This window comes from Equus asinus, chromosome 1, assembly GCF_041296235.1.
Source record: "Equus asinus isolate D_3611 breed Donkey chromosome 1, EquAss-T2T_v2, whole genome shotgun sequence".
NCBI lineage: Eukaryota > Metazoa > Chordata > Mammalia > Perissodactyla > Equidae > Equus > Equus asinus.
Genome location: NC_091790.1, coordinates 55,471,234 through 55,612,302, shown reverse-complemented (window position 1 = coordinate 55,612,302; position 141,069 = coordinate 55,471,234).

Here is a 141,069-nt window from a genome sequence, read left to right as displayed (position 1 = left end):
TTGCCCTAGAGCTTCAAGGCACAACGTGCTTAATTGTTTCCAAAGACAGAGATAGGCCCCAAAGCATCTTGCTTCCACCTCTTTGGGAAGCTAAGAAGCAACTCTCTTTGCACAGTGGTCTTACAGCCTACCGGGAACATCTCTTCCAAAGGCCTGTGAAACGCACTTTCTTTGCAGGCCTTATCTGGCTGAAATAGAAATTCTGCTCTGGGTGTGCTACATTGCCCTAGAGATTCCAGGCACAAAGCCCTGCCTTGTTTCCAAAGGGGAAGATAAGCCCCAAAGCATCTTGCTTCCAGCTCTTTGGGAAGCTAAGAAACAACTCGCTCTGCATTGGGCTCTTAGAGCCTACCGGGAACATCTCCTAGAAATGTCTGTGAAACGCAGTTTCTTGGCAGGCCTGATGTGGCTGAAGTAGAACTCCTGCTCTGGGTCTGCTACATTGCCCTAGAGCTTCAAGGCACAACGTGCTGAATATTTTAGGAAGTTCTTTGATAGGCCACGAAGCAGCTTGCTTCCAGCTGTATGGGAAGCTATGAAACAACTCGCTCTGCACAGTGTTCTTACAGCCCATGGGGAACTTCTCTTACAAAGTCATGGTGAATGCAGTTTCTTGGCAGGCCTGATCTGGCTGAAGTAGAAATTCTGCTGTGGGTGTGCTACATTGCCCTAGAGCTTCAAGGCACAAAGTGCTGAATTGTTTCCAAAGACAGAGATAGTCCCCAAAGCATCTTGATTCCAGCTCTTTGGGAAGCTAAGAACCAACTCTCTTTGCACAATGATCTTCCAGCCTACCGGGAACATCTCTTCCAAAGGGCTGTGAAACGCACTTTCTTGGCAGGCCTGATCTGGCTGAAGTAGAACTTCTGCTGTGGGTGTGCTACATTGCCCTAGAGCTTCAAGGCACAAAGTGCTGAATTGTTTCCAAAGACAGAGATAGGCCCCAAAGCATCTTGCTTCCAGCTCTTTGGGAAGCTAAGAAACAACTCGCTCTGCACAGTGCTCTGACAGCCTACCGGGAACATCTATTCCAAAGGCCTGTGAAACGCAGTTTCATTGCAGGTTCGATCAGGCTGAAGTAGAACTTCTGCTCTTGGTGTGCTACATTGCCCTAGAGCTCCAAGCCTCAAAGCCCTGCCTTGTTTCCAAAGACGGAGATAGGCCCCAAAGCATCTTGCTTCCAGCTCTTTGGGAAGCTAAGAACCAACTCTCTTTGCACAGTGCTCTTACAGCCTACCGGGAACATCTCTTCCGAAGGCCTGTGTAACGCACTTTCTTGGCAGGCCTGATCTGGCTGAAGTAGAACTTCTGCTCTGGGTGTGCTACATTGCCCTAGAGATTCAAGGCACAAAGCCCTGCCTTGTTTCCAAAGGGGAAGATAAGCCCCAAAGCATCTTGCTTCCAGCTCTTTGGGAAGCTACGAAACCACTCGCTCTGCATTGGACTCTTAGAGCCTACCCGGAACATCTCCTAAAAATGTCTGTGAAACGCAGTTTCTTTGCAGGCCTGATCTGGCAGAAGTAGATCTCCTGCTCTGGGTCTGCTACATTGCCCTAGAGCTTCAAGGCACAACGTGCTGAATATTTTAGGAAGTTCTTTGATAGGCCACGAAGCATCTTGCTTCCAGCTCTATGGGAAGCTATGAAACAACTCGCTCTGCACAGTGTTCTTACAGCCCATGGGGAACATCTCTTACAAAGTCATGGTGAATGCAGTTTCTTGGCAGGCCTGATCTGGCTGAAGTAGAAATTCTGCCCTTGGTGTGCTACATTGCCCTAGAGCTCCAAGGCTCAAAGCCCTGCCTTGTTTCCAAAGCTGGAGATAGGCCCCAAAGCATCTTGCTTCCAGCTCTTTGCGAAGCTAAGAAACAACTCGCTCTGCATTGGGCTCTTACAGCCTACCGGGAACATGCGTTACAAAGGGCTGTGAAACGCAGTTTCTTTGCGGGCCTGATCTGGCTGAAGTAGAACTTCTGCTGTGGGTGTGCTACATTGCCCTAGAGCTTCAAGGCACAAAGTGCTGAATTGTTTCCAAAGACAGAGATAGGCCCCAAAGCATCTTGCTTCCAGCTCTTTGGGAAGCTAAGAAGCAACTCTCTTTGCACAGTGGTCTTACAGCCTACCGGGAACATCTCTTCCAAAGGCCTGTGAAACGCACTTTTGTGAAGGCCCGATCTGGATGACGTAGAACTTCTGCTCTTGGTGTGCTACATTGCCCTAGAGCTGCAAGGCTCAAAGCCGTGCCTTGTTTCCAAAGCTGGAGATTGGCCCCAAAGCATCTTCCTTCCAGCTCTTTGGGAAGCTAAGAAACAACTCGCTCTGCACAGTGCTCTGACAGCCTACCGGGAACATCTATTCCAAAGGCCTGTGAAACGCAGTTTCATTGCAGGTTCGATCGGGCTGAAGTAGAACTTCTGCTCTTGGTGTGCTACATTGCCCTAGAGCTCCAATCCTAAAAGCCCTGCCTTGTTTCCAAAGACGGAGATAGGCCCCAAAGCATCTTGCTTCCAGCTCTTTGGGAAGCTAAGAACCAACTCTCTTTGCACAGTGCTCTTACAGCCTACCGGGAACATCTCTTCCGAAGGCCTGTGAAAAGCACTTTCTTGGCAGGCCTGATCTGGCTGAAGTAGAACTTCTGCTCTGGGTGTGCTACATTGCCCTAGAGATTCAAGTCACAAAGCCCTGACTTGTTTCCAAAGGGGAAGATAAGCCCCAAAGCATCTTGCTTCCAGCTCTTTGGGAAGCTACGAAACCACTCGCTCTGCATTGGACTCTTAGAGCCTACCCGGAACATCTCCTCGAAATGTCTGTGAAACGCAGTTTCATTGCAGGCCTGATCTTGCTGAAGTAGAACTCCTGCTCTGGGTCTGCTACATTGCCCTAGAGCTTCAAGGCACAACGTGCTTAATTGTTTCCAAAGACAGAGATAGGCCCCAAAGCATCTTGCTTCCACCTCTTTGGGAAGCTAAGAAGCAACTCTCTTTGCACAGTGGTCTTACAGCCTACCGGGAACATCTCTTCCAAAGGCCTGTGAAACGCACTTTCTTTGCAGGCCTTATCTGGCTGAAATAGAACTTCTGCTCTGGGTGTGCTACATTGCCCTAGAGATTCCAGGCACAAAGCCCTGCCTTGTTTCCAAAGGGGAAGATAAGCCCCAAAGCATCTTGCTTCCAGCTCTTTGGGAAGCTAAGAAACAACTCGCTCTGCATTGGGCTCTTAGAGCCTACTGGGAACATCTCCAAGAAATGTCTGTGAAACGCAGTTTCTTGGCAGGCCTGATGTGGCTGAAGTAGAACTCCTGCTCTGGGTCTGCTACATTGCCCTAGAGCTTCAAGGCACAACGTGCTGAATATTTTAGGAAGTTCTTTGATAGGCCACGAAGCATCTTGCTTCCAGCTCTATGGGAAGCTATGAAACAACTCGCTCTGCACAGTGTTCTTACAGCCCATGGGGAACTTCTCTTACAAAGTCATGGTGAATGCAGTTTCTTGGCAGGCCTGATCTGGCTGAAGTAGAACTTCTGCTGTGGGTGTGCTACATTGCCCTAGAGCTTCAAGGCACAAAGTGCTGAATTGTTTCCAAAGACAGATATAGGCCCCAAAGCATCTTGCTTCCAGCTCTTTGGGAAGCTAAGAAGCAACTCTCTTTGCACAGTGCTCTTACAGCCTACCGGGAAATCTCTTCCAATGGCCTGTGAAACGCACTTTTGTGAAGGCCCGATCTGGATGAAGTAGAACTTCTGCTGTGGGTGTGCTACATTGCCCTAGAGCTCCAAGGCTCAAAGCCCTGCCTTGTTTCCAAAGCCGGAGATAGGCCCCAAACCATCTTGCTTCCAGCTCTTTGCGAAGCTAAGAATCAACTCGCAGTGCACAGTGCTCTGACAGCCTACCGGGAACATCTCTTCCAAAGGCCTGTGAAACGCACTTTCTTTGCAGGCCTGATCTGGCTGAAATAGAACTTCTGCTCTGGGTGTGCTACATTGCCCTAGAGATTCAAGGCACAAAGCCCTGCCTTGTTTCCAAAGGGGAAGATAAGCCCCAAAGCATCTTGCTTCCAGCTCTTTGGGAAGCTAAGAAACAACTCGCTCTGCATTGGGCTCTTAGAGCCTACCGGGAACATCTCCTAGAAATGTCTGTGAAACGCAGTTTCTTGGCAGGCCTGATGTGGCTGAAGTAGAACTCCTGCTCTGGGTCTGCTACATTGCCCTAGAGCTTCAAGGCACAACGTGCTGAATATTTTAGGAAGTTCTTTGATAGGCCACGAAGCATCTTGCTTCCAGCTCTATGGGAAGCTATGAAACAACTCGCTCTGCACAGTGTTCTTACAGCCCATGGGGAACTTCTCTTACAAAGTCATGGTGAATGCAGTTTCTTGGCAGGCCTGATCTGGCTGAAGTAGAACTTCTGCTGTGGGTGTGCTACATTGCCCTAAAGCTTCAAGGCACAAAGTGCTGAATTGTTTCCAAAGACAGAGATAGTCCCCAAAGCATCTTGCTTCCAGCTCTTTGGGAAGCTAAGAACCAACTCTCTTTGCACAATGCTCTTACAGCCTACCGGGAACATCTCTTCCAAAGGCCTGTGAAACGCACTTTCTTGGCAGGCCTGATCTGGCTGAAGTAGAACTTCTGCTCTGGGTGTGCTACATTGCCCTAGAGATTCAAGGCACACAGCCCTGCCTTGTTTCCAAAGGGGAAGATAAGCCCCAAAGCATCTTGCTTCCAGCTCTTTGTGAAGCTAAGAAACAACTCGCTCTGCATTGGGCCCTTACAGCCTACCGGGAACATCCCTTACAAAGGGCTGTGAAACGCAGTTTCTTTGCGGGCCTGATCTGGCTGAAGTAGAACTTCTGCTGTGGGTGTGCTACATTGCCCTAGAGCTTCAAGGCACAAAGTGCTGAATTGTTTCCAAAGACAGAGATAGGCCCCAAAGCATCTTGCTTCCAGCTCTTTGGGAAGCTAAGAAACAACTCGCTCTGCACAGTGCTCTGACAGCCTACCGGGAACATCTATTCTAAAGGCCTGTGAAACGCAGTTTCATTGCAGGTTCGATCGGGCTGAAGTAGAACTTCTGCTCTTGGTGTGCTACATTGCCCGAGAGCTCCAATCCTCAAAGCCCTGCCTTGTTTCCAAAGACGGAGATAGGCCCCAAAGCATCTTGCTTCCAGCTCTTTGGGAAGCTAAGAACCAACTCTCTTTGCACAGTGCTCTTACAGCCTACCGGGAACATCTCTTCCGAAGGCCTGTGAAACGCACTTTCTTGGCAGGCCTGATCTGGCTGAAGTAGAACTTCTGCTCTGGGTGTGCTACATTGCCCTAGAGATTCATGGCACAAAGCCCTGCCTTGTTTCCAAAGGGGAAGAAAAGCCCCAAAGCATCTTGCTTCCAGCTCTTTGGGAAGCTACGAAACCACTCGCTCTGCATTGGACTCTTAGAGCCTACCCGGAACATCTCCTAAAAATGTCTGTGAAACGCAGTTTCTTTGCAGGCCTGATCTGGCAGAAGTAGATCTCCTGCTCTGGGTCTGCTACATTGCCCTAGAGCTTCAAGGCACAACGTGCTGAATATTTTAGGAAGGTCTTTGATAGGCCACGAAGCATCTTGCTTCCAGCTCTATGGAAAGCTATGAAACAACTCGCTCTGCACAGTGTTCTTACAGCCCATGGGGAACATCTCTTACAAAGTCATGGTGAATGCAGTTTCTTGGCAGGCCTGATCTGGCTGAAGTAGAAATTCTGCCCTTGGTGTGCTACATTGCCCTAGAGCTCCAAGGCTCAAAGCCCTGCCTTGTTTCCAAAGCTGAAGATAGGCCCCAAAGCATCTTGCTTCCAGCTCTTTGCGAAGCTAAGAACTCGCTCTGCATTGGGCTCTTACAGCCTACCGGGAACATACGTTACAAAGGGCTGTGAAACGCAGTTTCTTTGCGGGTCTGATCTGGCTGAAGTAGAACTTCTGCTGTGGGTGTGCTACATTGCCCTAGAGCTTCAAGGCACAAAGTGCTGAATTGTTTCCAAAGACAGAGATAGGTCCCAAAGCATCTTGCTTCCAGCTCTTTTGGAAGCTAAGAAGCAACTCTCTTTGCACAGTGCTCTTACAGCCTACCGGGAACATCTCTTCCAAAGGCCTGTGAAACGCACTTTTCTGAAGGCCCCATCTGGATGAAGTAGAACTTCTTTTGTGGGTGTGCTACATTGCCCTAGAGCTCCAAGGCTCAAAGCCCTGCCTTGTTTCCAAAGCCGGAGATAGGCCCCAAACCATCTTGCTTCCAGCTCTTTGCAAAGCTAAAAATCAACTCGCAGTGCACAGTGCTCTGACAGCCTACCGGGAACATCTCTTCCAAAGGCCTGTGAAACGCACTTTCTTGGCAGGCCTGATCTGGCTGAAATAGAACTTCTGCTCTGGGTGTGCTACATTGCCCTAGAGATTCAAGGCACAAAGCCCTGCCTTGTTTCCAAAGGGGAAGATAAGCCCCAAAGCATCTTGCTTCCAGCTCTTTGGGAAGCTAAGAAACCACTCGCTCTGAATTGGGCTCTTGGAGCCTACCTGGAACATCTCCTAGAAATGTCTGTGAAACGCAGTTTCTTGGCAGGCCTGATGTGGCTGAAGTAGAACTCCTGCTCTGGGTCTGCTACATTGCGCTAGAGCTTCAAGGCACAACGTGCTGAATATTTTAGGAAGTTCTTTGATAGGCCACGAAGCATCTTGCTTCCAGCTCTATGGGAAGCTATGAAACAACTCGCTCTGCACAGTGTTCTTACAGCCCATGGGGAACTTCTCTTACAAAGTCATGGTGAATGCAGTTTCTTGGCAGGCCTGATCTGGCTGAAGTAGAACTTCTGCTGTGGGTGTGCTACATTGCCCTAGAGCTTCAAGGCACAAAGTGCTGAATTGTTTCCAAAGACAGAGATAGGCCCCAAAGCATCTTGCTTCCAGCTCTTTGGGAAGCTAAGAAGCAACTCTCTTTGCACAGTGCTCTTACAGCCTACCGGGAACATCTCTTCCAAAGGCCTGTGAAACGCACTTTTCTGAAGGCCCGATCTGGATGAAGTAGAACTTCTGCTGTGGGTGTGCTACATTGCCCTAGAGCTCCAAGGCTCAAAGCCCTGCCTTGTTTCCAAAGACGGAGATAGGCCCCAAACCATCTTGCTTCCAGCTCTTTGCGATGCTAAGAATCAACTCGCAGTGCACAGTGCTCTGACAGCCTACCGGGAACATCTCTTCCAAAGGCCTGTGAAACGCACTTTCTTTGCAGGCCTGATCTGGCTGAAATAGAACTTCTGCTCTGGGTGTGCTACATTGCCCTAGAGATTCAAGGCACAAAGCCTGCCTTGTTTCCAAAGGGGAAGATAAGCCCCAAAGCATCTTGCTTCCAGCTCTTTGGGAAGCTAAGAAACAACTCGCTCTGCATTGGGCTCTTAGAGCCTACCGGGAACATCTCCTAGAAATGTCTGTGAAACGCAGTTTCTTGGCAGGCCTGATGTGGCTGAAGTAGAACTCCTGCTCTGGGTCTGCTACATTGCCCTAGAGCTTCAAGGCACAACGTGCTGAATATTTTAGGAAGTTCTTTGATAGGCCACGAAGCATCTTGCTTCCAGCTCTATGGGAAGCTATGAAACAACTCGCTCTGCACAGTGTTCTTACAGCCCATGGGGAACTTCTCTTACAAAGTCATGGTGAATGCAGTTTCTTGGCAGGCCTGATCTGGCTGAAGTAGAACTTCTGCTGTGGGTGTGCTACATTGCCCTAGAGCTTCAAGGCACAAAGTGCTGAATTGTTTCCAAAGACAGAGATAGTCCCCAAAGCATCTTGCTTCCAGCTCTTTGGGAAGCTAAGAACCAACTCTCTTTGCACAATGCTCTTACAGCCTACCGGGAACATCTCTTCCAAAGGCCTGTGAAACGCACTTTCTTGGCAGGCCTGATCTGGCTGAAGTAGAACTTCTGCTCTGGGTGTGCTACATTGCCCTAGAGATTCAAGGCACAAAGCCCTGCCTTGTTTCCAAAGGGGAAGATAAGCCCCAAAGCATCTTGCTTCCAGCTCTTTGGGAAGCTAAGAAACAACTCGCTCTGCATTGGGCCCTTACAGCCTACCGGGAACATCCCTTACAAAGGGCTGTGAAACGCAGTTTCTTTGCGGGCCTGATCTGCCTGAAGTAGAACTTCTGCTGTGGGTGTGCTACATTGCCCTAGAGCTTCAAGGCACAAAGTGCTGAATTGTTTCCAAAGACAGAGATAGGCCCCAAAGCATCTTGCTTCCAGCTCTTTGGGAAGCTAAGAAACAACTCGCTCTGCACAGTGCTCTGACAGCCTACCGGGAACATCTATTCCAAAGGCCTGTGAAACGCAGTTTCATTGCAGGTTCGATCGGGCTGAAGTAGAACTTCTGCTCTTGGTGTGCTACATTGCCCGAGAGCTCCAAGACTCAAAGCCCTGCCTTGTTTCCAAAGACGGAGATAGGCCCCAAAGCATCTTGCTTCCAGCTCTTTGGGAAGCTAAGAACCAACTCTCTTTGCACAGTGCTCTTACAGCCTACCGGGAACATCTCTTCCGAAGGCCTGTGAAATGCACTTTCTTGGCAGGCCTGATCTGGCTGAAGTAGAACTTCTGCTCTGGGTGTGCTACATTGCCCTAGAGATTCAAGGCACAAAGCCCTGCCTTGTTTCCAAAGGGGAAGATAAGCCCCAAAGCATCTTGCTTCCAGCTCTTTGGGAAGCTACGAAACCACTCGCTCTGCATTGGACTCTTAGAGCCTACCCGGAACATCTCCTAAAAATGTCTGTGAAACGCAGTTTCTTTGCAGGCCTGATCTGGCAGAAGTAGATCTCCTGCTCTGGGTCTGCTACATTGCCCTAGAGCTTCAAGGCACAACGTGCTGAATATTTTAGGAAGTTCTTTGATAGGCCACGAAGCATCTTGCTTCCAGCTCTATGGGAAGCTATGAAACAACTCGCTCTGCACAGTGTTCTTACAGCCCATGGGGAACATCTCTTACAAAGTCATGGTGAATGCAGTTTCTTGGCAGGCCTGATCTGGCTGAAGTAGAAATTCTGCCCTTGGTGTGCTACATTGCCCTAGAGCTCCAAGGCTCAAAGCCCTGCCTTGTTTCCAAAGCTGAAGATAGGCCCCAAAGCATCTTGCTTCCAGCTCTTTGCGAAGCTAAGAAACAACTCGCTCTGCATTGGGCTCTTACAGCCTACCGGGAACATGCGTTACAAAGGGCTGTGAAACGCAGTTTCTTTGCGGGTCTGATCTGGCTGAAGTAGAACTTCTGCTGTGGGTGTGCTACATTGCCCTAGAGCTTCAAGGCACAAAGTGCTGAATTGTTTCCAAAGACAGAGATAGGTCCCAAAGCATCTTGCTTCCAGCTCTTTGGGAAGCTAAGAAGCAACTCTCTTTGCACAGTGCTCTTACAGCCTACCGGGAACATCTCTTCCAAAGGCCTGTGAAACACACTTTTCTGAAGGCCCGATCTGGATGAAGTAGAACTTCTTTTGTGGGTGTGCTACATTGCCCTAGAGCTCCAAGGCTCAAAGCCCTGCCTTGTTTCCAAAGCCGGAGATAGGCCCCAAACCATCTTGCTTCCAGCTCTTTGCGAAGCTAAGAATCAACTCGCAGTGCACAGTGCTCTGACAGCCTACCGGGAACATCTCTTCCAAAGGCCTGTGAAACGCACTTTCTTTGCAGGCCTGATCTGGCTGAAATAGAACTTCTGCTCTGGGTGTGCTACATTGCCCTAGAGATTCAAGGCACAAAGCCCTGCCTTGTTTCCAAAGGGGAAGATAAGCCCCAAAGCATCTTGCTTCCAGCTCTTTGGGAAGCTAAGAAACAACTCGCTCTGCATTGGGCTCTTGGAGCCTACCGGGAACATCTCCTAGAAATGTCTGTGAAACGCAGTTTCTTGGCAGGCCTGATGTGGCTGAAGTAGAACTCCTGCTCTGGGTCTGCTACATTGCCCTAGAGCTTCAAGGCACAACGTGCTGAATATTTTAGGAAGTTCTTTGATAGGCCACGAAGCATCTTGCTTCCAGCTCTATGGGAAGCTATGAAACAACTCGCTCTGCACAGTGTTCTTACAGCCCATGGGGAACTTCTCTTACAAAGTCATGGTGAATGCAGTTTCTTGGCAGGCCTGATCTGGCTGAAGTAGAACTTCTGCTGTGGGTGTGCTACATTGCCCTAGAGCTTCAAGGCACAAAGTGCTGAATTGTTTACAAAGACAGAGATAGTCCCCAAAGCATCTTGCTTCCAGCTCTTTGGGAAGCTAAGAAACAACTCTCTTTGCACAGTGCTCTTACAGCCTACCGGGAACATCTCTTCCAAAGGCCTGTGAAACGCACTTTTGTGAAGGCCCGATCGGGATGAAGTAGAACTTCTGCTGTGGGTGTGCTACATTGCCCTAGAGCTCCAAGGCTCAAAGCCCTGCCTTGTTTCCAAAGCCGGAGATAGGCCCCAAACCATCTTGCTTCCAGCTCTTTGCGATGCTAAGAATCAACTCGCAGTGCACAGTGCTCTGACAGCCTACCGGGAACATCTCTTCCAAAGGCCTGTGAAACGCACTTTCTTTGCAGGCCTGATCTGGCTGAAATAGAACTTCTGCTCTGGGTGTGCTACATTGCCCTAGAGATTCAAGGCACAAAGCCTGCCTTGTTTCCAAAGGGGAAGATAAGCCCCAAAGCATCTTGCTTCCAGCTCTTTGGGAAGCTAAGAAACAACTCGCTCTGCATTGGGCTCTTAGAGCCTACCGGGAACATCTCCTAGAAATGTCTGTGAAACGCAGTTTCTTGGCAGGCCTGATGTGGCTGAAGTAGAACTCCTGCTCTGGGTCTGCTACATTGCCCTAGAGCTTCAAGGCACAACGTGCTGAATATTTTAGGAAGTTCTTTGATAGGCCACGAAGCATCTTGCTTCCAGCTCTATGGGAAGCTATGAAACAACTCGCTCTGCACAGTGTTCTTACAGCCCATGGGGAACTTCTCTTACAAAGTCATGGTGAATGCAGTTTCTTGGCAGGCCTGATCTGGCTGAAGTAGAACTTCTGCTGTGGGTGTGCTACATTGCCCTAGAGCTTCAAGGCACAAAGTGCTGAATTGTTTCCAAAGACAGAGATAGTCCCCAAAGCATCTTGCTTCCAGCTCTTTGGGAAGCTAAGAACCAACTCTCTTTGCACAATGCTCTTACAGCCTACCGGGAACATCTCTTCCAAAGGCCTGTGAAACGCACTTTCTTGGCAGGCCTGATCTGGCTGAAGTAGAACTTCTGCTCTGGGTGTGCTACATTGCCCTAGAGATTCAAGGCACAAAGCCCTGCCTTGTTTCCAAAGGGGAAGATAAGCCCCAAAGCATCTTGCTTCCAGCTCTTTGGGAAGCTAAGAAACAACTCGCTCTGCATTGGGCCCTTACAGCCTACCGGGAACATCCCTTACAAAGGGCTGTGAAACGCAGTTTCTTTGCGGGCCTGATCTGCCTGAAGTAGAACTTCTGCTGTGGGTGTGCTACATTGCCCTAGAGCTTCAAGGCACAAAGTGCTGAATTGTTTCCAAAGACAGAGATAGGCCCCAAAGCATCTTGCTTCCAGCTCTTTGGGAAGCTAAGAAACAACTCGCTCTGCACAGTGCTCTGACAGCCTACCGGGAACATCTATTCCAAAGGCCTGTGAAACGCAGTTTCATTGCAGGTTCGATCGGGCTGAAGTAGAACTTCTGCTCTTGGTGTGCTACATTGCCCGAGAGCTCCAAGACTCAAAGCCCTGCCTTGTTTCCAAAGACGGAGATAGGAACCAAAGCATCTTGCTTCCAGCTCTTTGGGAAGCTAAGAACCAACTCTCTTTGCACAGTGCTCTTACAGCCTACCGGGAACATCTCTTCCGAAGGCCTGTGAAATGCACTTTCTTGGCAGGCCTGATCTGGCTGAAGTAGAACTTCTGCTCTGGGTGTGCTACATTGCCCTAGAGATTCAAGGCACAAAGCCCTGCCTTGTTTCCAAAGGGGAAGATAAGCCCCAAAGCATCTTGCTTCCAGCTCTTTGGGAAGCTACGAAACCACTCGCTCTGCATTGGACTCTTAAAGCCTACCCGGAACATCTCCTAAAAATGTCTGTGAAACGCAGTTTCTTGGCAGGCCTGATCTGGCAGAAGTAGATCTCCTGCTCTGGGTCTGCTACATTGCCCTAGAGCTTCAAGGCACAACGTGCTGAATATTTTAGGAAGTTCTTTGATAGGCCACGAAGCATCTTGCTTCCAGCTCTATGGGAAGCTATGAAACAACTCGCTCTGCACAGTGTTCTTACAGCCCATGGGGAACATCTCTTACAAAGTCATGGTGAATGCAGTTTCTTGGCAGGCCTGATCTGGCTGAAGTAGAAATTCTGCCCTTGGTGTGCTACATTGCCCTAGAGCTCCAAGGCTCAAAGCCCTGCCTTGTTTCCAAAGCTGAAGATAGGCCCCAAAGCATCTTGCTTCCAGCTCTTTGCGAAGCTAAGAAACAACTCGCTCTGCATTGGGCTCTTACAGCCTACCGGGAACATGCGTTACAAAGGGCTGTGAAACGCAGTTTCTTTGCGGGTCTGATCTGGCTGAAGTAGAACTTCTGCTGTGGGTGTGCTACATTGCCCTAGAGCTTCAAGGCACAAAGTGCTGAATTGTTTCCAAAGACAGAGATAGGTCCCAAAGCATCTTGCTTCCAGCTCTTTGGGAAGCTAAGAAGCAACTCTCTTTGCACAGTGCTCTTACAGCCTAGCGGGAACATCTCTTCCAAAGGCCTGTGAAACACACTTTTCTGAAGGCCCGATCTGGATGAAGTAGAACTTCTTTTGTGGGTGTGCTACATTGCCCTAGAGCTCCAAGGCTCAAAGCCCTGCCTTGTTTCCAAAGCCGGAGATAGGCCCCAAACCATCTTGCTTCCAGCTCTTTGCGAAGCTAAGAATCAACTCGCAGTGCACAGTGCTCTGACAGCCTACCGGGAACATCTCTTCCAAAGGCCTGTGAAACGCACTTTCTTGGCAGGCCTGATCTGGCTGAAATAGAACTTCTGCTCTGGGTGTGCTACATTGCCCTAGAGATTCAAGGCACAAAGCCCTGCCTTGTTTCCAAAGGGGAAGATAAGCCCCAAAGCATCTTGCTTCCAGCTCTTTGGGAAGCTAAGAAACAACTCGCTCTGCATTGGGCTCTTGGAGCCTACCGGGAACATCTCCTAGAAATGTCTGTGAAACGCAGTTTCTTGGCAGGCCTGATGTGGCTGAAGTAGAACTCCTGCTCTGGGTCTGCTACATTGCCCTAGAGCTTCAAGGCACAACGTGCTGAATATTTTAGGAAGTTCTTTGATAGGCCACGAAGCATCTTGCTTCCAGCTCTATGGGAAGCTATGAAACAACTCGCTCTGCACAGTGTTCTTACAGCCCATGGGGAACTTCTCTTACAAAGTCATGGTGAATGCAGTTTCTTGGCAGGCCTGATCTGGCTGAAGTAGAACTTCTGCTGTGGGTGTGCTACATTGCCCTAGAGCTTCAAGGCACAAAGTGCTGAATTGTTTCCAAAGACAGAGATAGGTCCCAAAGCATCTTGCTTCCAGCTCTTTGGGAAGCTAAGAAGCAACTCTCTTTGCACAGTGCTCTTACAGCCTACCGGGAACATCTCTTCCAAAGGCCTGTGAAACGCACTTTTCTGAAGGCCCGATCTGGATGAAGTAGAACTTCTGCTGTGGGTGTGCTACATTGCCCTAGAGCTCCAAGGCTCAAAGCCCTGCCTTGTTTCCAAAGCCGGAGATAGGCCCCAAACCATCTTGCTTCCAGCTCTTTGCGAAGCTAAGAATCAACTCGCAGTGCACAGTGCTCTGACAGCCTACCGGGAACATCTCTTCCAAAGGCCTGTGAAACGCACTTTCTTGGCAGGCCTGATCTGGCTGAAATAGAACTTCTGCTCTGGGTGTGCTACATTGCCCTAGAGATTCAAGGCACAAAGCCCTGCCTTGTTTCCAAAGGGGAAGATAAGCCCCAAAGCATCTTGCTTCCAGCTCTTTGGGAAGCTAAGAAACAACTCGCTCTGCATTGGGCTCTTAGAGCCTACCGGGAACATCTCCTAGAAATGTCTGTGAAACGCAGTTTCTTGGCAGGCCTGATGTGGCTGAAGTAGAACTCCTGCTCTGGGTCTGCTACATTGCCCTAGAGCTTCAAGGCACAACGTGCTGAATATTTTAGGAAGTTCTTTGATAGGCCACGAAGCATCTTGCTTCCAGCTCTATGGGAAGCTATGAAACAACTCGCTCTGCACAGTGTTCTTACAGCCCATGGGGAACTTCTCTTACAAAGTCATGGTGAATGCAGTTTCTTGGCAGGCCTGATCTGGCTGAAGTAGAACTTCTGCTGTGGGTGTGCTACATTGCCCTAGAGCTTCAAGGCACAAAGTGCTGAATTGTTTCCAAAGACAGAGATAGTCCCCAAAGCATCTTGCTTCCAGCTCTTTGGGAAGCTAAGAAGCAACTCTCTTTGCACAGTGCTCTTACAGCCTACCGGGAACATCTCTTCCAAAGGCCTGTGAAACGCACTTTTGTGAAGGCCCGATCGGGATGAAGTAGAACTTCTGCTGTGGGTGTGCTACATTGCCCTAGAGCTCCAAGGCTCAAAGCCCTGCCTTGTTTCCAAAGACGGAGATAGGCCCCAAACCATCTTGCTTCCAGCTCTTTGCGATGCTAAGAATCAACTCGCAGTGCACAGTGCTCTGACAGCCTACCGGGAACATCTCTTCCAAAGGCCTGTGAAACTCACTTTCTTTGCAGGCCTGATCTGGCTGAAATAGAACTTCTGCTCTGGGTGTGCTACATTGCCCTAGAGATTCAAGGCACAAAGCCTGCCTTGTTTCCAAAGGGGAAGATAAGCCCCAAAGCATCTTGCTTCCAGCTCTTTGGGAAGCTAAGAAACAACTCGCTCTGCATTGGGCTCTTCGAGCCTACCGGGAACATCTCCTAGAAATGTCTGTGAAACGCAGTTTCTTGGCAGGCCTGATGTGGCTGAAGTAGAACTCCTGCTCTGGGTCTGCTACATTGCCCTAGAGCTTCAAGGCACAACGTGCTGAATATTTTAGGAAGTTCTTTGATAGGCCACGAAGCATCTTGCTTCCAGCTCTATGGGAAGCTATGAAACAACTCGCTCTGCACAGTGTTCTTACAGCCCATGGGGAACTTCTCTTACAAAGTCATGGTGAATGCAGTTTCTTGGCAGGCCTGATCTGGCTGAAGTAGAACTTCTGCTGTGGGTGTGCTACATTGCCCTAGAGCTTCAAGGCACAAAGTGCTGAATTGTTTCCAAAGACAGAGATAGTCCCCAAAGCATCTTGCTTCCAGCTCTTTGGGAAGCTAAGAACCAACTCTCTTTGCACAATGCTCTTACAGCCTACCGGGAACATCTCTTCCAAAGGCCTGTGAAACGCACTTTCTTGGCAGGCCTGATCTGGCTGAAGTAGAACTTCTGCTCTGGGTGTGCTACATTGCCCTAGAGATTCAAGGCACAAAGCCCTGCCTTGTTTCCAAAGGGGAAGATAAGCCCCAAAGCATCTTGCTTCCAGCTCTTTGGGAAGCTAAGAAACAACTCGCTCTGCATTGGGCCCTTACAGCCTACCGGGAACATCCCTTACAAAGGGCTGTGAAATGCAGTTTCTTTGCGGGCCTGATCTGCCTGAAGTAGAACTTCTGCTGTGGGTGTGCTACATTGCCCTAGAGCTTCAAGGCACAAAGTGCTGAATTGTTTCCAAAGACAGAGATAGGCCCCAAAGCATCTTGCTTCCAGCTCTTTGGGAAGCTAAGAAACAACTCGCTCTGCACAGTGCTCTGACAGCCTACCGGGAACATCTATTCCAAAGGCCTGTGAAACGCAGTTTCATTGCAGGTTCGATCTGGCTGAAGTAGAACTTCTGCTCTTGGTGTGCTACATTGCCCGAGAGCTCCAAGACTCAAAGCCCTGCCTTGTTTCCAAAGACGGAGATAGGCCCCAAAGCATCTTGCTTCCAGCTCTTTGGGAAGCTAAGAACCAACTCTCTTTGCACAGTGCTCTTACAGCCTACCGGGAACATCTCTTCCGAAGGCCTGTGAAATGCACTTTCTTGGCAGGCCTGATCTGGCTGAAGTAGAACTTCTGCTCTGGGTGTGCTACATTGCCCTAGAGATTCAAGGCACAAAGCCCTGCCTTGTTTCCAAAGGGGAAGATAAGCCCCAAAGCATCTTGCTTCCAGCTCTTTGGGAAGCTACGAAACCACTCGCTCTGCATTGGACTCTTAGAGCCTACCCGGAACATCTCCTAAAAATGTCTGTGAAACGCAGTTTCTTTGCAGGCCTGATCTGGCAGAAGTAGATCTCCTGCTCTGGGTCTGCTACATTGCCCTAGAGCTTCAAGGCACAACGTGCTGAATATTTTAGGAAGTTCTTTGATAGGCCACGAAGCATCTTGCTTCCAGCTCTATGGGAAGCTATGAAACAACTCGCTCTGCACAGTGTTCTTACAGCCCATGGGGAACATCTCTTACAAAGTCATGGTGAATGCAGTTTCTTGGCAGGCCTGATCTGGCTGAAGTAGAAATTCTGCCCTTGGTGTGCTACATTGCCCTAGAGCTCCAAGGCTCAAAGCCCTGCCTTGTTTCCAAAGCTGAAGATAGGCCCCAAAGCATCTTGCTTCCAGCTCTTTGCGAAGCTAAGAAACAACTCGCTCTGCATTGGGCTCTTACAGCCTACCGGGAACATGCGTTACAAAGGGCTGTGAAACGCAGTTTCTTTGCGGGTCTGATCTGGCTGAAGTAGAACTTCTGCTGTGGGTGTGCTACATTGCCCTAGAGCTTCAAGGCACAAAGTGCTGAATTGTTTCCAAAGACAGAGATAGGTCCCAAAGCATCTTGCTTCCAGCTCTTTGGGAAGCTAAGAAGCAACTCTCTTTGCACAGTGCTCTTACAGCCTACCGGGAACATCTCTTCCAAAGGCCTGTGAAACGCACTTTTCTGAAGGCCCCATCTGGATGAAGTAGAACTTCTTTTGTGGGTGTGCTACATTGCCCTAGAGCTCCAAGGCTCAAAGCCCTGCCTTGTTTCCAAAGCCGGAGATAGGCCCCAAACCATCTTGCTTCCAGCTCTTTGCAAAGCTAAAAATCAACTCGCAGTGCACAGTGCTCTGACAGCCTACCGGGAACATCTCTTCCAAAGGCCTGTGAAACGCACTTTCTTGGCAGGCCTGATCTGGCTGAAATAGAACTTCTGCTCTGGGTGTGCTACATTGCCCTAGAGATTCAAGGCACAAAGCCCTGCCTTGTTTCCAAAGGGGAAGATAAGCCCCAAAGCATCTTGCTTCCAGCTCTTTGGGAAGCTAAGAAACCACTCGCTCTGCATTGGGCTCTTGGAGCCTACCCGGAACATCTCCTAGAAATGTCTGTGAAACGCAGTTTCTTGGCAGGCCTGATGTGGCTGAAGTAGAACTCCTGCTCTGGGTCTGCTACATTGCGCTAGAGCTTCAAGGCACAACGTGCTGAATATTTTAGGAAGGTCTTTGATAGGCCACGAAGCATCTTGCTTCCAGCTCTATGGGAAGCTATGAAACAACTCGCTCTGCACAGTGTTCTTACAGCCCATGGGGAACTTCTCTTACAAAGTCATGGTGAATGCAGTTTCTTGGCAGGCCTGATCTGGCTGAAGTAGAACTTCTGCTGTGGGTGTGCTACATTGCCCTAGAGCTTCAAGGCACAAAGTGCTGAATTGTTTCCAAAGACAGAGATAGTCCCCAAAGCATCTTGCTTCCAGCTCTTTGGGAAGCTAAGAAGCAACTCTCTTTGCACAGTGCTCTTACAGCCTACCGGGAACATCTCTTCCAAAGGCCTGTGAAACGCACTTTTGTGAAGGCCCGATCTGGATGAAGTAGAACTTCTGCTGTGGGTGTGCTACATTGCCCTAGAGCTCCAAGGCTCAAAGCCCTGCCTTGTTTCCAAAGACGGAGATAGGCCCCAAACCATCTTGCTTCCAGCTCTTTGCGATGCTAAGAATCAACTCGCAGTGCACAGTGCTCTGACAGCCTACCGGGAACATCTCTTCCAAAGGCCTGTGAAACTCACTTTCTTTGCAGGCCTGATCTGGCTGAAATAGAACTTCTGCTCTGGGTGTGCTACATTGCCCTAGAGATTCAAGGCACAAAGCCTGCCTTGTTTCCAAAGGGGAAGATAAGCCCCAAAGCATCTTGCTTCCAGCTCTTTGGGAAGCTAAGAAACAACTCGCTCTGCATTGGGCTCTTCGAGCCTACCGGGAACATCTCCTAGAAATGTCTGTGAAACGCAGTTTCTTGGCAGGCCTGATGTGGCTGAAGTAGAACTCCTGCTCTGGGTCTGCTACATTGCCCTAGAGCTTCAAGGCACAACGTGCTGAATATTTTAGGAAGTTCTTTGATAGGCCACGAAGCATCTTGCTTCCAGCTCTATGGGAAGCTATGAAACAACTCGCTCTGCACAGTGTTCTTACAGCCCATGGGGAACTTCTCTTACAAAGTCATGGTGAATGCAGTTTCTTGGCAGGCCTGATCTGGCTGAAGTAGAACTTCTGCTGTGGGTGTGCTACATTGCCCTAGAGCTTCAAGGCACAAAGTGCTGAATTGTTTCCAAAGACAGAGATAGTCCCCAAAGCATCTTGCTTCCAGCTCTTTGGGAAGCTAAGAACCAACTCTCTTTGCACAATGCTCTTACAGCCTACCGGGAACATCTCTTCCAAAGGCCTGTGAAACGCACTTTCTTGGCAGGCCTGATCTGGCTGAAGTAGAACTTCTGCTCTGGGTGTGCTACATTGCCCTAGAGATTCAAGGCACAAAGCCCTGCCTTGTTTCCAAAGGGGAAGATAAGCCCCAAAGCATCTTGCTTCCAGCTCTTTGGGAAGCTAAGAAACAACTCGCTCTGCATTGGGCCCTTACAGCCTACCGGGAACATCCCTTACAAAGGGCTGTGAAATGCAGTTTCTTTGCGGGCCTGATCTGCCTGAAGTAGAACTTCTGCTGTGGGTGTGCTACATTGCCCTAGAGCTTCAAGGCACAAAGTGCTGAATTGTTTCCAAAGACAGAGATAGGCCCCAAAGCATCTTGCTTCCAGCTCTTTGGGAAGCTAAGAAACAACTCGCTCTGCACAGTGCTCTGACAGCCTACCGGGAACATCTATTCCAAAGGCCTGTGAAACGCAGTTTCATTGCAGGTTCGATCGGGCTGAAGTAGAACTTCTGCTCTTGGTGTGCTACATTGCCCGAGAGCTCCAAGACTCAAAGCCCTGCCTTGTTTCCAAAGACGGAGATAGGCCCCAAAGCATCTTGCTTCCAGCTCTTTGGGAAGCTAAGAACCAACTCTCTTTGCACAGTGCTCTTACAGCCTACCGGGAACATCTCTTCCGAAGGCCTGTGAAATGCACTTTCTTGGCAGGCCTGATCTGGCTGAAGTAGAACTTCTGCTCTGGGTGTGCTACATTGCCCTAGAGATTCAAGGCACAAAGCCCTGCCTTGTTTCCAAAGGGGAAGATAAGCCCCAAAGCATCTTGCTTCCAGCTCTTTGGGAAGCTACGAAACCACTCGCTCTGCATTGGACTCTTAGAGCCTACCCGGAACATCTCCTAAAAATGTCTGTGAAACGCAGTTTCTTTGCAGGCCTGATCTGGCAGAAGTAGATCTCCTGCTCTGGGTCTGCTACATTGCCCTAGAGCTTCAAGGCACAACGTGCTGAATATTTTAGGAAGTTCTTTGATAGGCCACGAAGCATCTTGCTTCCAGCTCTATGGGAAGCTATGAAACAACTCGCTCTGCACAGTGTTCTTACAGCCCATGGGGAACATCTCTTACAAAGTCATGGTGAATGCAGTTTCTTGGCAGGCCTGATCTGGCTGAAGTAGAAATTCTGCCCTTGGTGTGCTACATTGCCCTAGAGCTCCAAGGCTCAAAGCCCTGCCTTGTTTCCAAAGCTGAAGATAGGCCCCAAAGCATCTTGCTTCCAGCTCTTTGCGAAGCTAAGAAACAACTCGCTCTGCATTGGGCTCTTACAGCCTACCGGGAACATGCGTTACAAAGGGCTGTGAAACGCAGTTTCTTTGCGGGTCTGATCTGGCTGAAGTAGAACTTCTGCTGTGGGTGTGCTACATTGCCCTAGAGCTTCAAGGCACAAAGTGCTGAATTGTTTCCAAAGACAGAGATAGGTCCCAAAGCATCTTGCTTCCAGCTCTTTGGGAAGCTAAGAAGCAACTCTCTTTGCACAGTGCTCTTACAGCCTACCGGGAACATCTCTTCCAAAGGCCTGTGAAGCACACTTTTCTGAAGGCCCGATCTGGATGAAGTAGAACTTCTTTTGTGGGTGTGCTACATTGCCCTAGAGCTCCAAGGCTCAAAGCCCTGCCTTGTTTCCAAAGCCGGAGATAGGCCCCAAACCATCTTGCTTCCAGCTCTTTGCGAAGCTAAGAATCAACTCGCAGTGCACAGTGCTCTGACAGCCTACCGGGAACATCTCTTCCAAAGGCCTGTGAAACGCACTTTCTTTGCAGGCCTGATCTGGCTGAAATAGAACTTCTGCTCTGGGTGTGCTACATTGCCCTAGAGATTCAAGGCACAAAGCCCTGCCTTGTTTCCAAAGGGGAAGATAAGCCCCAAAGCATCTTGCTTCCAGCTCTTTGGGAAGCTAAGAAACAACTCGCTCTGCATTGGGCTCTTGGAGCCTACCGGGAACATCTCCTAGAAATGTCTGTGAAACGCAGTTTCTTGGCAGGCCTGATGTGGCTGAAGTAGAACTCCTGCTCTGGGTCTGCTACATTGCCCTAGAGCTTCAAGGCACAACGTGCTGAATATTTTAGGAAGTTCTTTGATAGGCCACGAAGCATCTTGCTTCCAGCTCTATGGGAAGCTATGAAACAACTCGCTCTGCACAGTGTTCTTACAGCCCATGGGGAACTTCTCTTACAAAGTCATGGTGAATGCAGTTTCTTGGCAGGCCTGATCTGGCTGAAGTAGAACTTCTGCTGTGGGTGTGCTACATTGCCCTAGAGCTTCAAGGCACAAAGTGCTGAATTGTTTACAAAGACAGAGATAGTCCCCAAAGCATCTTGCTTCCAGCTCTTTGGGAAGCTAAGAAGCAACTCTCTTTGCACAGTGCTCTTACAGCCTACCGGGAACATCTCTTCCAAAGGCCTGTGAAACGCACTTTTGTGAAGGCCCGATCGGGATGAAGTAGAACTTCTGCTGTGGGTGTGCTACATTGCCCTAGAGCTCCAAGGCTCAAAGCCCTGCCTTGTTTCCAAAGCCGGAGATAGGCCCCAAACCATCTTGCTTCCAGCTCTTTGCGATGCTAAGAATCAACTCGCAGTGCACAGTGCTCTGACAGCCTACCGGGAACATCTCTTCCAAAGGCCTGTGAAACGCACTTTCTTTGCAGGCCTGATCTGGCTGAAATAGAACTTCTGCTCTGGGTGTGCTACATTGCCCTAGAGATTCAAGGCACAAAGCCTGCCTTGTTTCCAAAGGGGAAGATAAGCCCCAAAGCATCTTGCTTCCAGCTCTTTGGGAAGCTAAGAAACAACTCGCTCTGCATTGGGCTCTTAGAGCCTACCGGGAACATCTCCTAGAAATGTCTGTGAAACGCAGTTTCTTGGCAGGCCTGATGTGGCTGAAGTAGAACTCCTGCTCTGGGTCTGCTACATTGCACTAGAGCTTCAAGGCACAACGTGCTGAATATTTTAGGAAGTTCTTTGATAGGCCACGAAGCATCTTGCTTCCAGCTCTATGGGAAGCTATGAAACAACTCGCTCTGCACAGTGTTCTTACAGCCCATGGGGAACTTCTCTTACAAAGTCATGGTGAATGCAGTTTCTTGGCAGGCCTGATCTGGCTGAAGTAGAACTTCTGCTGTGGGTGTGCTACATTGCCCTAGAGCTTCAAGGCACAAAGTGCTGAATTGTTTCCAAAGACAGAGATAGTCCCCAAAGCATCTTGCTTCCAGCTCTTTGGGAAGCTAAGAACCAACTCTCTTTGCACAATGCTCTTACAGCCTACCGGGAACATCTCTTCCAAAGGCCTGTGAAACGCACTTTCTTGGCAGGCCTGATCTGGCTGAAGTAGAACTTCTGCTGTGGGTGTGCTACATTGCCCTAGAGATTCAAGGCACAAAGCCCTGCCTTGTTTCCAAAGGGGAAGATAAGCCCCAAAGCATCTTGCTTCCAGCTCTTTGGGAAGCTAAGAAACAACTCGCTCTGCATTGGGCCCTTACAGCCTACCGGGAACATCCCTTACAAAGGGCTGTGAAACGCAGTTTCTTTGCGGGCCTGATCTGCCTGAAGTAGAACTTCTGCTGTGGGTGTGCTACATTGCCCTAGAGCTTCAAGGCACAAAGTGCTGAATTGTTTCCAAAGACAGAGATAGGCCCCAAAGCATCTTGCTTCCAGCTCTTTGGGAAGCTAAGAAACAACTCGCTCTGCACAGTGCTCTGACAGCCTACCGGGAACATCTATTCCAAAGGCCTGTGAAACGCAGTTTCATTGCAGGTTCGATCGGGCTGAAGTAGAACTTCTGCTCTTGGTGTGCTACATTGCCCGAGAGCTCCAAGACTCAAAGCCCTGCCTTGTTTCCAAAGACGGAGATAGGCCCCAAAGCATCTTGCTTCCAGCTCTTTGGGAAGCTAAGAACCAACTCTCTTTGCACAGTGCTCTTACAGCCTACCGGGAACATCTCTTCCGAAGGCCTGTGAAATGCACTTTCTTGGCAGGCCTGATCTGGCTGAAGTAGAACTTCTGCTCTGGGTGTGCTACATTGCCCTAGAGATTCAAGGCACAAAGCCCTGCCTTGTTTCCAAAGGGGAAGATAAGCCCCAAAGCATCTTGCTTCCAGCTCTTTGGGAAGCTACGAAACCACTCGCTCTGCATTGGACTCTTAGAGCCTACCCGGAACATCTCCTAAAAATGTCTGTGAAACGCAGTTTCTTTGCAGGCCTGATCTGGCAGAAGTAGATCTCCTGCTCTGGGTCTGCTACATTGCCCTAGAGCTTCAAGGCACAACGTGCTGAATATTTTAGGAAGTTCTTTGATAGGCCACGAAGCATCTTGCTTCCAGCTCTATGGGAAGCTATGAAACAACTCGCTCTGCACAGTGTTCTTACAGCCCATGGGGAACATCTCTTACAAAGTCATGGTGAATGCAGTTTCTTGGCAGGCCTGATCTGGCTGAAGTAGAAATTCTGCCCTTGGTGTGCTACATTGCCCTAGAGCTCCAAGGCTCAAAGCCCTGCCTTGTTTCCAAAGCTGAAGATAGGCCCCAAAGCATCTTGCTTCCAGCTCTTTGCGAAGCTAAGAAACAACTCGCTCTGCATTGGGCTCTTACAGCCTACCGGGAACATGCGTTACAAAGGGCTGTGAAACGCAGTTTCTTTGCGGGTCTGATCTGGCTGAAGTAGAACTTCTGCTGTGGGTGTGCTACATTGCCCTAGAGCTTCAAGGCACAAAGTGCTGAATTGTTTCCAAAGACAGAGATAGGTCCCAAAGCATCTTGCTTCCAGCTCTTTGGGAAGCTAAGAAGCAACTCTCTTTGCACAGTGCTCTTACAGCCTACCGGGAACATCTCTTCCAAAGGCCTGTGAAACACACTTTTCTGAAGGCCCGATCTGGATGAAGTAGAACTTCTTTTGTGGGTGTGCTACATTGCCCTAGAGCTCCAAGGCTCAAAGCCCTGCCTTGTTTCCAAAGCCGGAGATAGGCCCCAAACCATCTTGCTTCCAGCTCTTTGCGAAGCTAAGAATCAACTCGCAGTGCACAGTGCTCTGACAGCCTACCGGGAACATCTCTTCCAAAGGCCTGTGAAACGCACTTTCTTTGCAGGCCTGATCTGGCTGAAATAGAACTTCTGCTCTGGGTGTGCTACATTGCCCTAGAGATTCAAGGCACAAAGCCCTGCCTTGTTTCCAAAGGGGAAGATAAGCCCCAAAGCATCTTGCTTCCAGCTCTTTGGGAAGCTAAGAAACAACTCGCTCTGCATTGGGCTCTTGGAGCCTATCGGGAACATCTCCTAGAAATGTCTGTGAAACGCAGTTTCTTGGCAGGCCTGATGTGGCTGAAGTAGAACTCCTGCTCTGGGTCTGCTACATTGCCCTAGAGCTTCAAGGCACAACGTGCTGAATATTTTAGGAAGTTCTTTGATAGGCCACGAAGCATCTTGCTTCCAGCTCTATGGGAAGCTATGAAACAACTCGCTCTGCACAGTGTTCTTACAGCCCATGGGGAACTTCTCTTACAAAGTCATGGTGAATGCAGTTTCTTGGCAGGCCTGATCTGGCTGAAGTAGAACTTCTGCTGTGGGTGTGCTACATTGCCCTAGAGCTTCAAGGCACAAAGTGCTGAATTGTTTACAAAGACAGAGATAGTCCCCAAAGCATCTTGCTTCCAGCTCTTTGGGAAGCTAAGAAGCAACTCTCTTTGCACAGTGCTCTTACAGCCTACCGGGAACATCTCTTCCAAAGGCCTGTGAAACGCACTTTTGTGAAGGCCCGATCGGGATGAAGTAGAACTTCTGCTGTGGGTGTGCTACATTGCCCTAGAGCTCCAAGGCTCAAAGCCCTGCCTTGTTTCCAAAGCCGGAGATAGGCCCCAAACCATCTTGCTTCCAGCTCTTTGCGATGCTAAGAATCAACTCGCAGTGCACAGTGCTCTGACAGCCTACCGGGAACATCTCTTCCAAAGGCCTGTGAAACGCACTTTCTTTGCAGGCCTGATCTGGCTGAAATAGAACTTCTGCTCTGGGTGTGCTACATTGCCCTAGAGATTCAAGGCACAAAGCCTGCCTTGTTTCCAAAGGGGAAGATAAGCCCCAAAGCATCTTGCTTCCAGCTCTTTGGGAAGCTAAGAAACAACTCGCTCTGCATTGGGCTCTTAGAGCCTACCGGGAACATCTCCTAGAAATGTCTGTGAAACGCAGTTTCTTGGCAGGCCTGATGTGGCTGAAGTAGAACTCCTGCTCTGGGTCTGCTACATTGCCCTAGAGCTTCAAGGCACAACGTGCTGAATATTTTAGGAAGTTCTTTGATAGGCCACGAAGCATCTTGCTTCCAGCTCTATGGGAAGCTATGAAACAACTCGCTCTGCACAGTGTTCTTACAGCCCATGGGGAACTTCTCTTACAAAGTCATGGTGAATGCAGTTTCTTGGCAGGCCTGATCTGGCTGAAGTAGAACTTCTGCTGTGGGTGTGCTACATTGCCCTAGAGCTTCAAGGCACAAAGTGCTGAATTGTTTCCAAAGACAGAGATAGTCCCCAAAGCATCTTGCTTCCAGCTCTTTGGGAAGCTAAGAACCAACTCTCTTTGCACAATGCTCTTACAGCCTACCGGGAACATCTCTTCCAAAGGCCTGTGAAACGCACTTTCTTGGCAGGCCTGATCTGGCTGAAGTAGAACTTCTGCTCTGGGTGTGCTACATTGCCCTAGAGATTCAAGGCACAAAGCCCTGCCTTGTTTCCAAAGGGGAAGATAAGCCCCAAAGCATCTTGCTTCCAGCTCTTTGGGAAGCTAAGAAACAACTCGCTCTGCATTGGGCCCTTACAGCCTACCGGGAACATCCCTTACAAAGGGCTGTGAAACGCAGTTTCTTTGCGGGCCTGATCTGCCTGAAGTAGAACTTCTGCTGTGGGTGTGCTACATTGCCCTAGAGCTTCAAGGCACAAAGTGCTGAATTGTTTCCAAAGACAGAGATAGGCCCCAAAGCATCTTGCTTCCAGCTCTTTGGGAAGCTAAGAAACAACTCGCTCTGCACAGTGCTCTGACAGCCTACCGGGAACATCTATTCCAAAGGCCTGTGAAACGCAGTTTCATTGCAGGTTCGATCGGGCTGAAGTAGAACTTCTGCTCTTGGTGTGCTACATTGCCCGAGAGCTCCAAGACTCAAAGCCCTGCCTTGTTTCCAAAGACGGAGATAGGCCCCAAAGCATCTTGCTTCCAGCTCTTTGGGAAGCTAAGAACCAACTCTCTTTGCACAGTGATCTTACAGCCTACCGGGAACATCTCTTCCGAAGGCCTGTGAAATGCACTTTCTTGGCAGGCCTGATCTGGCTGAAGTAGAACTTCTGCTCTGGGTGTGCTACATTGCCCTAGAGATTCAAGGCACAAAGCCCTGCCTTGTTTCCAAAGGGGAAGATAAGCCCCAAAGCATCTTGCTTCCAGCTCTTTGGGAAGCTACGAAACCACTCGCTCTGCATTGGACTCTTAGAGCCTACCCGGAACATCTCCTAAAAATGTCTGTGAAACGCAGTTTCTTTGCAGGCCTGATCTGGCAGAAGTAGATCTCCTGCTCTGGGTCTGCTACATTGCCCTAGAGCTTCAAGGCACAACGTGCTGAATATTTTAGGAAGTTCTTTGATAGGCCACGAAGCATCTTGCTTCCAGCTCTATGGGAAGCTATGAAACAACTCGCTCTGCACAGTGTTCTTACAGCCCATGGGGAACATCTCTTACAAAGTCATGGTGAATGCAGTTTCTTGGCAGGCCTGATCTGGCTGAAGTAGAAATTCTGCCCTTGGTGTGCTACATTGCCCTAGAGCTCCAAGGCTCAAAGCCCTGCCTTGTTTCCAAAGCTGGAGATAGGCCCCAAAGCATCTTGCTTCCAGCTCTTTGCGAAGCTAAGAAACAACTCGCTCTGCATTGGGCTCTTACAGCCTACCGGGAACATGCGTTACAAAGGGCTGTGAAACGCAGTTTCTTTGCGGGTCTGATCTGGCTGAAGTAGAACTTCTGCTGTGGGTGTGCTACATTGCCCTAGAGCTTCAAGGCACAAAGTGCTGAATTGTTTCCAAAGACAGAGATAGGTCCCAAAGCATCTTGCTTCCAGCTCTTTGGGAAGCTAAGAAGCAACTCTCTTTGCACAGTGCTCTTACAGCCTACCGGGAACATCTCTTCCAAAGGCCTGTGAAACACACTTTTCTGAAGGCCCGATCTGGATGAAGTAGAACTTCTTTTGTGGGTGTGCTACATTGCCCTAGAGCTCCAAGGCTCAAAGCCCTGCCTTGTTTCCAAAGCCGGAGATAGGCCCCAAACCATCTTGCTTCCAGCTCTTTGCGAAGCTAAGAATCAACTCGCAGTGCACAGTGCTCTGACAGCCTACCGGGAACATCTCTTCCAAAGGCCTGTGAAACGCACTTTCTTTGCAGGCCTGATCTGGCTGAAATAGAACTTCTGCTCTGGGTGTGCTACATTGCCCTAGAGATTCAAGGCACAAAGCCCTGCCTTGTTTCCAAAGGGGAAGATAAGCCCCAAAGCATCTTGCTTCCAGCTCTTTGGGAAGCTAAGAAACAACTCGCTCTGCATTGGGCTCTTAGAGCCTACCGGGAACATCTCCTAGAAATGTCTGTGAAACGCAGTTTCTTGGCAGGCCTGATGTGGCTGAAGTAGAACTCCTGCTCTGGGTCTGCTACATTGCCCTAGAGCTTCAAGGCACAACGTGCTGAATATTTTAGGAAGTTCTTTGATAGGCCACGAAGCATCTTGCTTCCAGCTCTATGGGAAGCTATGAAACAACTCGCTCTGCACAGTGTTCTTACAGCCCATGGGGAACTTCTCTTACAAAGTCATGGTGAATGCAGTTTCTTGGCAGGCCTGATCTGGCTGAAGTAGAACTCCTGCTCTGGGTCTGCTACATTGCCCTAGAGCTTCAAGGCACAACGTGCTGAATATTTTAGGAAGTTCTTTGATAGGCCACGAAGCATCTTGCTTCCAGCTCTATGGGAAGCTATGAAACAACTCGCTCTGCACAGTGTTCTTACAGCCCATGGGGAACATCTCTTACAAAGTCATGGTGAATGCAGTTTCTTGGCAGGCCTGATCTGGCTGAAGTAGAAATTCTGCCCTTGGTGTGCTACATTGCCCTAGAGCTCCAAGGCTCAAAGCCCTGCCTTGTTTCCAAAGCTGAAGATAGGCCCCAAAGCATCTTGCTTCCAGCTCTTTGCGAAGCTAAGAAACAACTCGCTCTGCATTGGGCTCTTACAGCCTACCGGGAACATGCGTTACAAAGGGCTGTGAAACGCAGTTTCTTTGCGGGTCTGATCTGGCTGAAGTAGAACTTCTGCTGTGGGTGTGCTACATTGCCCTAGAGCTTCAAGGCACAAAGTGCTGAATTGTTTCCAAAGACAGAGATAGGTCCCAAAGCATCTTGCTTCCAGCTCTTTGGGAAGCTAAGAAGCAACTCTCTTTGCACAGCGCTCTTACAGCCTACCGGGAACATCTCTTCCAAAGGCCTGTGAAACACACTTTTCTGAAGGCCCGATCTGGATGAAGTAGAACTTCTTTTGTGGGTGTGCTACATTGCCCTAGAGCTCCAAGGCTCAAAGCCCTGCCTTGTTTCCAAAGCCAGAGATAGGCCCCAAACCATCTTGCTTCCAGCTCTTTGCGAAGCTAAGAATCAACTCGCAGTGCACAGTGCTCTGACAGCCTACCGGGAACATCTCTTCCAAAGGCCTGTGAAACGCACTTTCTTTGCAGGCCTGATCTGGCTGAAATAGAACTTCTGCTCTGGGTGTGCTACATTGCCCTAGAGATTCAAGGCACAAAGCCCTGCCTTGTTTCCAAAGGGGAAGATAAGCCCCAAAGCATCTTGCTTCCAGCTCTTTGGGAAGCTAAGAAACAACTCGCTCTGCATTGGGCTCTTGGAGCCTACCGGGAACATCTCCTAGAAATGTCTGTGAAACGCAGTTTCTTGGCAGGCCTGATGTGGCTGAAGTAGAACTCCTGCTCTGGGTCTGCTACATTGCCCTAGAGCTTCAAGGCACAACGTGCTGAATATTTTAGGAAGTTCTTTGATAGGCCACGAAGCATCTTGCTTCCAGCTCTATGGGAAGCTATGAAACAACTCGCTCTGCACAGTGTTCTTACAGCCCATGGGGAACTTCTCTTACAAAGTCATGGTGAATGCAGTTTCTTGGCAGGCCTGATCTGGCTGAAGTAGAACTTCTGCTGTGGGTGTGCTACATTGCCCTAGAGCTTCAAGGCACAAAGTGCTGAATTGTTTACAAAGACAGAGATAGTCCCCAAAGCATCTTGCTTCCAGCTCTTTGGGAAGCTAAGAAGCAACTCTCTTTGCACAGTGCTCTTACAGCCTACCGGGAACATCTCTTCCAAAGGCCTGTGAAACGCACTTTTGTGAAGGCCCGATCGGGATGAAGTAGAACTTCTTCTGTGGGTGTGCTACATTGCCCTAGAGCTCCAAGGCTCAAAGCCCTGCCTTGTTTCCAAAGCCGGAGATAGGCCCCAAACCATCTTGCTTCCAGCTCTTTGCGATGCTAAGAATCAACTCGCAGTGCACAGTGCTCTGACAGCCTACCGGGAACATCTCTTCCAAAGGCCTGTGAAACGCACTTTCTTTGCAGGCCTGATCTGGCTGAAATAGAACTTCTGCTCTGGGTGTGCTACATTGCCCTAGAGATTCAAGGCACAAAGCCTGCCTTGTTTCCAAAGGGGAAGATAAGCCCCAAAGCATCTTGCTTCCAGCTCTTTGGGAAGCTAAGAAACAACTCGCTCTGCATTGGGCTCTTAGAGCCTACCGGGAACATCTCCTAGAAATGTCTGTGAAACGCAGTTTCTTGGCAGGCCTGATGTGGCTGAAGTAGAACTCCTGCTCTGGGTCTGCTACATTGCCCTAGAGCTTCAAGGCACAACGTGCTGAATATTTTAGGAAGTTCTTTGATAGGCCACGAAGCATCTTGCTTCCAGCTCTATGGGAAGCTATGAAACAACTCGCTCTGCACAGTGTTCTTACAGCCCATGGGGAACTTCTCTTACAAAGTCATGGTGAATGCAGTTTCTTGGCAGGCCTGATCTGGCTGAAGTAGAACTTCTGCTGTGGGTGTGCTACATTGCCCTAGAGCTTCAAGGCACAAAGTGCTGAATTGTTTCCAAAGACAGAGATAGTCCCCAAAGCATCTTGCTTCCAGCTCTTTGGGAAGCTAAGAACCAACTCTCTTTGCACAATGCTCTTACAGCCTACCGGGAACATCTCTTCCAAAGGCCTGTGAAACGCACTTTCTTGGCAGGCCTGATCTGGCTGAAGTAGAACTTCTGCTCTGGGTGTGCTACATTGCCCTAGAGATTCAAGGCACAAAGCCCTGCCTTGTTTCCAAAGGGGAAGATAAGCCCCAAAGCATCTTGCTTCCAGCTCTTTGGGAAGCTACGAAACCACTCGCTCTGCATTGGACTCTTAGAGCCTACCCGGAACATCTCCTAAAAATGTCTGTGAAACGCAGTTTCTTTGCAGGCCTGATCTGGCAGAAGTAGATCTCCTGCTCTGGGTCTGCTACATTGCCCTAGAGCTTCAAGGCACAACGTGCTGAATATTTTAGGAAGTTCTTTGATAGGCCACGAAGCATCTTGCTTCCAGCTCTATGGGAAGCTATGAAACAACTCGCTCTGCACAGTGTTCTTACAGCCCATGGGGAACATCTCTTACAAAGTCATGGTGAATGCAGTTTCTTGGCAGGCCTGATCTGGCTGAAGTAGAAATTCTGCCCTTGGTGTGCTACATTGCCCTAGAGCTCCAAGGCTCAAAGCCCTGCCTTGTTTCCAAAGCTGGAGATAGGCCCCAAAGCATCTTGCTTCCAGCTCTTTGCGAAGCTAAGAAACAACTCGCTCTGCATTGGGCTCTTACAGCCTACCGGGAACATGCGTTACAAAGGGCTGTGAAACGCAGTTTCTTTGCGGGTCTGATCTGGCTGAAGTAGAACTTCTGCTGTGGGTGTGCTACATTGCCCTAGAGCTTCAAGGCACAAAGTGCTGAATTGTTTCCAAAGACAGAGATAGGTCCCAAAGCATCTTGTTTCCAGCTCTTTGGGAAGCTAAGAAGCAACTCTCTTTGCACAGTGCTCTTACAGCCTACCGGGAACATCTCTTCCAAAGGCCTGTGAAACACACTTTTCTGAAGGCCCGATCTGGATGAAGTAGAACTTCTTTTGTGGGTGTGCTACATTGCCCTAGAGCTCCAAGGCTCAAAGCCCTGCCTTGTTTCCAAAGCCGGAGATAGGCCCCAAACCATCTTGCTTCCAGCTCTTTGCGAAGCTAAGAATCAACTCGCAGTGCACAGTGCTCTGACAGCCTACCGGGAACATCTCTTCCAAAGGCCTGTGAAACGCACTTTCTTTGCAGGCCTGATCTGGCTGAAATAGAACTTCTGCTCTGGGTGTGCTACATTGCCCTAGAGATTCAAGGCACAAAGCCCTGCCTTGTTTCCAAAGGGGAAGATAAGCCCCAAAGCATCTTGCTTCCAGCTCTTTGGGAAGCTAAGAAACAACTCGCTCTGCATTGGGCTCTTAGAGCCTACCGGGAACATCTCCTAGAAATGTCTGTGAAACGCAGTTTCTTGGCAGGCCTGATGTGGCTGAAGTAGAACTCCTGCTCTGGGTCTGCTACATTGCCCTAGAGCTTCAAGGCACAACGTGCTGAATATTTTAGGAAGTTCTTTGATAGGCCACGAAGCATCTTGCTTCCAGCTCTATGGGAAGCTATGAAACAACTCGCTCTGCACAGTGTTCTTACAGCCCATGGGGAACTTCTCTTACAAAGTCATGGTGAATGCAGTTTCTTGGCAGGCCTGATCTGGCTGAAGTAGAACTTCTGCTGTGGGTGTGCTACATTGCCCTAGAGCTTCAAGGCACAAAGTGCTGAATTGTTTACAAAGACAGAGATAGTCCCCAAAGCATCTTGCTTCCAGCTCTTTGGGAAGCTAAGAAGCAACTCTCTTTGCACAGTGCTCTTACAGCCTACCGGGAACATCTCTTCCAAAGGCCTGTGAAACGCACTTTTGTGAAGGCCCGATCTGGATGAAGTAGAACTTCTTCTGTGGGTGTGCTACATTGCCCTAGAGCTCCAAGGCTCAAAGCCCTGCCTTGTTTCCAAAGCCGGAGATAGGCCCCAAACCATCTTGCTTCCAGCTCTTTGCGATGCTAAGAATCAACTCGCAGTGCACAGTGCTCTGACAGCCTACCGGGAACATCTCTTCCAAAGGCCTGTGAAACGCACTTTCTTTGCAGGCCTGATCTGGCTGAAATAGAACTTCTGCTCTGGGTATGCTACATTGCCCTAGAGATTCAAGGCACAAAGCCTGCCTTGTTTCCAAAGGGGAAGATAAGCCCCAAAGCATCTTGCTTCCAGCTCTTTGGGAAGCTAAGAAACAACTCGCTCTGCATTGGGCTCTTAGAGCCTACCGGGAACATCTCCTAGAAATGTCTGTGAAACGCAGTTTCTTGGCAGGCCTGATGTGGCTGAAGTAGAACTCCTGCTCTGGGTCTGCTACATTGCCCTAGAGCTTCAAGGCACAACGTGCTGAATATTTTAGGAAGTTCTTTGATAGGCCACGAAGCATCTTGCTTCCAGCTCTATGGGAAGCTATGAAACAACTCGCTCTGCACAGTGTTCTTACAGCCCATGGGGAACTTCTCTTACAAAGTCATGGTGAATGCAGTTTCTTGGCAGGCCTGATCTGGCTGAAGTAGAACTTCTGCTGTGGGTGTGCTACATTGCCCTAGAGCTTCAAGGCACAAAGTGCTGAATTGTTTCCAAAGACAGAGATAGTCCCCAAAGCATCTTGCTTCCAGCTCTTTGGGAAGCTAAGAACCAACTCTCTTTGCACAATGCTCTTACAGCCTACCGGGAACATCTCTTCCAAAGGCCTGTGAAACGCACTTTCTTGGCAGGCCTGATCTGGCTGAAGTAGAACTTCTGCTCTGGGTGTGCTACATTGCCCTAGAGATTCAAGGCACAAAGCCCTGCCTTGTTTCCAAAGGGGAAGATAAGCCCCAAAGCATCTTGCTTCCAGCTCTTTGGGAAGCTAAGAAACAACTCGCTCTGCATTGGGCCCTTACAGCCTACCGGGAACATCCCTTACAAAGGGCTGTGAAACGCAGTTTCTTTGCGGGCCTGATCTGGCTGAAGTAGAACTTCTGCTGTGGGTGTGCTACATTGCCCTAGAGCTTCAAGGCACAAAGTGCTGAATTGTTTCCAAAGACAGAGATAGTCCCCAAAGCATCTTGCTTCCAGCTCTTTGGGAAGCTAAGAACCAACTCTCTTTGCACAATGCTCTTACAGCCTACCGGGAACATCTCTTCCAAAGGCCTGTGAAACGCACTTTCTTGGCAGGCCTGATCTGGCTGAAGTAGAACTTCTGCTCTGGGTGTGCTACATTGCCCTAGAGATTCAAGGCACAAAGCCCTGCCTTGTTTCCAAAGGGGAAGATAAGCCCCAAAGCATCTTGCTTCCAGCTCTTTGGGAAGCTAAGAAACAACTCGCTCTGCATTGGGCCCTTACAGCCTACCGGGAACATCCCTTACAAAGGGCTGTGAAACGCAGTTTCTTTGCGGGCCTGATCTGCCTGAAGTAGAACTTCTGCTGTGGGTGTGCTACATTGCCCTAGAGCTTCAAGGCACAAAGTGCTGAATTGTTTCCAAAGACAGAGATAGGCCCCAAAGCATCTTGCTTCCAGCTCTTTGGGAAGCTAAGAAACAACTCGCTCTGCACAGTGCTCTGACAGCCTACCGGGAACATCAATTCCAAAGGCCTGTGAAACGCAGTTTCATTGCAGGTTCGATCGGGCTGAAGTAGAACTTCTGCTCTTGGTGTGCTACATTGCCCGAGAGCTCCAAGACTCAAAGCCCTGCCTTGTTTCCAAAGACGGAGATAGGCCCCAAAGCATCTTGCTTCCAGCTCTTTGGGAAGCTAAGAACCAACTCTCTTTGCACAGTGCTCTTACAGCCTACCGGGAACATCTCTTCCGAAGGCCTGTGAAATGCACTTTCTTGGCAGGCCTGATCTGGCTGAAGTAGAACTTCTGCTCTGGGTGTGCTACATTGCCCTAGAGATTCAAGGCACAAAGCCCTGCCTTGTTTCCAAAGGGGAAGATAAGCCCCAAAGCATCTTGCTTCCAGCTCTTTGGGAAGCTACGAAACCACTCGCTCTGCATTGGACTCTTAGAGCCTACCCGGAACATCTCCTAAAAATGTCTGTGAAACGCAGTTTCTTTGCAGGCCTGATCTGGCAGAAGTAGATCTCCTGCTCTGGGTCTGCTACATTGCCCTAGAGCTTCAAGGCACAACGTGCTGAATATTTTAGGAAGTTCTTTGATAGGCCACGAAGCATCTTGCTTCCAGCTCTATGGGAAGCTATGAAACAACTCGCTCTGCACAGTGTTCTTACAGCCCATGGGGAACATCTCTTACAAAGTCATGGTGAATGCAGTTTCTTGGCAGGCCTGATCTGGCTGAAGTAGAAATTCTGCCCTTGGTGTACTACATTGCCCTAGAGCTCCAAGGCTCAAAGCCCTGCCTTGTTTCCAAAGCTGAAGATAGGCCCCAAAGCATCTTGCTTCCAGCTCTTTGCGAAGCTAAGAAACAACTCGCTCTGCATTGGGCTCTTACAGCCTACCGGGAACATGCGTTACAAAGGGCTGTGAAACGCAGTTTCTTTGCGGGTCTGATCTGGCTGAAGTAGAACTTCTGCTGTGGGTGTGCTACATTGCCCTAGAGCTTCAAGGCACAAAGTGCTGAATTGTTTCCAAAGACAGAGATAGGTCCCAAAGCATCTTGCTTCCAGCTCTTTGGGAAGCTAAGAAGCAACTCTCTTTGCACAGCGCTCTTACAGCCTACCGGGAACATCTCTTCCAAAGGCCTGTGAAACACACTTTTCTGAAGGCCCGATCTGGATGAAGTAGAACTTCTTTTGTGGGTGTGCTACATTGCCCTAGAGCTCCAAGGCTCAAAGCCCTGCCTTGTTTCCAAAGCCAGAGATAGGCCCCAAACCATCTTGCTTCCAGCTCTTTGCGAAGCTAAGAATCAACTCGCAGTGCACAGTGCTCTGACAGCCTACCGGGAACATCTCTTCCAAAGGCCTGTGAAACGCACTTTCTTTGCAGGCCTGATCTGGCTGAAATAGAACTTCTGCTCTGGGTGTGCTACATTGCCCTAGAGATTCAAGGCACAAAGCCTGCCTTGTTTCCAAAGGGGAAGATAAGCCCCAAAGCATCTTGCTTCCAGCTCTTTGGGAAGCTAAGAAACAACTCGCTCTGCATTGGGCTCTTAGAGCCTACCGGGAACATCTCCTAGAAATGTCTGTGAAACGCAGTTTCTTGGCAGGCCTGATGTGGCTGAAGTAGAACTCCTGCTCTGGGTCTGCTACATTGCCCTAGAGCTTCAAGGCACAACGTGCTGAATATTTTAGGAAGTTCTTTGATAGGCCACGAAGCATCTTGCTTCCAGCTCTATGGGAAGCTATGAAACAACTCGCTCTGCACAGTGTTCTTACAGCCCATGGGGAACTTCTCTTACAAAGTCATGGTGAATGCAGTTTCTTGGCAGGCCTGATCTGGCTGAAGTAGAACTTCTGCTGTGGGTGTGCTACATTGCCCTAGAGCTTCAAGGCACAAAGTGCTGAATTGTTTCCAAAGACAGAGATAGTCCCCAAAGCATCTTGCTTCCAGCTCTTTGGGAAGCTAAGAACCAACTCTCTTTGCACAATGCTCTTACAGCCTACCGGGAACATCTCTTCCAAAGGCCTGTGAAACGCACTTTCTTGGCAGGCCTGATCTGGCTGAAGTAGAACTTCTGCTCTGGGTGTGCTACATTGCCCTAGAGATTCAAGGCACAAAGCCCTGCCTTGTTTCCAAAGGGGAAGATAAGCCCCAAAGCATCTTGCTTCCAGCTCTTTGGGAAGCTAAGAAACAACTCGCTCTGCATTGGGCCCTTACAGCCTACCGGGAACATCCCTTACAAAGGGCTGTGAAACGCAGTTTCTTTGCGGGCCTGATCTGCCTGAAGTAGAACTTCTGCTGTGGGTGTGCTACATTGCCCTAGAGCTTCAAGGCACAAAGTGCTGAATTGTTTCCAAAGACAGAGATAGGCCCCAAAGCATCTTGCTTCCAGCTCTTTGGGAAGCTAAGAAACAACTCGCTCTGCACAGTGCTCTGACAGCCTACCGGGAACATCAATTCCAAAGGCCTGTGAAACGCAGTTTCATTGCAGGTTCGATCGGGCTGAAGTAGAACTTCTGCTCTTGGTGTGCTACATTGCCCGAGAGCTCCAAGACTCAAAGCCCTGCCTTGTTTCCAAAGACGGAGATAGGCCCCAAAGCATCTTGCTTCCAGCTCTTTGGGAAGCTAAGAACCAACTCTCTTTGCACAGTGCTCTTACAGCCTACCGGGAACATCTCTTCCGAAGGCCTGTGAAATGCACTTTCTTGGCAGGCCTGATCTGGCTGAAGTAGAACTTCTGCTCTGGGTGTGCTACATTGCCCTAGAGATTCAAGGCACAAAGCCCTGCCTTGTTTCCAAAGGGGAAGATAAGCCCCAAAGCATCTTGCTTCCAGCTCTTTGGGAAGCTACGAAACCACTCGCTCTGCATTGGACTCTTAGAGCCTACCCGGAACATCTCCTAAAAATGTCTGTGAAACGCAGTTTCTTTGCAGGCCTGATCTGGCAGAAGTAGATCTCCTGCTCTGGGTCTGCTACATTGCCCTAGAGCTTCAAGGCACAACGTGCTGAATATTTTAGGAAGTTCTTTGATAGGCCACGAAGCATCTTGCTTCCAGCTCTATGGGAAGCTATGAAACAACTCGCTCTGCACAGTGTTCTTACAGCCCATGGGGAACATCTCTTACAAAGTCATGGTGAATGCAGTTTCTTGGCAGGCCTGATCTGGCTGAAGTAGAAATTCTGCCCTTGGTGTACTACATTGCCCTAGAGCTCCAAGGCTCAAAGCCCTGCCTTGTTTCCAAAGCTGAAGATAGGCCCCAAAGCATCTTGCTTCCAGCTCTTTGCGAAGCTAAGAAACAACTCGCTCTGCATTGGGCTCTTACAGCCTACCGGGAACATGCGTTACAAAGGGCTGTGAAACGCAGTTTCTTTGCGGGTCTGATCTGGCTGAAGTAGAACTTCTGCTGTGGGTGTGCTACATTGCCCTAGAGCTTCAAGGCACAAAGTGCTGAATTGTTTCCAAAGACAGAGATAGGTCCCAAAGCATCTTGCTTCCAGCTCTTTGGGAAGCTAAGAAGCAACTCTCTTTGCACAGCGCTCTTACAGCCTACCGGGAACATCTCTTCCAAAGGCCTGTGAAACACACTTTTCTGAAGGCCCGATCTGGATGAAGTAGAACTTCTTTTGTGGGTGTGCTACATTGCCCTAGAGCTCCAAGGCTCAAAGCCCTGCCTTGTTTCCAAAGCCAGAGATAGGCCCCAAACCATCTTGCTTCCAGCTCTTTGCGAAGCTAAGAATCAACTCGCAGTGCACAGTGCTCTGACAGCCTACCGGGAACATCTCTTCCAAAGGCCTGTGAAACGCACTTTCTTTGCAGGCCTGATCTGGCTGAAATAGAACTTCTGCTCTGGGTGTGCTACATTGCCCTAGAGATTCAAGGCACAAAGCCCTGCCTTGTTTCCAAAGGGGAAGATAAGCCCCAAAGCATCTTGCTTCCAGCTCTTTGGGAAGCTAAGAAACAACTCGCTCTGCATTGGGCTCTTGGAGCCTACCGGGAACATCTCCTAGAAATGTCTGTGAAACGCAGTTTCTTGGCAGGCCTGATGTGGCTGAAGTAGAACTCCTGCTCTGGGTCTGCTACATTGCCCTAGAGCTTCAAGGCACAACGTGCTGAATATTTTAGGAAGTTCTTTGATAGGCCACGAAGCATCTTGCTTCCAGCTCTATGGGAAGCTATGAAACAACTCGCTCTGCACAGTGTTCTTACAGCCCATGGGGAACTTCTCTTACAAAGTCATGGTGAATGCAGTTTCTTGGCAGGCCTGATCTGGCTGAAGTAGAACTTCTGCTGTGGGTGTGCTACATTGCCCTAGAGCTTCAAGGCACAAAGTGCTGAATTGTTTACAAAGACAGAGATAGTCCCCAAAGCATCTTGCTTCCAGCTCTTTGGGAAGCTAAGAAGCAACTCTCTTTGCACAGTGCTCTTACAGCCTACCGGGAACATCTCTTCCAAAGGCCTGTGAAACGCACTTTTGTGAAGGCCCGATCGGGATGAAGTAGAACTTCTTCTGTGGGTGTGCTACATTGCCCTAGAGCTCCAAGGCTCAAAGCCCTGCCTTGTTTCCAAAGCCGGAGATAGGCCCCAAACCATCTTGCTTCCAGCTCTTTGCGATGCTAAGAATCAACTCGCAGTGCACAGTGCTCTGACAGCCTACCGGGAACATCTCTTCCAAAGGCCTGTGAAACGCACTTTCTTTGCAGGCCTGATCTGGCTGAAATAGAACTTCTGCTCTGGGTGTGCTACATTGCCCTAGAGATTCAAGGCACAAAGCCTGCCTTGTTTCCAAAGGGGAAGATAAGCCCCAAAGCATCTTGCTTCCAGCTCTTTGGGAAGCTAAGAAACAACTCGCTCTGCATTGGGCTCTTAGAGCCTACCGGGAACATCTCCTAGAAATGTCTGTGAAACGCAGTTTCTTGGCAGGCCTGATGTGGCTGAAGTAGAACTCCTGCTCTGGGTCTGCTACATTGCCCTAGAGCTTCAAGGCACAACGTGCTGAATATTTTAGGAAGTTCTTTGATAGGCCACGAAGCATCTTGCTTCCAGCTCTATGGGAAGCTATGAAACAACTCGCTCTGCACAGTGTTCTTACAGCCCATGGGGAACTTCTCTTACAAAGTCATGGTGAATGCAGTTTCTTGGCAGGCCTGATCTGGCTGAAGTAGAACTTCTGCTGTGGGTGTGCTACATTGCCCTAGAGCTTCAAGGCACAAAGTGCTGAATTGTTTCCAAAGACAGAGATAGTCCCCAAAGCATCTTGCTTCCAGCTCTTTGGGAAGCTAAGAACCAACTCTCTTTGCACAATGCTCTTACAGCCTACCGGGAACATCTCTTCCAAAGGCCTGTGAAACGCACTTTCTTGGCAGGCCTGATCTGGCTGAAGTAGAACTTCTGCTCTGGGTGTGCTACATTGCCCTAGAGATTCAAGGCACAAAGCCCTGCCTTGTTTCCAAAGGGGAAGATAAGCCCCAAAGCATCTTGCTTCCAGCTCTTTGGGAAGCTAAGAAACAACTCGCTCTGCATTGGGCCCTTACAGCCTACCGGGAACATCCCTTACAAAGGGCTGTGAAACGCAGTTTCTTTGCGGGCCTGATCTGCCTGAAGTAGAACTTCTGCTGTGGGTGTGCTACATTGCCCTAGAGCTTCAAGGCACAAAGTGCTGAATTGTTTCCAAAGACAGAGATAGGCCCCAAAGCATCTTGCTTCCAGCTCTTTGGGAAGCTAAGAAACAACTCGCTCTGCACAGTGCTCTGACAGCCTACCGGGAACATCTATTCCAAAGGCCTGTGAAACGCAGTTTCATTGCAGGTTCGATCGGGCTGAAGTAGAACTTCTGCTCTTGGTGTGCTACATTGCCCGAGAGCTCCAAGACTCAAAGCCCTGCCTTGTTTCCAAAGACGGAGATAGGCCCCAAAGCATCTTGCTTCCAGCTCTTTGGGAAGCTAAAAAACAACTCTCTTTGCACAGTGCTCTTACAGCCTACCGGGAACATCTCTTCCGAAGGCCTGTGAAATGCACTTTCTTGGCAGGCCTGATCTGGCTGAAGTAGAACTTCTGCTCTGGGTGTGCTACATTGCCCTAGAGATTCAAGGCACAAAGCCCTGCCTTGTTTCCAAAGGGGAAGATAAGCCCCAAAGCATCTTGCTTCCAGCTCTTTGGGAAGCTACGAAACCACTCGCTCTGCATTGGACTCTTAGAGCCTACCCGGAACATCTCCTAAAAATGTCTGTGAAACGCAGTTTCTTTGCAGGCCTGATCTGGCAGAAGTAGATCTCCTGCTCTGGGTCTGCTACATTGCCCTAGAGCTTCAAGGCACAACGTGCTGAATATTTTAGGAAGTTCTTTGATAGGCCACGAAGCATCTTGCTTCCAGCTCTATGGGAAGCTATGAAACAACTCGCTCTGCACAGTGTTCTTACAGCCCATGGGGAACATCTCTTACAAAGTCATGGTGAATGCAGTTTCTTGGCAGGCCTGATCTGGCTGAAGTAGAAATTCTGCCCTTGGTGTGCTACATTGCCCTAGAGCTCCAAGGCTCAAAGCCCTGCCTTGTTTCCAAAGCTGAAGATAGGCCCCAAAGCATCTTGCTTCCAGCTCTTTGCGAAGCTAAGAAACAACTCGCTCTGCATTGGGCTCTTACAGCCTACCGGGAACATGCGTTACAAAGGGCTGTGAAACGCAGTTTCTTTGCGGGTCTGATCTGGCTGAAGTAGAACTTCTGCTGTGGGTGTGCTACATTGCCCTAGAGCTTCAAGGCACAAAGTGCTGAATTGTTTCCAAAGACAGAGATAGGTCCCAAAGCATCTTGCTTCCAGCTCTTTGGGAAGCTAAGAAGCAACTCTCTTTGCACAGTGCTCTTACAGCCTACCGGGAACATCTCTTCCAAAGGCCTGTGAAACACACTTTTCTGAAGGCCCGATCTGGATGAAGTAGAACTTCTTTTGTGGGTGTGCTACATTGCCCTAGAGCTCCAAGGCTCAAAGCCCTGCCTTGTTTCCAAAGCCGGAGATAGGCCCCAAACCATCTTGCTTCCAGCTCTTTGCGAAGCTAAGAATCAACTCGCAGTGCACAGTGCTCTGACAGCCTACCGGGAACATCTCTTCCAAAGGCCTGTGAAACGCACTTTCTTTGCAGGCCTGATCTGGCTGAAATAGAACTTCTGCTCTGGGTGTGCTACATTGCCCTAGAGATTCAAGGCACAAAGCCCTGCCTTGTTTCCAAAGGGGAAGATAAGCCCCAAAGCATCTTGCTTCCAGCTCTTTGGGAAGCTAAGAAACAACTCGCTCTGCATTGGGCTCTTGGAGCCTACCGGGAACATCTCCTAGAAATGTCTGTGAAACGCAGTTTCTTGGCAGGCCTGATGTGGCTGAAGTAGAACTCCTGCTCTGGGTCTGCTACATTGCCCTAGAGCTTCAAGGCACAACGTGCTGAATATTTTAGGAAGTTCTTTGATAGGCCACGAAGCATCTTGCTTCCAGCTCTATGGGAAGCTATGAAACAACTCGCTCTGCACAGTGTTCTTACAGCCCATGGGGAACTTCTCTTACAAAGTCATGGTGAATGCAGTTTCTTGGCAGGCCTGATCTGGCTGAAGTAGAACTTCTGCTGTGGGTGTGCTACATTGCCCTAGAGCTTCAAGGCACAAAGTGCTGAATTGTTTACAAAGACAGAGATAGTCCCCAAAGCATCTTGCTTCCAGCTCTTTGGGAAGCTAAGAAGCAACTCTCTTTGCACAGTGCTCTTACAGCCTACCGGGAACATCTCTTCCAAAGGCCTGTGAAACGCACTTTTGTGAAGGCCCGATCGGGATGAAGTAGAACTTCTTCTGTGGGTGTGCTACATTGCCCTAGAGCTCCAAGGCTCAAAGCCCTGCCTTGTTTCCAAAGCCGGAGATAGGCCCCAAACCATCTTGCTTCCAGCTCTTTGCGATGCTAAGAATCAACTCGCAGTGCACAGTGCTCTGACAGCCTACCGGGAACATCTCTTCCAAAGGCCTGTGAAACGCACTTTCTTTGCAGGCCTGATCTGGCTGAAATAGAACTTCTGCTCTGGGTGTGCTACATTGCCCTAGAGATTCAAGGCACAAAGCCTGCCTTGTTTCCAAAGGGGAAGATAAGCCCCAAAGCATCTTGCTTCCAGCTCTTTGGGAAGCTAAGAAACAACTCGCTCTGCATTGGGCTCTTAGAGCCTACCGGGAACATCTCCTAGAAATGTCTGTGAAACGCAGTTTCTTGGCAGGCCTGATGTGGCTGAAGTAGAACTCCTGCTCTGGGTCTGCTACATTGCCCTAGAGCTTCAAGGCACAACGTGCTGAATATTTTAGGAAGTTCTTTGATAGGCCACGAAGCATCTTGCTTCCAGCTCTATGGGAAGCTATGAAACAACTCGCTCTGCACAGTGTTCTTACAGCCCATGGGGAACTTCTCTTACAAAGTCATGGTGAATGCAGTTTCTTGGCAGGCCTGATCTGGCTGAAGTAGAACTTCTGCTGTGGGTGTGCTACATTGCCCTAGAGCTTCAAGGCACAAAGTGCTGAATTGTTTCCAAAGACAGAGATAGTCCCCAAAGCATCTTGCTTCCAGCTCTTTGGGAAGCTAAGAACCAACTCTCTTTGCACAATGCTCTTACAGCCTACCGGGAACATCTCTTCCAAAGGCCTGTGAAACGCACTTTTGTGAAGGCCCGATCGGGATGAAGTAGAACTTCTTCTGTGGGTGTGCTACATTGCCCTAGAGCTCCAAGGCTCAAAGCCCTGCCTTGTTTCCAAAGCCGGAGATAGGCCCCAAACCATCTTGCTTCCAGCTCTTTGCGATGCTAAGAATCAACTCGCAGTGCACAGTGCTCTGACAGCCTACCGGGAACATCTCTTCCAAAGGCCTGTGAAACGCACTTTCTTTGCAGGCCTGATCTGGCTGAAATAGAACTTCTGCTCTGGGTATGCTACATTGCCCTAGAGATTCAAGGCACAAAGCCTGCCTTGTTTCCAAAGGGGAAGATAAGCCCCAAAGCATCTTGCTTCCAGCTCTTTGGGAAGCTAAGAAACAACTCGCTCTGCATTGGGCTCTTAGAGCCTACCGGGAACATCTCCTAGAAATGTCTGTGAAACGCAGTTTCTTGGCAGGCCTGATGTGGCTGAAGTAGAACTCCTGCTCTGGGTCTGCTACATTGCCCTAGAGCTTCAAGGCACAACGTGCTGAATATTTTAGGAAGTTCTTTGATAGGCCACGAAGCATCTTGCTTCCAGCTCTACGGGAAGCTATGAAACAACTCGCTCTGCACAGTGTTCTTACAGCCCATGGGGAACTTCTCTTACAAAGTCATGGTGAATGCAGTTTCTTGGCAGGCCTGATCTGGCTGAAGTAGAACTTCTGCTGTGGGTGTGCTACATTGCCCTAGAGCTTCAAGGCACAAAGTGCTGAATTGTTTCCAAAGACAGAGATAGTCCCCAAAGCATCTTGCTTCCAGCTCTTTGGGAAGCTAAGAACCAACTCTCTTTGCACAATGCTCTTACAGCCTACCGGGAACATCTCTTCCAAAGGCCTGTGAAACGCACTTTCTTGGCAGGCCTGATCTGGCTGAAGTAGAACTTCTGCTCTGGGTGTGCTACATTGCCCTAGAGATTCAAGGCACAAAGCCCTGCCTTGTTTCCAAAGGGGAAGATAAGCCCCAAAGCATCTTGCTTCCAGCTCTTTGGGAAGCTAAGAAACAACTCGCTCTGCATTGGGCCCTTACAGCCTACCGGGAACATCCCTTACAAAGGGCTGTGAAACGCAGTTTCTTTGCGGGCCTGATCTGCCTGAAGTAGAACTTCTGCTGTGGGTGTGCTACATTGCCCTAGAGCTTCAAGGCACAAAGTGCTGAATTGTTTCCAAAGACAGAGATAGTCCCCAAAGCATCTTGCTTCCAGCTCTTTGGGAAGCTAAGAACCAACTCTCTTTGCACAATGCTCTTACAGCCTACCGGGAACATCTCTTCCAAAGGCCTGTGAAACGCACTTTCTTGGCAGGCCTGATCTGGCTGAAGTAGAACTTCTGCTCTGGGTGTGCTACATTGCCCTAGAGATTCAAGGCACAAAGCCCTGCTTTGTTTCCAAAGGGGAAGATAAGCCCCAAAGCATCTTGCTTCCAGCTCTTTGGGAAGCTATGAAACAACTCGCTCTGCACAGTGTTCTTACAGCCCATGGGGAACATCTCTTACAAAGTCATGGTGAATGCAGTTTCTTGGCAGGCCTGATCTGGCAAAGTAGAAATTCTGCCCTTGGTGTGCTACATTGCCCTAGAGCTCCAAGGCTCAAAGCCCTGCCTTGTTTCCAAAGCTGAAGATAGGCCCCAAAGCATCTTGCTTCCAGCTCTTTGCGAAGCTAAGAAACAACTCGCTCTGCATTGGGCTCTTACAGCCTACCGGGAACATGCGTTACAAAGGGCTGTGAAACGCAGTTTCTTTGCGGGCCTGATCTGTCTGAAGTAGAACTTCTGCTGTGGGTGTGCTACATTGGCCTAGAGCGTCAAGGCACAAAGAGCTGAATTGGTTCCAAAGACAGAGATAGGCCCCAAAGCATCTTGCTTCCAGCTCTTTGGGAAGCTAAGATGCAACTCTCTTTGCACAGTGCTCTTACAGCCTACCGGGAACATCTCTTCCAAAGGCCTGTGAAACGCACTTTTATGAAGGCCCGATCTGGATGAAGTAGAACTTCTGCTGTGGGTGTGCTACATTGCCCTAGAGCTCCAAGGCTCAAAGCCCTGCCTTGTTTCCAAAGCCGGAGATAGGCCCCAAACCATCTTGCTTCCAGCTCTTTGCGATGCTAAGAATCAACTCGCAGTGCACAGTGCTCTGACAGCCTACCGGGAACATCTCTTCCAAAGGCCTGTGAAACGCACTTTCTTTGCAGGCCTGATCTGGCTGAAGTAGAACTTCTGCTCTGGGTGTGCTACATTGCCCTAGAGATTCAAGGCACAAAGCCTGCCTTGTTTCCAAAGGGGAAGATAAGCCCCAAAGCATCTTGCTTCCAGCTCTTTGGGAAGCTAAGAAACAACTCGCTCTGCATTGGGCTCTTAGAGCCTACCGGGAACATCTCCTAGAAATGTCTGTGAAACGCAGTTTCTTGGCAGGCCTGATGTGGCTGAAGTAGAACTCCTGCTCTGGGTCTGCTACATTGCCCTAGAGCTTCAAGGCACAACGTGCTGAATATTTTAGGAAGTTCTTTGATAGGCCACGAAGCATCTTGCTTCCAGCTCTATGGGAAGCTATGAAACAACTCGCTCTGCACAGTGTTCTTACAGCCCATGGGGAACTTCTCTTACAAAGTCATGGTGAATGCAGTTTCTTGGCAGGCCTGATCTGGCTGAAGTAGAACTTCTGCTGTGGGTGTGCTACATTGCCCTAGAGCTTCAAGGCACAAAGTGCTGAATTGTTTCCAAAGACAGAGATAGTCCCCAAAGCATCTTGCTTCCAGCTCTTTGGGAAGCTAAGAACCAACTCTCTTTGCACAGTGCTCTTACAGCCTACCGGGAACATCTCTTCCGAAGGCCTGTGAAACGCACTTTCTTGGCAGGCCTGATCTGGCTGAATTAGAACTTCTGCTCTGGGTGTGCTACATTGCCCTAGAGATTCAAGGCACAAAGCCCTGCCTTGTTTCCAAAGGGGAAGATAAGCCCCAAAGCATCTTGCTTCCAGCTCTTTGGGAAGCTAAGAAACAACTCGCTCTGCATTGGGCTCTTAGAGCCTACCGGGAACATCTCCTAGAAATGTCTGTGAAACGCAGTTTCTTGGCAGGCCTGATGTGGCTGAAGTAGAACTCCTGCTCTGGGTCTGCTACATTGCCCTAGAGCTTCAAGGCACAACGTGCTGAATATTTTAGGAAGTTCTTTGATAGGCCACGAAGCATCCTGCTTCCAGCTCTTTGCGAAGCTAAGAAACAACTCGCTCTGCATTGGGCTCTTACAGCCTACCGGGAACATGCGTTACAAAGGGCTGTGAAACGCAGTTTCTTTGCGGGTCTGATCTGGCTGAAGTAGAACTTCTGCTGTGGGTGTGCTACATTGCCCTAGAGCTTCAAGGCACAAAGTGCTGAATTGTTTCCAAAGGCAGAGATAGGTCCCAAAGCATCTTGCTTCCAGCTCTTTGGGAAGCTAAGAAGCAACTCTCTTTGCACAATGCTCTCACAGCCTACCGGGAACATCTCTTCCAAAGGCCTGTGAAACGCACTTTCTTTGCAGGCCTGATCTGGCTGAAATAGAACTTCTGCTCTGGGTGTGCTACATTGCCCTAGAGATTCAAGGCACAAAGCCCTGCCTTGTTTCCAAAGGGGAAGATAAGCCCCAAAGCATCTTGCTTCCAGCTATTTGGGAAGCTAAGAAACCAGTCGCTCTGCATTGGGCTCTTGGAGCCTACCCGGAACATCTCCTAGAAATGTCTGTGAAACGCAGTTTCTTGGCAGGCCTGATGTGGCTGAAGTAGAACTCCTGCTCTGGGTCTGCTACATTGCCCTAGAGCTTCAAGGCACAACGTGCTGAATATTTTAGGAAGTTCTTTGATAGGCCACGAAGCATCTTGCTTCCAGCTCTATGGGAAGCTATGAAACAACTCGCTCTGCACAGTGTTCTTACAGCCCATGGGGAACTTCTCTTACAAAGTCATGGTGAATGCAGTTTCTTGGCAGGCCTGATCTGGCTGAAGTAGAACTTCTGCTGTGGGTGTGCTACATTGCCCTAGAGCTTCAAGGCACAAAGTGCTGAATTGTTTCCAAAGACAGAGATAGTCCCCAAAGCATCTTGCTTCCAGCTCTTTGGGAAGCTAAGAAGCAACTCTCTTTGCACAGTGCTCTTACAGCCTACCGGGAACATCTCTTCCAAAGGCCTGTGAAACGCACTTTTGTGAAGGCCCGATCTGGATGAAGTAGAACTTCTGCTGTGGGTGTGCTACATTGCCCTAGAGCTCCAAGGCTCAAAGCCCTGCCTGGTTTCCAAAGCCGGAGATAGGCCCCAAACCATCTTGCTTCCAGCTCTTTGCGATGCTAAGAATCAACTCGCAGTGCACAGTGCTCTGACAGCCTACCGGGAACATCTCTTCCAAAGGCCTGTGAAACGCACTTTCTTTGCAGGCCTGATCTGGCTGAAATAGAACGTCTGCTCTGGGTGTGCTACATTGCCCTAGAGATTCAAGGCACAAAGCCTGCCTTGTTTCCAAAGGGGAAGATAAGCCCCAAAGCATCTTGCTTCCAGCTCTTTGGGAAGCTAAGAAACAACTCGCTCTGCATTGGGCTCCTAGAGCCTACCGGGAACATCTCCTAGAAATGTCTGTGAAACGCAGTTTCTTTTAAGGCCTGATGTGGCTGAAGTAGAACTCCTGCTCTGGGTCTGCTACATTGCCCTAGAGCTTCAAGGCACAACGTGCTGAATATTTTAGGAAGTTCTTTGATAGGCCACGAAGCATCTTGCTTCCAGCTCTATGGGAAGCTATGAAACAACTCGCTCTGCACAGTGTTCTTACAGCCCATGGGGAACTTCTCTTACAAAGTCATGGTGAATGCAGTTTCTTGGCAGGCCTGATCTGGCTGAAGTAGAACTTCTGCTGTGGGTGTGCTACATTGCCCTAGAGCTTCAAGGCACAAAGTGCTGAATTGTTTCCAAAGACAGAGATAGTCCCCAAAGCATCTTGCTTCCAGCTCTTTGGGAAGCTAAGAACCAACTCTCTTTGCACAATGCTCTTACAGCCTACCGGGAACATCTCTTCCAAAGGCCTGTGAAACGCACTTTCTTGGCAGGCCTGATCTGGCTGAAGTAGAACTGCTCTGGGTGTGCTACATTGCCCTAGAGATTCAAGGCACAAAGCCTGCCTTGTTTCCAAAGGGGAAGATAAGCCCCAAAGCATCTTGCTTCCAGCTCTTTGGGAAGCTAAGAAACAACTCGCTCTACATTGGGCCCTTACAGCCTACCGGGAACATCCCTTACAAAGGGCTGTGAAACGCAGTTTCTTTGCGGGCCTGATCTGGCTGAAGTAGAACTTCTGCTGTGGGTGTGCTACATTGCCCTAGAGCTTCAAGGCACAAAGTGCTGAATTGTTTCCAAAGACAGAGATAGGCCCCAAAGCATCTTGCTTCCAGCTCTTTGGGAAGCTAAGAAACAACTCACTCTGCACAGTGCTCTGACAGCCTACCGGGAACATCTATTCCAAAGGCCTGTGAAACGCAGTTTCATTGCAGGTTCGATCGGGCTGAAGTAGAACTTCTGCTCTTGGTGTGCTACATTGCCCGAGAGCTCCAAGACTCAAAGCCCTGCCTTGTTTCCAAAGACGGAGATAGGCCCCAAAGCATCTTGCTTCCAGCTCTTTGGGAAGCTAAGAACCAACTCTCTTTGCACAATGCTCTTACAGCCTACCGGGAACATCTCTTCCGAAGGCCTGTGAAACGCACTTTCTTGGCAGGCCTGATCTGGCTGAAGTAGAACTTCTGCTCTGGGTGTGCTACATTGCCCTAGAGATTCAAGGCACAAAGCCCTGCCTTGTTTCCAAAGGGGAAGATAAGCCCCAAAGCATCTTGCTTCCAGCTCTTTGGGAAGCTACGAAACCACTCGCTCTGCATTGGACTCTTAGAGCCTACCCGGAACATCTCCTAAAAATGTCTGTGAAACGCAGTTTCTTTGCAGGCCTGATCTGGCAGAAGTAGATCTCCTGCTCTGGGTCTTCTACATTGCCCTAGAGCTTCAAGGCACAAAGTGCTGAATTGTTTCCAAAGACTGAGATAGGCCCCAAAACATCTTGCTTCCAGCTCTTTGGGAAGCTAAGAAGCAACTCTCTTTGCACAGTCCTCTTACAGCCTATCGGGAACATCTCTTCCAAAGGCCTGTGAAACGCACTTTCTTGGCAGGCCTGATCTGGCTGAAGTAGAACTTCTGCTCTGGCTGTGCTATATTGCCCTAGAGATTCAAGGCACAAAGTGCTGAATTGTTTAGAAACTTCTCAGATAGGCACCAATGCATCTTGCTTTCAGATATTTGGGAAGCTAAGAAACAACTCGCTCGGCACAGTTCTCTTACTGCCTATCGGGAACATCTCTTACAAAGGCCTGTGAAACGCAGTTTCTTTGCAGGCCTGATCTGGCTGAAGTAGAACTTCTGCACTGGGTGTGCTACGTTGCCCTTGAGCTTCAAGGCACAAAGTGCTGAATTGTTTCCAAAGGCGGAGATAGGCCCCAAAGCGTCTTGCTTCCAGCTCTTTGGGAAGCTAAGAAACAACTCGCTCTGCACAGTGCTCTTACAGCCTACTGCGAACATCTCTTACAAAGGCCTGTGAAACGCAGTTTCTCTGCAGGCCTGACCTGGCTGAAGTAGAACTTCTGCTGTGGGTGTGCTACATTGCTCTAGAGCTTCAAGGCTGAAAGCCCTGCCTTGTTTCCAAAGGGAAAGATACGCCAAAAAGCATATTGCTTCCAGTTCTTTGGGAAGCTAAGAAACAAATCGCTCTGCACAGTGTTCTTACAGCCTACTGGGAACATCTCTTACAAAGGCCTGTGAAACGCAGTTTCTTTGCAGGCCTGATATGGGTGAAGTAGAACTCCTGCTCTGGGTATGCTACATTGCCCTAGAGCTTCAAGGCGCAAAGCCCTGCCTTGTTCCCAAGGGGGCGATAGGCCCCAAATCATCTTGCATCCAGATCTTTGGGAAGCTAAGAACCAACTCGCTCTGCACAGTGCTCTTACAGGCCACTTGGAACATCTCTTACAAAGCCATGGGAAACGCATTTTCTTCGCTGCCCTGATCTGGCTGACGTTGAACTTCTGCTCTGCCGTGCGCTATATTGCCCTAGAGATTCAAGGCACAAAGTGCTGAATTGTTTAGAAAGTTCTCAGATAGGCACCAAAGCATCTTGCTTCCAGCTCTTTGGGAAGCTAAGAAACAACTCACTCTGCACAGTTCTCTTACAGCCTATCGTGAACATCTCTTACAAAGGCCTGTGAAGCGCAGTTTCTTTGCAGGCCTGATCTGAGTGAAGTAGAACTCCTGCTCTGGGTATGCTACATTGCCCTAGAGCTTCAAGGCGCAAAGCCCTGCCTTGTTTCCAAAGGGGGCGATAGGCCCCAAATCATCTTGCATCCATCTCTTTGGGAAGCTAAGAAACAACTCGCTCTGCACAGTGCTCTTACAGCCTACCGGGATCATCTCTTACAAAGGCCTGTGAAACGCAATTTCATTCTAGGCCTCCTCTGGCTGAAGTAGAACTTCTGCTCTGGGTGTGCAACATTGCCCTAGAGCTTCAAGACTCAAAGCCCTACCTTGTTTCCAAAGGGGAAGATAGTCCCCAAAGCATCTTGCTTCCAGCTCATTGGGAAGCTAAGAAACAACTCAGTCTGCACAGTGCTCTTACAGACAACTGGGAACATCTCTTACAAAGGCCTGTGAAACGCAGTTGCCTGGCAGGCCTGTTCTGGCTGAAGTAGAACTTCTGCTGTGGGTGTGCAACATTGCTCTAGAGCTTCAAGGCTGAAAGCCCTGCCTTGTTTCCAAAGGGAAAGATACGCCAAAAAGCATATTGCTTCCAGTTCTTTGGGAAGCTAAGAAACAAATCGCTCTGCACAGAGCTCTTACAGACTACCGGGATCATCTCTTACAAAGGCCTGTGAAACGCATTTTCTTCGCTGCCCTGATCTGGCTGACGTTGAACTTCTGCTCTGCCGTGTGCTGCATTGCCCAGAAGATGCAAGGCACAAAGTCCTGCCTTGTTTGCGAAGGGGGAGATAGGCCCCAAATCATCTTGCTTCCAGCTCTTTCGGAACTAAGAAACAACTCGCTCTGCACAGTGCTCTTACAGCCTACCGGGAACATCTCTTACAAAGGCCTGTGAAACGCAATTTCATTCTAGGCCTATTCTGGCTGAAGTAGAACTTCTGCTCTGGGTCTGCTACATTGCCCTAGAGCTTCAAACTCAAAGCCCTGCCTTGTTTCCAAAGGGGAAGATAGGCCCCAAAGCATCTTGCTTCCAGCTCATTGGGAATCTAAGAAACAACTCAGTCTGCACAGTGCTCTTGCAGACACCTGGAACATCTCTTCCAAAGGCCTGTGAAACGCAGTTTCTTGGCAGGCCTGATCTGGCTGAAGTAGAACTCCTGCTCTGGGTGTGCTACATTGCCCTAGAGCATCAAGGCACAAAAACCTGCCTTGTGTCCAAAGTGGGAGATAGATCCCAAAGCAACTTGCTTCCATGTCTTTGGGAAGCTATGAAACAACTCGCTCTGCACAGTGCTCTTACATCCTTCAGGGAAAATCTCATACAAAGGCCCGTGAAACGCAGTTTCTTTGAAGGCCTGATCTATCTGAAGTAGAACTTCTGCTCTGGGTGTGCTACATTGCCCTAGAGCTTCAATTCCCAAAGCCGTGCCTTGTTTCCAAAGGGGGAGATAGGCTCCAAAGCATCTTGCTTCCAGCTCTTTGGGAAGCTGAGAAACAACTCGCTCGGCACAGTTCTCTTACAGCCTATCGGGAACATCTCTTACAAAGGCCTGTGAAACGCAATTTCTTTTCAGGCCTGATCTGGCTGAAGTAGAACTTCTGCTCTGGCTGTGCTATATTGCCCTAGAGATTCAAGGCACAAAGTGCTGAATTGTTTAGAAACTTCTCAGATAGGCACCAATGCATCTTGCTTTCAGCTCTTTGGGAAGCTAAGAAACAACTCGCTCAGCACAGTTCTCTTACTGCCTATCGGGAACATCTCTTACAAAGGCCTGTGAAACGCAGTTTCTTTGCAGGCCTGATCTGGCTGAAGTAGAACTTCTGCACTGGGTGTGCTACGTTGCCCTTGAGCTTCAAGGCACAAAGTGCTGAATTGTTTCCAAAGGCGGAGATAGGCCCCAAAGCGTCTTGCTTCCAGCTCTTTGGGAAGCTAAGAAACAACTCGCTCTGCACAGTGCTCTTACAGCCTACTGCGAACATCTCTTACAAAGGCCTGTGAAACGCAGTTTCTCTGCAGGCCTGACCTGGCTGAAGTAGAACTTCTGCTGTGGGTGTGCTACATTGCTCTAGAGCTTCAAGGCTGAAAGCCCTGCCTTGTTTCCAAAGGGAAAGATACGCCAAAAAGCATATTGCTTCCAGTTCTTTGGGAAGCTAAGAAACAAATCGCTCTGCACAGTGTTCTTACAGCCTACTGTGAACATCTCTTACAAAGGCCTGTGAAACGCAGTTTCTTTGCAGGCCTGATATGGGTGAAGTAGAACTCCTGCTCTTGGTATGCTACATTGCCCTGGAGCTTCAAGGCGCAAAGCCCTGCCTTGTTCCCAAGGGGGCAATAGGCCCCAAATCATCTTGCATCCAGATCTTTGGGAAGCTAAGAACCAACTCGCTCTGCACAGTGCTCTTACAGGCCACTTGGAACATCTCTTACAAAGCCATGGGAAACGCATTTTCTTCGCTGCCCTGATCTGGCTGACGTTGAACTTCTGCTCTGCCGTGCGCTATATTGCCCTAGAGATTCAAGGCACAAAGTGCTGAATTGTTTAGAAAGTTCTCAGATAGGCACCAAAGCATCTTGCTTCCAGCTCTTTGGGAAGCTAAGAAACAACTCACTCTGCACAGTTCTCTTACAGCCTATCGTGAACATCTCTTACAAAGGCCTGTGAAGCGCAGTTTCTTTGCAGGCCTGATCTGGGTGAAGTAGAACTCCTGCTCTGGGTATGCTACATTGCCCTAGAGCTTCAAGGCGCAAAGCCCTGCCTTGTTTCCAAAGGGGGCGATAGGCCCCAAATCATCTTGCATCCATCTCTTTGGGAAGCTAAGAAACAACTCGCTCTGCACAGTGCTCTTACAGCCTACCGGGAACATCTCTTACAAAGGCCTGTGAAACGCAATTTCATTCTAGGCCTCCTCTGGCTGAAGTAGAACTTCTGCTCTGGGTGTGCTACATTGCCCTAGAGCTTCAAGACTCAAAGCCCTGCCTTGTTTCCAAAGGGGAAGATAGTCCCCAAAGCATCTTGCTTCCAGCTCATTGGGAAGCTAAGAAACAACTCAGTCTGCACAGTGCTCTTACAGACAACTGGGAACATCTCTTCCAAAGGCCTGTGAAACGCAGTTGCCTGGCAGGCCTGTTCTGGCTGAAGTAGAACTTCTGCTGTGGGTGTGCAACATTGCTCTAGAGCTTCAAGGCTGAAAGCCCTGCCTTGTTTCCAAAGGGAAAGATACGCCAAAAAGCATATTGCTTCCAGTTCTTTGGGAAGCTAAGAAACAAATCGCTCTGCACAGTGTTCTTACAGACTACTGGGAACATCTCTTACAAAGGCCCGTGAAACGCAGTTTCTTTGAAGGCCTGATCTATCTGAAGTAGAACTTCTGCTCTGGGTGAGCTACATTGCCCTAGAGATTCAAGGCACAAAGACGTGCCTTGTTTCCAAAGGGGGAGATAGGCTCCAAAGCATCTTGCTTCCAGCTCTTTGGGAAGCTAAGAAACAACTCGCTCTGCACAGTTTTCTTACAGCCTATAGGGAACATCTCTTACAAAGGCCTGTGAAACGCAGTTCCTTTGCAGGCCTGATCTGGCTGAAGTAGAACTTCTGCACTGGGTGTGCTACGTTGCCCTTGAGCTTCAAGGCACAAAGTGCTGAATTGTTTCCAAAGGCGGAGATAGGCCCCAAAGCGTCTTGCTTCCAGCTCTTTGGGAAGCTAAGAAACAACTCGCTCTGCACAGTGCTCTTACAGCCTACTGCGAACATCTCTTACAAAGGCCTGTGAAACGCAGTTTCTCTGCAGGCCTGACCTGGCTGAAGTAGAACTTCTGCTGTGGGTGTGCTACATTGCTCTAGAGCTTCAAGGCTGAAAGCCCTGCCTTGTTTCCAAAGGGAAAGATACGCCAAAAAGCATATTGCTTCCAGTTCTTTGGGAAGCTAAGAAGCAAATCGCTCTGCACAGTGTTCTTACAGCCTACTGGGAACATCTCTTACAAAGGCCTGTGAAACGCAGTTTCTTTGCAGGTCTGATATGGGTGAAGTAGAACTCCTGCTCTGGGTATGCTACATTGCCCTAGAGCTTCAAGGCGCAAAGCCCTGCCTTGTTCCCAATAGGGCGATAGGCCCCAAATCATCTTGCATCCAGCTCTTTGGGAAGCTAAGAACCAACTCGCTCTGTACAGTGCTCTTACAGGCCACTTGGAACATCTCTTACAAAGCCATGGGAAACGCATTTTCTTCGCTTCCCTGATCTGGCTGACGTTGAACTTCTGCTCTGCCGTGTGCTATATTGCCCTAGAGATTCAAGGCACAAAGTGCTGAATTGTTTAGAAAGTTCTCAGATAGGCACCAAAGCATCTTGCTTCCAGCTCTTTGGGAAGCTAAGAAACAACTCACTCTGCACAGTTCTCTTACAGCCTATCGTGAACATCTCTTACAAAGGCCTGTGAAGCGCAGTTTCTTTGCAGGCCTGATCTGGGTGAAGTAGAACTCCAGCTCTGGGTATGCTACATTGCCCTAGAGCTTCAAGGCGCAAAGCCCTGCCTTGTTTCCAAAGGGGGCGATAGGCCCCAAATCATCTTGCATCCATCTCTTTGGGAAGCTAAGAAACAACTCGCTCTGCACAGTGCTCTTACAGCCTACCGGGAACATCTCTTACAAAGGCCTGTGAAACGCAATTTCATTCTAGGCCTCCTCCGGCTGAAGTAGAACTTCTGCTCTGGGTGTGCTACATTGCCCTAGAGCTTCAAGACTCAAAGCCCTGCCTTGTTTCCAAAGGGGAAGATAGTCCCCAAAGCATCTTGCTTCCAGCTCATTGGGAAGCTAAGAAACAACTCAGTCTGCACAGTGCTCTTACAGACAACTGGGAACATCTCTTACAAAGGCCTGTGAAACGCAGTTGCCTGGCAGGCCTGTTCTGGCTGAAGTAGAACTTCTGCTGTGGGTGTGCAACATTGCTCTAGAGCTTCAAGGCTGAAAGCCCTGCCTTGTTTCCAAAGGGAAAGATACGCCAAAAAGCATATTGCTTCCAGTTCTTTGGGAAGCTAAGAAACAAATCGCTCTGCACAGAGCTCTTACAGACTACCGGGATCATCTCTTACAAAGGCCTGTGAAACGCATTTTCTTCGCTGCCCTGATCTGGCTGACGTTGAACTTCTGCTCTGCCGTGTGCTGCATTGCCCAGAAGATGCAAGGCACAAAGTCCTGCCTTGTTTGCGAAGGGGGAGATAGGCCCCAAATCATCTTGCTTCCAGCTCTTTCGGAACTAAGAAACAACTCGCTCTGCACAGTGCTCTTACAGCCTACCGGGAACATCTCTTACAAAGGCCTGTGAAACGCAATTTCATTCTAGGCCTATTCTGGCTGAAGTAGAACTTCTGCTCTGGGTCTGCTACATTGCCCTAGAGCTTCAAACTCAAAGCCCTGCCTTGTTTCCAAAGGGGAAGATAGGCCCCAAAGCATCTTGCTTCCAGCTCATTGGGAATCTAAGAAACAACTCAGTCTGCACAGTGCTCTTGCAGACACCTGGAACATCTCTTCCAAAGGCCTGTGAAACGCAGTTTCTTGGCAGGCCTGATCTGGCTGAAGTAGAACTCCTGCTCTGGGTGTGCTACATTGCCCTAGAGCATCAAGGCACAAAAACCTGCCTTGTGTCCAAAGTGGGAGATAGATCCCAAAGCAACTTGCTTCCATGTCTTTGGGAAGCTATGAAACAACTCGCTCTGCACAGTGCTCTTACATCCTTCAGGGAAAATCTCATACAAAGGCCCGTGAAACGCAGTTTCTTTGAAGGCCTGATCTATCTGAAGTAGAACTTCTGCTCTGGGTGTGCTACATTGCCCTAGAGCTTCAATTCCCAAAGCCGTGCCTTGTTTCCAAAGGGGGAGATAGGCTCCAAAGCATCTTGCTTCCAGCTCTTTGGGAAGCTGAGAAACAACTCGCTCGGCACAGTTCTCTTACAGCCTATCGGGAACATCTCTTACAAAGGCCTGTGAAACGCAATTTCTTTTCAGGCCTGATCTGGCTGAAGTAGAACTTCTGCTCTGGCTGTGCTATATTGCCCTAGAGATTCAAGGCACAAAGTGCTGAATTGTTTAGAAACTTCTCAGATAGGCACCAATGCATCTTGCTTTCAGCTCTTTGGGAAGCTAAGAAACAACTCGCTCAGCACAGTTCTCTTACTGCCTATCGGGAACATCTCTTACAAAGGCCTGTGAAACGCAGTTTCTTTGCAGGCCTGATCTGGCTGAAGTAGAACTTCTGCACTGGGTGTGCTACGTTGCCCTTGAGCTTCAAGGCACAAAGTGCTGAATTGTTTCCAAAGGCGGAGATAGGCCCCAAAGCGTCTTGCTTCCAGCTCTTTGGGAAGCTAAGAAACAACTCGCTCTGCACAGTGCTCTTACAGCCTACTGCGAACATCTCTTACAAAGGCCTGTGAAACGCAGTTTCTCTGCAGGCCTGACCTGGCTGAAGTAGAACTTCTGCTGTGGGTGTGCTACATTGCTCTAGAGCTTCAAGGCTGAAAGCCCTGCCTTGTTTCCAAAGGGAAAGATACGCCAAAAAGCATATTGCTTCCAGTTCTTTGGGAAGCTAAGAAACAAATCGCTCTGCACAGTGTTCTTACAGCCTACTGTGAACATCTCTTACAAAGGCCTGTGAAACGCAGTTTCTTTGCAGGCCTGATATGGGTGAAGTAGAACTCCTGCTCTGGGTATGCTACATTGCCCTGGAGCTTCAAGGCGCAAAGCCCTGCCTTGTTCCCAAGGGGGCAATAGGCCCCAAATCATCTTGCATCCAGATCTTTGGGAAGCTAAGAACCAACTCGCTCTGCACAGTGCTCTTACAGGCCACTTGGAACATCTCTTACAAAGCCATGGGAAACGCATTTTCTTCGCTGCCCTGATCTGGCTGACGTTGAACTTCTGCTCTGCCGTGCGCTATATTGCCCTAGAGATTCAAGGCACAAAGTGCTGAATTGTTTAGAAAGTTCTCAGATAGGCACCAAAGCATCTTGCTTCCAGCTCTTTGGGAAGCTAAGAAACAACTCACTCTGCACAGTTCTCTTACAGCCTATCGTGAACATCTCTTACAAAGGCCTGTGAAGCGCAGTTTCTTTGCAGGCCTGATCTGGGTGAAGTAGAACTCCTGCTCTGGGTATGCTACATTGCCCTAGAGCTTCAAGGCGCAAAGCCCTGCCTTGTTTCCAAAGGGGGCGATAGGCCCCAAATCATCTTGCATCCATCTCTTTGGGAAGCTAAGAAACAACTCGCTCTGCACAGTGCTCTTACAGCCTACCGGGAACATCTCTTACAAAGGCCTGTGAAACGCAATTTCATTCTAGGCCTCCTCTGGCTGAAGTAGAACTTCTGCTCTGGGTGTGCTACATTGCCCTAGAGCTTCAAGACTCAAAGCCCTGCCTTGTTTCCAAAGGGGAAGATAGTCCCCAAAGCATCTTGCTTCCAGCTCATTGGGAAGCTAAGAAACAACTCAGTCTGCACAGTGCTCTTACAGACAACTGGGAACATCTCTTCCAAAGGCCTGTGAAACGCAGTTGCCTGGCAGGCCTGTTCTGGCTGAAGTAGAACTTCTGCTGTGGGTGTGCAACATTGCTCTAGAGCTTCAAGGCTGAAAGCCCTGCCTTGTTTCCAAAGGGAAAGATACGCCAAAAAGCATATTGCTTCCAGTTCTTTGGGAAGCTAAGAAACAAATCGCTCTGCACAGTGTTCTTACAGACTACTGGGAACATCTCTTACAAAGGCCCGTGAAACGCAGTTTCTTTGAAGGCCTGATCTATCTGAAGTAGAACTTCTGCTCTGGGTGAGCTACATTGCCCTAGAGATTCAAGGCACAAAGACGTGCCTTGTTTCCAAAGGGGGAGATAGGCTCCAAAGCATCTTGCTTCCAGCTCTTTGGGAAGCTAAGAAACAACTCGCTCTGCACAGTTTTCTTACAGCCTATAGGGAACATCTCTTACAAAGGCCTGTGAAACGCAGTTCCTTTGCAGGCCTGATCTGGCTGAAGTAGAACTTCTGCACTGGGTGTGCTACGTTGCCCTTGAGCTTCAAGGCACAAAGTGCTGAATTGTTTCCAAAGGCGGAGATAGGCCCCAAAGCGTCTTGCTTCCAGCTCTTTGGGAAGCTAAGAAACAACTCGCTCTGCACAGTGCTCTTACAGCCTACTGCGAACATCTCTTACAAAGGCCTGTGAAACGCAGTTTCTCTGCAGGCCTGACCTGGCTGAAGTAGAACTTCTGCTGTGGGTGTGCTACATTGCTCTAGAGCTTCAAGGCTGAAAGCCCTGCCTTGTTTCCAAAGGGAAAGATACGCCAAAAAGCATATTGCTTCCAGTTCTTTGGGAAGCTAAGAAACAAATCGCTCTGCACAGTGTTCTTACAGCCTACTGGGAACATCTCTTACAAAGGCCTGTGAAACGCAGTTTCTTTGCAGGCCTGATATGGGTGAAGTAGAACTCCTGCTCTGGGTATGCTACATTGCCCTAGAGCTTCAAGGCGCAAAGCCCTGCCTTGTTCCCAATAGGGCGATAGGCCCCAAATCATCTTGCATCCAGCTCTTTGGGAAGCTAAGAACCAACTCGCTCTGTACAGTGCTCTTACAGGCCACTTGGAACATCTCTTACAAAGCCATGGGAAACGCATTTTCTTCGCTTCCCTGATCTGGCTGACGTTGAACTTCTGCTCTGCCGTGTGCTATATTGCCCTAGAGATTCAAGGCACAAAGTGCTGAATTGTTTAGAAAGTTCTCAGATAGGCACCAAAGCATCTTGCTTCCAGCTCTTTGGGAAGCTAAGAAACAACTCACTCTGCACAGTTCTCTTACAGCCTATCGTGAACATCTCTTACAAAGGCCTGTGAAGCGCAGTTTCTTTGCAGGCCTGATCTGGGTGAAGTAGAACTCCAGCTCTGGGTATGCTACATTGCCCTAGAGCTTCAAGGCGCAAAGCCCTGCCTTGTTTCCAAAGGGGGCGATAGGCCCCAAATCATCTTGCATCCATCTCTTTGGGAAGCTAAGAAACAACTCGCTCTGCACAGTGCTCTTACAGCCTACCGGGAACATCTCTTACAAAGGCCTGTGAAACGCAATTTCATTCTAGGCCTCCTCCGGCTGAAGTAGAACTTCTGCTCTGGGTGTGCTACATTGCCCTAGAGCTTCAAGACTCAAAGCCCTGCCTTGTTTCCAAAGGGGAAGATAGTCCCCAAAGCATCTTGCTTCCAGCTCATTGGGAAGCTAAGAAACAACTCAGTCTGCACAGTGCTCTTACAGACAACTGGGAACATCTCTTCCAAAGGCCTGTGAAACGCAGTTGCCTGGCAGGCCTGTTCTGGCTGAAGTAGAACTTCTGCTGTGGGTGTGCAACATTGCTCTAGAGCTTCAAGGCTGAAAGCCCTGCCTTGTTTCCAAAGGGAAAGATACGCCAAAAAGCATATTGCTTCCAGTTCTTTGGGAAGCTAAGAAACAAATCGCTCTGCACAGTGTTCTTACAGACTACTGGGAACATCTCTTACAAAGGCCCGTGAAACGCAGTTTCTTTGAAGGCCTGATCTATCTGAAGTAGAACTTCTGCTCTGGGTGAGCTACATTGCCCTAGAGATTCAAGGCACAAAGACGTGCCTTGTTTCCAAAGGGGGAGATAGGCTCCAAAGCATCTTGCTTCCAGCTCTTTGGGAAGCTAAGAAACAACTCGCTCTGCACAGTTTTCTTACAGCCTATAGGGAACATCTCTTACAAAGGCCTGTGAAACGCAGTTCCTTTGCAGGCCTGATCTGGCTGAAGTAGAACTTCTGCTCTGGCTGTGCTATATTGCCCTAGAGATTCAAGGCACAAAGTGCTGAATTGTTTAGAAACTTCTCAGATAGGCACCAATGCATCTTGCTTTCAGCTCTTTGGGAAGCTAAGAAACAACTCGCTCGGCACAGTTCTCTTACTGCCTATCGGGAACATCTCTTACAAAGGCCTGTGAAACGCAGTTTCTTTGCAGGCCTGATCTGGCTGAAGTTGAACTTCTGCACTGGGTGTGCTACGTTGCCCTTGAGCTTCAAGGCACAAAGTGCTGAATTGTTTCCAAAGGCGGAGATAGGCCCCAAAGCGTCTTGCTTCCAGCTCTTTGGGAAGCTAAGAAACAACTCGCTCTGCACAGTGCTCTTACAGCCTACTGCGAACATCTCTTACAAAGGCCTGTGAAACGCAGTTTCTCTGCAGGCCTGACCTGGCTGAAGTAGAACTTCTGCTGTGGGTGTGCTACATTGCTCTAGAGCTTCAAGGCTGAAAGCCCTGCCTTGTTTCCAAAGGGAAAGATACGCCAAAAAGCATATTGCTTCCAGTTCTTTGGGAAGCTAAGAAACAAATCGCTCTGCACAGTGTTCTTACAGCCTACTGGGAACATCTCTTACAAAGGCCTGTGAAACGCAGTTTCTTTGCAGGCCTGATATGGGTGAAGTAGAACTCCTGCTCTTGGTATGCTACATTGCCCTGGAGCTTCAAGGCGCAAAGCCCTGCCTTGTTCCCAAGGGGGCAATAGGCCCCAAATCATCTTGCATCCAGATCTTTGGGAAGCTAAGAACCAACTCGCTCTGCACAGTGCTCTTACAGGCCACTTGGAACATCTCTTACAAAGCCATGGGAAACGCATTTTCTTCGCTGCCCTGATCTGGCTGACGTTGAACTTCTGCTCTGCCGTGCGCTATATTGCCCTAGAGATTCAAGGCACAAAGTGCTGAATTGTTTAGAAAGTTCTCAGATAGGCACCAAAGCATCTTGCTTCCAGCTCTTTGGGAAGCTAAGAAACAACTCACTCTGCACAGTTCTCTTACAGCCTATCGTGAACATCTCTTACAAAGGCCTGTGAAGCGCAGTTTCTTTGCAGGCCTGATCTGGGTGAAGTAGAACTCCTGCTCTGGGTATGCTACATTGCCCTAGAGCTTCAAGGCGCAAAGCCCTGCCTTGTTTCCAAAGGGGGCGATAGGCCCCAAATCATCTTGCATCCATCTCTTTGGGAAGCTAAGAAACAACTCACTCTGCACAGTGCTCTTACAGCCTACCGGGAACATCTCTTACAAAGGCCTGTGAAACGCAATTTCATTCTAGGCCTCCCCTGGCTGAAGTAGAACTTCTGCTCTGGGTGTGCTACATTGCCCTAGAGCTTCAAGACTCAAAGCCCTGCCTTGTTTCCAAAGGGGAAGATAGTCCCCAAAGCATCTTGCTTCCAGCTCATTGGGAAGCTAAGAAACAACTCAGTCTGCACAGTGCTCTTACAGACAACTCTGAACATCTCTTCCAAAGGCCTGTGAAACGCAGTTGCCTGGCAGGCCTGTTCTGGCTGAAGTAGAACTTCTGCTGTGGGTGTGCAACATTGCTCTAGAGCTTCAAGGCTGAAAGCCCTGCCTTGTTTCCAAAGGGAAAGATACGCCAAAAAGCATATTGCTTCCAGTTCTTTGGGAAGCTAAGAAACAAATCGCTCTGCACAGTGTTCTTACAGACTACTGGGAACATCTCTTACAAAGGCCCGTGAAACGCAGTTTCTTTGAAGGCCTGATCTATCTGAAGTAGAACTTCTGCTCTGGGTGAGCTACATTGCCCTAGAGATTCAAGGCACAAAGACGTGCCTTGTTTCCAAAGGGGGAGATAGGCTCCAAAGCATCTTGCTTCCAGCTCTTTGGGAAGCTAAGAAACAACTCGCTCTGCACAGTTTTCTTACAGCCTATAGGGAACATCTCTTACAAAGGCCTGTGAAACGCAGTTCCTTTGCAGGCCTGATCTGGCTGAAGTAGAACTTCTGCACTGGGTGTGCTACGTTGCCCTTGAGCTTCAAGGCACAAAGTGCTGAATTGTTTCCAAAGGCGGAGATAGGCCCCAAAGCGTCTTGCTTCCAGCTCTTTGGGAAGCTAAGAAACAACTCGCTCTGCACAGTGCTCTTACAGCCTACTGCGAACATCTCTTACAAAGGCCTGTGAAACGCAGTTTCTCTGCAGGCCTGACCTGGCTGAAGTAGAACTTCTGCTGTGGGTGTGCTACATTGCTCTAGAGCTTCAAGGCTGAAAGCCCTGCCTTGTTTCCAAAGGGAAAGATACGCCAAAAAGCATATTGCTTCCAGTTCTTTGGGAAGCTAAGAAACAAATCGCTCTGCACAGTGTTCTTACAGCCTACTGGGAACATCTCTTACAAAGGCCTGTGAAACGCAGTTTCTTTGCAGGCCTGATATGGGTGAAGTAGAACTCCTGCTCTGGGTATGCTACATTGCCCTAGAGCTTCAAGGCGCAAAGCCCTGCCTTGTTCCCAATAGGGCGATAGGCCCCAAATCATCTTGCATCCAGCTCTTTGGGAAGCTAAGAACCAACTCGCTCTGTACAGTGCTCTTACAGGCCACTTGGAACATCTCTTACAAAGCCATGGGAAACGCATTTTCTTCGCTGCCCTGATCTGGCTGACGTTGAACTTCTGCTCTGCCGTGTGCTATATTGCCCTAGAGATTCAAGGCACAAAGTGCTGAATTGTTTAGAAAGTTCTCAGATAGGCACCAAAGCATCTTGCTTCCAGCTCTTTGGGAAGCTAAGAAACAACTCACTCTGCACAGTTCTCTTACAGCCTATCGTGAACATCTCTTACAAAGGCCTGTGAAGCGCAGTTTCTTTGCAGGCCTGATCTGGGTGAAGTAGAACTCCTGCTCTGGGTATGCTACATAGCCCTAGAGCTTCAAGGCGCAAAGCCCTGCCTTGTTTCCAAAGGGGGCGATAGGCCCCAAATCATCTTGCATCCATCTCTTTGGGAAGCTAAGAAACAACTCGCTCTGCACAGTGCTCTTACAGCCTACCGGGAACATCTCTTACAAAGGCCTGTGAAACGCAATTTCATTCTAGGCCTCCTCCGGCTGAAGTAGAACTTCTGCTCTGGGTGTGCTACATTGCCCTAGAGCTTCAAGACTCAAAGCCCTGCCTTGTTTCCAAAGGGGAAGATAGTCCCCAAAGCATCTTGCTTCCAGCTCATTGGGAAGCTAAGAAACAACTCAGTCTGCACAGTGCTCTTACAGACAACTGGGAACATCTCTTCCAAAGGCCTGTGAAACGCAGTTGCCTGGCAGGCCTGTTCTGGCTGAAGTAGAACTTCTGCTGTGGGTGTGCAACATTGCTCTAGAGCTTCAAGGCTGAAAGCCCTGCCTTGTTTCCAAAGGGAAAGATACGCCAGAAAGCATATTGCTTCCAGTTCTTTGGGAAGCTAAGAAACAACTCACTCTGCACAGTTCTCTTACAGCCTATCGTGAACATCTCTTACAAAGGCCTGTGAAGCGCAGTTTCTTTGCAGGCCTGATCTGGGTGAAGTAGAACTCCTGCTCTGGGTATGCTACATTGCCCTAGAGCTTCAAGGCGCAAAGCCCTGCCTTGTTTCCAAAGGGGGCGATAGGCCCCAAATCATCTTGCATCCATCTCTTTTGGAAGCTAAGAAACAACTCGCTCTGCACAGTGCTCTTACAGCCTACCGGGAACATCTCTTACAAAGGCCTGTGAAACGCAATTTCATTCTAGGCCTCCTCTGGCTGAACTAGAACTTCTGCTCTGGGTGTGCTACATTGCCCTAGAGCTTCAAGACTCAAAGCCCTGCCTTGTTTCCAAAGGGGAAGATAGTCCCCAAAGCATCTTGCTTCCAGCTCATTGGGAAGCTAAGAAACAACTCAGTCTGCACAGTGCTCTTACAGACAACTGGGAACATCTCTTCCAAAGGCCTGTGAAACGCAGTTGCCTGGCAGGCCTGTTCTGGCTGAAGTAGAACTTCTGCTGTGGGTGTGCAACATTGCTCTAGAGCTTCAAGGCTGAAAGCCCTGCCTTGTTTCCAAAGGGAAAGATACGCCAAAAAGCATATTGCTTCCAGTTCTTTGGGAAGCTAAGAAACAAATCGCTCTGCACAGTGTTCTTACAGACTACTGGGAACATCTCTTACAAAGGCCCGTGAAACGCAGTTTCTTTGAAGGCCTGATCTATCTGAAGTAGAACTTCTGCTCTGGGTGAGCTACATTGCCCTAGAGATTCAAGGCACAAAGACGTGCCTTGTTTCCAAAGGGGGAGATAGGCTCCAAAGCATCTTGCTTCCAGCTCTTTGGGAAGCTAAGAAACAACTCGCTCTGCACAGTTTTCTTACAGCCTATAGGGAACATCTCTTACAAAGGCCTGTGAAACGCAGTTCCTTTGCAGGCCTGATCTGGCTGAAGTAGAACTTCTGCACTGGGTGTGCTACATTGCTCTAGAGCTTCAAGGCTGAAAGCCCTGCCTTGTTTCCAAAGGGAAAGATACGCCAAAAAGCATATTGCTTCCAGTTCTTTGGGAAGCTAAGAAACAAATCGCTCTGCACAGTGTTCTTACAGCCTACTGGGAACATCTCTTACAAAGGCCTGTGAAACGCAGTTTCTTTGCAGGCCTGATATGGGTGAAGTAGAACTCCTGCTCTGGGTATGCTACATTGCCCTAGAGCTTCAAGGCGCAAAGCCCTGCCTTGTTCCCAATAGGGCGATAGGCCCCAAATCATCTTGCATCCAGCTCTTTGGGAAGCTAAGAACCAACTCGCTCTGTACAGTGCTCTTACAGGCCACTTGGAACATCTCTTACAAAGCCATGGGAAACGCATTTTCTTCGCTTCCCTGATCTGGCTGACGTTGAACTTCTGCTCTGCCGTGTGCTATATTGCCCTAGAGATTCAAGGCACAAAGTGCTGAATTGTTTAGAAAGTTCTCAGATAGGCACCAAAGCATCTTGCTTCCAGCTCTTTGGGAAGCTAAGAAACAACTCACTCTGCACAGTTCTCTTACAGCCTATCGTGAACATCTCTTACAAAGGCCTGTGAAGCGCAGTTTCTTTGCAGGCCTGATCTGGGTGAAGTAGAACTCCTGCTCTGGGTATGCTACATTGCCCTAGAGCTTCAAGGCGCAAAGCCCTGCCTTGTTTCCAAAGGGGGCGATAGGCCCCAAATCATCTTGCATCCATCTCTTTGGGAAGCTAAGAAACAACTCGCTCTGCACAGTGCTCTTACAGCCTACCGGGAACATCTCTTACAAAGGCCTGTGAAACGCAATTTCATTCTAGGCCTCCTCTGGCTGAAGTAGAACTTCTGCTCTGGGTGTGCTACATTGCCCTAGAGCTTCAAGACTCAAAGCCCTGCCTTGTTTCCAAAGGGGAAGATAGTCCCCAAAGCATCTTGCTTCCAGCTCATTGGGAAGCTAAGAAACAACTCAGTCTGCACAGTGCTCTTACAGACAACTGGGAACATCTCTTCCAAACGCCTGTGAAACGCAGTTGCCTGGCAGGCCTGTTCTGGCTGAAGTAGAACTTCTGCTGTGGGTGTGCAACATTGCTCTAGAGCTTCAAGGCTGAAAGCCCTGCCTTGTTTCCAAAGGGAAAGATACGCCAAAAAGCATATTGCTTCCAGTTCTTTGGGAAGCTAAGAAACAAATCGCTCTGCACAGTGTTCTTACAGACTACTGGGAACATCTCTTACAAAGGCCCGTGAAACGCAGTTTCTTTGAAGGCCTGATCTATCTGAAGTAGAACTTCTGCTCTGGGTGAGCTACATTGCCCTAGAGATTCAAGGCACAAAGACGTGCCTTGTTTCCAAAGGGGGAGATAGGCTCCAAAGCATCTTGCTTCCAGCTCTTTGGGAAGCTAAGAAACAACTCGCTCTGCACAGTTTTCTTACAGCCTATAGGGAACATCTCTTACAAAGGCCTGTGAAACGCAGTTCCTTTGCAGGCCTGATCTGGCTGAAGTAGAACTTCTGCACTGGGTGTGCTACGTTGCCCTTGAGCTTCAAGGCACAAAGTGCTGAATTGTTTCCAAAGGCGGAGATAGGCCCCAAAGCGTCTTGCTTCCAGCTCTTTGGGAAGCTAAGAAACAACTCGCTCTGCACAGTGCTCTTACAGCCTACTGCGAACATCTCTTACAAAGGCCTGTGAAACGCAGTTTCTCTGCAGGCCTGACCTGGCTGAAGTAGAACTTCTGCTGTGGGTGTGCTACATTGCTCTAGAGCTTCAAGGCTGAAAGCCCTGCCTTGTTTCCAAAGGGAAAGATACGCCAAAAAGCATATTGCTTCCAGTTCTTTGGGAAGCTAAGAAACAAATCGCTCTGCACAGTGTTCTTACAGCCTACTGGGAACATCTCTTACAAAGGCCTGTGAAACGCAGTTTCTTTGCAGGCCTGATATGGGTGAAGTAGAACTCCTGCTCTGGGTATGCTACATTGCCCTAGAGCTTCAAGGCGCAAAGCCCTGCCTTGTTCCCAATAGGGCGATAGGCCCCAAATCATCTTGCATCCAGCTCTTTGGGAAGCTAAGAACCAACTCGCTCTGTACAGTGCTCTTACAGGCCACTTGGAACATCTCTTACAAAGCCATGGGAAACGCATTTTCTTCGCTGCCCTGATCTGGCTGACGTTGAACTTCTGCTCTGCCGTGTGCTATATTGCCCTAGAGATTCAAGGCACAAAGTGCTGAATTGTTTAGAAAGTTCTCAGATAGGCACCAAAGCATCTTGCTTCCAGCTCTTTGGGAAGCTAAGAAACAACTCACTCTGCACAGTTCTCTTACAGCCTATCGTGAACATCTCTTACAAAGGCCTGTGAAGCGCAGTTTCAATGCAGGCCTGATCTGGGTGAAGTAGAACTCCTGCTCTGGGTATGCTACATTGCCCTAGAGCTTCAAGGCGCAAAGCCCTGCCTTGTTTCCAAAGGGGGCGATAGGCCCCAAATCATCTTGCATCCATCTCTTTGGGAAGCTAAGAAACAACTCGCTCTGCACAGTGCTCTTACAGCCTACCGGGAACATCTCTTACAAAGGCCTGTGAAACGCAATTTCATTCTAGGCCTCCTCCGGCTGAAGTAGAACTTCTGCTCTGGGTGTGCTACATTGCCCTAGAGCTTCAAGACTCAAAGCCCTGCCTTGTTTCCAAAGGGGAAGATAGTCCCCAAAGCATCTTGCTTCCAGCTCATTGGGAAGCTAAGAAACAACTCAGTCTGCACAGTGCTCTTACAGACAACTGGGAACATCTCTTCCAAAGGCCTGTGAAACGCAGTTGCCTGGCAGGCCTGTTCTGGCTGAAGTAGAACTTCTGCTGTGGGTGTGCAACATTGCTCTAGAGCTTCAAGGCTGAAAGCCCTGCCTTGTTTCCAAAGGGAAAGATACGCCAGAAAGCATATTGCTTCCAGTTCTTTGGGAAGCTAAGAAACAAATCGCTCTGCACAGTGTTCTTACAGACTACTGGGAACATCTCTTACAAAGGCCCGTGAAACGCAGTTTCTTTGAAGGCCTGATCTATCTGAAGTAGAACTTCTGCTCTGGGTGAGCTACATTGCCCTAGAGATTCAAGGCACAAAGACGTGCCTTGTTTCCAAAGGGGGAGATAGGCTCCAAAGCATCTTGCTTCCAGCTCTTTGGGAAGCTAAGAAACAACTCGCTCTGCACAGTTTTCTTACAGCCTATAGGGAACATCTCTTACAAAGGCCTGTGAAACGCAGTTCCTTTGCAGGCCTGGTCTGGCTGAAGTAGTTCTTCTGCTCTGGGTGTGCTACGTTGCCCTTGAGCTTCAAGGCACAAAGTGCTGAATTGTTTCCAAAGGCGGAGATAGGCCCCAAAGCGTCTTGCTTCCAGCTCTCAGGGAAGCTAAGAAACAACTCGCTCTGCACAGAGCTCTTACAGACTACCGGGATCATCTCTTACGAAGGCCTGTGAAACGCAATTTCTTCGCTGCCCTGATCTGGCTGACGTTGAACTTCTGCTCTGCCGTTTGCTGTATTGCCCAGGAGATGCAAGGCACAAAGTCCTGCCTTGTTTGCGAAGGGGGAGATAGGCCCCAAAGCATCTTGCTTCCAGCTCTTTCGGAAGCTAAGAAACAACTCGCTCTGCACAGTGCTCTCACAGGCTACCTGGAACATCTCTTACAAAGGCTTGTGAAACGCATTTTCTTCGCTGCCCTGATCTGGCTGACGTTGAACTTCTGCTCTGCCGTGTGCTATATTGCCCTACAGATTCAAGGCACAAAGTGCTGAATTGTTTAAAAAGTTCTCAGATAGGCACCAAAGCATCTTGCTTCCAGCTCTTTGGGAAGCTAAGAAACAACTCACTCTGCACAGTTCTCTTACAGCCTATCGTGAACATCTCTTACAAAGGCCTGTGAAACGCAGTTTCTTTGCAGGCCTGATCTGGGTGAAGTAGAACTCCTGCTCTGGGTATGCTACATTGCCCTAGAGCTTCAAGGCGCAAAGGCCTGCCTTGTTTCCAAAGGGGGCGATACGCCCCAAATCATCTTGCATCCAGCTCTTTGGGAAGCTAATAAACAACTCGCTCTGCACAGTGCTCTTACAGCCTACTGCGAACATCTCTTACAAAGGCCTGAGAAACGCAGCTTCTCTGCAGGTCTGACCTGGCTGAAGTAGAACTTCTGCTGTGGGTGTGCTGCATTGCTCTAGACCTTCAAGGCTGAAAGCCCTGCCTTGTTTCCAAAGGGAAAGATACGCCAAAAAGCATATTGCTTCCAGTTCTTTGGGAAGCTAAGAAACAAATCGCTCTGCACAGTGTTCTTACAGCCTACTGGGAACATCTCTTACAAAGGCCTGTGAAACGCAGTTTCTTTGCAGGCCTGATATGGGTGAAGTAGAACTCCTGCTCTGGGTATGCTACATTGCCCTAGAGCTTCAAACTCAAAGCCCTGCCTTGTTTCCAAAGGGGAAGATAGGCCCCAAAGCATCTTGCTTCCAGCTCATTGGGAATCTAAGAAACAACTCAGTCTGCACAGTGCTCTTGCAGACAACTGGGAACATCTCTTCCAAAGGCCTGTGACACGCAGTTTCTTGGCAGGCCTGATCTGGCTGAAGTAGAACTCCTGCTCTGGGTGTGCTATATTGCCCTAGAGCATCAAGGCACAAAAACCTGCCTTGTCTCCAAAGTGGGAGATAGATACCAAAGCAACTTGCTTCCATCTCTTTGGGAAGCTATGAAACAACTCGCTCTGCACAGTGCTCTTACATCCTTCAGGGAAAATCTCATACAAAGGCCCGTGAAACGCAGTTTCTTTGAAGGCCTGATCTATCTGAAGTAGAACTTCTGCTCTGGGTGTGCTACATTGCCCTAGAGCTTCAAGGCCCAAAGCCGTGCCTTGTTTCCAAAGGGGGAGATAGGCTCCAAAGCATCTTGCTTCCAGCTCTTTGGGAAGCTGAGAAACAACTCGCTGTACACAGTGCTCTTACAGCCTACCGGGAACATCTCTTACAAAGGCCTGTGAAACGCAATTTCTTTGCAGGCCTGATCTGGCTGAAGTAGAACTTCTGCTGTGGGTGTGCAACATTGCTCTAGAGCTTCAAGGCTGAAAGCCCTGCCTTGTTTCCAAAGGGAAAGATACGCCAAAAAGCATATTGTTTCCAGTTCTTTGGGAAGCTAAGAAACAAATCGCTCTGCACAGTGTTCTTACAGACTACTGGGAACATCTCTTACAAAGGCCCGTGAAACGCAGTTTCTTTGAAGGCCTGATCTATCTGAAGTAGAACTTCTGCTCTGGGTGTGCTACATTGCCCTAGAGATTCAAGGCACAAAGACGTGCCTTGTTTCCAAAGGGGGAGATAGGCTCCAAAGCATCTTGCTTCCAGCTCTTTGGGAAGCTAAGAAACAACTCGCTCTGCCCAGTTTTCTTACAGCCTATAGGGAACATCTCTTACAAAGGCCTGTGAAACGCAGTTTCTTTGCAGGCCTGATCTGGCTGAAGTAGTTCTTCTGCACTGGGTGTGCTACGTTGCCCTTGAGATTCAAGGCACAAAGTGCTGAATTGTTTCCAAAGGCGGAGATAGGCCCCAATGCGTCTTGCTTCCAGCTCTTTGGGAAGCTAAGAAACAACTCGCTCTGCACAGTGCTCTTACAGCCTACTGCGAACTTCTCTTGCAAAGGCCTGTGAAACGCAGTTTCTCTGCAGGTCTGACCTGGCTGAAGTAGAACTTCTGCTGTGGGTGTGCTACATTGCTCTAGAGCTTCAAGGCTGAAAGCCCTGCCTTGTTTCCAAAGGGAAAGATACGCCAAAAAGCATATTGCTTCCAGTTCTTTGGGAAGCTAAGAAACAAATCGCTCTGCACAGTGTTCTTACAGCCTACTGGGAACATCTCTTACAAAGGCCTGTGAAACGCAGTTTCTTTGCAGGCCTGATATGGGTGAAGTAGAACTCTTGCTCTGGGTATGCTACATTGCCCTAGAGCTTCAAACTCAAAGCCCTGCCTTGTTTCCAAAGGGGAAGATAGGCCCCAAAGCATCTTGCTTCCAGCTCATTGGGAATCTAAGAAACAACTCAGTCTGCACAGTGCTCTTGCAGACAACTGGGAACATCTCTTCCAAAGGCCTGTGAAACGCAGTTTCTTGGCAGGCGTGATCTGGCTGAAGTAGAACTCCTGCTCTGGGTGTGCTACATTGCCCTAGAGCATCAAGGCACAAAAACCTGCCTTGTCTCCAAAGTGGGAGATAGATCCCAAAGCAACTTGCTTCCATCTCTTTGGGAAGCTATGAAACAACTCGCTCTGCACAGTGCTCTTACATCCTTCAGGGAAAATCTCATACAAAGGCCCGTGAAACGCAGTTTCTTTGAAGGCCTGATCTATCTGAAGTAGAACTTCTGCTCTGGGTGTGCTACATTGCCCTAGAGCTTCAAGGCCCAAAGCCGTGCCTTGTTTCCAAAGGGGGAGATAGGCTCCAAAGCATCTTCCTTCCAGCTCTTTGGGAAGCTGAGAAACAACTCGCTGTCCACAGTGCTCTTACAGCCTACCGGGAACATCTCTTATAAAGGCCTGTGAAACGCAATTTCTTTGCAGGCCTGATCTGGCTGAAGTATAACTTCTGCTCTGGCTGTGCTATATTGCCCTAGAGATTCAAGGCACAAAGTGCTGAATTGTTTAGAAACTTCTCAGATAGGCACCAAAGCATCTTGCTTCCAGCTCTTTGGGAAGCTAAGAAACAACTCGCTCTGCACAGTGCTCTTACAGCCTACCGGGAACATCTCTTACAAAGGCCTGTGAAACGCAATTTCATTCTAGGCCTCCTCTGGCTGAAGTAGAACTTCTGCTCTGGGTCTGCTACATTGCCCTAGAGCTTCAAACTCAAAGCCCTGCCTTGTTTCCAAAGGGGAAGATAGGCCCCAAAGCATCTTGCTTCCAGCTCATTGGGAATCTAAGAAACAACTCAGTCTGCACAGTGCTCTTGCAGACAACTGGGAACATCTCTTCCAAAGGCCTGTGAAACGCAGTTTCTTGTCAGGCCTGATCTTGCTGAAGTGGAACTCCTGCTCTGGGTGTGCTACATTGCCCTAGAGCATCAAGGCACAAAAACCTGCCTTGTCTCCAAAGTGGGAGATAGCTCCCAAAGCAACTTGCTTCCATCTCTTTGGGAAGCTATGAAACAACTCGCTCTGCACAGTGCTCTTACATCCTTCAGGGAAAATCTCATACAAAGGCCCGTGAAACGCAGTTTCTTTGAAGGCCTGATCTATCTGAAGTAGAACTTCTGCTCTTGGTGTGCTACATTGCCCTAGAGCTTCAAGGCCCAAAGCCGTGCCTTGTTTCCAAAGGGGGAGATAGGCTCCAAAGCATCTTGCTTCCAGCTCTTTGGGAAGCTGAGAAACAACTCGCTGTCCACAGTGCTCTTACAGCCTACCGGGAACATCTCTTACAAAGGCCTGTGAAACGCAATTTCTTTGCAGGCCTGATCTATCTGAAGTAGAACTTCTGCTCTGGGTGTGCTACGTTGCCCTTGAGCTTCAAGGCACAAAGTGCTGAATTGTTTCCATAGGTGGAGATAGGCCCCAAAGCGTCTTGCTTTCAGCTCTTTGGGAAGCTAAGAAACAACTCGCTCTGCACAGTGCTCTTACAGCCTACTGCGAACATCTCTTACAAAGGCCTGTGAAACGCAGTTTCTCTGCAGGCCTGACCTGGCTGAAGTAGAACTTCTGCTGTGGGTGTGCTACATTGCTCTAGAGCTTCAAGGCTGAAAGCCCTGCCTTGTTTCCAAAGGGAAAGATACGCCAAAAAGCATATTGCTTCCAGTTCTTTGGGAAGCTAAGAAACAAATCGCTCTGCACAGTGTTCTTACAGCTCACTGGGAACATCTCTTACAAAGGCCTGTGAAACGCAGTTTCTTTGCAGGCCTGATATGTGTGAAGTAGAACTCCTGCTCTGGGTATGCTACATTGCCCTAGAGCTTCAAGGCGCAAAGCCCTGCCTTGTTCCCAAAGGGGGCAATAGGCCCCAAATCATCTTGCATCCAGCTCTTTGGGAAGCTAAGAACCAACTCGCTCTGCACAGTGCTCTCACAGGCTACCTGGAACATCTCTTACAAAGGCTTGTCAAACGCATTTTCTTCGCTGCCCTGATCTGGCTGACGTTGAACTTCTGCTCTGCCGTGTGCTATATTGCCCTACAGATTCAAGGCACAAAGTGCTGAATTGTTTAAAAAGTTCTCAGATAGGCACCAAAGCATCTTGCTTCCAGCTCTTTGGGAAGCTAATAAACAACTCGCTCTGCACAGTTCTCTTACAGCCTATCGTGAACAACTCTTACAAAGGCCTGTGAAACGCAATTTCATTCTAGGCCTCCTCTGGCTGAAGTAGAACTTCTGCTCTGGGTGTGCTACATTGCCCTAGAGCTTCAAACTCAAAGCCCTGCCTTGTTTCCAAAGGGGAAGATAGGCCCCAAAGCATCTTGCTTCCAGCTCATTGGGAATCTAAGAAACAACTCAGTCTGCACAGTGCTCTTGCAGACAACTGGGAACATCTCTTCCAAAGGCCTGTGAAACGCAGTTTCTTGGCAGGCCTGATCTGGCTGAAGTAGAACTTCTGCTGTGGGTGTGCAACATTGCTCTAGAGCTTCAAGGCTGAAAGCCCTGCCTTGTTTCCAAAGGGAAAGATACGCCAAAAAGCATATTGCTTCCAGTTCTTTGGGAAGCTAAGAAACAAATCGCTCTGCACAGTGTTCTTACAGACTACTGGGAACATCTCTTACAAAGGCCCGTGAAACGCAGTTTCTTTGAAGGCCTGATCTATCTGAAGTAGAACTTCTGCTCTGGGTGTGCTACATTGCCCTAGAGATTCAAGGCCCAAAGACGTGCCTTGTTTCCAAAGGGGGAGATAGGCTCCAAAGCATCTTGCTTCCAGCTCTTTGGGAAGCTAAGAAACAACTCGCTCTGCACAGTTTTCTTACAGCCTATAGGGAACATCTCTAACAAAGGCCTGTGAAACGCAGTTTCTTTGCAGGCCTGATCTGGCTGAAGTAGTTCTTCTGCACTGGGTGTGCTACGTTGCCCTTGAGCTTCAAGGCACAAAGTGCTGAATTGTTTCCAAAGGCGGAGATAGGCCCCAAAGCGTCTTGCTTCCAGCTCTTTGGGAAGCTAAGAAACAACTCTCTCTGCACAGTGCTCTTACAGCCTACTGCGAACATCTCTTACAAAGGCCTGTGAAACGCAGCTTCTCTGCAGGTCTGACCTGGCTGAAGTAGAACTTCTGCTGTGGGTGTGCTACATTGCTCTAGAGCTTCAAGGCTGAAAGCCCTGCCTTGTTTCCAAAGGGAAAGATACGCCAAAAAGCATATTGCTTCCAGTTCTTTGGGAAGCTAAGAAACAAATCGCTCTGCACAGTGTTCTTACAGCCTACTGGGAACATCTCTTACAAAGGCCTGTGAAACGCAGTTTCTTTGCAGGCCTGATATGGGTGAAGTAGAACTCCTGCTCTGGGTATGCTACATTGCCCTAGAGCTTCAAACTCAAAGCCCTGCCTTGTTTCCAAAGGGGAAGATAGGCCCCAAAGCATCTTGCTTCCAGCTCATTGGGAATCTAAGAAACAACTCAGTCTGCACAGTGCTCTTGCAGACAACTGGGAACATCTCTTCCAAAGGCCTGTGAAACACAGTTTCTTGGCAGGCCTGATCTGGCTGAAGTAGAACTCCTGCTCTGGGTGTGCTACATTGCCCTAGAGCATCAAGGCACAAAAACCTGCCTTGTCTCCAAAGTGGGAGATAGATCCCAAAGCAACTTGCTTCCATCTCTTTGGGAAGCTATGAAACAACTCGCTCTGCACAGTGCTCTTACATCCTTCAGGGAAAATCTCATACAAAGGCCCGTGAAACGCAGTTTCTTTGAAGGCCTGATCTATCTGAAGTAGAACTTCTGCTCTGGGTGTGCTACATTGCCCTAGAGCTTCAAGGCCCAAAGCCGTGCCTTGTTTCCAAAGGGGGAGATAGGCTCCAAAGCATCTTGCTTCCAGCTCTTTGGGAAGCTGAGAAACAACTCGCTGTCCACAGTGCTCTTACAGCCTACCGGGAACATCTCTTACAAAGGCCTGTGAAACGCAATTTCTTTGCAGGCCTGATCTGGCTGAAGTATAACTTCTGCTCTGGCTGTGCTATATTGCCCTAGAGATTCAAGGCACAAAGTGCTGAATTGTTTAGAAACTTCTCAGATAGGCACCAAAGCATCTTGCTTCCAGCTCTTTGGGAAGCTAAGAAACAACTCGCTCTGCACAGTGCTCTTACAGCCTACCGGGAACATCTCTTACAAAGGCCTGTGAAACGCAATTTCATTCTAGGCCTCCTCTGGCTGAAGTAGAACTTCTGCTCTGGGTCTGCTACATTGCCCTAGAGCTTCAAACTCAAAGCCCTGCCTTGTTTCCAAAGGGGAAGATAGGCCCCAAAGCATCTTGCTTCCAGCTCATTGGGAATCTAAGAAACAACTCCGTCTGCACAGTGCTCTTGCAGACAACTGGGAACATCTCTTCCAAAGGCCTGTGAAACGCAGTTTCTTGGCAGGCCTGATCTGGCTGAAGTAGAACTTCTGCTGTGGGTGTGCAACATTGCTCTAGAGCTTCAAGGCTGAAAGCCCTGCCTTGTTTCCAAAGGGAAAGATACGCCAAAAAGCATATTGCTTCCAGTTCTTTGGGAAGCTAAGAAACAAATCGCTCTGCACAGTGTTCTTACAGACTACTGGGAACATCTCTTACAAAGGCCCGTGAAACGCAGTTTCTTTGAAGGCCTGATCTATCTGAAGTAGAACTTCTGCTCTGGGTGTTCTACATTGCCCTAGAGATTCAAGGCACAAAGACGTGCCTTGTTTCCAAAGGGGGAGATAGGCTCCAAAGCATCTTGCTTCCAGCTCTTTGGGAAGCTAAGAAACAACTCGCTCTGCACAGTTTTCTTACAGCCTATAGAACATCTCTTACAAAGGCCTGTGAAACGCAGTTTCTTTGCAGGCCTGATCTGGCTGAAGTAGTTCTTCTGCTCTGGGTGTGCTACGTTGCCATTGAGCTTCAAGGCACAAAGTGCTGAATTGTTTCCAAAGGCAGAGATAGGCCCCAAAGCGTCTTGCTTCCAGCTCTTAGGGAAGCTAAGAAACAACTCGCTCTGCACAGAGCTCTTACAGACTACCGGGATCATCTCTTACAAAGGCCTGTGAAACGAATTTTCTTCGCTGCCCTGATCTGGCTGACGTTGAACTTCTGCTCTGCCGTGTGCTGCATTGCCCAGGAGATGCAAGGCACAAAGTCCTGCCTTGTTTGCGAAGGGGGAGATAGGCCCCAAAGCATCTTGCTTCCAGCTCTTTCGGAAGCTAAGAAACAACTCGCTCTGCACAGTGCTCTTACAGCCTACCGGGAACATCTCTTACAAAGGCCTGTGAAACGCAATTTCATTCTAGGCCTCCTCTGCCTGAAGTAGAACTTCTGCTCTGGGTCTGCTACATTGCCCTAGAGCTTCAAGACTCAAAGCCCTGCCTTGTTTCCAAAGGGGAAGATAGTCCCCAAAGCATCTTGCTTACAGCTCATTGGGAAGCTAAGAAACAACTCAGTCTGCACAGTGCTCTTACAGACAACTGGGAACATCTCTTCCAAAGGCCTGTGAAACGCAGTTTCTTGGCAGGCCTGATCTGGCTGAAGTAGAACTTCTGCTGTGGGTGTGCAACATTGCTCTAGAGCTTCAAGGCTGAAAGCCCTGCCTTGTTTCCAAAGGGAAAGATACGCCAAAAAGCATATTGCTTCCAGTTCTTTGGGAAGCTAAGAAACAAATCGCTCTGCACAGTGTTCTTACAGACTACTGGGAACATCTCTTACAAAGGCCCGTGAAACGCAGTTTCTTTGAAGGCCTGATCTATCTGAAGTAGAACTTCTGCTCTGGGTGTGCTACATTGCCCTAGAGATTCAAGGCACAAAGCCGTGCCTTGTTTCCAAAGGGGGAGATAGGCTCCAAAGCATCTTGCTTCCAGCTCTTTGGGAAGCTAAGAAACAACTTGCTCTGCACAGTTTTCTTACAGCCTATAGGGAACATCTCTTACAAAGGCCTGTGAAACGCAGTTTCTTTGCAGGCCTGATCTGGCTGAAGTAGTTCTTCTGCACTGGGTGTGCTACGTTGCCCTTGAGCTTCAAGGCACAAAGTGCTGAATTGTTTCCAAAGGCGGAGATAGGCCCCAAAGCGTCTTGCTTCCAGCTCTTTGGGAAGCTAAGAAACAACTCGCTCTGCACAGTGCTCTTAAAGCCTACTGCGAACTTCTCTTACAAAGGCCTGTGAAACGCAGTTTCTCTGCAGGTCTGACCTGGCTGAAGTAGAACTTCTGCTGTGGGTGTGCTACATTGCTCTAGAGCTTCAAGGCTGAAAGCCCTGCCTTGTTTCCAAAGGGAAAGATACGCCAAAAAGCATATTGCTTCCAGTTCTTTGGGAAGCTAAGAAACAAATCGCTCTGCACAGTGTTCTTACAGCCTACTGGGAACATCTCTTACAAAGGCCTGTGAAACGCAGTTTCTTTGCAGGCCTGATATGGGTGAAGTAGAACTCCTGCTCTGGGTATGCTACATTGCCCTAGAGCTTCAAACTCAAAGCCCTGCCTTGTTTCCAAAGGGGAAGATAGGCCCCAAAGCATCTTGCTTCCAGCTCATTGGGAATCTAAGAAACAACTCAGTCTGCACAGTGCTCTTGCAGACAACTGGGAACATCTCTTCCAAAGGCCTGTGAAACGCAGTTTCTTGGCAGGCCTGATCTGGCTGAAGTAGAACTCCTGCTCTGGGTGTGCTACATTGCCCTAGAGCATCAAGGCACAAAAACCTGCCTTGTCTCCAAAGTGGGAGATAGATCCCAAAGCAACTTGCTTCCATCTCTTTGGGAAGCTATGAAACAACTCGCTCTGCACAGTGCTCTTACATCCTTCAGGGAAAATCTCATACAAAGGCCCGTGAAACGCAGTTTCTTTGAAGGCCTGATCTATCTGAAGTAGGACTTCTGCTCTGGGTGTGCTACATTGCCCTAGAGCTTCAAGGCCCAAAGCCGTGCCTTGTTTCCAAAGGGGGAGATAGGCTCCAAAGCATCTTGCTTCCAGCTCTTTGGGAAGCTGAGAAACAACTCGCTGTCCACAGTGCTCTTACAGCCTACCGGGAACATCTCTTACAAAGGCCTGTGAAACGCAATTTCTTTGCAGGCCTGATCTGGCTGAAGTATAACTTCTGCTCTGGCTGTGCTATATTGCCCTAGAGATTCAAGGCACAAAGTGCTGAATTGTTTAGAAACTTCTCAGATAGGCACCAAAGCATCTTGCTTCCAGCTCTTTGGGAAGCTAAGAAACAACTCGCTCTGCACAGTGCTCTTACAGCCTACCGGGAACATCTCTTACAAAGGCCTGTGAAACGCAATTTCATTCTAGGCCTCCTCTGGCTGAAGTAGAACTTCTGCTCTGGGTCTGCTACATTGCCCTAGAGCTTCAAACTCAAAGCCCTGCCTTGTTTCCAAAGGGGAAGATAGGCCCCAAAGCATCTTGCTTCCAGCTCATTGGGAATCTAAGAAACAACTCAGTCTGCACAGTGCTCTTGCAGACAACTGGGAACATCTCTTCCAAAGGCCTGTGAAACGCAGTTTCTTGGCAGGCCTGATCTGGCTGAAGTAGAACTTCTGCTGTGGGTGTGCAACATTGCTCTAGAGCTTCAAGGCTGAAAGCCCTGCCTTGTTTCCAAAGGGAAAGATACGCCAAAAAGCATATTGCTTCCAGTTCTTTGGGAAGCTAAGAAACAAATCGCTCTGCACAGTGTTCTTACAGACTACTGGGAACATCTCTTACAAAGGCCCGTGAAACGCAGTTTCTTTGAAGGCCTGATCTATCTGAAGTAGAACTTCTGCTCTGGGTGTTCTACATTGCCCTAGAGATTCAAGGCACAAAGACGTGCCTTGTTTCCAAAGGGGGAGATAGGCTCCAAAGCATCTTGCTTCCAGCTCTTTGGGAAGCTAAGAAACAACTCGCTCTGCACAGTTTTCTTACAGCCTATAGAACATCTCTTACAAAGGCCTGTGAAACGCAGTTTCTTTGCAGGCCTGATCTGGCTGTAGTAGTTCTTCTGCTCTGGGTGTGCTACGTTGCCATTGAGCTTCAAGGCACAAAGTGCTGAATTGTTTCCAAAGGCAGAGATAGGCCCCAAAGCGTCTTGCTTCCAGCTCTTAGGGAAGCTAAGAAACAACTCGCTCTGCACAGAGCTCTTACAGACTACCGGGATCATCTCTTACAAAGGCCTGTGAAACGAATTTTCTTCGCTGCCCTGATCTGGCTGACGTTGAACTTCTGCTCTGCCGTGTGCTGCATTGCCCAGGAGATGCAAGGCACAAAGTCCTGCCTTGTTTGCGAAGGGGGAGATAGGCCCCAAAGCATCTTGCTTCCAGCTCTTTCGGAAGCTAAGAAACAACTCGCTCTGCACAGTGCTCTTACAGCCTACCGGGAACATCTCTTACAAAGGCCTGTGAAACGCAATTTCATTCTAGGCCTCCTCTGGCTGAAGTAGAACTTCTGCTCTGGGTCTGCTACATTGCCCTAGAGCTTCAAGACTCAAAGCCCTGCCTTGTTTCCAAAGGGGAAGATAGTCCCCAAAGCATCTTGCTTACAGCTCATTGGGAAGCTAAGAAACAACTCAGTCTGCACAGTGCTCTTACAGACAACTGGGAACATCTCTTCCAAAGGCCTGTGAAACGCAGTTTCTTGGCAGGCCTGATCTGGCTGAAGTAGAACTTCTGCTGTGGGTGTGCAACATTGCTCTAGAGCTTCAAGGCTGAAAGCCCTGCCTTGTTTCCAAAGGGAAAGATACGCCAAAAAGCATATTGCTTCCAGTTCTTTGGGAAGCTAAGAAACAAATCGCTCTGCACAGTGTTCTTACAGACTACTGGGAACATCTCTTACAAAGGCCCGTGAAACGCAGTTTCTTTGAAGGCCTGATCTATCTGAAGTAGAACTTCTGCTCTGGGTGTGCTACATTGCCCTAGAGATTCAAGGCACAAAGCCGTGCCTTGTTTCCAAAGGGGGAGATAGGCTCCAAAGCATCTTGCTTCCAGCTCTTTGGGAAGCTAAGAAACAACTTGCTCTGCACAGTTTTCTTACAGCCTATAGGGAACATCTCTTACAAAGGCCTGTGAAACGCAGTTTCTTTGCAGGCCTGATCTGGCTGAAGTAGTTCTTCTGCACTGGGTGTGCTACGTTGCCCTTGAGCTTCAAGGCACAAAGTGCTGAATTGTTTCCAAAGGCGGAGATAGGCCCCAAAGCGTCTTGCTTCCAGCTCTTTGGGAAGCTAAGAAACAACTCGCTCTGCACAGTGCTCTTAAAGCCTACTGCGAACTTCTCTTACAAAGGCCTGTGAAACGCAGTTTCTCTGCAGGTCTGACCTGGCTGAAGTAGAACTTCTGCTGTGGGTGTGCTACATTGCTCTAGAGCTTCAAGGCTGAAAGCCCTGCCTTGTTTCCAAAGGGAAAGATACGCCAAAAAGCATATTGCTTCCAGTTCTTTGGGAAGCTAAGAAACAAATCGCTCTGCACAGTGTTCTTACAGCCTACTGGGAACATCTCTTACAAAGGCCTGTGAAACGCAGTTTCTTTGCAGGCCTGATATGGGTGAAGTAGAACTCCTGCTCTGGGTATGCTACATTGCCCTAGAGCTTCAAACTCAAAGCCCTGCCTTGTTTCCAAAGGGGAAGATAGGCCCCAAAGCATCTTGCTTCCAGCTCATTGGGAATCTAAGAAACAACTCAGTCTGCACAGTGCTCTTGCAGACAACTGGGAACATCTCTTCCAAAGGCCTGTGAAACGCAGTTTCTTGGCAGGCCTGATCTGGCTGAAGTAGAACTCCTGCTCTGGGTGTGCTACATTGCCCTAGAGCATCAAGGCACAAAAACCTGCCTTGTCTCCAAAGTGGGAGATAGATCCCAAAGCAACTTGCTTCCATCTCTTTGGGAAGCTATGAAACAACTCGCTCTGCACAGTGCTCTTACATCCTTCAGGGAAAATCTCATACAAAGGCCCGTGAAACGCAGTTTCTTTGAAGGCCTGATCTATCTGAAGTAGGACTTCTGCTCTGGGTGTGCTACATTGCCCTAGAGCTTCAAGGCCCAAAGCCGTGCCTTGTTTCCAAAGGGGGAGATAGGCTCCAAAGCATCTTGCTTCCAGCTCTTTGGGAAGCTGAGAAACAACTCGCTGTCCACAGTGCTCTTACAGCCTACCGGGAACATCTCTTACAAAGGCCTGTGAAACGCAATTTCTTTGCAGGCCTGATCTGGCTGAAGTATAACTTCTGCTCTGGCTGTGCTATATTGCCCTAGAGATTCAAGGCACAAAGTGCTGAATTGTTTAGAAACTTCTCAGATAGGCACCAAAGCATCTTGCTTCCAGCTCTTTGGGAAGCTAAGAAACAACTCGCTCTGCACAGTGCTCTTACAGCCTACCGGGAACATCTCTTACAAAGGCCTGTGAAACGCAATTTCATTCTAGGCCTCCTCTGGCTGAAGTAGAACTTCTGCTCTGGGTCTGCTACATTGCCCTAGAGCTTCAAACTCAAAGCCCTGCCTTGTTTCCAAAGGGGAAGATAGGCCCCAAAGCATCTTGCTTCCAGCTCATTGGGAATCTAAGAAACAACTCAGTCTGCACAGTGCTCTTGCAGACAACTGGGAACATCTCTTCCAAAGGCCTGTGAAACGCAGTTTCTTGGCAGGCCTGATCTGGCTGAAGTAGAACTTCTGCTGTGGGTGTGCAACATTGCTCTAGAGCTTCAAGGCTGAAAGCCCTGCCTTGTTTCCAAAGGGAAAGATACGCCAAAAAGCATATTGCTTCCAGTTCTTTGGGAAGCTAAGAAACAAATCGCTCTGCACAGTGTTCTTACAGACTACTGGGAACATCTCTTACAAAGGCCCGTGAAACGCAGTTTCTTTGAAGGCCTGATCTATCTGAAGTAGAACTTCTGCTCTGGGTGTTCTACATTGCCCTAGAGATTCAAGGCACAAAGACGTGCCTTGTTTCCAAAGGGGGAGATAGGCTCCAAAGCATCTTGCTTCCAGCTCTTTGGGAAGCTAAGAAACAACTCGCTCTGCACAGTTTTCTTACAGCCTATAGAACATCTCTTACAAAGGCCTGTGAAACGCAGTTTCTTTGCAGGCCTGATCTGGCTGAAGTAGTTCTTCTGCTCTGGGTGTGCTACGTTGCCATTGAGCTTCAAGGCACAAAGTGCTGAATTGTTTCCAAAGGCAGAGATAGGCCCCAAAGCGTCTTGCTTCCAGCTCTTAGGGAAGCTAAGAAACAACTCGCTCTGCACAGAGCTCTTACAGACTACCGGGATCATCTCTTACAAAGGCCTGTGAAACGAATTTTCTTCGCTGCCCTGATCTGGCTGACGTTGAACTTCTGCTCTGCCGTGTGCTGCATTGCCCAGGAGATGCAAGGCACAAAGTCCTGCCTTGTTTGCGAAGGGGGAGATAGGCCCCAAAGCATCTTGCTTCCAGCTCTTTCGGAAGCTAAGAAACAACTCGCTCTGCACAGTGCTCTTACAGCCTACCGGGAACATCTCTTACAAAGGCCTGTGAAACGCAATTTCATTCTAGGCCTCCTCTGGCTGAAGTAGAACTTCTGCTCTGGGTCTGCTACATTGCCCTAGAGCTTCAAGACTCAAAGCCCTGCCTTGTTTCCAAAGGGGAAGATAGTCCCCAAAGCATCTTGCTTACAGCTCATTGGGAAGCTAAGAAACAACTCAGTCTGCACAGTGCTCTTACAGACAACTGGGAACATCTCTTCCAAAGGCCTGTGAAACGCAGTTTCTTGGCAGGCCTGATCTGGCTGAAGTAGAACTTCTGCTGTGGGTGTGCAACATTGCTCTAGAGCTTCAAGGCTGAAAGCCCTGCCTTGTTTCCAAAGGGAAAGATACGCCAAAAAGCATATTGCTTCCAGTTCTTTGGGAAGCTAAGAAACAAATCGCTCTGCACAGTGTTCTTACAGACTACTGGGAACATCTCTTACAAAGGCCCGTGAAACGCAGTTTCTTTGAAGGCCTGATCTATCTGAAGTAGAACTTCTGCTCTGGGTGTGCTACATTGCCCTAGAGATTCAAGGCACAAAGCCGTGCCTTGTTTCCAAAGGGGGAGATAGGCTCCAAAGCATCTTGCTTCCAGCTCTTTGGGAAGCTAAGAAACAACTTGCTCTGCACAGTTTTCTTACAGCCTATAGGGAACATCTCTTACAAAGGCCTGTGAAACGCAGTTTCTTTGCAGGCCTGATCTGGCTGAAGTAGTTCTTCTGCACTGGGTGTGCTACGTTGCCCTTGAGCTTCAAGGCACAAAGTGCTGAATTGTTTCCAAAGGCGGAGATAGGCCCCAAAGCGTCTTGCTTCCAGCTCTTTGGGAAGCTAAGAAACAACTCGCTCTGCACAGTGCTCTTAAAGCCTACTGCGAACTTCTCTTACAAAGGCCTGTGAAACGCAGTTTCTCTGCAGGTCTGACCTGGCTGAAGTAGAACTTCTGCTGTGGGTGTGCTACATTGCTCTAGAGCTTCAAGGCTGAAAGCCCTGCCTTGTTTCCAAAGGGAAAGATACGCCAAAAAGCATATTGCTTCCAGTTCTTTGGGAAGCTAAGAAACAAATCGCTCTGCACAGTGTTCTTACAGCCTACTGGGAACATCTCTTACAAAGGCCTGTGAAACGCAGTTTCTTTGCAGGCCTGATATGGGTGAAGTAGAACTCCTGCTCTGGGTATGCTACATTGCCCTAGAGCTTCAAACTCAAAGCCCTGCCTTGTTTCCAAAGGGGAAGATAGGCCCCAAAGCATCTTGCTTCCAGCTCATTGGGAATCTAAGAAACAACTCAGTCTGCACAGTGCTCTTGCAGACAACTGGGAACATCTCTTCCAAAGGCCTGTGAAACGCAGTTTCTTGGCAGGCCTGATCTGGCTGAAGTAGAACTCCTGCTCTGGGTGTGCTACATTGCCCTAGAGCATCAAGGCACAAAAACCTGCCTTGTCTCCAAAGTGGGAGATAGATCCCAAAGCAACTTGCTTCCATCTCTTTGGGAAGCTATGAAACAACTCGCTCTGCACAGTGCTCTTACATCCTTCAGGGAAAATCTCATACAAAGGCCCGTGAAACGCAGTTTCTTTGAAGGCCTGATCTATCTGAAGTAGGACTTCTGCTCTGGGTGTGCTACATTGCCCTAGAGCTTCAAGGCCCAAAGCCGTGCCTTGTTTCCAAAGGGGGAGATAGGCTCCAAAGCATCTTGCTTCCAGCTCTTTGGGAAGCTGAGAAACAACTCGCTGTCCACAGTGCTCTTACAGCCTACCGGGAACATCTCTTACAAAGGCCTGTGAAACGCAATTTCTTTGCAGGCCTGATCTGGCTGAAGTATAACTTCTGCTCTGGCTGTGCTATATTGCCCTAGAGATTCAAGGCACAAAGTGCTGAATTGTTTAGAAACTTCTCAGATAGGCACCAAAGCATCTTGCTTCCAGCTCTTTGGGAAGCTAAGAAACAACTCGCTCTGCACAGTGCTCTTACAGCCTACCGGGAACATCTCTTACAAAGGCCTGTGAAACGCAATTTCATTCTAGGCCTCCTCTGGCTGAAGTAGAACTTCTGCTCTGGGTCTGCTACATTGCCCTAGAGCTTCAAACTCAAAGCCCTGCCTTGTTTCCAAAGGGGAAGATAGGCCCCAAAGCATCTTGCTTCCAGCTCATTGGGAATCTAAGAAACAACTCAGTCTGCACAGTGCTCTTGCAGACAACTGGGAACATCTCTTCCAAAGGCCTGTGAAACGCAGTTTCTTGGCAGGCCTGATCTGGCTGAAGTAGAACTTCTGCTGTGGGTGTGCAACATTGCTCTAGAGCTTCAAGGCTGAAAGCCCTGCCTTGTTTCCAAAGGGAAAGATACGCCAAAAAGCATATTGCTTCCAGTTCTTTGGGAAGCTAAGAAACAAATCGCTCTGCACAGTGTTCTTACAGACTACTGGGAACATCTCTTACAAAGGCCCGTGAAACGCAGTTTCTTTGAAGGCCTGATCTATCTGAAGTAGAACTTCTGCTCTGGGTGTGCTACATTGCCCTAGAGATTCAAGGCACAAAGACGTGCCTTGTTTCCAAAGGGGGAGATAGGCTCCAAAGCATCTTGCTTCCAGCTCTTTGGGAAGCTAAGAAACAACTCGCTCTGCACAGTTTTCTTACAGCCTATAGAACATCTCTTACAAAGGCCTGTGAAACGCAGTTTCTTTGCAGGCCTGATCTGGCTGAAGCAGTTCTTCTGCTCTGGGTGTGCTACGTTGCCATTGAGCTTCAAGGCACAAAGTGCTGAATTGTTTCCAAAGGCAGAGATAGGCCCCAAAGCGTCTTGCTTCCAGCTCTTTGGGAAGCTAAGAAACAACTCGCTCTGCACAGTGCTCTTAAAGCCTACTGCGAACTTCTCTTACAAAGGCCTGTGAAACGTAGTTTCTCTGCAGGTCTGACCTGGCTGAAGTAGAACTTCTGCTGTGGGTGTGCTACATTGCTCTAGAGCTTCAAGGCTGAAAGCCCTGCCTTGTTTCCAAAGGGAAAGATACGCCAAAAAGCATATTGCTTCCAGTTCTTTGGGAAGCTAAGAAACAAATCGCTCTGCACAGTGTTCTTACAGCCTACTGGGAACATCTCTTACAAAGGCCTGTGAAACGCAGTTTCTTTGCAGGCCTGATATGGGTGAAGTAGAACTCCTGCTCTGGGTATGCTACATTGCCCTAGAGCTTCAAACTCAAAGCCCTGCCTTGTTTCCAAAGGGGAAGATAGGCCCCAAAGCATCTTGCTTCCAGCTCATTGGGAATCTAAGAAACAACTCAGTCTGCACAGTGCTCTTGCAGACAACTGGGAACATCTCTTCCAAAGGCCTGTGAAACGCAGTTTCTTGGCAGGCCTGATCTGGCTGAAGTAGAACTCCTGCTCTGGGTGTGCTACATTGCCCTAGAGCATCAAGGCACAAAAACCTGCCTTGTCTCCAAAGTGGGAGATAGATCCCAAAGCAACTTGCTTCCATCTCTTTGGGAAGCTATGAAACAACTCGCTCTGCACAGTGCTCTTACATCCTTCAGGGAAAATCTCATACAAAGGCCCGTGAAACGCAGTTTCTTTGAAGGCCTGATCTATCTGAAGTAGGACTTCTGCTCTGGGTGTGCTACATTGCCCTAGAGCTTCAAGGCCCAAAGCCGTGCCTTGTTTCCAAAGGGGGAGATAGGCTCCAAAGCATCTTGCTTCCAGCTCTTTGGGAAGCTGAGAAACAACTCGCTGTCCACAGTGCTCTTACAGCCTACCGGGAACATCTCTTACAAAGGCCTGTGAAACGCAATTTCTTTGCAGGCCTGATCTGGCTGAAGTATAACTTCTGCTCTGGCTGTGCTATATTGCCCTAGAGATTCAAGGCACAAAGTGCTGAATTGTTTAGAAACTTCTCAGATAGGCACCAAAGCATCTTGCTTCCAGCTCTTTGGGAAGCTAAGAAACAACTCGCTCTGCACAGTGCTCTTACAGCCTACCGGGAACATCTCTTACAAAGGCCTGTGAAACGCAATTTCATTCTAGGCCTCCTCTGGCTGAAGTAGAACTTCTGCTCTGGGTCTGCTACATTGCCCTAGAGCTTCAAACTCAAAGCCCTGCCTTGTTTCCAAAGGGGAAGATAGGCCCCAAAGCATCTTGCTTACAGCTCATTGGGAATCTAAGAAACAACTCCGTCTGCACAGTGCTCTTGCAGACAACTGGGAACATCTCTTCCAAAGGCCTGTGAAACGCAGTTTCTTGGCAGGCCTGATCTGGCTGAAGTAGAACTTCTGCTGTGGGTGTGCAACATTGCTCTAGAGCTTCAAGGCTGAAAGCCCTGCCTTGTTTCCAAAGGGAAAGATACGCCAAAAAGCATATTGCTTCCAGTTCTTTGGGAAGCTAAGAAACAAATCGCTCTGCACAGTGTTCTTACAGACTACTGGGAACATCTCTTACAAAGGCCCGTGAAACGCAGTTTCTTTGAAGGCCTGATCTATCTGAAGTAGAACTTCTGCTCTGGGTGTGCTACATTGCCCTAGAGATTCAAGGCACAAAGACGTGCCTTGTTTCCAAAGGGGGAGATAGGCTCCAAAGCATCTTGCTTCCAGCTCTTTGGGAAGCTAAGAAACAACTCGCTCTGCACAGTTTTCTTACAGCCTATAGAACATCTCTTACAAAGGCCTGTGAAACGCAGTTTCTTTGCAGGCCTGATCTGGCTGAAGTAGTTCTTCTGCTCTGGGTGTGCTACGTTGCCATTGAGCTTCAAGGCACAAAGTGCTGAATTGTTTCCAAAGGCAGAGATAGGCCCCAAAGCGTCTTGCTTCCAGCTCTTAGGGAAGCTAAGAAACAACTCGCTCTGCACAGAGCTCTTACAGACTACCGGGATCATCTCTTACAAAGGCCTGTGAAACGAATTTTCTTCGCTGCCCTGATCTGGCTGACGTTGAACTTCTGCTCTGCCGTGTGCTGCATTGCCCAGGAGATGCAAGGCACAAAGTCCTGCCTTGTTTGCGAAGGGGGAGATAGGCCCCAAAGCATCTTGCTTCCAGCTCTTTCGGAAGCTAAGAAACAACTCGCTCTGCACAGTGCTCTTACAGCCTACCGGGAACATCTCTTACAAAGGCCTGTGAAACGCAATTTCATTCTAGGCCTCCTCTGGCTGAAGTAGAACTTCTGCTCTGGGTCTGCTACATTGCCCTAGAGCTTCAAGACTCAAAGCCCTGCCTTGTTTCCAAAGGGGAAGATAGTCCCCAAAGCATCTTGCTTACAGCTCATTGGGAAGCTAAGAAACAACTCAGTCTGCACAGTGCTCTTACAGACAACTGGGAACATCTCTTCCAAAGGCCTGTGAAACGCAGTTTCTTGGCAGGCCTGATCTGGCTGAAGTAGAACTTCTGCTGTGGGTGTGCAACATTGCTCTAGAGCTTCAAGGCTGAAAGCCCTGCCTTGTTTCCAAAGGGAAAGATACGCCAAAAAGCATATTGCTTCCAGTTCTTTGGGAAGCTAAGAAACAAATCGCTCTGCACAGTGTTCTTACAGACTACTGGGAACATCTCTTACAAAGGCCCGTGAAACGCAGTTTCTTTGAAGGCCTGATCTATCTGAAGTAGAACTTCTGCTCTGGGTGTGCTACATTGCCCTAGAGATTCAAGGCACAAAGCCGTGCCTTGTTTCCAAAGGGGGAGATAGGCTCCAAAGCATCTTGCTTCCAGCTCTTTGGGAAGCTAAGAAACAACTTGCTCTGCACAGTTTTCTTACAGCCTATAGGGAACATCTCTTACAAAGGCCTGTGAAACGCAGTTTCTTTGCAGGCCTGATCTGGCTGAAGTAGTTCTTCTGCACTGGGTGTGCTACGTTGCCCTTGAGCTTCAAGGCACAAAGTGCTGAATTGTTTCCAAAGGCGGAGATAGGCCCCAAAGCGTCTTGCTTCCAGCTCTTTGGGAAGCTAAGAAACAACTCGCTCTGCACAGTGCTCTTAAAGCCTACTGCGAACTTCTCTTACAAAGGCCTGTGAAACGTAGTTTCTCTGCAGGTCTGACCTGGCTGAAGTAGAACTTCTGCTGTGGGTGTGCTACATTGCTCTAGAGCTTCAAGGCTGAAAGCCCTGCCTTGTTTCCAAAGGGAAAGATACGCCAAAAAGCATATTGCTTCCAGTTCTTTGGGAAGCTAAGAAACAAATCGCTCTGCACAGTGTTCTTACAGCCTACTGGGAACATCTCTTACAAAGGCCTGTGAAACGCAGTTTCTTTGCAGGCCTGATATGGGTGAAGTAGAACTCCTGCTCTGGGTATGCTACATTGCCCTAGAGCTTCAAACTCAAAGCCCTGCCTTGTTTCCAAAGGGGAAGATAGGCCCCAAAGCATCTTGCTTCCAGCTCATTGGGAATCTAAGAAACAACTCAGTCTGCACAGTGCTCTTGCAGACAACTGGGAACATCTCTTCCAAAGGCCTGTGAAACGCAGTTTCTTGGCAGGCCTGATCTGGCTGAAGTAGAACTCCTGCTCTGGGTGTGCTACATTGCCCTAGAGCATCAAGGCACAAAAACCTGCCTTGTCTCCAAAGTGGGAGATAGATCCCAAAGCAACTTGCTTCCATCTCTTTGGGAAGCTATGAAACAACTCGCTCTGCACAGTGCTCTTACATCCTTCAGGGAAAATCTCATACAAAGGCCCGTGAAACGCAGTTTCTTTGAAGGCCTGATCTATCTGAAGTAGGACTTCTGCTCTGGGTGTGCTACATTGCCCTAGAGCTTCAAGGCCCAAAGCCGTGCCTTGTTTCCAAAGGGGGAGATAGGCTCCAAAGCATCTTGCTTCCAGCTCTTTGGGAAGCTGAGAAACAACTCGCTGTCCACAGTGCTCTTACAGCCTACCGGGAACATCTCTTACAAAGGCCTGTGAAACGCAATTTCTTTGCAGGCCTGATCTGGCTGAAGTATAACTTCTGCTCTGGCTGTGCTATATTGCCCTAGAGATTCAAGGCACAAAGTGCTGAATTGTTTAGAAACTTCTCAGATAGGCACCAAAGCATCTTGCTTCCAGCTCTTTGGGAAGCTAAGAAACAACTCGCTCTGCACAGTGCTCTTACAGCCTACCGGGAACATCTCTTACAAAGGCCTGTGAAACGCAATTTCATTCTAGGCCTCCTCTGGCTGAAGTAGAACTTCTGCTCTGGGTCTGCTACATTGCCCTAGAGCTTCAAACTCAAAGCCCTGCCTTGTTTCCAAAGGGGAAGATAGGCCCCAAAGCATCTTGCTTCCAGCTCATTGGGAATCTAAGAAACAACTCCGTCTGCACAGTGCTCTTGCAGACAACTGGGAACATCTCTTCCAAAGGCCTGTGAAACGCAGTTTCTTGGCAGGCCTGATCTGGCTGAAGTAGAACTTCTGCTGTGGGTGTGCAACATTGCTCTAGAGCTTCAAGGCTGAAAGCCCTGCCTTGTTTCCAAAGGGAAAGATACGCCAAAAAGCATATTGCTTCCAGTTCTTTGGGAAGCTAAGAAACAAATCGCTCTGCACAGTGTTCTTACAGACTACTGGGAACATCTCTTACAAAGGCCCGTGAAACGCAGTTTCTTTGAAGGCCTGATCTATCTGAAGTAGAACTTCTGCTCTGGGTGTGCTACATTGCCCTAGAGATTCAAGGCACAAAGACGTGCCTTGTTTCCAAAGGGGGAGATAGGCTCCAAAGCATCTTGCTTCCAGCTCTGTGGGAAGCTAAGAAACAACTCGCTCTGCACAGTTTTCTTACAGCCTATAGAACATCTCTTACAAAGGCCTGTGAAACGCAGTTTCTTTGCAGGCCTGATCTGGCTGAAGTAGTTCTTCTGCTCTGGGTGTGCTACGTTGCCATTGAGCTTCAAGGCACAAAGTGCTGAATTGTTTCCAAAGGCAGAGATAGGCCCCAAAGCGTCTTGCTTCCAGCTCTTAGGGAAGCTAAGAAACAACTCGCTCTGCACAGAGCTCTTACAGACTACCGGGATCATCTCTTACAAAGGCCTGTGAAACGAATTTTCTTCGCTGCCCTGATCTGGCTGACGTTGAACTTCTGCTCTGCCGTGTGCTGCATTGCCCAGGAGATGCAAGGCACAAAGTCCTGCCTTGTTTGTGAAGGGGGAGATAGGCCCCAAAGCATCTTGCTTCCAGCTCTTTCGGAAGCTAAGAAACAACTCGCTCTGCACAGTGCTCACAGCCTACCGGGAACATCTCTTACAAAGGCCTGTGAAACGCAATTTCATTCTAGGCCTCCTCTGGCTGAAGTAGAACTTCTGCTCTGGGTCTGCTACATTGCCCTAGAGCTTCAAGACTCAAAGCCCTGCCTTGTTTCCAAAGGGGAAGATAGTCCCCAAAGCATCTTGCTTACAGCTCATTGGGAAGCTAAGAAACAACTCAGTCTGCACAGTGCTCTTACAGACAACTGGGAACATCTCTTCCAAAGGCCTGTGAAACGCAGTTTCTTGGCAGGCCTGATCTGGCTGAAGTAGAACTTCTGCTGTGGGTGTGCAACATTGCTCTAGAGCTTCAAGGCTGAAAGCCCTGCCTTGTTTCCAAAGGGAAAGATACGCCAAAAAGCATATTGCTTCCAGTTCTTTGGGAAGCTAAGAAACAAATCGCTCTGCACAGTGTTCTTACAGACTACTGGGAACATCTCTTACAAAGGCCCGTGAAACGCAGTTTCTTTGAAGGCCTGATCTATCTGAAGTAGAACTTCTGCTCTGGGTGTGCTACATTGCCCTAGAGATTCAAGGCACAAAGACGTGCCTTGTTTCCAAAGGGGGAGATAGGCTCCAAAGCATCTTGCTTCCAGCTCTTTGGGAAGCTAAGAAACAACTTGCTCTGCACAGTTTTCTTACAGCCTATAGGGAACATCTCTTACAAAGGCCTGTGAAACGCAGTTTCTTTGCTGGCCTGATCTGGCTGAGGTAGTTCTTCTGCACTGGGTGTGCTACGTTGCCCTTGAGCTTCAAGGCACAAAGTGCTGAATTGTTTCCAAAGGCGGAGATAGGCCCCAAAGCGTCTTGCTTCCAGCTCTTTGGGAAGCTAAGAAACAACTCGCTCTGCACAGTGCTCTTAAAGCCTACTGCGAACTTCTCTTACAAAGGCCTGTGAAACGCAGTTTCTCTGCAGGTCTGACCTGGCTGAAGTAGAACTTCTGCTGTGGGTGTGCTACATTGCTCTAGAGCTTCAAGGCTGAAAGCCCTGCCTTGTTTCCAAAGGGAAAGATACGCCAAAAAGCATACTGCTTCCAGTTCTTTGGGAAGCTAAGAAACAAATCGCTCTGCACAGTGTTCTTACAGCCTACTGGGAACATCTCTTACAAAGGCCTGTGAAACGCAGTTTCTTTGCAGGCCTGATATGGGTGAAGTAGAACTCCTGCTCTGGGTATGCTACATTGCCCTAGAGCTTCAAACTCAAAGCCCTGCCTTGTTTCCAAAGGGGAAGATAGGCCCCAAAGCATCTTGCTTCCAGCTCATTGGGAATCTAAGAAACAACTCAGTCTGCACAGTGCTCTTGCAGACAACTGGGAACATCTCTTCCAAAGGCCTGTGAAACGCAGTTTCTTGGCAGGCCTGATCTGGCTGAAGTAGAACTCCTGCTCTGGGTGTGCTACATTGCCCTAGAGCATCAAGGCACAAAAACCTGCCTTGTCTCCACAGTGGGAGATAAATCCCAAAGCAACTTGCTTCCATCTCTTTGGGAAGCTATGAAACAAGTCGCTCTGCACAGTGCTCTTACATCCTTCAGGGAAAATCTCATACAAAGGCCCGTGAAACGCAGTTTCTTTGAAGGCCTGATCTATCTGAAGTAGGACTTCTGCTCTGGGTGTGCTACATTGCCCTAGAGCTTCAAGGCCCAAAGCCGTGCCTTGTTTCCAAAGGGGGAGATAGGCTCCAAAGCATCTTGCTTCCAGCTCTTTGGGAAGCTGAGAAACAACTCGCAGTCCACAGTGCTCTTACAGCCTACCGGGAACATCTCTTACAAAGGCCTGTGAAACGCAATTTCTTTGCAGGCCTGATCTGGCTGAAGTATAACTTCTGCTCTGGCTGTGCTATATTGCCCTAGAGATTCAAGGCACAAAGTGCTGAATTGTTTAGAAACTTCTCAGATAGTCACCAAAGCATCTTGCTTCCAGCTCTTTGGGAAGCTAAGAAACAACTCGCTCTGCACACTGCTCTTACAGCCTACCGGGAACATCTCTTACAAAGGCCTGTGAAACGCAATTTCATTCTAGGCCTCCTCTGGCTGAAGTAGCACTTCTGCTCTGGGTCTGCTACATTGCCCTAGAGCTTCAAACTCAAAGCCCTGCCTTGTTTCCAAAGGGGAAGATAGGCCCCAAAGCATCTTGCTTCCAGCTCATTGGGAATCTAAGAAACAACTCAGTCTGCACAGTGCTCTTGCAGACAACTGGGAACATCTCTTCCAAAGGCCTGTGAAACGCAGTTTCTTGGCAGGCCTGATCTGGCTGAAGTAGAACTTCTGCTGTGGGTGTGCAACATTGCTCTAGAGCTTCAAGGCTGAAAGCCCTGCCTTGTTTCCAAAGGGAAAGATACGCCAAAAAGCATATTGCTTCCAGTTCTTTGGGAAGCTAAGAAACAAATCGCTCTGCACAGTGTTCTTACAGACTACTGGGAACATCTCTTACAAAGGCCCGTGAAACGCAGTTTCTTTGAAGGCCTGATCTATCTGAAGTAGAACTTCTGCTCTGGGTGTGCTACATTGCCCTAGAGCTTCAAGGCCCAAAGCCGTGCCTTATTTCCAAAGGGGGAGATAGGCTCCAAAGCATCTTGCTTCCAGCTCTTTGGGAAGCTGAGAAACAACTCGCTGTCCACAGTGCTCTTACAGCCTACCGGGAACATCTCTAACAAAGGCCTGTGAAACGCAATTTCTTTGCAGGCCTGATCTGGCTGAAGTATAACTTCTGCTCTGGCTGTGCTATATTGCCCTAGAGATTCAAGGCACAAAGTGCTGAATTGTTTAGAAACTTCTCAGATAGGCACCAAAGCATCTTGCTTCCAGGTCTTTGGGAAGCTAAGAAACAACTCGCTCTGCACAGTGCTCTTACAGCCTACCGGGAACATCAGTTACAAATGCCTGTGAAACGCAATTTCATTCTAGGCCTCCTCTGGCTGAAGTAGAACTTCTGCTCTGGGTCTGCTACATTGCCCTAGAGCTTCAAACTCAAAGCCCTGCCTTGTTTCCAAAGGGGAAGATAGGCCCCAAAGCATCTTGCTTCCAGCTCATTGGGAATCTAAGAAACAACTCAGTCTGCACAGTGCTCTTGCAGACAACTGGGAACATCTCTTCCAAAGGCCTGTGAAACGCAGTTTCTTGGCAGGCCTGATCTGGCTGAAGTAGAACTCCTGCTCTGGGTGTGCTACATTGCCCTAGAGCATCAAGGCACAAAAACCTGCCTTGTCTCCAAAGTGGGAGATAGATCCCAAAGCAACTTGCTTCCATGTCTTTGGGAAGCTATGAAACAACTCGCTCTGCACAGTGCTCTTACATCCTTCAGGGAAAATCTCATACAAAGGCCCGTGAAACGCAGTTTCTTTGAAGGCCTGATCTATCTGAAGTAGAACTTCTGCTCTTGGTGTGCTACATTGCCCTAGAGCTTCAAGGCCCAAAGCCATGCCTTGTTTCCAAAGGGGGAGATAGGCTCCAAAGCATCTTGCTTCCAGCTCTTTGGGAAGCTGAGAAACAACTCGCTGTCCACAGTGCTCTTACAGCCTACCGGGAACATCTCTTACAAAGGCCTGTGAAACGCAATTTCTTTGCAGGCCTGATCTATCTGAAGTAGAACTTCTGCTCTGGGTGTGCTACGTTGCCCTTGAGCTTCAAGGCACAAAGTGCTGAATTGTTTCCATAGGTGGAGATAGGCCACAAAGCGTCTTGATTTCAGCTCTTTGGGAAGCTAAGAAACAACTCGCTCTGCACAGTGCTCTTACAGCCTACTGCGAACATCTCTTACAAAGGCCTGTGAAACGCAGTTTCTCTGCAGGCCTGACCTGGCTGAAGTAGAACTTCTGCTGTGGGTGTGCTACATTGCTCTAGAGCTTCAAGGCTGAAAGCCCTGCCTTGTTTCCAAAGGGAAAGATACGCCAAAAAGCATATTGCTTCCAGTTCTTTGGGAAGCTAAGAAACAAATCGCTCTGCACAGTGTTCTTACAGCCCACTGGGAACATCTCTTACAAAGGCCTGTGAAACGCAGTTTCTTTGCAGGCCTGATATGGGTGAAGTAGAACTCCTGCTCTGGGTATGCTACATTGCCCTAGAGCTTCAAGGCGCAAAGCCCTGCCTTGTTCCCAAAGGGGGCGATAGGCCCCAAATCATCTTGCATCCAGCTCTTTTGGAAGCTAAGAACCAACTCGCTCTGCACAGTGCTCTCACAGGCTACCTGGAACATCTCTTACAAAGGCTTGTCAAACGCATTTTCTTCGCTGCCCTGATCTGGCTGACGTTGAACTTCTGCTCTGACGTGTGCTATATTGCCCTACAGATTCAAGGCACAAAGTGCTGAATTGTTTAAAAAGTTCTCAGATAGGCACCAAAGCATCTTGCTTCCAGCTCTTTGGGAAGCTAATAAACAACTCGCTCTGCACAGTTCTCTTACAGCCTATCGTGAACACCTCTTACAAAGGCCTGTGAAACGCAATTTCATTCTAGGCCTCCTCTGGCTGAAGTAGAACTTCTGCTCTGGGTGTGCTACATTGCCCTATAGCTTCAAGACTCAAAGCCCTGCCTTGTTTCCAAAGGGGAAGATAGTCCCCAAAGCATCTTGCTTCCAGCTCATTGGGAAGCTAAGAAACAACTCAGTCTGCACAGTGCTCTTACAGACAACTGGGAACATCTCTTCCAAAGGCCTGTGAAATGCAGTTTCTTGGCAGGCTTGATCTGGCTGAAGTAGAACTTCTGCTGTGGGTGTGCAACATTGCTCTAGAGCTTCAAGGCTGAAAGCCCTGCCTTGTTTCCAAAGGGAAAGATACGCCAAAAAGCATATTGCTTCCAGTTCTTTGGGAAGCTAAGAAACAAATCGCTCTGCACAGTGTTCTTACAGACTACTGGGAACATCTCTTACAAAGGCCCGTGAAACGCAGTTTCTTTGAAGGCCTGATCTATCTGAAGTAGAACTTCTGCTCTGGGTGTGCTACATTGCCCTAGAGATTCAAGGCACAAAGACGTGCCTTGTTTCCAAAGGGGGAGATAGGCTCCAAAGCATCTTGCTTCCAGCTCTTTGGGAAGCTAAGAAACAACTCGCTCTGCACAGTTTTCTTACAGCCTATAGGGAACATCTCTAACAAAGGCCTGTGAAACGCAGTTTCTTTGCAGGCCTGATCTGGCTGAAGTAGTTCTTCTGCACTGGGTGTGCTACGTTGCCCTTGAGCTTCAAGGCACAAAGTGCTGAATTGTTTCCAAAGGCGGAGATAGGCCCCAAAACGTCTTGCTTCCAGCTCTTTGGGAAGCTAAGAAACAACTCTCTCTGCACAGTGCTCTTACAGCCTACTGCGAACATCTCTTACAAAGGCCTGTGAAACGCAGCTTCTCTGCAGGTCTGACCTGGCTGAAGTAGAACTTCTGCTGTGGGTGTGCTACATTGCTCTAGAGCTTCAAGGCTGAAAGCCCTGCCTTGTTTCCAAAGGGAAAGATACGCCAAAAAGCATATTGCTTCCAGTTCTTTGGGAAGCTAAGAAACAAATCGCTCTGCACAGTGTTCTTACAGCCTACTGGGAACATCTCTTACAAAGGCCTGTGAAACGCAGTTTCTTTGCAGGCCTCCTCTGGCTGAAGTAGAAGTTCTGCTCTGGGTCTGCTACATTGCCCTAGAGCTTCAAACTCAAAGCCCTGCCTTGTTTCCAAAGGGGAAGATAGGCCCCAAAGCATCTTGCTTCCAGCTCATTGGGAATCTAAGAAACAACTCAGTCTGCACAGTGCTCTTGCAGACAACTGGGAACATCTCTTCCAAAGGCCTGTGAAACGCAGTTTCTTGGCAGGCCTGATCTGGCTGAAGTAGAACTCCTGCTCTGGGTGTGCTACATTGCCCTAGAGCATCAAGGCACAAAAACCTGCCTTGTCTCCAAAGTGGGAGATAGATCCCAAAGCAACTTGCTTCCATCTCTTTGGGAAGCTATGAAACAACTCGCTCTGCACAGTGCTCTTACATCCTTCAGGGAAAATCTCATACAAAGGCCCGTGAAACGCAGTTTCTTTGAAGGCCTGATCTATCTGAAGTAGAACTTCTGCTCTGGGTGTGCTACCTTGCCCTAGAGCTTCAAGGCCCAAAGCCGTGCCTTGTTTCCAAAGGGGGAGATAGGCTCCAAAGCATCTTGCTTCCAGCTCTTTGGGAAGCTGAGAAACAACTCGCTGTCCACAGTGCTCTTACAGCCTACCGGGAACATCTCTTACAAAGGCCTGTGAAACGCAATTTCTTTGCAGGCCTGATCTGGCTGAAGTATAACTTCTGCTCTGGCTGTGCTATATTGCCCTAGAGATTCAAGGCACAAAGTGCTGAATTGTTTAGAAACTTCTCAGATAGGCACCAAAGCATCTTGCTTCCAGCTCTTTGGGAAGCTAAGAAACAACTCGCTCTGCACAGTGCTCTTACAGCCTACCGGGAACATCTCTTACAAAGGCCTGTGAAACGCAATTTCATTCTAGGCATCCTCTGGCTGAAGTAGAACTTCTGCTCTTGGTCTGCTACATTGCCCTAGAGCTTCAAACTCAAAGCCCTGCCTTGTTTCCAAAGGGGAAGATAGGCCCCAAAGCATCTTGCTTCCAGCTCATTGGGAATCTAAGAAACAACTCAGTCTGCACAGTGCTCTTGCAGACAACTGGGAACATCTCTTCCAAAGGCCTGTGAAACGCAGTTTCTTGGCAGGCCTGATCTGGCTGAAGTAGAACTTCTGCTGTGGGTGTGCAACATTGCTCTAGAGCTTCAAGGCTGAAAGCCCTGCCTTGTTTCCAAAGGGAAAGATACGCCAAAAAGCATATTGCTTCCAGTTCTTTGGGAAGCTAAGAAACAAATCGCTCTGCACAGTGTTCTTACAGACTACTGGGAACATCTCTTACAAAGGCCCGTGAAACGCAGTTTCTTTGAAGGCCTGATCTATCTGAAGTAGAACTTCTGCTCTGGGTGTGCTACATTGCCCTAGAGATTCAAGGCACAAAGACGTGCCTTGTTTCCAAAGGGGGAGATAGGCTCCAAAGCATCTTGCTTCCAGCTCTTTGGGAAGCTAAGAAACAACTCGCTCTGCACAGTTTTCTTACAGCCTATAGAACATCTCTTACGAAGGCCTGTGAAACGCAGTTTCTTTGCAGGCCTGATCTGGCTGAAGTAGTTCTTCTGCTCTGGGTGTGCTACGTTGCCCTTGAGCTTCAAGGCACAAAGTGCTGAATTGTTTCCAAAGGCGGAGATAGGCCCCAAAGCGTCTTGCTTCCAGCTCTTAGGGAAGCTAAGAAACAACTCGCTCTGCACAGAGCTCTTACAGACTACCGGGATCATCTCTTACAAAGGCCTGTGAAACGCATTTTCTTCGCTGCCCTGATCTGGCTGACGTTGAGCTTCTGCTCTGCCGTGTGCTGCATTGCCCAGGAGATGCAAGGCACAAAGTCCTGCCTTGTTTGCGAAGGGGGAGATAGGCCCCAAAGCATCTTGCTTCCAGCTCTTTCGGAAGCTAAGAAACAACTCGCTCTGCACAGTGCTCTTACAGCCTACCGGGAACATCTCTTACAAAGGCCTGTGAAACGCAATTTCATTCTAGGCCTCCTCTGGCTGAAGTAGAACTTCTGCTCTGGGTCTGCTACATTGCCCTAGAGCTTCAAGACTCAAAGCCCTGCCTTGTTTCCAAAGGGGAAGATAGTCCCCAAAGCATCTTGCTTCCAGCTCATTGGGAAGCTAAGAAACAACTCAGTCTGCACAGTGCTCTTACAGACAACTGGGAACATCTCTTCCAAAGGCCTGTGAAACGCAGTTTCTTGGCAGGCCTGATCTGGCTGAAGTAGAACTTCTGCTGTGGGTGTGCAACATTGCTCTAGAGCTTCAAGGCTGAAAGCCCTGCCTTGTTTCCAAAGGGAAAGATACGCCAAAAAGCATATTGCTTCCAGTTCTTTGGGAAGCTAAGAAACAAATCGCTCTGCACAGTGTTCTTACAGACTACTGGGAACATCTCTTACAAAGGCCCGTGAAACGCAGTTTCTTTGAAGGCCTGATCTATCTGAAGTAGAACTTCTGCTCTGGGTGTGCTACATTGCCCTAGAGATTCAAGGCACAAAGCCGTGCCTTGTTTCCAAAGGGGGAGATAGGCTCCAAAGCATCTTGCTTCCAGCTCTTTGGGAAGCTAAGAAACAACTTGCTCTGCACAGTTTTCTTACAGCCTATAGGGAACATCTCTTACAAAGGCCTGTGAAACGCAGTTTCTTTGCAGGCCTGATCTGGCTGAAGTAGTTCTTCTGCACTGGGTGTGCTACGTTGCCCTTGAGCTTCAAGGCACAAAGTGCTGAATTGTTTCCAAAGGCGGAGATAGGCCCCAAAGCGTCTTGCTTCCAGCTCTTTGGGAAGCTAAGAAACAACTCGCTCTGCACAGTGCTCTTACAGCCTACTGTGAACTTCTCTTACAAAGGCCTGTGAAACGCAGTTTCTATGCAGGTCTGACCTGGCTGAAGTAGAACTTCTGCTGTGGGTGTGCTACGTTGCCCTTGAGCTTCAAGGCTGAAAGCCCTGCCTTGTTTCCAAAGGGAAAGATACGCCAAAAAGCATATTGCTTCCAGTTCTTTGGGAAGCTAAGAAACAAATCGCTCTGCACAGTGTTCTTACAGCTCACTGGGAACATCTCTTACAAAGGCCGTGAAACGCAGTTTCTTTGCAGGCCTGATATGGGTGAAGTAGAACTCCTGCTCTGGGTATGCTACATTGCCCTAGAGCTTCAAGGCGCAAAGCCCTGCCTTGTTCCCAAAGGGGGCGATAGGCCCCAAATCATCTTGCATCCAGCTCTTTGGGAAGCTAAGAACCAACTCGCTCTGCACAGTGCTCTCACAGGCTACCTGGAACATCTCTTACAAAGGCTTGTCAAACGCATTTTCTTCGCTGCCCTGATCTGGCTGACGTTGAACTTCTGCTCTGCCGTGTGCTATATTGCCCTACAGATTCAAGGCACAAAGTGCTGAATTGTTTAAAAAGTTCTCAGATGGGCACCAAAGCATCTTGCTTCCAGCTCTTTGGGAAGCTAATAAACAACTCGCTCTGCACAGTTCTCTTACAGCCTATCGTGAACAACTCTTACAAAGGCCTGTGAAACGCAATTTCATTCTAGGCCTCCTCTGGCTGAAGTAGAACTTCTGCTCTGGGTGTGCTACATTGCCCTAGAGCTTCAAGACTCAAAGCCCTGCCTTGTTTCCAAAGGGGAAGATAGTCCCCAAAGCATCTTGCTTCCAGCTCATTGGGAAGCTAAGAAACAACTCAGTCTGCACAGTGCTCTTACAGACAACTGGGAACATCTCTTCCAGAGGCCTGTGAAACGCAGTTTCTTGGCAGGCCTGATCTGGCTGAAGTAGAACTTCTGCTGTGGGTGTGCAACATTGCTCTAGAGCTTCAAGGCTGAAAGCCCTGCCTTGTTTCCAAAGGGAAAGATACGCCAAAAAGCATATTGCTTCCAGTTCTTTGGGAAGCTAAGAAACAAATCGCTCTGCACAGTGTTCTTACAGACTACTGGGAACATCTCTTACAAAGGCCCGTGAAACGCAGTTTCTTTGAAGGCCTGATCTATCTGAAGTAGAACTTCTGCTCTGGGTGTGCTACATTGCCCTAGAGATTCAAGGCACAAAGACGTGCCTTGTTTCCAAAGGGGGAGATAGGCTCCAAAGCATCTTGCTTCCAGCTCTTTGGGAAGCTAAGAAACAACTCGCTCTGCACAGTTTTCTTACAGCCTATAGGGAACATCTCTAACAAAGGCCTGTGAAACGCAGTTTCTTTGCAGGCCTGATCTGGCTGAAGTAGTTCTTCTGCACTGGGTGTGCTACGTTGCCCTTGAGCTTCAAGGCACAAAGTGCTGAATTGTTTCCAAAGGCGGAGATAGGCCCGAAAGCGTCTTGCTTCCAGCTCTTTGGGAAGCTAAGAAACAACTCTCTCTGCACAGTGCTCTTACAGCCTACTGCGAACATCTCTTACAAAGGCCTGTGAAACGCAGCTTCTCTGCAGGTCTGACCTGGCTGAAGTAGAACTTCTGCTGTGGGTGTGCTACATTGCTCTAGAGCTTCAAGGCTGAAAGCCCTGCCTTGTTTCCAAAGGGAAAGATACGCCAAAAAGCATATTGCTTCCAGTTCTTTGGGAAGCTAAGAAACAAATCGCTCTGCACAGTGTTCTTACAGCCTACTGGGAACATCTCTTACAAAGGCCTGTGAAACGCAGTTTCTTTGCAGGCCTGATATGGGTGAAGTAGAACTCCTGCTCTGGGTATGCTACATTGCCCTAGAGCTTCAAACTCAAAGCCCTGCCTTGTTTCCAAAGGGGAAGATAGGCCCCAAAGCATCTTGCTTCCAGCTCATTGGGAATCTAAGAAACAACTCAGTCTGCACAGTGCTCTTGCAGACAACTGGGAACATCTCTTCCAAAGGCCTGTGAAACGCAGTTTCTTGGCAGGCCTGATCTGGCTGAAGTAGAACTCCTGCTCTGGGTGTGCTACATTGCCCTAGAGCATCAAGGCACAAAAACCTGCCTTGTCTCCAAAGTGGGAGATAGATCCCAAAGCAACTTGCTTCCATCTCTTTGGGAAGCTATGAAACAACTCGCTCTGCACAGTGCTCTTACATCCTTCAGGGAAAATCTCATACAAAGGCCCGTGAAACGCAGTTTCTTTGAAGGCCTGATCTATCTGAAGTAGAACTTCTGCTCTGGGTGTGCTACATTGCCCTACAGATTCAAGGCCCAAAGCCGTGCGTTGTTTCCAGAGGGGGAGATAGGCTCAAAGCATCTTGCTTCCAGCTCTTTGGGAAGCTGAGAGACAACTCGCTGTCCACAGTGCTCTTACAGCCTACCGGGAACATCTCTTACAAAGGCCTGTGAAACGCAATTTCTTTGCAGGCCTGATCTGGCTGAAGTATAACTTCTGCTCTGGCTGTGCTATATTGCCCTAGAGATTCAAGGCACAAAGTGCTGAATTGTTTAGAAACTTCTCAGATAGGCACCAAAGCATCTTGCTTCCAGCTCTTTGGGAAGCTAAGAAACAACTCGCTCTGCACAGTGCTCTTACAGCCTACTGCGAACATCTCTTACAAAGGCCTGTGAAACGCAGTTTCTCTGCAGGCCTGACCTGGCTGAAGTAGAACTTCTGCTGTGGGTGTGCTACATTGCTCTAGAGCTTCAAGGCTGAAAGCCCTGCCTTGTTTCCAAAGGGAAAGATACGCCAAAAAGCATATTGCTTCCAGTTCTTTGGGAAGCTAAGAAACAAATCGCTCTGCACAGTGTTCTTACAGCCCACTGGGAACATCTCTTACAAAGGCCTGTGAAACGCAGTTTCTTTGCAGGCCTGATATGGGTGAAGTAGAACTCCTGCTCTGGGTATGCTACATTGCCCTAGAGCTTCAAGGCGCAAAGCCCTGCCTTGTTCCCAAAGGGGGCGATAGGCCCCAAATCATCTTGCATGCAGCTCTTTGGGAAGCTAAGAACCAACTCGCTCTGCACAGTGCTCTCACAGGCTACCTGGAACATCTCTTACAAAGGCTTGTGAAACGCAATTTCATTCTAGGCCTCCTCTGGCTGAAGTAGAACTTCTGCTCTGGGTCTGCTACATTGCCCTAGAGCTTCAAACTCAAAGCCCTGCCTTGTTTCCAAAGGGGAAGATAGGCCCCAAAGCATCTTGCTTCCAGCTCATTGGGAATCTAAGAAACAACTCAGTCTGCACAGTGCTCTTGCAGACAACTGGGAACATCTCTTCCAAAGGCCTGTGAAACGCAGTTTCTTGGCTGGCCTGATCTGGCTGAAGTAGAACTTCTGCTGTGGGTGTGCAACATTGCTCTAGAGCTTCAAGGCTGAAAGCCCTGCCTTGTTTCCAAAGGGAAAGATACGCCAAAAAGCATATTGCTTCCAGTTCTTTGGGAAGCTAAGAAACAAATCGCTCTGCACAGTGTTCTTACAGACTACTGGGAACATCTCTTACAAAGGCCCGTGAAACGCAGTTTCTTTGAAGGCCTGATCTATCTGAAGTAGAACTTCTGCTCTGGGTGTGCTACATTGCCCTAGAGATTCAAGGCACAAAGACGTGCCTTGTTTCCAAAGGGGGAGATAGGCTCCAAAGCATCTTGCTTCCAGCTCTTTGGGAAGCTAAGAAACAACTCGCTCTGCACAGTTTTCTTACAGCCTATAGGGAACATCTCTAACAAAGGCCTGTGAAACGCAGTTTCTTTGCAGGCCTGATCTGGCTGAAGTAGTTCTTCTGCACTGGGTGTGCTACGTTGCCCTTGAGCTTCAAGGCACAAAGTGCTGAATTGTTTCCAAAGGCGGAGATAGGCCCGAAAGCGTCTTGCTTCCAGCTCTTTGGGAAGCTAAGAAACAACTCTCTCTGCACAGTGCTCTTACAGCCTACTGCGAACATCTCTTACAAAGGCCTGTGAAACGCAGCTTCTCTGCAGGTCTGACCTGGCTGAAGTAGAACTTCTGCTGTGGGTGTGCTACATTGCTCTAGAGCTTCAAGGCTGAAAGCCCTGCCTTGTTTCCAAAGGGAAAGATACGCCAAAAAGCATATTGCTTCCAGTTCTTTGGGAAGCTAAGAAACAAATCGCTCTGCACAGTGTTCTTACAGCCTACTGGGAACATCTCTTACAAAGGCCTGTGAAACGCAGTTTCTTTGCAGGCCTGATATGGGTGAAGTAGAACTCCTGCTCTGGGTATGCTACATTGCCCTAGAGCTTCAAACTCAAAGCCCTGCCTTGTTTCCAAAGGGGAAGATAGGCCCCAAAGCATCTTGCTTCCAGCTCATTGGGAATCTAAGAAACAACTCAGTCTGCACAGTGCTCTTGCAGACAACTGGGAACATCTCTTCCAAAGGCCTGTGAAACGCAGTTTCTTGGCAGGCCTGATCTGGCTGAAGTAGAACTCCTGCTCTGGGTGTGCTACATTGCCCTAGAGCATCAAGGCACAAAAACCTGCCTTGTCTCCAAAGTGGGAGATAGATCCCAAAGCAACTTGCTTCCATCTCTTTGGGAAGCTATGAAACAACTCGCTCTGCACAGTGCTCTTACATCCTTCAGGGAAAATCTCATACAAAGGCCCGTGAAACGCAGTTTCTTTGAAGGCCTGATCTATCTGAAGTAGAACTTCTGCTCTGGGTGTGCTACATTGCCCTACAGATTCAAGGCCCAAAGCCGTGCGTTGTTTCCAGAGGGGGAGATAGGCTCAAAGCATCTTGCTTCCAGCTCTTTGGGAAGCTGAGAGACAACTCGCTGTCCACAGTGCTCTTACAGCCTACCGGGAACATCTCTTACAAAGGCCTGTGAAACGCAATTTCTTTGCAGGCCTGATCTGGCTGAAGTATAACTTCTGCTCTGGCTGTGCTATATTGCCCTAGAGATTCAAGGCACAAAGTGCTGAATTGTTTAGAAACTTCTCAGATAGGCACCAAAGCATCTTGCTTCCAGCTCTTTGGGAAGCTAAGAAACAACTCGCTCTGCACAGTGCTCTTACAGCCTACTGCGAACATCTCTTACAAAGGCCTGTGAAACGCAGTTTCTCTGCAGGCCTGACCTGGCTGAAGTAGAACTTCTGCTGTGGGTGTGCTACATTGCTCTAGAGCTTCAAGGCTGAAAGCCCTGCCTTGTTTCCAAAGGGAAAGATACGCCAAAAAGCATATTGCTTCCAGTTCTTTGGGAAGCTAAGAAACAAATCGCTCTGCACAGTGTTCTTACAGCCCACTGGGAACATCTCTTACAAAGGCCTGTGAAACGCAGTTTCTTTGCAGGCCTGATATGGGTGAAGTAGAACTCCTGCTCTGGGTATGCTACATTGCCCTAGAGCTTCAAGGCGCAAAGCCCTGCCTTGTTCCCAAAGGGGGCGATAGGCCCCAAATCATCTTGCATGCAGCTCTTTGGGAAGCTAAGAACCAACTCGCTCTGCACAGTGCTCTCACAGGCTACCTGGAACATCTCTTACAAAGGCTTGTGAAACGCAATTTCATTCTAGGCCTCCTCTGGCTGAAGTAGAACTTCTGCTCTGGGTCTGCTACATTGCCCTAGAGCTTCAAACTCAAAGCCCTGCCTTGTTTCCAAAGGGGAAGATAGGCCCCAAAGCATCTTGCTTCCAGCTCATTGGGAATCTAAGAAACAACTCAGTCTGCACAGTGCTCTTGCAGACAACTGGGAACATCTCTTCCAAAGGCCTGTGAAACGCAGTTTCTTGGCTGGCCTGATCTGGCTGAAGTAGAACTTCTGCTGTGGGTGTGCAACATTGCTCTAGAGCTTCAAGGCTGAAAGCCCTGCCTTGTTTCCAAAGGGAAAGATACGCCAAAAAGCATATTGCTTCCAGTTCTTTGGGAAGCTAAGAAACAAATCGCTCTGCACAGTGTTCTTACAGACTACTGGGAACATCTCTTACAAAGGCCCGTGAAACGCAGTTTCTTTGAAGGCCTGATCTATCTGAAGTAGAACTTCTGCTCTGGGTGTGCTACATTGCCCTAGAGATTCAAGGCACAAAGACGTGCCTTGTTTCCAAAGGGGGAGATAGGCTCCAAAGCATCTTGCTTCCAGCTCTTTGGGAAGCTAAGAAACAACACGCTCTGCACAGTTTTCTTACAGCCTATAGGGAACATCTCTAACAAAGGCCTGTGAAACGCAGTTTCTTTGCAGGCCTGATCTGGCTGAAGTAGTTCTTCTGCTCTGGGTGTGCTACGTTGCCCTTGAGCTTCAAGGCACAAAGTGCTGAATTGTTTCCAAAGGCGGAGATAGGCCCCAAAGCGTCTTGCTTCCAGCTCTTAGGGAAGCTAAGAAACAACTCGCTCTGCTCAGAGCTCTTACAGACTACCGGGATCATCTCTTACAAAGGCCTGTGAAACGCATTTTCTTCGCTGCCCTGATCTGGCTGACGTTGAACTTCTGCTCTGCCGTGTGCTGCATTGCCCAGGAGATGCAAGGCACAAAGTCCTGCCTTGTTTGCGAAGGGGGAGATAGGCCCCAAAGCATCTTGCTTCCAGCTCTTTCGGAAGCTAAGAAACAACTCGCTCTGCACAGTGCTCTTACAGCCTACCGGGAACATCTCTTACAAAGGCCTGTGAAACGCAATTTCATTCTAGGCCTCCTCTGGCTGAAGTAGAACTTCTGCTCTGGGTGTGCTACATTGCCCTAGAGCTTCAAGGCTGAAAGCCCTGCCTTGTTTCCAAAGGGAAAGATACGCCAAAAAGCATATTGCTTCCAGTTCTTTGGGAAGCTAAGAAACAAATCGCTCTGCACAGTGTTATTACAGCCTACTGGGAACATCTCTTACAAAGGCCTGTGAAACGCAGTTTCTTTGCAGGCCTGATATGGGTGAAGTAGAACTCCTGCTCTGGGTATGCTACATTGCCCTAGAGCTTCAAACTCAAAGCCCTGCCTTGTTTCCAAAGGGGAAGATAGGCCCCAAAGCATCTTGCTTCCAGCTCATTGGGAATCTAAGAAACAACTCAGTCTGCACAGTGCTCTTGCAGACAACTGGGAACATCTCTTCCAAAGGCCTGTGAAACGCAGTTTCTTGGCAGGCCTGATCTGGCTGAAGTAGAACTCCTGCTCTGGGTGTGCTACATTGCCCTAGAGCATCAAGGCACAAAAACCTGCCTTGTCTCCAAAGTGGGAGATAGATCCCAAAGCAACTTGCTTCCATCTCTTTGGGAAGCTATGAAACAACTCGCTCTGCACAGTGCTCTTACATCCTTCAGGGAAAATCTCATACAAAGGCCCGTGAAACGCAGTTTCTTTGAAGGCCTGATCTATCTGAAGTAGAACTTCTGCTCTGGGTGTGCTACATTGCCCTACAGATTCAAGGCCCAAAGCCGTGCGTTGTTTCCAGAGGGGGAGATAGGCTCCAAAGCATCTTGCTTCCAGCTCTTTGGGAAGCTGAGAGACAACTCGCTGTCCACAGTGCTCTTACAGCCTACCGGGAACATCTCTTACAAAGGCCTGTGAAACGCAATTTCTTTGCAGGCCTGATTTGGCTGAAGTATAACTTCTGCTCTGGCTGTGCTATATTGCCCTAGAGATTCAAGGCACAAAGTGCTGAATTGTTTAGAAACTTCTCAGATAGGCACCAAAGCATCTTGCTTCCAGCTCTTTGGGAAGCTAAGAAACAACTCGCTCTGCACAGTGCTCTTACAGCCTACTGCGAACATCTCTTACAAAGGCCTGTGAAACGCAGTTTCTCTGCAGGCCTGACCTGGCTGAAGTAGAACTTCTGCTGTGGGTGTGCTACATTGCTCTAGAGCTTCAAGGCTGAAAGCCCTGCCTTGTTTCCAAAGGGAAAGATACGCCAAAAAGCATATTGCTTCCAGTTCTTTGGGAAGCTAAGAAACAAATCGCTCTGCACAGTGTTCTTACAGCCCACTGGGAACATCTCTTACAAAGGCCTGTGAAACGCAGTTTCTTTGCAGGCCTGATATGGGTGAAGTAGAACTCCTGCTCTGGGTATGCTACATTGCCCTAGAGCTTCAAGGCGCAAAGCCCTGCCTTGTTCCCAAAGGGGGCGATAGGCCCCAAATCATCTTGCATGCAGCTCTTTGGGAAGCTAAGAACCAACTCGCTCTGCACAGTGCTCTCACAGGCTACCTGGAACATCTCTTACAAAGGCTTGTGAAACGCAATTTCATTCTAGGCCTCCTCTGGCTGAAGTAGAACTTCTGCTCTGGGTCTGCTACATTGCCCTAGAGCTTCAAACTCAAAGCCCTGCCTTGTTTCCAAAGGGGAAGATAGGCCCCAAAGCATCTTGCTTCCAGCTCATTGGGAATCTAAGAAACAACTCAGTCTGCACAGTGCTCTTGCAGACAACTGGGAACATCTCTTCCAAAGGCCTGTGAAACGCAGTTTCTTGGCAGGCCTGATCTGGCTGAAGTAGAACTTCTGCTGTGGGTGTGCAACATTGCTCTAGAGCTTCAAGGCTGAAAGCCCTGCCTTGTTTCCAAAGGGAAAGATACGCCAAAAAGCATATTGCTTCCAGTTCTTTGGGAAGCTAAGAAACAAATCGCTCTGCACAGTGTTCTTACAGACTACTGGGAACATCTCTTACAAAGGCCCGTGAAACGCAGTTTCTTTGAAGGCCTGATCTATCTGAAGTAGAACTTCTGCTCTGGGTGTGCTACATTGCCCTAGAGATTCAAGGCACAAAGACGTGCCTTGTTTCCAAAGGGGGAGATAGGCTCCAAAGCATCTTGCTTCCAGCTCTTTGGGAAGCTAAGAAACAACTCGCTCTGCACAGTTTTCTTACAGCCTATAGGGAACATCTCTAACAAAGGCCTGTGAAACGCAGTTTCTTTGCAGGCCTGATCTGGCTGAAGTAGTTCTTCTGCTCTGGGTGTGCTACGTTGCCCTTGAGCTTCAAGGCACAAAGTGCTGAATTGTTTCCAAAGGCGGAGATAGGCCCCAAAGCGTCTTGCTTCCAGCTCTTAGGGAAGCTAAGAAACAACTCGCTCTGCTCAGAGCTCTTACAGACTACCGGGATCATCTCTTACAAAGGCCTGTGAAACGCATTTTCTTCGCTGCCCTGATCTGGCTGACGTTGAACTTCTGCTCTGCCGTGTGCTGCATTGCCCAGGAGATGCAAGGCACAAAGTCCTGCCTTGTTTGCGAAGGGGGAGATAGGCCCCAAAGCATCTTGCTTCCAGCTCTTTCGGAAGCTAAGAAACAACTCGCTCTGCACAGTGCTCTTACAGCCTACCGGGAACATCTCTTACAAAGACCTGTGAAACGCAATTTCATTCTAGGCCTCCTCTGGCTGAAGTAGAACTTCTGCTCCGGGTCTGCTACATTGCCCTAGAGCTTCAAACTCAAAGCCCTGCCTTGTTTCCAAAGGGGAAGATAGGCCCCAAAGCATCTTGCTTCCAGCTCATTGGGAATCTAAGAAACAACTCAGTCTGCACAGTGCTCTTGCAGACAACGGGGAACATCTCTTCCAAAGGCCTGTGAAACGCAGTTTCTTGGCAGGCCTGATCTGGCTGAAGTAGAACTCCTGCTCTGGGTGTGCTACATTGCCCTAGAGCATCAAGGCACAAAAACCTGCCTTGTCTCCAAAGTGGGAGATAGATCCCAAAGCAACTTGCTTCCATGTCTTTGGGAAGCTATGAAACAACTCGCTCTGCACAGTGCTCTTACATCCTTCAGGGAAAATCTCATACAAAGGCCCGTGAAACGCAGTTTCTTTGAAGGCCTGATCTATCTGAAGTAGAACTTCTGCTCTGGGTGTGCTACATTGCCCTAGAGCTTCAAGGCCCACAGCCGTGCCTTGTTTCCAAAGGGGGAGATAGGCTCCAAAGCATCTTGCTTCCAGCTCTTTGGGAAGCTGAGAAACAACTCGCTGTCCACAGTGCTCTTACAGCCTACCGGGAACATCTCTTACAAAAGCCTGTGAAACGCAATTTCTTTGCAGGCCTGATCTGGCTGAAGTATAACTTCTGCTCTGGCTGTGCTATATTGCCCTAGAGATTCAAGGCACAAAGTGCTGAATTGTTTAGAAACTTCTCAGATAGGCACCAAAGCATCTTGCTTCCAGCTCTTTGGGAAGCTAAGAAACAACTCGCTCTGCACAGTGCTCTTAAAGCCTACCGGGAACATCTCTTACAATGGCCTGTGAAACGCAATTTCATTCTAGGCCTCCTCTGGCTGAAGTAGAACTTCTGCTCTGGGTATGCTACATTGCCCTAGAGCTTCAAACTCAAAGCCCTGCCTTGTTTCCAAAGGGGAAGATAGGCCCCAAAGCATCTTGCTTCCAGCTCATTGGGAATCTAAGAAACAGCTCAGTCTGCACAGTGCTCTTGCAGACAACTGGGAACATCTCTTCCAAAGGCCTGTGAAACGCAGTTTCTTGGCAGGCCTGATCTGGCTGAAGTAGAACTCCTGCTCTGGGTGTGCTACATTGCCCTAGAGCATCAAGGCACAAAAACCTGCCTTGTCTCCAAAGTGGGAGATAGATCCCAAAGCAACTTGCTTCCATCTCTTTGGGAAGCTATGAAACAACTCGCTCTGCACAGTGCTCTTACATCCTTCAGGGAAAATCTCATACAAAGGCCCGTGAAACGCAGTATCTTTGAAGGCCTGATCTGGCTGAAGGAGAACTTCTGCTCTGGGTGTGCTACATTGCCCTAGAGCTTCAAGGCCCAAAGCCGTGCCTTGTTTCCAAAGGGGGAGATAGGCTCCAAAGCATCTTGCTTCCAGCTCTTTGGGAAGCTGAGAAACAACTCGCTGTCCACTGTGCTCTTACAGCCTATCGGGAACATCTCTTGCAAAGGCCTGTGAAACGCAGTTTCTTTGCAGGCCTGATCTTGCTGAAGTAGTTCTTCTGCACTGGGTGTGCTACGTTGCCCTTGAGCTTCAAGGCACAAAGTGCTGCATTGTTTCCAAAGGCGGAGATAGGCCCCAAAGCGTCTTGCTTCCAGCTCTTTGGGAAGCTAAGAAACAACTCGCTCTGCACAGTGCTCTTACAGCCTACTGCGAACATCTCTTACAAAGGCCTGTGAAACGCAGTTTCTCTGCAGGCCTGACCTGGCTGAAGTAGAACTTCTGCTGTGGGTGTGCTACATTGCTCTAGAGCTTCAAGGCTGAAAGCCCTGCCTTGTTTCCAAAGGGAAAGATACGCCAAAAAGCATATTGCTTCCAGTTCTTTGGGAAGCTAAGAAACAAATCGCTCTGCACAGTGTTCTTACAGCCCACTGGGAACATCTCTTACAAAGGCCTGTGAAACGCAGTTTCTTTGCAGGCCTGATATGGGTGAAGTAGAACTCCTGCTCTGGGTATGCTACATTGCCCTAGAGCTTCAAGGCGCAAAGCCCTGCCTTGTTCCCAAAGGGGGCGATAGGCCCCAAATCATCTTGCATGCAGCTCTTTGGGAAGCTAAGAACCAACTCGCTCTGCACAGTGCTCTCACAGGCTACCTGGAACATCTCTTACAAAGGCTTGTGAAACGCATTTTCTTCGCTGCCCTGATCTGGCTGACGTTGAACTTCTGCTCTGCCGTGTGCTATATTGCCCTACAGATTCAAGGCACAAAGTGCTGAATTGTTTAAAAAGTTCTCAGATAGGCACCAAAGCATCTTGCTTCCAGCTCTTTGGGAAGCTAAGAAACAACTCACTCTGCACAGTTCTCTTACAGCCTATCGTGAACATCTCTTACAAAGGCCTGTCTAACGCAGTTTCTTTGGAGGCCTGATCTGGGTGAAGTAGAACTCCTGCTCTGGGTATGCTACATTGCCCTAGAGCTTCAAGGCGCAAAGGCCTGCCTTGTTTCCAAAGGGGGCGATACGCCCCAAATCATCTTGCATCCAGCTCTTTGGGAAGCTAAGAAACAACTCGCTCTGCACAGTGCTCTTACAGCCTACCGGGAACATCTCTTACAAAGGCCTGTGAAACGCAATTTCATTCTAGGCCTCCTCTGGCTGAAGTAGAACTTCTGCTCTGGGTGTGCTACATTGCCCTAGAGCTTCAAGACTCAAAGCCCTGCCTTGTTTCCAAAGGGGAAGATAGTCCCCAAAGCATCTTGCTTCCAGCTCATTGGGAAGCTAAGAAACAACTCAGTCTGCCCAGTGCTCTTACAGACAACTGGGAACATCTCTTCCAAAGGCCTGTGAAACGCAGTTTCTTGGCAGGCCTGATCTGGCTGAAGTAGTTCTTCTGCACTGGGTGTGCTACGTTGCCCTTGAGCTTCAAGGCACAAAGTGCTGAATTGTTTCCATAGGCGGAGATAGGCCCCAAAGCGTCTTGCTTCCAGCTCTTAGGGAAGCTAAGAAACAACTCGCTCTGCACAGTGCTCTTACAGCCTACTGCGAACATCTCTTACAAAGGCCTGTGAAACGCAGTTTCTCTGCAGGTCTGACCTGGCTGAAGTAGAACTTCTGCTGTGGGTGTGCTACATTGCTCTAGAGCTTCAAGGCTGAAAGCCCTGCCTTGTTTCCAAAGGGAAAGATACGCCAAAAAGCATATTGCTTCCAGTTCTTTGGGAAGCTAAGAAACAAATCGCTCTGCACAGTGTTCTTACAGCCTACTGGGAACATCTCTTACAAAGGCCTGTGAAACGCAGTTTCTTTGCAGGCCTGATATGGGTGAAGTAGAACTCCTGCTCTGGGTATGCTACATTGCCCTAGAGCTTCAAACTCAAAGCCCTGCCTTGTTTCCAAAGGGGAAGATAGGCCCCAAAGCATCTTGCTTCCAGCTCATTGGGAATCTAAGAAACAACTCAGTCTGCACAGTGCTCTTGCAGACAACTGGGAACATCTCTTCCAAAGGCCTGTGAAACGCAGTTTCTTGGCAGGCCTGATCTGGCTGAAGTAGAACTCCTGCTCTGGGTGTGCTACATTGCCCTACAGCATCAAGGCACAAAAACCTGCCTTGTCTCCAAAGTGGGAGATAGATCCCAAAGCAACTTGCTTCCATGTCTTTGGGAAGCTATGAAACAACTCGCTCTGCACAGTGCTCTTACATCCTTCAGGGAAAATCTCATACAAAGGCCCGTGAAACGCAGTTTCTTTGAAGGCCTGATATATCTGAAGTAGAACTTCTGCTCTGGGTGTGCTACATTGCCCTAGAGCTTCAAGGCCCAAAGCCGTGCCTTGTTTCCAAAGGGGGAGATAGGCTCCAAAGCATCTTGCTTCCAGCTCTTTGGGAAGCTGAGAAGCAACTCGCTGTCCACAGTGCTCTTACAGCCTACCGGGAACATCTCTTACAAAGGCCTGTGAAACGCAATTTCTTTGCAGGCCTGATCTGCCTGAAGTATAACTTCTGCTCTGGCTGTGCTATATTGCCCTAGAGATTCAAGGCACAAAGTGCTGAATTGTTTAGAAACTTCTCAGATAGGCACCAAAGCATCTTGCTTCCAGCTCTTTGGGAAGCTAAGAAACAACTCGCTCTACACAGTGCTCTTACAGCCTATCGGGAACATCTCTTACAAAGGCCTGTGAAACGCAATTTCATTCTAGGCCTCCTCTGGCTGAAGTAGAAGTTCTGCTCTGGGTCTGCTACATTGCCCTAGAGCTTCAAACTCAAAGCCCTGCCTTGTTTCCAAAGGGGAAGATAGGCCCCAAAGCATCTTGCTTCCAGCTCATTGGGAATCTAAGAAACAACTCAGTCTGCACAGTGCTCTTGCAGACAACTGGGAACATCTCTTTCAAAGGCCTGTGAAACGCAGTTTCTTGGCAGGCCTGATCTGGCTGAAGTAGAACTCCTGCTCTGGGTGTGCTACATTGCCCTAGAGCATCAAGGCACAAAAACCTGCCTTGTCTCCAAAGTGGGAGATAGATCCCAAAGCAACTTGCTTCCATGTCTTTGGGAAGCTATGAAACAACTCGCTCTGCACAGTGCTCTTACATCCTTCAGGGAAAATCTCATACAAAGGCCCGTGAAACGCAGTTTCTTTGAAGGCCTGATCTATCTGAAGTAGAACTTCTGCTCTGGGTGTGCTACATTGCCCTAGAGCTTCAAGGCCCAAAGCCGTGCCTTGTTTCCAAAGGGGGAGATAGGCTCCAAAGCATCTTGCTTCCAGCTCTTTGGGAAGCTGAGAAGCAACTCGCTGTCCACAGTGCTCTTACAGCCTACCGGGAACATCTCTTACAAAGGCCTGTGAAACGCAATTTCTTTGCAGGCCTGATCTGCCTGAAGTATAACTTCTGCTCTGGCTGTGCTATATTGCCCTAGAGATTCAAGGCACAAAGTGCTGAATTGTTTAGAAACTTCTCAGATAGGCACCAAAGCATCTTGCTTCCAGCTCTTTGGGAAGCTAAGAAACAACTCGCTCTACACAGTGCTCTTACAGCCTATCGGGAACATCTCTTACAAAGGCCTGTGAAACGCAATTTCATTCTAGGCCTCCTCTGGCTGAAGTAGAAGTTCTGCTCTGGGTCTGCTACATTGCCCTAGAGCTTCAAACTCAAAGCCCTGCCTTGTTTCCAAAGGGGAAGATAGGCCCCAAAGCATCTTGCTTCCAGCTCATTGGGAATCTAAGAAACAACTCAGTCTGCACAGTGCTCTTGCAGACAACTGGGAACATCTCTTCCAAAGGCCTGTGAAACGCAGTTTCTTGGCAGGCCTGATCTGGCTGAAGTAGAACTCCTGCTCTGGGTGTGCTACATTGCCCTACAGCATCAAGGCACAAAAACCTGCCTTGTCTCCAAAGTGGGAGATAGATCCCAAAGCAACTTGCTTCCATGTCTTTGGGAAGCTATGAAACAACTCGCTCTGCACAGTGCTCTTACATCCTTCAGGGAAAATCTCATACAAAGGCCCGTGAAACGCAGTTTCTTTGAAGGCCTGATATATCTGAAGTAGAACTTCTGCTCTGGGTGTGCTACATTGCCCTAGAGCTTCAAGGCCCAAAGCCGTGCCTTGTTTCCAAAGGGGGAGATAGGCTCCAAAGCATCTTGCTTCCAGCTCTTTGGGAAGCTGAGAAGCAACTCGCTGTCCACAGTGCTCTTACAGCCTACCGGGAACATCTCTTACAAAGGCCTGTGAAACGCAATTTCTTTGCAGGCCTGATCTGCCTGAAGTATAACTTCTGCTCTGGCTGTGCTATATTGCCCTAGAGATTCAAGGCACAAAGTGCTGAATTGTTTAGAAACTTCTCAGATAGGCACCAAAGCATCTTGCTTCCAGCTCTTTGGGAAGCTAAGAAACAACACGCTCTACACAGTGCTCTTACAGCCTATCGGGAACATCTCTTACAAAGGCCTGTGAAACGCAATTTCATTCTAGGCCTCCTCTGGCTGAAGTAGAAGTTCTGCTCTGGGTCTGCTACATTGCCCTAGAGCTTCAAACTCAAAGCCCTGCCTTGTTTCCAAAGGGGAAGATAGGCCCCAAAGCATCTTGCTTCCAGCTCATTGGGAATCTAAGAAACAACTCAGTCTGCACAGTGCTCTTGCAGACAACTGGGAACATCTCTTTCAAAGGCCTGTGAAACGCAGTTTCTTGGCAGGCCTGATCTGGCTGAAGTAGAACTCCTGCTCTGGGTGTGCTACATTGCCCTAGAGCATCAAGGCACAAAAACCTGCCTTGTCTCCAAAGTGGGAGATAGATCCCAAAGCAACTTGCTTCCATGTCTTTGGGAAGCTATGAAACAACTCGCTCTGCACAGTGCTCTTACATCCTTCAGGGAAAATCTCATACAAAGGCCCGTGAAACGCAGTTTCTTTGAAGGCCTGATATATCTGAAGTAGAACTTCTGCTCTGGGTGTGCTACATTGCCCTAGAGCTTCAAGGCCCAAAGCCGTGCCTTGTTTCCAAAGGGGGAGATAGGCTCCAAAGCATCTTGCTTCCAGCTCTTTGGGAAGCTGAGAAGCAACTCGCTGTCCACAGTGCTCTTACAGCCTACCGGGAACATCTCTTACAAAGGCCTGTGAAACGCAATTTCTTTGCAGGCCTGATCTGCCTGAAGTATAACTTCTGCTCTGGCTGTGCTATATTGCCCTAGAGATTCAAGGCACAAAGTGCTGAATTGTTTAGAAACTTCTCAGATAGGCACCAAAGCATCTTGCTTCCAGCTCTTTGGGAAGCTAAGAAACAACTCGCTCTACACAGTGCTCTTACAGCCTATCGGGAACATCTCTTACAAAGGCCTGTGAAACGCAATTTCATTCTAGGCCTCCTCTGGCTGAAGTAGAAGTTCTGCTCTGGGTCTGCTACATTGCCCTAGAGCTTCAAACTCAAAGCCCTGCCTTGTTTCCAAAGGGGAAGATAGGCCCCAAAGCATCTTGCTTCCAGCTCATTGGGAATCTAAGAAACAACTCAGTCTGCACAGTGCTCTTGCAGACAACTGGGAACATCTCTTCCAAAGGCCTGTGAAACGCAGTTTCTTGGCAGGCCTGATCTGGCTGAAGTAGAACTCCTGCTCTGGGTGTGCTACATTGCCCTAGAGCATCAAGGCACAAAAACCTGCCTTGTCTCCAAAGTGGGAGATAGATCCCAAAGCAACTTGCTTCCATGTCTTTGGGAAGCTATGAAACAACTCGCTCTGCACAGTGCTCTTACATCCTTCAGGGAAAATCTCATACAAAGGCCCGTGAAACGCAGTTTCTTTGAAGGCCTGATATATCTGAAGTAGAACTTCTGCTCTGGGTGTGCTACATTGCCCTAGAGCTTCAAGGCCCAAAGCCGTGCCTTGTTTCCAAAGGGGGAGATAGGCTCCAAAGCATCTTGCTTCCAGCTCTTTGGGAAGCTGAGAAACAACTCGCTGTCCACAGTGCTCTTACAGCCTACCGGGAACATCTCTTACAAAGGCCTGTGAAACGCAATTTCCTTGCAGGCCTGATCTGGCTGAAGTATAACTTCTGCTCTGGCTGTGCTATATTGCCCTAGAGATTCAAGGCACAAAGTGCTGAATTGTTTAGAAACTTCTCAGATAGGCACCAAAGCATCTTGCTTCCAGCTCTTTGGGAAGCTAAGAAACAACTCGCTCGGCACAGTTCTCTTACAGCCTATCGGGAACATCTCTTACAAAGGCCTGTGAAACGCAGTTTCTTTGCAGGCTGATCTGGCTGAGGTAGTTCTTCTGCACTGGGTGTGCTACGTTGCCCTTGAGCTTCAAGGCACAAAGTGCTGAATTGTTTCCAAAGGCGGAGATAGGCCCCAAAGCGTCTTGCTTCCAGCTCTTTGGGAAGCTAAGAAACAACTCGCTCTGCGCAGTGCTCTTACAGCCTACTGCGAACATCTCTTACAAAGGCCTGTGAAACGCAATTTCTCTGCAGGCCTGACCTGGCTGAAGTAGAACTTCTGCTGTGGGTGTGCTACATTGCTCTAGAGCTTCAAGGCTGAAAGCCCTGCCTTGTTTCCAAAGGGAAAGATACGCCAAAAAGCATATTGCTTCCAGTTCTTTGGGAAGCTAAGAAACAAATCGCTCTGCACAGTGTTCTTACAGCCCACTGGGAACATCTCTTACAAAGGCCTGTGAAACGCAGTTTCTTTGGAGGCCTGAACTGGGTGAAGTAGAACTCCTGCTCTGGGAATGCTACATTGCCCTAGAGCTTCAAGGCGCAAAGGCCTGCCTTGTTTCCAAAGGGGGCGATACGCCCCAAATCATCTTGCATCCAGCTCTTTGGGAAGCTAATAAACAACTCGCTCTGCACAGTGCTCTTACAGCCTACCGGGAACATCTCTTACAAAGGCCTGTGAAACGCAATTTCATTCTAGGCCTCCTCTGGCTGAAGTAGAACTTCTGCTCTGGGTGTGGTACATTGCCCTAGAGCTTCAAGGCTCAAAGCCCTGCCTTGTTTCCAAAGGGGAAGATAGTCCCCAAAGCATCTTGCTTCCAGCTCATTGGGAAGCTAAGAAACAACTCAGTCTGCACAGTGCTCTTACAGACAACTGGGAACATCTCTTCCAAAGGCCTGTGAAACGCAGTTTCTTGGCAGGCCTGATCTGGCTGTAGTAGAACTTCTGCGGTGGCTGTGCTACATTGCTCTAGAGCTTCAAGGCTGAAAGCCCTGCCTTGTTTCCAAAGGGAAAGATACGCCAAAAAGCATATTGCTTCCAGTTCTTTGGGAAGCTAAGAAACAAATCGCTCTGCACAGTGTTCTTACAGACTACTGGGAACATCTCTTACAAAGGCCCGTGAAACGCAGTTTCTTTGAAGGCCTGATCTATCTGAAGTAGAACTTCTGCTCTGGGTGTGCTACATTGCCCTAGAGCTTCAAGGCCCAAAGCCGTGCCTTGTTTCCAAAGGGGGAGATAGGCTCCAAAGCATCTTGCTTCCAGCTCTTTGGGAAGCTGAGAAGCAACTCGCTGTCCACAGTGCTCTTACAGCCTACCGGGAACATCTCTTACAAAGGCCTGTGAAACGCAATTTCCATGCAGGCCTGATCTGGCTGAAGTATAACTTCTGCTCTGGCTGTGCTATATTGCCCTAGAGATTCAAGGCACAAAGTGCTGAATTGTTTAGAAACTTCTCAGATAGGCACCAAAGCATCTTGCTTCCAGCTCTTTGGGAAGCTAAGAAACAACTCGCTCTGCACAGAGCTCTTACAGACTACCGGGATCATCTCTTACAAAGGCCTGTGAAACACATTTTCTTCGCTGCCCTGATCTGGCTGACGTTGAACTTCTGCTCTGCCGTGTGCTGCATTGCCCAGGAGATGCAAGGCACAAAGTCCTGCCTTGTTTGCGAAGGGGGAGATAGGCCCCAAAGCATCTTGCTTCCAGCTCTTTCGGAAGCTAAGAAACAACTCGCTCTGCACAGTGCTCTTACAGCCTACCGGGAACATCTCTTACAAAGGCCTGTGAAACGCAATTTCATTCTAGGCCTCCTCTGGCTGAAGTAGAACTTCTGCTCTGGGTCTGCTACATTGCCCTAGAGCTTCAAACTCAAAGCCCTGCCTTGTTTCCAAAGGGGAAGATAGGCCCCAAAGCATCTTGCTTCCAGCTCATTGGGAAGCTAAGAAACAACTCAGTCTGCACAGTGCTCTTGCAGACAACTGGGAACATCTCTTCCAAAGGCCTGTGAAACACAGTTTCTTGGCAGGCCTGATCTGGCTGAAGTAGAACTCCTGCTCTGGGTGTGCTACATTGCCCAAGAGCATCACGGCACAAAAACCTGCCTTGTCTCCAAAGTGGGAGATAGATCCCAAAGCAACTTGCTTCCATCTCTTTGGGAAGCTATGAAACAACTCGCTCTGCACAGTGCTCTTACATCCTTCAGGGAAAATCTCATGCAAAGGCCCGTGAAACGCAGTTTCTTTGAAGGCCTGATCTATCTGAAGTAGAACTTCTGCTCTGGGTGTGCTACATTGCCCTAGAGCTTCAAGGCCCAAAGCCGTGCCTTGTTTCCAAAGGGGGAGATAGGCCCCAAAGCATCTTGCTTCCAGCTCTTTGGGAAGCTGAGAAACAACTCGCTGTCCACAGTGCTCTTACAGCCTACCGGGAACATCTCTTACAAAGGCCTGTGAAACGCAATTTCTTTGCAGGCCTGATCTGGCTGAAGTATAACTTCTGCTCTGGCTGTGCTATATTGCCCTAGAGATTCAAGGCACAAAGTGCTGAATTGTTTAGAAACTTCTCAGATAGGCACCAAAGCATCTTGCTTCCAGCTCTTTGGGAAGCTAAGAAACAACTCGCTCTGCACAGTGCTCTTACAGCCTACCGGGAACATCTCTTACAAAGGCCTGTGAAACGCAATTTCATTCTAGGCCTCCTCTGGCTGAAGTAGAAGTTCTGCTCTGGGTCTGCTACATTGCCCTAGAGCTTCAAACTCAAAGCCCTGCCTTGTTTCCAAAGGGGAAGATAGGCCCCAAAGCATCTTGCTTCCAGCTCATTGGGAATCTAAGAAACAACTCAGTCTGCACAGTGCTCTTGCAGACAACTGGGAACATCTCTTCCAAAGGCCTGTGAAACGCAGTTTCTTGGCAGGCCTGATCTGGCTGAAGTAGAACTCCTGCTCTGGGTGTGCTACATTGCCCTAGAGCATCAAGAGACAAAAACCTGCCTTGTCTCCAAAGTGGGAGATATATCCCAAAGCAACTTGCTTCCATCTCTTTGGGAAGCTATGAAACAACTCGCCCTGCACAGTGCTCTTACATCCTTCAGGGAAAATCTCATACAAAGGCCCGTGAAACGCAGTTTCTTTGAAGGCCTGATCTATCTGAAGTAGAACTTCTGCTCTGGGTGTGCTACATTGCCCTAGAGCTTCAAGGCCCAAAGCCGTGCCTTGTTTCCAAAGGGGAAGATAGGCTCCCAAGCATCTTGCTTCCAGCTCTTTGGGAAGCTGAGAAACAACTCGCTGTCCACAGTGCTCTTACAGCCTACCGGGAACATGTCTTACAAAGGCCTGTGAAACGCAATTTCTTTGCAGGCCTGATCTGGCTGAAGTATAACTTCTGCTCTGGCTGTGCTATATTGCCCTAGAGATTCAAGGCACAAAGTGCTGAATTGTTTAGAAACTTCTCAGATAGGCACCAAAGCATCTTGCTTCCAGCTCTTTGGGAAGCTAAGAAACAACTTGCTCGGCACAGTTCTCTTACAGCCTATCGGGAACATCTCTTACAAAGGCCTGTGAAACGCAGTTTCTTTGCTGGCCTGATCTGGCTGAAGTACTTCTTCTGCACTGGGTGTGCTACGTTGCCCTTGAGCTTCAAGGCACAAAGTGCTGAATTGTTTCCAAAGGCGGAGATAGGCCCCAAAGCGTCTTGCTTCCAGCTCTTTGGGAAGCTAAGAAACAACTCGCTCTGCACAGTGCTCTTACAGCCTACTGCGAACATCTCTTACAAAGGCCTGTGAAACGCAGTTTCTCTGCAGGCCTGACCTGGCTGAAGTAGAACTTCTGCTGTGGGTGTGCTACATTGCTCTAGAGCTTCAAGGCTGAAAGCCCTGCCTTGTTTCCAAAGGGAAAGATACGCCAAAAAGCATATTGCTTCCAGTTCTTTGGGAAGCTAAGAAACAAATCGCTCTGCACAGTGTTCTTACAGCCCACTGGGAACATCTCTTACAAAGGCCTGTGAAACGCAGTATCTTTGCAGGCCTGATATGGGTGAAGTATAACTCCTGCTCTGGGTATGCTACATTGCCCTAGAGCTTCAAACTCAAAGCCCTGCCTTGTTTCCAAAGGGGAAGATAGGCCCCAAAGCATCTTGCTTCCAGCTCATTGGGAATCTAAGAAACAACTCAGTCTGCACAGTGCTCTTGCAGACAACTGGGAACATCTCTTCCAAAGGCCTGTGAAACGCAGTTTCTTGGCAGGCCTGATCTGGCTGAAGTAGAACTCCTGCTCTGGGTGTGCTACATTGCCCTAGAGCATCAAGGCACAAAAACCTGCCTTGTCTCCAAAGTGGGAGATAGATCCCAAAGCAACTTGCTTCCATGTCTTTGGGAAGCTATGAAACAACTCGCTCTGCACAGTGCTCTTACATCCTTCAGGGAAAATCTCATACAAAGGCCCGTGAAACGCAGTTTCTTTGAAGGCCTGATATATCTGAAGTAGAACTTCTGCTCTGGGTGTGCTACATTGCCCTAGAGCTTCAAGGCCCAAAGCCGTGCCTTGTTTCCAAAGGGGGAGATAGGCTCCAAAGCATCTTGCTTCCAGCTCTTTGGGAAGCTGAGAAGCAACTCGCTGTCCACAGTGCTCTTACAGCCTACCGGGAACATCTCTTACAAAGGCATGGGGAACGCAATTTCTTTGCAGGCCTGATCTGGCTGAAGTATAACTTCTGCTCTGGCTGTGCTATATTGCCCTAGAGATTCAAGGCACAAAGTGCTGAATTGTTTAGAAACTTCTCAGATAGGCACCAAAGCATCTTGCTTCCAGCTCTTTGGGAAGCTAAGAAACAACTCGCTCTGCACAGTGCTCTTACAGCCTACCGGGAACATCTCTTACAAAGGCCTGTGAAACGCAATTTCATTCTAGCCCTCCTCTGGCTGAAGTAGAAGTTCTGCTCTGGGTCTGCTACATTGCCCTAGAGCTTCAAACTCAAAGCCCTGCCTTGTTTCCAAAGGGGAAGATAGGCCCCAAAGCATCTTGCTTCCAGCTCATTGGGAATCTAAGAAACAACTCAGTCTGCACAGTGCTCTTGCAGACAACTGGGAACATCTCTTCCAAAGGCCTGTGAAACGCAGTTTCTTGGCAGGCCTGATCTGGCTGAAGTAGAACTCCTGCTCTGGGTGTGCTACATTGCCCTAGAGCATCAAGAGACAAAAACCTGCCTTGTCTCCAAAGTGGGAGATATATCCCAAAGCAACTTGCTTCCATCTCTTTGGGAAGCTATGAAACAACTCGCCCTGCACAGTGCTCTTACATCCTTCAGGGAAAATCTCATACAAAGGCCCGTGAAACGCAGTTTCTTTGAAGGCCTGATCTATCTGAAGTAGAACTTCTGCTCTGGGTGTGCTACATTGCCCTAGAGCTTCAAGGCCCAAAGCCGTGCCTTGTTTCCAAAGGGGGAGATAGGCTCCAAAGCATCTTGCTTCCAGCTCTTTGGGAAGCTGAGAAACAACTCGCTGTCCACAGTGCTCTTACAGCCTACCGGGAACATGTCTTACAAAGGCCTGTGAAACGCAATTTCTTTGCAGGCCTGATCTGGCTGAAGTATAACTTCTGCTCTGGCTGTGCTATATTGCCCTAGAGATTCAAGGCACAAAGTGCTGAATTGTTTAGAAACTTCTCAGATAGGCACCAAAGCATCTTGCTTCCAGCTCTTTGGGAAGCTAAGAAACAACTTGCTCGGCACAGTTCTCTTACAGCCTATCGGGAACATCTCTTACAAAGGCCTGTGAAACGCAGTTTCTTTGCTGGCCTGATCTGGCTGAAGTACTTCTTCTGCACTGGGTGTGCTACGTTGCCCTTGAGCTTCAAGGCACAAAGTGCTGAATTGTTTCCAAAGGCGGAGATAGGCCCCAAAGCGTCTTGCTTCCAGCTCTTTGGGAAGCTAAGAAACAACTCGCTCTGCACAGTGCTCTTACAGCCTACTGCGAACATCTCTTACAAAGGCCTGTGAAACGCAGTTTCTCTGCAGGCCTGACCTGGCTGAAGTAGAACTTCTGCTGTGGGTGTGCTACATTGCTCTAGAGCTTCAAGGCTGAAAGCCCTGCCTTGTTTCCAAAGGGAAAGATACGCCAAAAAGCATATTGCTTCCAGTTCTTTGGGAAGCTAAGAAACAAATCGCTCTGCACAGTGTTCTTACAGCCCACTGGGAACATCTCTTACAAAGGCCTGTGAAACGCAGTATCTTTGCAGGCCTGATATGGGTGAAGTATAACTCCTGCTCTGGGTATGCTACATTGCCCTAGAGCTTCAAACTCAAAGCCCTGCCTTGTTTCCAAAGGGGAAGATAGGCCCCAAAGCATCTTGCTTCCAGCTCATTGGGAATCTAAGAAACAACTCAGTCTGCACAGTGCTCTTGCAGACAACTGGGAACATCTCTTCCAAAGGCCTGTGAAACGCAGTTTCTTGGCAGGCCTGATCTGGCTGAAGTAGAACTCCTGCTCTGGGTGTGCTACATTGCCCTAGAGCATCAAGGCACAAAAACCTGCCTTGTCTCCAAAGTGGGAGATAGATCCCAAAGCAACTTGCTTCCATGTCTTTGGGAAGCTATGAAACAACTCGCTCTGCACAGTGCTCTTACATCCTTCAGGGAAAATCTCATACAAAGGCCCGTGAAACGCAGTTTCTTTGAAGGCCTGATATATCTGAAGTAGAACTTCTGCTCTGGGTGTGCTACATTGCCCTAGAGCTTCAAGGCCCAAAGCCGTGCCTTGTTTCCAAAGGGGGAGATAGGCTCCAAAGCATCTTGCTTCCAGCTCTTTGGGAAGCTGAGAAGCAACTCGCTGTCCACAGTGCTCTTACAGCCTACCGGGAACATCTCTTACAAAGGCATGGGGAACGCAATTTCTTTGCAGGCCTGATCTGGCTGAAGTATAACTTCTGCTCTGGCTGTGCTATATTGCCCTAGAGATTCAAGGCACAAAGTGCTGAATTGTTTAGAAACTTCTCAGATAGGCACCAAAGCATCTTGCTTCCAGCTCTTTGGGAAGCTAAGAAACAACTCGCTCTGCACAGTGCTCTTACAGCCTACCGGGAACATCTCTTACAAAGGCCTGTGAAACGCAATTTCATTCTAGGCCTCCTCTGGCTGAAGTAGAAGTTCTGCTCTGGGTCTGCTACATTGCCCTAGAGCTTCAAACTCAAAGCCCTGCCTTGTTTCCAAAGGGGAAGATAGGCCCCAAAGCATCTTGCTTCCAGCTCATTGGGAATCTAAGAAACAACTCAGTCTGCACAGTGCTCTTGCAGACAACTGGGAACATCTCTTCCAAAGGCCTGTGAAACGCAGTTTCTTGGCAGGCCTGATCTGGCTGAAGTAGAACTCCTGCTCTGGGTGTGCTACATTGCCCTAGAGCATCAAGAGACAAAAACCTGCCTTGTCTCCAAAGTGGGAGATATATCCCAAAGCAACTTGCTTCCATCTCTTTGGGAAGCTATGAAACAACTCGCCCTGCACAGTGCTCTTACATCCTTCAGGGAAAATCTCATACAAAGGCCCGTGAAACGCAGTTTCTTTGAAGGCCTGATCTATCTGAAGTAGAACTTCTGCTCTGGGTGTGCTACATTGCCCTAGAGCTTCAAGGCCCAAAGCCGTGCCTTGTTTCCAAAGGGGGAGATAGGCTCCAAAGCATCTTGCTTCCAGCTCTTTGGGAAGCTGAGAAACAACTCGCTGTCCACAGTGCTCTTACAGCCTACCGGGAACATGTCTTACAAAGGCCTGTGAAACGCAATTTCTTTGCAGGCCTGATCTGGCTGAAGTATAACTTCTGCTCTGGCTGTGCTATATTGCCCTAGAGATTCAAGGCACAAAGTGCTGAATTGTTTAGAAACTTCTCAGATAGGCACCAAAGCATCTTGCTTCCAGCTCTTTGGGAAGCTAAGAAACAACTTGCTCGGCACAGTTCTCTTACAGCCTATCGGGAACATCTCTTACAAAGGCCTGTGAAACGCAGTTTCTTTGCTGGCCTGATCTGGCTGAAGTACTTCTTCTGCACTGGGTGTGCTACGTTGCCCTTGAGCTTCAAGGCACAAAGTGCTGAATTGTTTCCAAAGGCGGAGATAGGCCCCAAAGCGTCTTGCTTCCAGCTCTTTGGGAAGCTAAGAAACAACTCGCTCTGCACAGTGCTCTTACAGCCTACTGCGAACATCTCTTACAAAGGCCTGTGAAACGCAGTTTCTCTGCAGGCCTGACCTGGCTGAAGTAGAACTTCTGCTGTGGGTGTGCTACATTGCTCTAGAGCTTCAAGGCTGAAAGCCCTGCCTTGTTTCCAAAGGGAAAGATACGCCAAAAAGCATATTGCTTCCAGTTCTTTGGGAAGCTAAGAAACAAATCGCTCTGCACAGTGTTCTTACAGCCCACTGGGAACATCTCTTACAAAGGCCTGTGAAACGCAGTATCTTTGCAGGCCTGATATGGGTGAAGTAGAACTCCTGCTCTGGGTATGCTACATTGCCCTAGAGCTTCAAACTCAAAGCCCTGCCTTGTTTCCAAAGGGGAAGATAGGCCCCAAAGCATCTTGCTTCCAGCTCATTGGGAATCTAAGAAACAACTCAGTCTGCACAGTGCTCTTGCAGACAACTGGGAACATCTCTTCCAAAGGCCTGTGAAACGCAGTTTCTTGGCAGGCCTGATCTGGCTGAAGTAGAACTCCTGCTCTGGGTGTGCTACATTGCCCTAGAGCATCAAGGCACAAAAACCTGCCTTGTCTCCAAAGTGGGAGATAGATCCCAAAGCAACTTGCTTCCATGTCTTTGGGAAGCTATGAAACAACTCGCTCTGCACAGTGCTCTTACATCCTTCAGGGAAAATCTCATACAAAGGCCCGTGAAACGCAGTTTCTTTGAAGGCCTGATATATCTGAAGTAGAACTTCTGCTCTGGGTGTGCTACATTGCCCTAGAGCTTCAAGGCCCAAAGCCGTGCCTTGTTTCCAAAGGGGGAGATAGGCTCCAAAGCATCTTGCTTCCAGCTCTTTGGGAAGCTGAGAAGCAACTCGCTGTCCACAGTGCTCTTACAGCCTACCGGGAACATCTCTTACAAAGGCCTGTGAAACGCAATTTCTTTGCAGGCCTGATCTGGCTGAAGTATAACTTCTGCTCTGGCTGTGCTATATTGCCCTAGAGATTCAAGGCACAAAGTGCTGAATTGTTTAGAAACTTCTCAGATAGGCACCAAAGCATCTTGCTTCCAGCTCTTTGGGAAGCTAAGAAACAACTCGCTCTGCACAGTGCTCTTACAGCCTATCGGGAACATCTCTTACAAAGGCCTGTGAAACGCAATTTCATTCTAGGCCTCCTCTGGCTGAAGTAGAAGTTCTGCTCTGGGTCTGCTACATTGCCCTAGAGCTTCAAACTCAAAGCCCTGCCTTGTTTCCAAAGGGGAAGATAGGCCCCAAAGCATCTTGCTTCCAGCTCATTGGGAATCTAAGAAACAACTCAGTCTGCACAGTGCTCTTGCAGACAACTGGGAACATCTCTTCCAAAGGCCTGTGAAACGCAGTTTCTTGGCAGGCCTGATCTGGCTGAAGTAGAACTCCTGCTCTGGGTGTGCTACATTGCCCTAGAGCATCAAGGCACAAAAACCTGCCTTGTCTCCAAAGTGGGAGATAGATCCCAAAGCAACTTGCTTCCATCTCTTTGGGAAGCTATGAAACAACTCGCTCTGCACAGTGCTCTTACATCCTTCAGGGAAAATCTCATACAAAGGCCCGTGAAACGCAGTTTCTTTGAAGGCCTGATCTATCTGAAGTAGAACTTCTGCTCTGGGTGTGCTACATTGCCCTAGAGCTTCAAGGCCCAAAGCCGTGCCTTGTTTCCAAAGGGGGAGATAGGCTCCAAAGCATCTTGCTTCCAGCTCTTTGGGAAGCTGAGAAACAACTCGCTGTCCACAGTGCTCTTACAGCCTACCGAGAACATCTCTTACAAAGGCCTGTGAAACGCAATTTCTTTGCAGGCCTGATCTGGCTGAAGTATAACTTCTGCTCTGGCTGTGCTATATTGCCCTAGAGATTCAAGGCACAAAGTGCTGAATTGTTTAGAAACTTCTCAGATAGGCACCAAAGCATCTTGCTTCCAGCTCTTTGGGAAGCTAAGAAACAACTCGCTCTGCACAGTGCTCTTACAGCCTATCGGGAACATCTCTTACAAAGGCCTGTGAAACGCACTTTCTTTCTAGGCCTCATCTGGCTGAAGTAGAACTTCTGCTCTGGGTCTGCTACATTGCCCTAGAGCTTCAAACTCAAAGCCCTGCCTTGTTTCCAAAGGGGAAGATAGGCCCCAAAGCATCTTGCTTCCAGCTCATTGGGAATCTAAGAAACAACTCAGTCTGCACAGTGCTCTTGCAGACAACTGGGAACATCTCTTCCAAAGGCCTGTGAAACGCAGTTTCTTGGCAGGCCTGATCTGGCTGAAGTAGAACTCCTGCTCTGGGTGTGCTACATTGCCCTAGAGCATCAAGGCACAAAAACCTGCCTTGTCTCCAAAGTGGGAGATAGATCCCAAAGCAACTTGCTTCCATGTCTTTGGGAAGCTATGAAACAACTCGCTCTGCACAGTGCTCTTACATCCTTCAGGGAAAATCTCATACAAAGGCCCGTGAAACGCAGTTTCTTTGAAGGCCTGATATATCTGAAGTAGAACTTCTGCTCTGGGTGTGCTACATTGCCCTAGAGCTTCAAGGCCCAAAGCCGTGCCTTGTTTCCAAAGGGGGAGATAGGCTCCAAAGCATCTTGCTTCCAGCTCTTTGGGAAGCTGAGAAGCAACTCGCTGTCCACAGTGCTCTTACAGCCTACCGGGAACATCTCTTACAAAGGCCTGTGAAACGCAATTTCTTTGCAGGCCTGATCTGCCTGAAGTATAACTTCTGCTCTGGCTGTGCTATATTGCCCTAGAGATTCAAGGCACAAAGTGCTGAATTGTTTAGAAACTTCTCAGATAGGCACCAAAGCATCTTGCTTCCAGCTCTTTGGGAAGCTAAGAAACAACTCGCTCTACACAGTGCTCTTACAGCCTATCGGGAACATCTCTTACAAAGGCCTGTGAAACGCAATTTCATTCTAGGCCTCCTCTGGCTGAAGTAGAAGTTCTGCTCTGGGTCTGCTACATTGCCCTAGAGCTTCAAACTCAAAGCCCTGCCTTGTTTCCAAAGGGGAAGATAGGCCCCAAAGCATCTTGCTTCCAGCTCATTGGGAATCTAAGAAACAACTCAGTCTGCACAGTGCTCTTGCAGACAACTGGGAACATCTCTTCCAAAGGCCTGTGAAACGCAGTTTCTTGGCAGGCCTGATCTGGCTGAAGTAGAACTCCTGCTCTGGGTGTGCTACATTGCCCTAGAGCATCAAGGCACAAAAACCTGCCTTGTCTCCAAAGTGGGAGATAGATCCCAAAGCAACTTGCTTCCATGTCTTTGGGAAGCTATGAAACAACTCGCTCTGCACAGTGCTCTTACATCCTTCAGGGAAAATCTCATACAAAGGCCCGTGAAACGCAGTTTCTTTGAAGGCCTGATATATCTGAAGTAGAACTTCTTCTCTGGGTGTGCTACATTGCCCTAGAGCTTCAAGGCCCAAAGCCGTGCCTTTTTTCCAAAGGGGGAGATAGGCTCCAAAGCATCTTGCTTCCAGCTCTTTGGGAAGCTGAGAAGCAACTCGCTGTCCACAGTGCTCTTACAGCCTACCGAGAACATCTCTTACAAAGGCCTGTGAAACGCAATTTCTTTTCAGGCCTGATCTGCCTGAAGTATAACTTCTGCTCTGGCTGTGCTATATTGCCCTAGAGATTCAAGGCACAAAGTGCTGAATTGTTTAGAAACTTCTCAGATAGGCACCAAAGCATCTTGCTTCCAGCTCTTTGGGAAGCTAAGAAACAACTCGCTCTACACAGTGCTCTTACAGCCTATCGGGAACATCTCTTACAAAGGCCTGTGAAACGCAATTTCATTCTAGGCCTCCTCTGGCTGAAGTAGAAGTTCTGCTCTGGGTCTGCTACATTGCCCTAGAGCTTCAAACTCAAAGCCCTGCCTTGTTTCCAAAGGGGAAGATAGGCCCCAAAGCATCTTGCTTCCAGCTCATTGGGAATCTAAGAAACAACTCAGTCTGCACAGTGCTCTTGCAGACAACTGGGAACATCTCTTCCAAAGGCCTGTGAAACGCAGTTTCTTGGCAGGCCTGATCTGGCTGAAGTAGAACTCCTGCTCTGGGTGTGCTACATTGCCCTAGAGCATCAAGGCACAAAAACCTGCCTTGTCTCCAAAGTGGGAGATAGATCCCAAAGCAACTTGCTTCCATGTCTTTGGGAAGCTATGAAACAACTCGCTCTGCACAGTGCTCTTACATCCTTCAGGGAAAATCTCATACAAAGGCCCGTGAAACGCAGTTTCTTTGAAGGCCTGATATATCTGAAGTAGAACTTCTTCTCTGGGTGTGCTACATTGCCCTAGAGCTTCAAGGCCCAAAGCCGTGCCTTTTTTCCAAAGGGGGAGATAGGCTCCAAAGCATCTTGCTTCCAGCTCTTTGGGAAGCTGAGAAGCAACTCGCTGTCCACAGTGCTCTTACAGCCTACCGAGAACATCTCTTACAAAGGCCTGTGAAACGCAATTTCTTTTCAGGCCTGATCTGCCTGAAGTATAACTTCTGCTCTGGCTGTGCTATATTGCCCTAGAGATTCAAGGCACAAAGTGCTGAATTGTTTAGAAACTTCTCAGATAGGCACCAAAGCATCTTGCTTCCAGCTCTTTGGGAAGCTAAGAAACAACTCGCTCTACACAGTGCTCTTACAGCCTATCGGGAACATCTCTTACAAAGGCCTGTGAAACGCAATTTCATTCTAGGCCTCCTCTGGCTGAAGTAGAAGTTCTGCTCTGGGTCTGCTACATTGCCCTAGAGCTTCAAACTCAAAGCCCTGCCTTGTTTCCAAAGGGGAAGATAGGCCCCAAAGCATCTTGCTTCCAGCTCATTGGGAATCTAAGAAACAACTCAGTCTGCACAGTGCTCTTGCAGACAACTGGGAACATCTCTTCCAAAGGCCTGTGAAACGCAGTTTCTTGGCAGGCCTGATCTGGCTGAAGTAGAACTCCTGCTCTGGGTGTGCTACATTGCCCTAGAGCATCAAGGCACAAAAACCTGCCTTGTCTCCAAAGTGGGAGATAGATCCCAAAGCAACTTGCTTCCATGTCTTTGGGAAGCTATGAAACAACTCGCTCTGCACAGTGCTCTTACATCCTTCAGGGAAAATCTCATACAAAGGCCCGTGAAACGCAGTTTCTTTGAAGGCCTGATATATCTGAAGTAGAACTTCTGCTCTGGGTGTGCTACATTGCCCTAGAGCTTCAAGGCCCAAAGCCGTGCCTTGTTTCCAAAGGGGGAGATAGGCTCCAAAGCATCTTGCTTCCAGCTCTTTGGGAAGCTGAGAAGCAACTCGCTGTCCACAGTGCTCTTACAGCCTACCGGGAACATCTCTTACAAAGGCCTGTGAAACGCAATTTCTTTGCAGGCCTGATCTGCCTGAAGTATAACTTCTGCTCTGGCTGTGCTATATTGCCCTAGAGATTCAAGGCACAAAGTGCTGAATTGTTTAGAAACTTCTCAGATAGGCACCAAAGCATCTTGCTTCCAGCTCTTTGGGAAGCTAAGAAACAACTCGCTCTACACAGTGCTCTTTACAGCCTATCGGGAACATCTCTTACAAAGGCCTGTGAAACGCAATTTCATTCTAGGCCTCCTCTGGCTGAAGTAGAAGTTCTGCTCTGGGTCTGCTACATTGCCCTAGAGCTTCAAACTCAAAGCCCTGCCTTGTTTCCAAAGGGGAAGATAGGCCCCAAAGCATCTTGCTTCCAGCTCATTGGGAATCTAAGAAACAACTCAGTCTGCACAGTGCTCTTGCAGACAACTGGGAACATCTCTTCCAAAGGCCTGTGAAACGCAGTTTCTTGGCAGGCCTGATCTGGCTGAAGTAGAACTCCTGCTCTGGGTGTGCTACATTGCCCTAGAGCATCAAGGCACAAAAACCTGCCTTGTCTCCAAAGTGGGAGATAGATCCCAAAGCAACTTGCTTCCATGTCTTTGGGAAGCTATGAAACAACTCGCTCTGCACAGTGCTCTTACATCCTTCAGGGAAAATCTCATACAAAGGCCCGTGAAACGCAGTTTCTTTGAAGGCCTGATCTATCTGAAGTAGAACTTCTGCTCTGGGTGTGCTACATTGCCCTAGAGCTTCAAGGCCCAAAGCCGTGCCTTGTTTCCAAAGGGGGAGATAGGCTCCAAAGCATCTTGCTTCCAGCTCTTTGGGAAGCTGAGAAACAACTCGCTGTCCACAGTGCTCTTACAGCCTACCGGGAACATCTCTTACAAAGGCCTGTGAAACGCAATTTCCTTGCAGGCCTGATCTGGCTGAAGTATAACTTCTGCTCTGGCTGTGCTATATTGCCCTAGAGATTCAAGGCACAAAGTGCTGAATTGTTTAGAAACTTCTCAGATAGGCACCAAAGCATCTTGCTTCCAGCTCTTTGGGAAGCTAAGAAACAACTCGCTCGGCACAGTTCTCTTACAGCCTATCGGGAACATCTCTTACAAAGGCCTGTGAAACGCAGTTTCTTTGCAGGCTGATCTGGCTGAGGTAGTTCTTCTGCACTGGGTGTGCTACGTTGCCCTTGAGCTTCAAGGCACAAAGTGCTGAATTGTTTCCAAAGGCGGAGATAGGCCCCAAAGCGTCTTGCTTCCAGCTCTTTGGGAAGCTAAGAAACAACTCGCTCTGCGCAGTGCTCTTACAGCCTACTGCGAACATCTCTTACAAAGGCCTGTGAAACGCAGTTTCTCTGCAGGCCTGACCTGGCTGAAGTAGAACTTCTGCTGTGGGTGTGCTACATTGCTCTAGAGCTTCAAGGCTGAAAGCCCTGCCTTGTTTCCAAAGGGAAAGATACGCCAAAAAGCATATTGCTTCCAGTTCTTTGGGAAGCTAAGAAACAAATCGCTCTGCACAGTGTTCTTACAGCCCACTGGGAACATCTCTTACAAAGGCCTGTGAAACGCAGTTTCTTTGGAGGCCTGAACTGGGTGAAGTAGAACTCCTGCTCTGGGAATGCTACATTGCCCTAGAGCTTCAAGGCGCAAAGGCCTGCCTTGTTTCCAAAGGGGGCGATACGCCCCAAATCATCTTGCATCCAGCTCTTTGGGAAGCTAATAAACAACTCGCTCTGCACAGTGCTCTTACAGCCTACCGGGAACATCTCTTACAAAGGCCTGTGAAACGCAATTTCATTCTAGGCCTCCTCTGGCTGAAGTAGAACTTCTGCTCTGGGTGTGCTACATTGCCCTAGAGCTTCAAGGCTCAAAGCCCTGCCTTGTTTCCAAAGGGGAAGATAGTCCCCAAAGCATCTTGCTTCCAGCTCATTGGGAAGCTAAGAAACAACTCAGTCTGCACAGTGCTCTTACAGACAACTGGGAACATCTCTTCCAAAGGCCTGTGAAACGCAGTTTCTTGGCAGGCCTGATCTGGCTGTAGTAGAACTTCTGCGGTGGCTGTGCTACATTGCTCTAGAGCTTCAAGGCTGAAAGCCCTGCCTTGTTTCCAAAGGGAAAGATACGCCAAAAAGCATATTGCTTCCAGTTCTTTGGGAAGCTAAGAAACAAATCGCTCTGCACAGTGTTCTTACAGACTACTGGGAACATCTCTTACAAAGGCCCGTGAAACGCAGTTTCTTTGAAGGCCTGATCTATCTGAAGTAGAACTTCTGCTCTGGGTGTGCTACATTGCCCTAGAGCTTCAAGGCCCAAAGCCATGCCTTGTTTCCAAAGGGGGAGATAGGCTCCAAAGCATCTTGCTTCCAGCTCTTTGGGAAGCTGAGAAGCAACTTGCTGTCCACAGTGCTCTTACAGCCTACCGGGAACATCTCTTACAAAGGCCTGTGAAACGCAATTTCTATGCAGGCCTGATCTGGCTGAAGTATAACTTCTGCTCTGGCTGTGCTATATTGCCCTAGAGATTCAAGGCACAAAGTGCTGAATTGTTTAGAAACTTCTCAGATAGGCACCAAAGCATCTTGCTTCCAGCTCTTTGGGAAGCTAAGAAACAACTCGCTCTGCACAGAGCTCTTACAGACTACCGGGATCATCTCTTACAAAGGCCTGTGAAACGCATTTTCTTCGCTGCCCTGATCTGGCTGACGTTGAACTTCTGCTCTGCCGTGTGCTGCATTGCCCAGGAGATGCAAGGCACAAAGTCCTGCCTTGTTTGCGAAGGGGGAGATAGGCCCCAAAGCATCTTGCTTCCAGCTCTTTCGGAAGCTAAGAAACAACTCGCTCTGCACAGTGCTCTTACAGCCTACCGGGAACATCTCTTACAAAGGCCTGTGAAACGCAATTTCATTCTAGGCCTCCTCTGGCTGAAGTAGAACTTCTGCTCTGGGTCGGCTACATTGCCCTATTGCTTCAAACTCAAAGCCCTGCCTTGTTTCCAAAGGGGAAGATAGGCCCCAAAGCATCTTGCTTCCAGCTCATTGGGAAGCTAAGAAACAACTCAGTCTGCACAGTGCTCTTGCAGACAACTGGGATCATCTCTTCCAAAGGCCTGTGAAACGCAGTTTCTTGGCAGGCCTGATCTGGCTGAAGTAGAACTCCTGCTCTGGGTGTGCTACATTGCCCTAGAGCATCAAGGCACAAAAACCTGCCTTGTCTCCAAGGTGGGAGATAAATCCCAAAGCAACTTGCTTCCATGTCTTTGGGAAGCTATGAAACAACTCGCTCTGCACAGTGCTCTTACATCCTTCAGGGAAAATCTCATACAAAGGCCCGTGAAATGCAGTTTCTTTGAAGGCCTGATCTATCTGAAGTAGAACTTCTGCTCTGGGTATGCTACATTGCCCTAGAGCTTCAAGACTCAAAGCCCTGCCTTGTTTCCAAAGGGGAAGATAGGCCCCAAAGCATCTTGCTTCCAGCTCATTGGGAATCTAAGAAACAACTCAGTCTGCACAGTGCTCTTGCAGACAACTGGGAACATCTCTTCCAAAGGCCTGTGAAACACAGTTTCTTGGCAGGCCTGATCTGGCTGAAGTAGAACTCCTGCTCTGGGTGTGCTACATTGCCCAAGAGCATCACGGCACAAAAACCTGCCTTGTCTCCAAAGTGGGAGATAGATCCCAAAGCAACTTGCTTCCATCTCTTTGGGAAGCTATGAAACAACTCGCTCTGCACAGTGCTCTTACATCCTTCAGGGAAAATCTCATGCAAAGGCCCGTGAAACGCAGTTTCTTTGAAGGCCTGATCTATCTGAAGTAGAACTTCTGCTCTGGGTGTGCTACATTGCCCTAGAGCTTCAAGGCCCAAAGCCGTGCCTTGTTTCCAAAGGGGGAGATAGGCTCCAAAGCATCTTGCTTCCAGCTCTTTGGGAAGCTAAGAAACAACTCGCTCTGCACAGTGCTCTTACAGCCTACTGCGAACATCTCTTACAAAGGCCTGTGAAACGCAGTTTCTCTGCAGGCCTGACCTGGCTGAAGTAGAACTTCTGCTGTGGGTGTGCTACATTGCTCTAGAGCTTCAAGGCTGAAAGCCCTGCCTTGTTTCCAAAGGGAAAGATACGCCAAAAAGCATATTGCTTCCAGTTCTTTGGGAAGCTAAGAAACAAATCGCTCTGCACAGTGTTCTTACAGCCCACTGGGAACATCTCTTACAAAGGCCTGTGAAACGCAGTTTCTTTGCAGGCCTGATATGGGTGAAGTAGAACTCCTGCTCTGGGTATGCTACATTGCCCTAGAGCTTCAAGGCGCAAAGCCCTGCCTTGTTCCCAAAGGGGGCGATAGGCCCCAAATCATCTTGCATGCAGCTCTTTGGGAAGCTAAGAACCAACTCGCTCTGCACAGTGCTCTCACAGGCTACCTGGAACATCTCTTACAAAGGCTTGTGAAACGCAATTTCATTCTAGGCCTCCTCTGGCTGAAGTAGAACTTCTGCTCTGGGTCTGCTACATTGCCCTAGAGCTTCAAACTCAAAGCCCTGCCTTGTTTCCAAAGGGGAAGATAGGCCCCAAAGCATCTTGCTTCCAGCTCATTGGGAATCTAAGAAACAACTCAGTCTGCACAGTGCTCTTGCAGACAACTGGGAACATCTCTTCCAAAGGCCTGTGAAACGCAGTTTCTTGGCAGGCCTGATCTGGCTGAAGTAGAACTTCTGCTGTCTGTGTGCAACATTGCTCTAGAGCTTCAAGGCTGAAAGCCCTGCCTTGTTTCCAAAGGGAAAGATACGCCAAAAAGCATATTGCTTCCAGTTCTTTGGGAAGCTAAGAAACAAATCGCTCTGCACAGTGTTCTTACAGACTACTGGGAACATCTCTTACAAAGGCCCGTGAAACGCAGTTTCTTTGAAGGCCTGATCTATCTGAAGTAGAACTTCTGCTCTGGGTGTGCTACATTGCCCTAGAGATTCAAGGCACAAAGACGTGCCTTGTTTCCAAAGTGGGAGATAGGCTCCAAAGCATCTTGCTTCCAGCTCTTTGGGAAGCTAAGAAACAACTCGCTCTGCACAGTTTTCTTACAGCCTATAGGGAACATCTCTAACAAAGGCCTGTGAAACGCAGTTTCTTTGCAGGCCTGATCTGGCTGAAGTAGTTCTTCTGCTCTGGGTGTGCTACGTTGCCCTTGAGCTTCAAGGCACAAAGTGCTGAATTGTTTCCAAAGGCGGAGATAGGCCCCAAAGCGTCTTGCTTCCAGCTCTTAGGGAAGCTAAGAAACAACTCGCTCTGCTCAGAGCTCTTACAGACTACCGGGATCATCTCTTACAAAGGCCTGTGAAACGCATTTTCTTCGCTGCCCTGATCTGGCTGACGTTGAACTTCTGCTCTGCCGTGTGCTGCATTGCCCAGGAGATGCAAGGCACAAAGTCCTGCCTTGTTTGCGAAGGGGGAGATAGGCCCCAAAGCATCTTGCTTCCAGCTCTTTCGGAAGCTAAGAAACAACTCGCTCTGCACAGTGCTCTTACAGCCTACCGGGAACATCTCTTACAAAGGCCTGTGAAACGCAATTTCATTCTAGGCCTCCTCTGGCTGAAGTAGAACTTCTGCTCCGGGTCTGCTACATTGCCCTAGAGCTTCAAGGCGCAAAGCCCTGCCTTGTTCCCAAAGGGGGCGATAGGCCCCAAATCATCTTGCATCCAGCTCTTTGGGAAGCTAAGAACCAACTCGCTCTGCACAGTGCTCTCACAGGCTACCTGGAACATCTCTTACAAAGGCTTGTCAAACGCATTTTCTTCGCTGCCCTGATCTGGCTGACGTTGAACTTCTGCTCTGCCGTGTGCTATATTGCCCTACAGATTCAAGGCACAAAGTGCTGAATTGTTTAAAAAGTTCTCAGATAGGCACCAAAGCATCTTGCTTCCAGCTCTTTGGGAAGCTAATAAACAACTCGCTCTGCACAGTTCTCTTACAGCCTATCGTGAACAACACTTACAAAGGCCTGTGAAACGCAATTTCATTCTAGGCCTCCTCTGGCTGAAGTAGAACTTCTGCTCTGGGTGTGCTACATTGCCCTATAGCTTCAAGACTCAAAGCCCTGCCTTGTTTCCAAAGGGGAAGATAGTCCCCAAAGCATCTTGCTTCCAGCTCATTGGGAAGCTAAGAAACAACTCAGTCTGCACAGTGCTCTTACAGACAACTGGGAACATCTCTTCCAAAGGCCTGTGAAACGCAGTTTCTTGGCAGGCCTGATCTGGCTGTAGTAGAACTTCTGCTGTGGGTGTGCTACATTGCTCTAGAGCTTCAAGGCTGAAAGCCCTGCCTTGTTTCCAAAGGGAAAGATACGCCAAAAAGCATATTGCTTCCAGTTCTTTGGGAAGCTAAGAAACAAATCGCTCTGCACAGTGTTCTTACAGACTACTGGGAACATCTCTTACAAAGGCCCGTGAAACGCAGTTTCTTTGAAGGCCTGATCTATCTGAAGTAGAACTTCTGCTCTGGGTGTGCTACATTGCCCTAGAGCTTCAAGGCCCACAGCCGTGCCTTGTTTCCAAAGGGGGAGATAGGCTCCAAAGCATCTTGCTTCCAGCTCTTTGGGAAGCTGAGAAACAACTCGCTGTCCACAGTGCTCTTACAGCCTACCGGGAACATCTCTTACAAAGGCCTGTGAAACGCAATTTCTTTGCAGGCCTGATCTGGCTGAAGTATAACTTCTGCTCTGGCTGTGCTATATTGCCCTAGAGATTCAAGGCACAAAGTGCTGAATTGTTTAGAAACTTCTCAGATAGGCACCAAAGCATCTTGCTTCCAGCTCTTTGGGAAGCTAAGAAACAACTCGCTCTGCACAGTGCTCTTACAGCCTACCGGGAACATCTCTTACCAAGGCCTGTGAAACGCAATTTCATTCTAGGCCTCCTCTGGCTGAAGTAGAACTTCTGCTCTGGGTCTGCTACATTGCCCTAGAGCTTCAAACTCAAAGCCCTGCCTTGTTTCCAAAGGGGAAGATAGGCCCCAAAGCATCTTGCTTCCAGCTCATTGGGAATCTAAGAAACAACTCAGTCTGCACAGTGCTCTTGCAGACAACTGGGAACATCTCTTCCAAAGGCCTGTGAAACGCAGTTTCTTGGCAGGCCTGATCTGGCTGAAGTAGAACTCCTGCTCTGGGTGTGCTACATTGCCCTAGAGCATCAAGGCACAAAAACCTGCCTTGTCTCCAAAGTGGGAGATAGATCCCAAAGCAACTTGCTTCCATCTCTTTGGGAAGCTATGAAACAACTCGCTCTGCACAGTGCTCTTACATCCTTCAGGGAAAATCTCATACAAAGGCCCGTGAAACGCAGTATCTTTGAAGGCCTGATCTATCTGAAGTAGAACTTCTGCTCTGGGTGTGCTACATTGCCCTAGAGCTTCAAGGCCCAAAGCCGTGCCTTGTTTCCAAAGGGGGAGATAGGCTCCAAAGCATCTTGCTTCCAGCTCTTTGGGAAGCTGAGAAACAACTCGCTGTCCACAGTGCTCTTACAGCCTACCGGGAACAACTCTTACAAAGGCCTGTGAAACGCAGTTTCTTTGCAGGCCTGATCTGGCTGAAGTAGTTCTTCTGCACTGGGTGTGCTACGTTGCCCTTGAGCTTCAAGGCACAAAGTGCTGAATTGTTTCCAAAGGCGGAGATAGGCCCCAAAGCGTCTTGCTTCCAGCTCTTTGGGAAGCTAAGAAACAACTCGCTCTGCACAGTGCTCTTACAGCCTACTGCGAACATCTCTTACAAAGGCCTGTGAAACGCAGTTTCTCTGCAGGCCTGACCTGGCTGAAGTAGAACTTCTGCTGTGGGTGTGCTACATTGCTCTAGAGCTTCAAGGCTGAAAGCCCTGCCTTGTTTCCAAAGGGAAAGATACGCCAAAAAGCATATTGCTTCCAGTTCTTTGGGAAGCTAAGAAACAAATCGCTCTGCACAGTGTTCTTACAGCCCACTGGGAACATCTCTTACAAAGGCCTGTGAAACGCAGTTTCTTTGCAGGCCTGATATGGGTGAAGTAGAACTCCTGCTCTGCATATGCTACATTGCCCTAGAGCTTCAAGGCGCAAAGCCCTGCCTTGTTCCCAAAGGGGGCGATAGGCCCCAAATCATCTTGCATGCAGCTCTTTGGGAAGCTAAGAACCAACTCGCTCTGCACAGTGCTCTCACAGGCTACCTGGAACATCTCTTACAAAGGCTTGTGAAACGCATTTTCTTCGCTGCCCTGATCTGGCTGACGTTGAACTTCTGCTCTGCCGTGTGCTATATTGCCCTACAGATTCAAGGCACAAAGTGCTGAATTGTTTAAAAAGTTCTCAGATAGGCACCAAAGCATCTTGCTTCCAGCTCTTTGGGAAGCTAAGAAACAACTCACTCTGCACAGTTCTCTTACAGCCTATCGTGAACATCTCTTACAAAGGCCTGTGAAACGCAGTTTCTTTGGAGGCCTGATCTGGGTGAAGTAGAACTCCTGCTCTGGGTATGCTACATTGCCCTAGAGCTTCAAGGCGCAAAGGCCTGCCTTGTTTCCAAAGGGGGCGATACGCCCCAAATCATCTTGCATCCAGCTCTTTGGGAAGCTAAGAAACAACTCGCTCTGCACAGTGCTCTTACAGCCTACCGGGAACATCTCTTACAAAGGCCTGTGAAACGCAATTTCATTCTAGGCCTCCTCTGGCTGAAGTAGAACTTCTGCTCTGGGTGTGCTACATTGCCCTAGAGCTTCAAGACTCAAAGCCCTGCCTTGTTTCCAAAGGGGAAGATAGTCCCCAAAGCATCTTGCTTCCAGCTCATTGGGAAGCTAAGAAACAACTCAGTCTGCACAGTGCTCTTACAGACAACTGGGAACATCTCTTCCAAAGGCCTGTGAAACGCAGTTTCTTTGCAGGCCTGATCTGGCTGAAGTAGTTCTTCTGCACTGGGTGTGCTACGTTGCCCTTGAGCTTCAAGGCACAAAGTGCTGAATTGTTTCCATAGGCGGAGATAGGCCCCAAAGCGTCTTGCTTCCAGCTCTTAGGGAAGCTAAGAAACAACTCGCTCTGCACAGTGCTCTTACAGCCTACCGGGAACATCTCTTACAAAGGCCTGTGAAACGCAATTTCTTTGCAGGCCTGATCTGCCTGAAGTATAACTTCTGCTCTGGCTGTGCTATATTGCCCTAGAGATTCAAGGCACAAAGTGCTGAATTGTTTAGAAACTTCTCAGATAGGCACCAAAGCATCTTGCTTCCAGCTCTTTGGGAAGCTAAGAAACAACTCGCTCTACACAGTGCTCTTACAGCCTATCGGGAACATCTCTTACAAAGGCCTGTGAAACGCAATTTCATTCTAGGCCTCCTCTGGCTGAAGTAGAAGTTCTGCTCTGGGTCTGCTACATTGCCCTAGAGCTTCAAACTCAAAGCCCTGCCTTGTTTCCAAAGGGGAAGATAGGCCCCAAAGCATCTTGCTTCCAGCTCATTGGGAATCTAAGAAACAACTCAGTCTGCACAGTGCTCTTGCAGACAACTGGGAACATCTCTTCCAAAGGCCTGTGAAACGCAGTTTCTTGGCAGGCCTGATCTGGCTGAAGTAGAACTCCTGCTCTGGGTGTGCTACATTGCCCTAGAGCATCAAGGCACAAAAACCTGCCTTGTCTCCAAAGTGGGAGATAGATCCCAAAGCAACTTGCTTCCATGTCTTTGGGAAGCTATGAAACAACTCGCTCTGCACAGTGCTCTTACATCCTTCAGGGAAAATCTCATACAAAGGCCCGTGAAACGCAGTTTCTTTGAAGGCCTGATATATCTGAAGTAGAACTTCTGCTCTGGGTGTGCTACATTGCCCTAGAGCTTCAAGGCCCAAAGCCGTGCCTTGTTTCCAAAGGGGGAGATAGGCTCCAAAGCATCTTGCTTCCAGCTCTTTGGGAAGCTGAGAAGCAACTCGCTGTCCACAGTGCTCTTACAGCCTACCGGGAACATCTCTTACAAAGGCCTGTGAAACGCAATTTCTTTGCAGGCCTGATCTGCCTGAAGTATAACTTCTGCTCTGGCTGTGCTATATTGCCCTAGAGATTCAAGGCACAAAGTGCTGAATTGTTTAGAAACTTCTCAGATAGGCACCAAAGCATCTTGCTTCCAGCTCTTTGGGAAGCTAAGAAACAACTCGCTCTACACAGTGCTCTTACAGCCTATCGGGAACATCTCTTACAAAGGCCTGTGAAACGCAATTTCATTCTAGGCCTCCTCTGGCTGAAGTAGAAGTTCTGCTCTGGGTCTGCTACATTGCCCTAGAGCTTCAAACTCAAAGCCCTGCCTTGTTTCCAAAGGGGAAGATAGGCCCCAAAGCATCTTGCTTCCAGCTCATTGGGAATCTAAGAAACAACTCAGTCTGCACAGTGCTCTTGCAGACAACTGGGAACATCTCTTCCAAAGGCCTGTGAAACGCAGTTTCTTGGCAGGCCTGATCTGGCTGAAGTAGAACTCCTGCTCTGGGTGTGCTACATTGCCCTAGAGCATCAAGGCACAAAAACCTGCCTTGTCTCCAAAGTGGGAGATAGATCCCAAAGCAACTTGCTTCCATGTCTTTGGGAAGCTATGAAACAACTCGCTCTGCACAGTGCTCTTACATCCTTCAGGGAAAATCTCATACAAAGGCCCGTGAAACGCAGTTTCTTTGAAGGCCTGATATATCTGAAGTAGAACTTCTGCTCTGGGTGTGCTACATTGCCCTAGAGCTTCAAGGCCCAAAGCCGTGCCTTGTTTCCAAAGGGGGAGATAGGCTCCAAAGCATCTTGCTTCCAGCTCTTTGGGAAGCTGAGAAGCAACTCGCTGTCCACAGTGCTCTTACAGCCTACCGGGAACATCTCTTACAAAGGCCTGTGAAACGCAATTTCTTTGCAGGCCTGATCTGCCTGAAGTATAACTTCTGCTCTGGCTGTGCTATATTGCCCTAGAGATTCAAGGCACAAAGTGCTGAATTGTTTAGAAACTTCTCAGATAGGCACCAAAGCATCTTGCTTCCAGCTCTTTGGGAAGCTAAGAAACAACTCGCTCTACACAGTGCTCTTTACAGCCTATCGGGAACATCTCTTACAAAGGCCTGTGAAACGCAATTTCATTCTAGGCCTCCTCTGGCTGAAGTAGAAGTTCTGCTCTGGGTCTGCTACATTGCCCTAGAGCTTCAAACTCAAAGCCCTGCCTTGTTTCCAAAGGGGAAGATAGGCCCCAAAGCATCTTGCTTCCAGCTCATTGGGAATCTAAGAAACAACTCAGTCTGCACAGTGCTCTTGCAGACAACTGGGAACATCTCTTCCAAAGGCCTGTGAAACGCAGTTTCTTGGCAGGCCTGATCTGGCTGAAGTAGAACTCCTGCTCTGGGTGTGCTACATTGCCCTAGAGCATCAAGGCACAAAAACCTGCCTTGTCTCCAAAGTGGGAGATAGATCCCAAAGCAACTTGCTTCCATGTCTTTGGGAAGCTATGAAACAACTCGCTCTGCACAGTGCTCTTACATCCTTCAGGGAAAATCTCATACAAAGGCCCGTGAAACGCAGTTTCTTTGAAGGCCTGATCTATCTGAAGTAGAACTTCTGCTCTGGGTGTGCTACATTGCCCTAGAGCTTCAAGGCCCAAAGCCGTGCCTTGTTTCCAAAGGGGGAGATAGGCTCCAAAGCATCTTGCTTCCAGCTCTTTGGGAAGCTGAGAAACAACTCGCTGTCCACAGTGCTCTTACAGCCTACCGGGAACATCTCTTACAAAGGCCTGTGAAACGCAATTTCCTTGCAGGCCTGATCTGGCTGAAGTATAACTTCTGCTCTGGCTGTGCTATATTGCCCTAGAGATTCAAGGCACAAAGTGCTGAATTGTTTAGAAACTTCTCAGATAGGCACCAAAGCATCTTGCTTCCAGCTCTTTGGGAAGCTAAGAAACAACTCGCTCGGCACAGTTCTCTTACAGCCTATCGGGAACATCTCTTACAAAGGCCTGTGAAACGCAGTTTCTTTGCAGGCTGATCTGGCTGAGGTAGTTCTTCTGCACTGGGTGTGCTACGTTGCCCTTGAGCTTCAAGGCACAAAGTGCTGAATTGTTTCCAAAGGCGGAGATAGGCCCCAAAGCGTCTTGCTTCCAGCTCTTTGGGAAGCTAAGAAACAACTCGCTCTGCGCAGTGCTCTTACAGCCTACTGCGAACATCTCTTACAAAGGCCTGTGAAACGCAGTTTCTCTGCAGGCCTGACCTGGCTGAAGTAGAACTTCTGCTGTGGGTGTGCTACATTGCTCTAGAGCTTCAAGGCTGAAAGCCCTGCCTTGTTTCCAAAGGGAAAGATACGCCAAAAAGCATATTGCTTCCAGTTCTTTGGGAAGCTAAGAAACAAATCGCTCTGCACAGTGTTCTTACAGCCCACTGGGAACATCTCTTACAAAGGCCTGTGAAACGCAGTTTCTTTGGAGGCCTGAACTGGGTGAAGTAGAACTCCTGCTCTGGGAATGCTACATTGCCCTAGAGCTTCAAGGCGCAAAGCCCTGCCTTGTTCCCAAAGGGGGCGATAGGCCCCAAATCATCTTGCATGCAGCTCTTTGGGAAGCTAAGAACCAACTCGCTCTGCACAGTGCTCTCACAGGCTACCTGGAACATCTCTTACAAAGGCTTGTGAAACGCATTTTCTTCGCTGCCCTGATCTGGCTGACGTTGAACTTCTGCTCTGCCGTGTGCTATATTGCCCTACAGATTCAAGGCACAAAGTGCTGAATTGTTTAAAAAGTTCTCAGATAGGCACCAAAGCATCTTGCTTCC